Source organism: Pristiophorus japonicus, chromosome 10, assembly GCF_044704955.1.
Source record: "Pristiophorus japonicus isolate sPriJap1 chromosome 10, sPriJap1.hap1, whole genome shotgun sequence".
Taxonomy (NCBI): Eukaryota; Metazoa; Chordata; class Chondrichthyes; family Pristiophoridae; genus Pristiophorus; species Pristiophorus japonicus.
Window position 1 is genome coordinate 191,908,443 of NC_091986.1, and position 144,179 is coordinate 192,052,621.

Consider the following 144,179-nt stretch of genomic DNA (forward strand, 5'->3'; position numbering starts at 1 on the left):
AGAGGAGAACCTTTTGTCTCCTTAAAATAACAATGTTGCATCATACTCTAGCAATTCAGCAGCTTATAAGACTGGCCTTGTGATTCTATCCTACAGAGAAAAGCATAGTCTAGTGAAAATGACTACAGGTATTAATTGTTCAATTAATACAGCTTTTAACCTCTCCACCAGTCACTGGGGGACACTAAAGACAACTCAGGCTGATCTTTTTATCTACTTGTCAATAGAACTGAAACTGAGAACATAGTGCGTTAAGAAAACATGGCTACACAAAGACGGCAAGTTGTGACCCAGAAGGGTGAGTGTTAAGCTTAAGAAAGAGAAAGGAAATTTGAGGATTAGCCTTTATAGTTGTATGTTACTAATAATAATAACAACTTTTATTTATATAGCACCTTTAACGTAGTAAAATGTCCCAAGGCGCTTCACAGCAGTGTTACAAGTCAGAACAGATAAATTTGACACCAAGCCCAGAAGAAGAAATTAAGGCAGATAAACAAAAGCTTGTTTAAAGAAGTAGGTTTTAAGGAGCGTCTTAATGGAGGGAAGAGAGGTAGAGAGGCATAGAGGTTTAGGGAGGGAATTCCAGAGCTTAGGGCCCAGGTAGCTGATGGTTGAGCAGTTATAATGAGGGGTGTTCAAGAGGCCAGAATTTGAGGAGCACAGACATCTCGTGGGGTTGTGAGGCTGAGAAAGATTACAGAGAAAGGATGGGGCAAGGCCATGGAGTGATTTGTAATCAAGGATGAGAATTTTGAAATCATGGCGTTGTTTAACTGGGAGCCAATGTAGGTCAGAAAGCACAGGGGTTATGGGTGATCTTGACTTGGTGTGGGTTAGTACACAGGCTGCTGAGTTTTGGATGACTTCAAGTTTACATGGTGTGGAATGTGGAAGGCTGGCCAGGAGTGAGTTGGAGTAGTCAAGTCTGGAGGTAACAACGGTTTGAATGAGGGTTTCAGCAGCAGAAAAGCTGAGGCAGGGGCGGAGGCGGGCAATTTTACGGAGGTGTGAAAAGGTCATTTTAGTTATGCCGCGGATATGTGGTTGGAAACTAATTTCAGCGTCAAATATGCCTCTCCGATTGCGAACAGTCTTGTTCACCCTCAGATTGATGCTAGGGAGAGAGATGGAGTCAGTGGTTAGGGAACGCAGTTTGTGGCGGGGACCAAAGATAATGGCTTCGGTCTTCCCAATATTTAATTGGAGAAAATTTCTGCTCATCCAGTACTGAATGTCGGACAAGCAATCTGACAACTTAAATACCAAGCAGGGGCCAAGAGAAGTGGTGGAGCGGTAGAGCTGGGTGTCGTCAGCGTACATGTGGAAAGTGACTCTGTGTTTTCGGATGATATGCGTTTCTCCAATGTGAAGTATTTTGGAATATTTTCTACATTAAAGGCTTTATATAACTCAGAAGTCAATGCTTATAGATTGAATAGCTGAATAAATGAACAAATAACTTGTTTGCACTTCATTGAAATTCTGATGATCCACACAGAAACCTTCCTTACCTAGAGATCAGCCATATCCTGGATACAAAGGTCTGGAGAAAGAGTCAAAGACATGTTTTGCCAGGTCTCCGCTCCCTTTATGTTGCACCGGAATGTTTGGGTTTCCTTTGGGTTGGATCTTGGGGGGGTTGGGATGGGGGTAGCAGAGCTGCACCTGCAAACATGTAAATGAGGCAGTGGGAACATTCTTTCTTTCTTGTTAGCCCATTGGACACTGAAGTGGAGGAGTGTCCGAATAAGGCGATATTCTGCAGGGGTCCCAGCAGGAGGGGTTCGGGCAGCTCAGAAAGTGAAACAGCAGGTTGTCAGAGAGCAGCAACCATAAGGCCCCAATGCCAGTGGCTGGGAACACAGCTGGAGGCCTGCAACTTTGCTCCAATTTCCTCCCTTTTTACCATTGCTAGGGTTTGTACCCTCGACCACATAGGATAGGAAATGATAGTGACTTGACCGACTGGGATGGATGTGGCGGGGTAAGACCAGTAAAACCAGTCCTATAATTTCTTAGTTCAACTAAACATGAATGTTGTTACTATAAACATTCTAAAAAGTACTCTTACAACCTTTAAGCTATAAATTATTATTAAACTTTACATTATTAAACAGTGTCTTTTTAAAAAAACACTCTCTGGTCTTCAGGTTCTAAGATAGCAAAGAAGCTTTTGCTCTTGGATGTCGATGCTGGGGTGGATGATGCCCAAGCCATTATGATGGCTCTAGCAGCTCCTAATGTTCAGATCCTGGGTATAATGTGCACTCATGGAAACACAGCACTTGAAAACGTGTGCAAAAATGTGCTTCGAGTGCTACAACTTTGTCAACGGATGGAGGTAGGTGACAAAGAGCAGAGGTACAAGTATCTGTGACTGTGACTCTTTGTGTCTTTTGTTCAGTAACAATTCAGTTCATAGGAGAACAAAAGGTATTTATAGCCCATATGTAGTCAAAATGCTTATTAATGATGGTAGGCCAGCAAACATTGAGTGTATGTGTGTGTGTGTATATTTCAATGATTTTGTCCGTGTTGAGTATATAAGTATGATGATGTCCCTTTTACTTCTGTTGTAGACTCTCTATTAAACCTGCATATTGAGCTAATTGAAAATGGATCTTATAGATATATTTAGACACATACAATCCATGTGTGCATGTGCAGATAAATATAACAACAACAACGTGTGTTTATATAGCGCCTTTAACATAGTGAAGCGCCCCAAGTTACTTCACAGGAGTATTATGAGCTAAAAAATTTGGCACGAGCCATATAAGTAGAAACTAGTGCAGGTGACTAAAAGCTTGGTCAAAGAGGTATGTTTTAAGAAATGTCTTGAAAGAGGAAAGAGAGGTATAAAGGCGGAGAGGTTCAGGCAGTGAATTCCAGAGCTTGGGGCCCAGGCAACAGAAGGCATGGCCACCAATGGTTGAGCGATTATAATCTATGTGTGTGTGTGTGTGTAGGTCCATACATTTCATGTGTATATGTGTAGATATAATTTTTAGGCTTCACTTTAAGTCCATTAAAATGTGTTACATATTTATTACAAGAACAACAACATTGCAAGTTCACATTCACATTTAAGAAATTAGATTTTTCTCCCTGGATTTTCCTCTTCCCAGTTTTCTTCCCTCCTATCCAGATGACCGAGTAATACAGGAAAGCAGTTTTACCAGTAGAGACAACCTTCCAAATTCTCCCTCCCCTAATGAGATGAGAGTGTCAGAAATGAGTGCTGATAAGCTATTCGCCTCTGCGAAGCAGGAGTCAAATCCTGTCCCTCATATTGATGTGCACTTTCTAGTAGAGGGTTTCTGAATAAGAACATAATAACATAAGAAATAGGAGCAGGAGTAGGCCATACGGCCCTTCGAGCCTGCTCTGCCATTTAATATGATCATGGCTGATCCGATCATGGACTCAAGTCCACTTTCCTGCCCACTCCCCATTACCCCATAATCCCTTATCGGTTAAGAAACTGTCTATCTCTGTCTTAAATTTATTCAATGTTCTGGCATCCACAGCTCCCTGAGGCAGCGAATTCCACAGATTTACAACCCTCTGAGAGAAGAAATTCCTCCTCATCTCAGTTTTAAATGGGCGGCCCCTTATTCAAGATTATGCCCCCTAGTTCTAGTCTCCCCCATCAGTGGAAACATCCTCTCTGCATCCACCTTGTCAAGCCCCCTCATAATCTTATATGTTTCCAATGAGTAGAGGCCCAACCTCCTCAACCTTTCCTCATAAGGCAACCCCCTCATCTCCAGCATCTTCTCTGAACTGCCTCCAAAGCAAGTATATCCTTTCGTAAATATGGAAACCAAAACTGCACGCAGTATTCCAGGTGTGGTCTCACCAATACGCTGTATAACTGTAGTAAGACTCCCTGCTTTTATACTCCATCCCCTTTGGAATAAAGGCCAAGATTCCATTGGCCTTCCTGATCAATTGCTGTACCTGCATACTATCCTTTTGTGTTTCATGCACAAGTGCCCCCTGGTCCCGCTGCACTGCAGCACTTTGCAATTTTTCTCCATTTAAATAATAACTTGCTCTTTGATTTTTTTCTGTCAAAGTGCATGACCTCACACTTTCCAACATTATACTCCATCTGCCAAATTTTTTCCCACTCACTTAGCCTGTTTATGTCCTTTTGTAGATTTTTTGTGTCCTCCTCACACATTACTTTTCCTCCCATCTTTGTATTGTCAGCAAACTTGACTACATTAGAAACATAGAAACATAGAAACATAGAAAATAGGTGCAGGAGTAGGTCATTTGGTCCTTCGAGCCTGCACCACCATTCAATAGATCATTCACCTCAGTACCCCTTTCCTGCTTTCTTTCCATACCCCTTGATCCCTTTAGCCATAAGGGCCATATCTAACTCCCTCTTGAATATATCCAATGAACTGGCATCAATAACTCTCTGCGGCAGGGAATTCCACAGGTTAACAACTCTCTGAGTGAAGAAGTTTCTCCTCATCTCAATCCTAAATGGTTTAACCCTTATCCTTAGACTATGTCCCCTGGTTCTGGACTTTCCTGCATCTAACCTGTCCAGTCCCGTCAGAATTTTATATGTTTCTATGAGATCACTTCTCATCCTTCTAAACTCCAGTGATACAGGCCCAGTCGATCCAGTCTCTCCTCATATGTCAGTCCTGCCATCCCGGGAATCAATCTGGTGAAGTTTTGCTGCACTTCCTCAATAGCAAGAACATCCTTCCTCAGATTAGGAGACCAAAACTGAACACAATATTCCAGGTGAGCTCTCACCAAGGCCCTGTACAACTGCAGTAAGACCTCCCAGCCCCTATACTCAAATCCTCTAGCTATGAAGGCCAACATACCATTTGCCTTCTTCACTGCCTGCTGTACCTGCATGCCAACTTTCAATGACTGGTGTACAACGACACCCAGGTCTCGTTGCAGCTCCCCTTTTCCTAATCTGCCGCTATTCAGATAATATTCTGCCTTCGTGTTTTTCTCACCAAAGTGGATAACCTCACATTTATCCACCTTGTACTGCATCTGCCATGCATTTGCTCACTCACCTAAGCTGTCCAAATCACCCTGCAGCCTCTTAGCGTCCTCCTCACAGCTCACACCGCCACCCAGCTTAGTGTCATCTGCAAACTTGGAGATATTACACACAAGTCCTTCATTTAAATCATTAATGTATATTGTAAATAGCTGGGGTCCCAGCACTGAGCCTTGCAGCACCCTACTAGTCACTGCCTGCCATTCTGAAAAGGACCCGTTTATCCCGACTCTCTACTTCCTGTCTGCCAACCAGTTCTCTATCCATGTCAGTACATTACCCCCAATATCAAGTGCTTTAATTTTGCACACCAATCTCTTGTGTGGGACCTTGTCCAAAAGCCTTTTGAAAGTCCAAATACACCACATCCACTGGTTCTCCCTTGTCCACTCTACCAGTTACATTCTCAAAAAATTCTAGAAGATTTGTCAAGCATGATTTCCCTTTCATAAATCCATGCTGACTTGGACCTATTCCGTCACTGCTTTCCAAATGCGCTGCTATTTCATCTTTAATACTTGATTCCAACATTTTCCCCACTACTGATGTCAGGCTAACCGGTCTATAATTATCCGTTTTCTCTCTCCCTCCTTTCTTAAAAAGTGGTGTTACATTAGCTACCCTCCAGTCCATAGGAACTGATCCAGAGTCGATAGACTGTTGGAAAATGATCACCAATGCATCCACTATTTTTAGGCTACTTCCTTAAGTACTGTGGGATGCAGACTATCAGGCCCCGGGGATTTATTGGCCTTGAATCCCATCAATTTACCTAACACAATTTCCCGCCTAATAAGGATTTCCTTCAGTTCCTCCTTCTCACTAGACCCTCGGTCCACTAGTAAAGTTTCCTGCTTTCTCTCTGCCTCCTTTTTTCAATAGTGGTCAGGATGTTTGAAATCTGGCTGATTTTCTCCCTTCCTATTCGAGTTGCGCAAATCCTATTGTAGCTTAGCATATGCAACAATACTGAATCTGGGAACCGCCTGATTTTTACAGCTCACTCACGCAATGTACATTTACCAACTAAGCTATTCAGGGGAGCTGTTGTTTCAAATTATTTTCCATCTTTCTTGCACTTTTATGGTTTTTAGTGAACAGCAGACATGATGTATGCTTAGTGTTTCTGAAAACTATGTTTCCATGTGTGTACAGATCCCAGTCTACCGGGGTGCAGGTACCTCTCTCCTGGGAGAACTTCTGCATGACCCTGCTTACCATGGAAAGGACGGGCTGGGTGATGTTCCAGACCCTAACGCTCCCGGGCTGGAACACATACAGGCTGAGCATGCGGTGAATGCCATGGTCAGGATAGTCACTGAACATGCCGGTGAGGTGAGATGTGCAGGCTTTGGGAAAGCCAATTACTTTCAATATTTACTTTGGGAGCACATTGCTGGTTTAAATGCAGTAAATTTCAGTGAGCTCGGGCTACAAATTCAGTATAGCCCAGTTTGAGGCGGTGACACCGCCTGGTCGCTGAATTTAGCGCTGGCCGATGTTTACCGCCTCCAACCAGGATATTCACTTTGAGCACACCAAGAGGAGGCCTAAGGGGAAGTGTTCCACATCCCTCTAAGGGCACTAACCCTGACTCCTGGGGTGCTATCGCGGGAGCGCTGCTGAAGATCTGGCTCTAGGAAACCAGCATCCCAGTGCCTAAAGGGGAGGTCAGCTGGACCACCCGAAAAGTTACAGAAAAGCCAAGGCAGCTAAACAACATTTTCCAGCATCTAGAATAGATGCATTAATGGAAAAAAAACATCATATTAACTGCCCACCTGCTCCCCCTCGGACATATCCCTCTGGTAGCTTCTCCGTGATGTCTGCTTTCCCTGTTGGAAATAACACCAGGTGCTACGGCAGGCGAAAGCAGTCAAGTTCGCGACTGCGGCACTACAGGAGCGTTGCACACTCGGTGACATCACCAAGTGGGTGGCGCTAGAGTGTGCAGCTCTACCTGTTAGCGCCGCCGCTAAACCTCTGCTGAAGGTCGCGGGAGATGCTGCCCGCGCGGCGCTCGGTCGGTAAGAGCTTAACAGCCCATTAGTGTCCCTCTCAGGCGCTAACAGGTGGTGCAAAGGTACTGAATTTCTAGCCCCTGGTCTTTTGCATTGGGGCAGAACTATGTAAGTGTCAGGCAGAGACGGGTGTATCTCAGGAGAGGCGCAAGCGATCGAGAAAATTTGCTCGTAGAGATGTTTCAGCGTAAAACCAGCATAAATGAGTTCCACGCAAATTTCGTCAGGAAAAATATGCTCCTATGCCATAGTTAATCCAAAAAGTTCCATGAAATTCTGGGTCAGCTAGTCTAATCAAGAACAAGTCATAATTTGCCTGATGAGGACAAGAATATTTGGCTGTCTCGATTACAATGTGAACTAATAATTCACCAGTTGTTGTAAATAAGGAAGAAGAGCTATTGTATGTGTAAAGTCCTTACTCTACAGCACAAAACCACACGAGGCACATTCTGGGGACAAGGTCACTCTGTGACTTGCTCTTTATTCACAGGACTCCAAAAGTGATGACCCTGCATGGGACCTCCCTTTATATACCTGGATGAACAGGTATGGGCAGTCTCCCACAAGTTCACCCCCTGTGGTCAAGGTGTGCATCTAGGTTGAGTGTGTACAGTAATACAGTGGTGTTACATTGTGGTTATATACATGACATCACCTTCCCCCAAAGTCTTATTAGGACCATAGGTTTAGTCTTTCAGGTGGTCTACACTCCCTCGTGGAGCGCCGCTGTTGGGGCTCTGGATTTGGACACTGAACGTGAGTGTCTGTCATCTGTGGTGATTCCGTCCTGTCCGGGCTGACCGCAGGGACTGTGCATTCTTCTGATTGCTCTCGTGGCTCGTTCACTGGCGGTGGTGTAAGCTCCATCTCATGGTCTTCTTCAGGTTCCTCCGTGTCATTGCTGAATCTTTTTTTTACTTGGTCCAGACGCTTACGGCATATCTGACCATTGTTGAGTTTTACCACGATGACCCTATTCTCCTCTTTGTCAATTACAGTACCCTCAAGCCATTTGGGCCCCATGGCGTGATTGAGGACGAATACAGGATCATTTATTTCTATACATCTCCCCCTCGAATTACGGTCACGGTACTCGTTTTTGGACTGGCGCTTACCCTCAACTATGTCGGTCAGGACTGGGTGAATGAGGGACAACCGAGTTTTGATTGTCCGTTTCATTAGTAGATCTGCGGGCGGGACCCCCGTGAGTGAGTACGGTCGGGATCTATAGGCCAGCAGGAGGCGCAATAGGCGGCATTGTAGGGAAGGTCCTTGAATCCTGAGCACACTTTGCTTGATAATTTGGACCGCACGTTCCACCTAGCCATTGGAGGCCAGCTTGAACGGCACTGTTCTGACGTGGTTGATGCCATTGCCCAACATAAACTCCCGGAATTCGTAGCTTGTGAAACATGGGCCATTATCACTGACCAGGATGTCCGGCAAGCCATGGGCTGCAAAGATCGCACGTAGGCTTTCCACAGTAGTGGATGTCGTGCATGAATTCAGAATGATGCACTCGAGCAATTTCGAGTACGCATCTACCACAATGAGGAACATCTTTCCCATGAACGGGCCCGCGTAGTCACAGGCTGAGTTGGGCCTCCCTGGGGGCATTACCCAGCTGGGCACACGTCGTGCACCTGCGAACACAGTGTTCCAGGTCTGATTCGATTCCAGGCCACCAAACGTGTGACTGGGCAATGGCCTTCATCAGCACGATGCCTGGGTGCTCGCTGTGGAGTTCCCTGATGAATGCCTCCCTGCCCTTCTGGGGCATAACTACCTGGCTGCCCCATAGTAGGCAGTCGGCTTGGATGGAGAGCTCATCCATCCGTCTGTAGAATGGTCTGACCTCCTCAGGGCACCTAATCCCCAGTCAGGACACATTTCTTAATCAGGGATAGGAGGGGATCTCTGTTTGTCCAGATTTTGATCTGGCAGGCTATGATGGGGGAGCCTGCGCTGTCAAAGGCCTCGACAGCCATGATCATCTCAATGCTTTGCTCCGCTGCCCCTCAGTGGTGGCCAGTGGAAGCTTGCTGAGCGCATCTGCACAATTTTCAGTACCGGGCTGGTGCCGGATGGAGTAGTCATAGGCAGCCAGCATGAGAGCCCATCGCTGAATGCGAATTGATGCGTTGGCATTGACAGCCTTACTATCTGACAACAGGGATGTTAATGGTTTGTGGTCTGTCACTAATTCAAACTTCCTACCAAAGCGGTACTGATGCATTTTTTTTACACCATAGACACATGCAAGTGCTTCCTTTTCGACCATCCCATATCCCCGTTCTGCTTGAGAGAGTGACTGGAGGCATAAGCCACACCTTGTAGTTGACCCTCAGCATTGCCCTGTTGCAACACGCACCCAATCCTATAGGACGATGCATCACATGTTAGAACCAATTTTTTACAGGGGTCGTACAGGAGCTAAGAACACACATTTAGACTTCTTGAGTCGCAGACCTACCCGGTCCAGTCAGTGTAGCACCTCCTCCAGGTTGTGGAGGTGTTCCTTGGTGTCTCGACCCGTGATGAGGATGTCGTCCTGGAATATGATCGTTCCAGGAATGGATTTGAGCAGGCTTTCCTTGTTTCATTGAAAAATCGCAGCCGCTGATCGAATGCCAAACGGGCACCTGTTATAAACGAACAGTCCCTTGTGCGTGGTGATGGTGGTCAGTAGTTTAGATTCGTCGGCCAGTTCCTGGGTCATATAGGTTGAAGTGAGGTCCAACTTGGTGAACAGCTTGCCGCCTGCCAGCGTGGCAAAAAGGTCCTCCGCTCTCGGGAGCGGATATTGATCATGTAGTGATACCCGATTGATGGTGGCCTTGTAGTCGCCACAGATCCTGACAGAGCCATCCGCTTTTAGGACTGTAACGATGGGGCTCGCCCAGTTGCTGAATTCAACGGGTGAGATGATACCCTCTCTCAATAGCCGGTCCAATTCGCTCTCAATTTTTTCACGCATTACATATGGCACCGCTCTGGCTTTGTGGTGCACTGGCCTGGCATCCGGGGTGACGTGTATCACTACTTTAGTGCCTTTGAAAGTCCCGACGCCGGGTTGGAATAGTGAATCGAATTGTTGTAGGACTTGTGAGCACGAACTTCGCTCCACAGATGACATTGCGTGAACATCCCCCCCATTTCCAGTTCATCTCGGCTAACCAGCTCCTCCACAACAGTGCAAGACCATTGCCCGGGACAATCCAGAGCAGCAGCCGATTCACTAACCCATTGTGTGTGACAGCCAACATTGCACTGCCTAGCACCGGAATGATTTCTTTAGTGTAAGTCCGTAATTGTGTCTCAGTACGTGCTAATTTGGGTCTACTGGCTTTGAGTGGCCATAGCTTCTCGAATTGCTGAACACCCAGTGTCCAGCTCCATGCATACTGGGATACTGTTTAATCAAACCCTCATCATCATTGGTGGCGTTTTGGTGTATGAACTGTGAATATTCGCCACATGGATCCGCTGAACCTCGGCGTCCATCAATTTGCCCCAAAAGTCATCCTGCCTCAAAGAACCTTCTTCTGATCCATCCGCCTCATATATTAGTCTGGTTGCAGGCTTCCTGCACATTCGAGCTAAATGGCCACTGAGATTGCAGTTCCTGCACACAAACTGTTGAAATCTGCAAGATCGAGCTGAGTGTTTTCCCCCACACCTCCAGCATGAGTTAAAGTTTCCATTGTTGGGAACAACGGGACTATGACCAGGCATTCCGCGCTGACTGTCCCTTTGACTGCTCTTGAGTACCCTATAGTGGGTGTCAATGGCCCCATCCTGCGCCGCATTGTCCACTGTGATGGCGTAAATGTCCGTTCAGCCTGCCATTGTCTCTGTTGAAATCCTACTCTGGGGTCTATTGCTGCCTGGGGAGTGTCGGACTGCCCTTGCCTGCCTGCGGGGCTCTGAGTCGCCTTGATGATATTGACTCCCTGATCCATCGCCGCATGAAAGGCAGAAATGCGCGCGTGTATTATTTTCGTCTCTTCCTCTCCTGCCATGAAAGTTTGAGCTAACAACGCCGCCGCTTCCAAGGTCAAATCCTTGGTCTCAATTAATTTGCAGAAAATTCCCGCATGACCGATACCCTCGATAAAGAAGTCCCTTAGCATCTCCCCCCTGCAGGCGTCTGTGAACTTAGAGGCTGGCCAAATGCTGGATGTCTGCTATGAAGTCCGGTATACTTTGTTCTTCACGACATCGGTGGTGTAGAATCTATGTCGGGCCTTGCCGGTTTGAGGTGCTCCCCGATCAATTTGCTAAGTTCTTCAAAGGTTTTGTCTGCCAGCTTTTTGGGTGCTAGTAAGTCCTTCATGAGCGTGTATGTCTTTGGTCCGCAGCTGGTCAAAAGATGAGCCCTTCGCTTGTCGGCCGCTGCATCCCCCAGCCATTCTTTCGTAACGAAGCTTTACTGAAACCTCTCTATAAAATCGTCCCAGTCTTCCCCAACACAGAACCGTTCTTCTGTGCTACCGGTGGCCATTCTCGTAGGTCATGAATTCCCGTTTCTCGTCACCAATGTAAAGTCCTTACTCTACAGCATGAAACCACATGAGGCACATTCTGGGGACAAGGGGTCACTCCGTGACCTGCTCTTTATTTACAGGACTCCAAAAAGTGATGACCCTGCGTGGGACCTCCCTTTATATACCTGGATGAACAGGTATGGGCAGTCTCCCACAAGTTCACCCCTTGTGGTCAAGGTGTGCATCTAGGTTGAGTGTGTACAGCAATACAGTGGTGTTACATTGTGGTTACATACATGACAGTATGGAGATTTAAATTGTCTCTAATAACAAAACATTTTATATTAACAGTTCTTAAGTGGGTTGAATAGAGTTGAATACTCATTGAACTTTTGTAAATGTAACATGTGATGCAATAACTTGGAAAAGTCCACAAACAATGTAACAGTTTTTAATCCGATTGTAAAACTAATTCTTCATCCCATTATAATATACAAAGGACTGAATACCTCACTGCTGTTATCCTAAATCCCTTTCCATCATCTTGTAGGTCTCCCTTGTTGCTGTTGGACCCCTGACCAATGTGGCCCTAGCTGCCAAAATGGACCCCACTTTTCCTTCAAAGCTGAAGCGTTTGTATATCATGGGAGGAAACATGGAAGGTATGCCATACAGCCAGCTTTACTGACGAAGGGTCATCGACCTGAAATGTTAAATCTTTCTCTCCGCAGATGCTGCTTGACCTGCTGAGATTTCCAGCATTTTCTGTGTTTATTATAGCCTGCTTTACTGTCCTGTCTGAGATTATTGGGCACATTCAGCTCGCTCATCTGATAAATGCCCTGCCTCAGTGTGGAACTGAGTCAGGCAGGCAGCTCCCACCATCTATCTCCAGTCTGGTTGATTTAGAAAAGTCTATCAAATCGAGTTCCGGCCTCTAAATTCTATCCAGTGACTACTGCAGTAAGTTAAAGGTGAGGAAAGGCTTGTGCTCCGTTCTGCTGTCCCCATGACTAAATATCCTGCCAGGAAATTGTCCTGACACGTGAAGAATGGGTGAGTCATCAAAGGGCTAAGTATGCATGTCAAGTCATGTGACATCATCAGCACCGACCCGCAAACGAGCAACTTTTAAAGCATCAGGGTGATTTATTTGGGGGTTTTTTGCTTGACAGCCATTGTAATGGCCACTCTGCATTCGGTCAATTTTGTGCTCTCGAACTTTACCCCGATTGCTTTATTTCCAGCCAGAGGGAACGTGAGAGTCTGCAGCGAGTTTAACTTTGTCACAGACCCGGAAGCAGCCTCCATTGTTTTGAGCCACTTCACATGTCCCACTTACATTGCCACCTGGGAATACACTCTCCGCCATCGATTGCCATGGGTAAGTTGTTCAAAAGATGCAAAAACGATCTCAAAACAAGAATTTGTTGCTGCACCTGCGCATTCTGTTCTATGTTATTGGGCTTGTCAACATAGGAATTAGCATTAGCACAAATGTTATCATGCTTAGTTTCCTATCAAATAGAATACAACAAAATCCGTTCTGGTTTCTTCAATCCTTTCACAAAAGCAAACCCAGTTATACAAATCACAGCGGCCATAGATTTTGAATTCTGTCGAGCCCTCCCTGCTGGTTATCTCTGAAGATCTAAAATAATTACTTATTTTTGTGTGCTGCCAAATGGAGGGAAAGATGCATGAAGAAAGATTGACGATCCTCTTGAAAAGAGAGGACTGAGAGGGGGACTGGAGTGACAAATGAAGAACAACAGAAGAAAATAGGAAATGCAACAGCATCTTTTTTTTATCAAAAGGGTGCCATTATATGGAACAGGTTACCAATACAGATGGTGGAACAAGAATCCTTAATGGGCTTCAAGAAGGAAGCAGACAGTCTTCTCCTGCCTGAGGTTTCTATATCACAATGTTTTTTTAATTGCAGGAGTTTTTTAAGAAGTGGATAAATCTAGATACTGAAAAGGCTCAATTCATGAAGAAGATAACTGCCCTGACTGCCGACTATAGCCAAGGTGATCAAGGCAGTAAAGAGTTGCATTTTGGGCAAGGGTTTTTGCCCTGTGATTCATATGCAATGGCTGCTGCAATTGATGAGTCTATTGTCACAGAGGAGGCACAGTATGGGGTAAGTGTGGAATTGCATGGATCATTGACCAGAGGGATGATGGTTCTGGATACCCTCGACCTACTGAAACTTAAACATAAAGCTTTTGTCTTCTTGAAATGTGATATGGAAAAAATTAAGGAGCTGCTGATGAATGCTGTGAAATAGGATTCTGCAGGCTGCAAATGAAAGGAAAGAGCGAAGAGGCAGTACCAGGGCCCTACATTTCATATAGTGTGAATGGGCATTTATACTTTAATGGAATTTAAACTTAATTTCAACAATATGCTGATACACTCCTAATTTTTATCTAGCATTAATAAGCTGAGCTTTTAAATGGGCACCTATTATAACCTGATAAATATAATATGGAATCATTAAAATGCTTGTGAATACTTTGAATGCCAAAATGAACAACAGGTAAAGAGTTAAATAAGAGACCTGCATGAATATTGCGAAGATTTGTTTGATTATCTTTAGGAACTGGGGAGTATTAAGCAGAACTTTCCCTTGGGAGATTAAACGGATGGTGTAAGAAAAATGGACTGGAATTTATATTTTTGTCTCTTTTCATGACTCTGCCCCTGCATCAGCTCATCTGCTGCTGAAACCCTGATCCATGCCTTTGTTACCTCCAGCCTTGACTATTCCAATGCTCTCCTGGCCGGCCTCCCATCTTCCACCCTCCAAAACTCTACTGCCTGTATCCTAACTCACACCAAACCAAGTTTACCCTAACCCTGTGCTGGCTGATCTACATTGGTTTCGATCCGGCAACGCCTCAATTTTCAAATTCTTATCTTTGTTTTCAAATCCTTCCCTGGCCTCGCCCCTCTCTATCTCTAACACCCTTCAGCCCGACAATCCTCCGAGGTCGCGGTGCTCCTCCAATTCTGGCCTCTTGCACATCACCGATTTTAATTGCTCCACCATTGGCGGCCGTGCCTTCAGCTGCTGAGGCCCAAAGCTCTGGAATTCCCTCCCTAAACCCTTCTGCCTCTCTCTCCTCCTCTAAGATGTTCCTTACTTTTGGTCATCCATGCTAATATCTCCTTTTTGTGGCTCGGTGTCAAATTTCGTTTGATAACGCTCCTGTGAAGCGCTTTGGAATTTACTACATTAAAGACACTATATCAATGCAAATTGTTGTTGTTTATTAAGATGCCTAATTTGGCTGTGATTACATTTTGTTTGCATCAGAAGTTTGCATTTCAAGTTATCTGAACACTACGCGAAGAACAATATAGTTATGGGAAGCTGTCTGCATTTAATCTGATATAGTAAAATGCTACACTTTGTACAAATGGGCTTTGTTTGTGTTGAATATGGTGTATTGGCATTGATTTTCAATAGAAACTGGCACATGTTATGAATCAATAGAAAATAAAAGTAGCATGTAATTAAATTGTTTTAAATGTATTTATTTCCATGAAACCTTGAATCGGTGGGGAACGGAGATGGCGGGGGTTGACGGTGTGAGATTGCGAAGGGGTGGGGGTCAGAGTTTGTGGGGGCGGGAGTTAGAGATTTCTTCGGCGGCGGGGGGTGGTTCTGGAGATCGTAGGTGAGTGATCGTCGGGGATCTCGAGGGGGATAGGGGTTGGAGATTGTGCGAGGTGAGGGTCGGAGATTGCATGGGCGAGGGTCAGAGATTGCGAAGGTATAGAGTTCGGAGTTTATTGGGGTGGGAGTTGGAGATTTCTTTGGGGGGGTTGTCGGAGATCGCAGGAGGGTGAGGGTCGTAGATCATGTGGGTGGGGAAGTCGGAGATCGCGGGGTGGTACAGGGGTAAGCTTGTTGGGCCTGGAGGAAACATTCCTGCTCCTTCCGGCCCACAAGCAGTGCCGTAAATTCATTTACCTTATGGATCCAGCCCTCTCGCCTCCTTTGTCGGCCGGGATTCCCGACTCCTGGGAAACCCGGCCGACATTAGCTAACAGTAAAAAGGACGCATTTGCTGACAACAAAACTGCCTCGGGCAAATTTCAAAAATCGCACGACACATGCACAGCTTTGAAGACGGTGAAGAGGCGCATGCATCCTGCGATTTTTGCCTCTGGCAGCTTCTTCCAAGCCGCGCGTGTGTCCTTCGAAAATTTCATAAAGCCGTTGAAGGCGGACATGTGCAGAATGGATGACTAGGCAAAGAATCCATTACCACAAGGGGACAGGTACAGCGGGATCAAGCACAGCATTCAAAACACCTATGCAAACACCAAAGCCCTATGCATTTGTAACAAGGTTTCCTTACTCTTATACGCCAACCCCCTTGCAATAAAGGACAAATGCCATTTGCCTTCCTTATTGCCTACTGTACCTTTATACTGGCTTTCTGTGTTTCTTAAACAAGGACATCCATATCTTTCTGAACACCAACATTTGAAAGTTTCTCACTATTAAAAAAATTATCTGTTTTTCTATTCTTCCTACCAAAGTGAATAACCACGCATTTCTCTACATTATACTCCATCTGCCACTTACTGCCCACTCACTTTGTCTATCTATATCCCTTTGCAGAAGCTTTGTGTTCTATTCACAGTTTACTGTTCCACCTAGCTTTGCATCGTCAGCAAACTTGGATACATTACACTCGGTCCCTTCACCTAGGTCATTAATATAGATTGTAAGTAGCTGAGGCCCCAGCATTCATCGTTGCGGCACCCCACTAGTTATAGCCTGTCAGCCTGAAAAAGACCTGTTTTCTGTCCATTAAAAAATCCTCTATCCATGCTAATACATTACCTCCAATCCCATGAGCCCTTATCTTGTGTAATAAGATGTGGCACCTTATCAAATGCCTTAATGAAATCCAAATATATTACATCCGCTGGCTCCCCTTTATCTACCCTGCTAGTTACATCCTCAAAAAACTCGAATAAATTTGTCAAACACGATTGCTCTTTCATAAAACTATGTTGACTCTGCTTAATCATGTTATGATTTTCTAAGTGCCCTGATATCATTTCCATAACAATGGATTCCAGCATTTTCCTGAAGACTGATGTCAGGCTAACTGGCCTGTAGTTCCCTGTTTTCTCTTTCCCTCCTTTCTTTAAAAGCAGTGTTACATTTGCTACCTTCCAATCAGCTGAGACAGTTCTAGAATCTAGGGAATTTTGAAAGATCAGAACTAATGCATCCACTATCTCTGCAGCCATCTCTTTTAGAACCCTAGGATGTAGGCCATCAGGTCCGTGGGATTCGTCGGATATTAGTCCCATTAGTTTCTCAAGTATTTTTACTCTACTTATATTAATTGCATTAAGTTCCTCTCCTTCATTAAACCCTTGGTTCCCCACCATTTTAGGTATGCTTTTTACATCTTCTACCCTGAAGACAGATACAAAATAATTAAAGCTTCTGCCATTTCCTTATTCCCCATAATAATTTCTCCTGCCTCAGACTCTAAGGGACCAATGTTTACTTTTGCTGCTCTCTTCCTTTTTACATATTTGTAGAAGCTCTTACAATTTGTTTTTATATTTCTTGCTAGTTTTCTCTCATATTTTATTTTTTTCCTTTTTATCAATTTTTTGGTCATCCTTTGCTGGTTTATGAAACTGGCCCAGTCCTCAGGCTTGCTACTATTCACAACATTATAAGCTTCGTCTTTCAATCAATGCTATCCTTAACTTCTTTAGTTAGCCACGGATGGATCACTTTTCCTGTGGCGTTTTTGTTTCTCAATGGAATGTATTTTCATTGAGAATTATTAAATATTTTTTTAAATGCTAGCCACTGCTTATCTACTGCCATACCTTTTAATCTATTTTTCCTATCCACCTTAGCCAACTCGCCCTTCATACCTCTGTAATTTTTGCTTTATTTATGTTTAAGACTCTAGTTTCGGACTTAGGCAAGTCACTCTCAAACGTAATGTGCAATTCTATTGTATTATGATCACTCTGCCCCAGAGGATTCTTTATTACTAGATTACTAATTAACCCTGTCTCATTACATAGAATGTGGTAGTGATAGGGGATTCTATAATTAAGGGGATAGATAGCGTCCTCTGTAGCCAAGAACGAAAATCGCGAAGGGTCTGTTGCCTACTCGGTGCCAGGGCAAGGGATATCACATGATGGCTGTAGAGGAGCTTGGAAAGGGAGGGGGTAAATCCAGTTGTCGTGCTCCATGTTAGAACAAACAACAGAGGTCGGAACAGGGAGGCGGTCCTGCTGAAAGGGTATCAGGAGTTAGGCGCTGAATTAAAAACAGGACCTCGAGGGTAATAATCTCTGGATTATTGCCCGAGCCATGTGCAAATTGGCATAGAAGCAGACAGATTAGGAGAATTAACACGTGGCTAAAGGGCTGGTGTGGGAAAAGGGGTTCCTTTTCATGTGACACTGGCACCAGTTCTGGGACAGGAAGGAGCTGTACCAATGGGATGGGCTCCAACTGAACTGGGTCCTAGCGGAAAGTGGGAAAAGCTTTAAACTAGTAAGATGGGGGAGGGGTCTATAAGAAATGTAACCAGTAATATAAACAAAACAGGAAAAGAAAGCATAGGAAAGAATAAACTAAGGGAGGGCATTGATGGCAAGGGAATAGAGTTATAGAACAGGAATCTAAAAAGATGGTTAAACATAAAGTGAGAGGAAAGCCTATTGAAAATGAGTTAAACTGTCTGTACAGCAGTGCACACAGTGTCCATAATAAAACAGGGGAGTTGGAGGCAATAATGCGTCGCGATGAACCAGACATAATAGGGATTACTGAGACATGGCTACAGAAAAATCAGAATTGGGAATTAAACATATTTAGAAAAGATAGAGAGGGAAACGGGGGAGGTGGAGAAGCTGTACTTATTAGGGATAACATAATCACAGTAGAAAAAAGTGACGCAGCTAAAAGCAAAACAGAAATAAAATCAATATGGATAGAGATAAAAGATAATAAAGGATCAATCACACTAATAGGTGTCATCTACAGACCACCTATTAATGGAAGGGTGCGGAAGGAAGAAATATGCAGACAAATTCGGGAAATGGGTAAAAAACATAGAATAATAATCATGGGTATTTCAATGACCCCGATATTAATTGGACAGAAGAGGTAGGTAAAGGTGTCAGATATTCCTTACGACCTCACAACACACACAGACTCCAAGATGGCTATTAACTCAGGAACTTGTCAGGTGACACTTCTCCCTCCTTAATGAAGAAGGAATTATAACAACATAGACATAGGAACTAACCGGAACTAATCACAGCGTTATGGATGTCATGTTCTACGTCACATGTCACATCCTTTAAAAGCCTGCTGTGCTTCAACCTTGGGGGAGTTCGGATGTACTCTGCAGGTCTTTAGAGTTGATGTGAACATCTGTACAAACATCTTGACCATACTGTGACTGATTGGAATTAAATAGGTGTCTTCATCGGGATATTCATTCTTTGTGACCAATCGGTGGAAAACAGAGAGCTATTACAATGGGGCCTGTCCTTTCTCACCCATTCTTGATGACCAATTACATGCAGCAGACTTGAGATCGCTGAAGGCACGCTCCACTGCACTATGTGCCCAATGTTAGACGTGCCAGACTGACGAGGAGGACCAGACGTTACACCCCCCGCAATACAGGGAGAAGCAGTCTTACCTCGACTTGCCCGACATCACCTGCTTTCGGAGACTGGGCTTCCACGAAGAGGTTATCACTGAGGTATGCCAGCTCATAAGGGGAGATCTGCAGCCTGCCAGCACCATCAGTACTGCACTGTACGTCGAGGTCAAAGTTACTGCAGCACTGTCGTTCTACGCGTCGGGTTCTTTGCAGGCCTCAGCTGGCGACATTTGCTGTCTGTCTCAGCATGCCACATGTTGCTGCATTAGACAGGTCACTGAAGCTCTGTGCGCACATATGATGGACTTGATCACCTTCCCCGTGACCAAGGAGGCACAGACTGAGAGGGCTCTAGGATTATCCAGAATTGCCAATTTCCCTAAGGTGCAGGGAGCAATAGACTGTACGCACATCGTGATGCGGGCACCATTTCAGGATGCAGAGGTTTTCAGGAACTGCAAGGGATTCCACTCCCTGAGTGTCCAACTCGTTGTCGACCACCAGCAAATAATTATGGCAGTGAATGCTCAATTTCCAGGCAGCATCCATGATGCTCACATCCTGTATGAGATCACTATATCTGACTTGTTTAACAATCAGCCACAAGGTCAATGCTGGATGCTTGGTGACAAAGGATATGGCCTTGCACCTGGCTGATGACCCCACAGCGTCACACCCACGCTGAAGCAGAGAGGCGATACAACGAGAGCCACAGAGCCACTCGCAATATCGTGGAGAAAAGCATTGGAGTGCTTAAGCAGAGCTTTAAATGCCTGGACCACTCAGTAGGCAAGCTCCAATACCACCCTGAGCAGGTAGCTCAATTCGTAGCGGTGTGCTCCATGCTGCACAACTTGTCTATCAGGAGGGGACAAGAATTGCCTGATGAGTCTGGCAGGCCACCTCACCACAGAGAGGAAGAGGAAGACGAGGAGGCGGATGCTGACGTTGGCCCAGACAATCAGGCTGATGCTGAAGCCATGCCCCTGTCCCCTGTAGACTGCATGAAAGGGCCCGTGGTGGCATGATAGCTGCAAGAGCCTTACATGAGGAGCTCATCAATGAACACTTTGCCTGAAAGAACGTTGGTGGTAGTTACAAGGCTGACACGTGGCTGGGTGTGCAGGTCATCATCATCATCATCATAGGCGGTCCCTCAAACGAGGATGACTTGCTTCCACAAGAGTTCACAGATGTTTCAATGAAGTACCCGACGTTCCAGTCCTGATCACCAATTGAGGGGATAGAAGATGTCCGTGCGTAGATTTTTTTTAAACGTGTGGTGACCGTTGCACATCAGCCACCACATGGGCTCGACAGAGCTGGGCCTTTATCCAGTAGCAAGGGTTGAACCAGGACGAATGGAGACCTGCTCTGCTGCACGGACCTAGTGCGCACACATATCACAGTGTGGGCTGGCCTGTGCTGCCTCTGGGCCCTCGACTCTTCTGGGCCCTGTACCCTCATTTGCCGCACTTTTTCCCACGGTGTTCCATGGCCCGGCGCTCCAGTTCCATTTATAGCCCCGACCTGCGGTGGTGTTCTCACACACCCCTATTAACTCTACAATGATGCATTGGCTAACTGTGCACATCAACATACATGTGCATGATTAGCTTTGGCAAAGTGATTTAAATTTCGTAGAAGTACTGCCATAAATAGCAGTGGTATGGAGCTACGGTGCACAATAAAATTCGAAATACAAGTGCTGGAACAGGAAGATGGTTTAGGTCCCAGATTTTATGATTCAGTTTGTGAAATTCAAATATGGTGTGGCCAGATTTTGAGTCCAACACAAAACAATCGTTCCTATATTTACAGGGGTTCAAGAAGCAATTATCAGTTATTCAGCATTGTTGGAAGGATTAACGTTGAAGTGCCAGTTGTCCTAAATTATGCAGGTCATACATCAATGGTGGGCATCACCTTGGTGACAGTTAAAGTTTAAGTTGATTGAATTTAAGTGTGATTATACCCTTTGATGTTAAGGAATCACCAGTGTGTAACGGTGCAGCTATCTGAGCCAATGCGCAACAAGGTTTTGTTAAAAAACATTTAAACTGAACATTTGTCTGAAATCATCAATATTTCTGTAAAAAAACAACCCTGCCCCCCCCCCCCGCTTTGCCTCCCCACCTCTACCCCTTCCCCTCCTGACTCCAAGCCACCTGGCCGAGGAGTTCCTCAGGCGATGCTTCATTGGGGGACGGGGGGATGACGGCCGAACTGCTGCTTAGACGGATACGGGAGAGGACAGTCCCGAGGTGGGAACGTGCTCCGAGCCAGAAGCAAGATGTTGCTGCTGGCTCTCGTGTGTGATTGGCAATGGGGGTGCGGCACCTTGGGGTGCAGTGCCGCCTCCGGGACCACTGGGAGCCCTCTGCCACCAGTGTTCCTGGCTACCAGCTCCAGAGCCTCCTCCATCCCTTCTGTGTTATATCTTATTTGTTGGACAAAAACTCGGAGCCAACTATGTTCTTGGTGCTTAGTAGGCTTTGTGCTGATGGTGAATCTCCCTCGTGTCTCCCAGAACAGCCAAACAAGCACACACCACAGCCACATACGCCTTCAGTGCCTCTCAGCTCCCTCTCTCTCTGTCTCCTATTCTGCGCATGTCATGATGACCCTTGACCTCCTGAATTGCGGGAATTGAGCATTGCCGTGCCATTGCTAAGGACTACGACACTTTATGGCAGAAGGTCAGCGAGATTTAATGCTACCACCCATTTCATATCGCTCGCGGTAACGCCCAATTTCAAAAATGGAGATTGGTGCTTTGAGAATGGGCGAGAAGCCGACAATCTGAAAACTCATTGTTAGCGCCCATGCCGGATATAATGTCCATTTTTGAGCGATATGCACAAAAGTGGAAAATCTAGCCCATGGACTTATTTTACCATATTTACAAATCAAACTTAACCATGGGTATACTGTTTCAAAGTGGATACCTTCGCTCTCGAACAGAACTTTCCAAATATGGGGCCCAGGTTTCAGGCCGCGCCAACCTGGACGCCCATTTTTCGCACCAGAAAGTGCGCCTAAAAAAAACGTGCAGATATTCCGGCTCCCTGCAGGTCTTCTGCAGCTGGCGCGGCGCAGCACGAGCTGTATGGGGCGGAGCTAGGTCCCTGCGCTGAAAACAGTGCCGGGACCTCTGCACATGCGCGCTACAGTGGGCGCGCATGCGCAGTAGCTCCAGGCGCCCAGAACTGTGTGGGAGGGGCCCGAAGCACGCAGCCCCTAGCCCTGACTGAATGGCCTCATTGGGGCTGCCTGCATAAGGCTGCCTCCCATGCCCAGCTCCTGCTTCCTCCCGACCCGACTCGACTCCCGCTTCCCCCCCCCTGCCCCCGGACCGGACCCGACACTGACACCGACCCGACTCCCGCTTCCCCCCCCCCCGACCCCCCGGACCGGACCGGACCCGACCCCCCGGACTGGACCCGACCCGCGCTCCCCCCCCCCCACCCGACCTGACCTCCCTCTCCCTCCCTCCCTCCCACCCCCGACCCGAACCGAACCCCCTCCGCCCCCCCCCCCCCCGACCCGACCCGCGTTCCCAACCCCGGACCCCGGACCCGACCCGACCCAATGCCACCTACCTGTAAATCTGATGCTGGGGATGGGCCCTGCCTGAAGTCTTGGGCCCAGCCGGGCCCGGCCCGTTCAGCCTCCCTCCCCCTTCTCCTTACCCCCACTTCTCCTTACCCCCCCATCTCCTTTCCCACCCCCCTTCTCCCCCACTTCTCTTTCCCCTTCTCCTCCTCCCCCCCTTCTCTTTCCCCTTCTCCTCTCCCCCTTTCCCCTTTTTCCCCCATCTCTTTTCCCTTCTCCTCCCCCCCTTTCCCCTTCCCCCCTTTCCCCTTCCCCCCCTTTCCCCTCCTCCTCCCCTTCCCCTTCTCCTCCCCCCTTCTCTCCCCCCTCTCCCCCTTCTCCCCATCCCTCCCCCTTCCCTCCCTCCCCTCCCCCTGCCCCCCCTCTCTCTCCCTCTATACCCCTTCTCTCGCTGTCAGAAACACAGACACTGACAGACAGAGAGTGAGAGACACACACAGACAGACAGACAGAGAGATAGAGACACTGACAGAGACACACTGGGGAGGGGGCGGGGGGCATCCCTGTAAGTAGAAAATGTTTTATTTATTGATTTAAAAATAAAAATTATTTCTTATTAATTTTTTTTGATTGATTTATTGGTTGATTTATTGATGTTTTTATCATTTATTATAGATGATGGCTGTATATTTGTAAAACTGAAGTGTTTAATGTTTGTAAACTTCCCTTTAAACCCCCCCTCCCCCATTCCCTACGTCTGATTTGTAACCTACGCCTGATTTTCTAAAGTGTAGATCAGGTTTTTTCGAGCGTACAAAAATCTTCACTTACTCCATTCTAAGTTAGTTTGGAGTAAGTTTTCACTGCCGAAACTTTGAAAACAGGCGTAAGTGGCCGGACACGCCCCCTTTTGAAAAAAAAATTCTGTTCCAAAGTGAAACTGTTCTAACTGACTAGAACTGGAGCAAACTAAATGCCGAGAATTAAAATTTCTAAGATACTCCGTTCTACACCAGTTGCTCCAAAAAATCAGGAGCAACTGAGGCCGAAACTTGGACTCATTTTAGGCTGATCCTGAGGGGAATTTGTCTCCAAAGGATGCCCTTGATCTACATTTGAACTTTCTACGACTTCAGACTGTTTGTCTGTCTGACTCGGACTCAGATGTAAATTCTGACTTATTTTTGGACTTGTTTCTTGTACATTTGATGTAGGATAAGCTACTGGTACTGTACTTGTAATAAGACTAGCTGATGCATCACAAATAATTGAATCATTCCAACTTTCAACTCCTTCCACATCTGTCGGTAAAATACGATCAATGTGAACAAACCTAACCTGTCCATGATCAAACATCTTGACCAAATATGTGCGAGGACCACATATCTTCACCACTCTTTCTGGTAACCACTTTAACCATTTATCGTGATGATTCTTCACTCTCACCTTCTGATTTAATTTCACTTCTCTCTCTTACTCTACCTCTATCATGATTCTCTTTCTGTCTTAATTGTTTCTCTTCTACGGACTGTGCCAAGTTTGGCTTTAACAACAAGTTCGTGGCTGTCGCTTGAGAAACAACTCTGCTGGTGTTCTACCAGTAGTTATGTGAGGAGTATTATGAAACGAAATTAGAAAATTAGCCAATTTGTGGTCCAACGACAACTGTCATTTCTTTGGATTTGGATGCAACATTTCTTTGATGACGGCACGTTTGAAGCAGGCTGGTACGGTGGAACCTTGGTATGTTTCACACCATTTTTGCTCGTGAACTGTGCAAATTCTTCTGAACAAAATTGAGGTCCATTATCAGAAACAATTTCTTCTGGGAAGCCAAATAAAGAAAACAATCTTCACAAAATGTCTAGTCTTTTACTTGTTATTTTCCGCATTGGAAACATCTCTACCAACTTTGAATGGCTATCAATCACAATGAACAATTGCTGTCCTTCTAGCTCAGCAAAATTGACATGTAAACTTTGACACACCCTGGGAGGCCATTTCCATGGCTGTAGTGGTACTGATGGTGGTTTCTTGCTTACTGATTGACATGTTGTACACTGACTAACAATGTACTCTATATATAGAAACATAGAAACATAGAAAATAGGTGCAGGAGCAGGCCATTCAGCCCTTCTAGCCTGCACCGCCATTCAATGAGTTCATGGCTGAACATGAAACTTCAGTACCCCCTTCCTGCTTTCACGCCATACCCCTTGATCCCCCGAGTAGTAAGGACTTCATCTAACTCCCTTTTGAATATATTTAGTGAATTGGCCTCAACTACTTTCTGTGGTAGAGAATTCCACAGGTTCACCACTCTCTGGGTGAAGAAGTTTCTCCTTATCTCGGTCCTAAATGGCTTACCCCTTATCCTTAGACTGTGACCCCTGGTTCTGGACTTCCCCAACATATCTTTATCTAGACCTTGCCACCATAAGTAACTGCAAAACTCTTGGTCAAGCACATTCCCAGGTGCTGGTCAAGAAGATCTCTTAATAATTTGGAGCTGAATTTATTTGGTATAACCACTCTTGCACGCCACATGGTACAATCTTTATGCACTGATAATTCATTCCTATGAATGAAAAACGGATGAATATCTTTCTCTGATACCTGGTTTGGCCAGCCATTTGCTATGTAATCATACCCCTTTGATATAACTGGGTCACATTTGGTAGCTCTACCAATCTCTTCAGCTGTGACTAGCAGTTCATCAATGTATGAAAAATAGAACACTTCTTCCCTATTGGGTGTAACTTGTGATGGGGATGGCAATCTAGACATAGCATCAGTATTACAGTGATCAGCTGATCATCTGTACACAATGTCATATGCTGTCAAAATCAAAGCCCCTCTGTATTCGGGCTGCAGCTTAAGTTGGGTCTGGGGACTTTGGATGGAGGATTGCTGTCGGGCTTATGATCTGTAACAATGATAAACTTCAGACCATACAAGTATTTGTGAAACTTCGTGGCCCCACAAATTAATGCCAAAGTTTCCCTTTCAATTTGCGCATAATTACATTCATTGGCACTAAGAGTGTGTGAAGCAAAAGCAATTGGTCTCTCCTCCCCACTAGATAGTACATGAGAGATTACTGCCCCAACTCGATATGGAGAGGCACCACATGGTAGCTTGATCTCCTTAGATTCATTAGATCCCCTTAGAGCAGGCATTCACGACGAGATCCAACACCACCTCCAGTGTGCCAATGCAGCCTTCGGCCGCCAGAGGAAAAGAGTGTTTGAAGACCAGGCCCTCAAAGCTTATGGTCGACAGGGCCGTAGTAATACCCGCCCTCCTGTATAGCTCAGAGACGTGGACCGTGTACGGTAGACACCTCAAGTCGCTGGAGAAATGCCACCAACGATGTCTCCGCAAGATCCTACAAATCCCCTGGGAGGACAGTTGCACCAACATTATTAGCATCCTCGACCAGACCAACATCTCCAGCATTGAAGCACTGACCACACTTGTTCAGCTCCGCTGGGCAGGCCACATAATTCACATGCCAGACACAAGACTCCCAAAGCAAGCGCTCTACTCAGAACTCGTCCACGGCAAACGAGCCAAAGGTGGGCAGCAGAAACATTACAAGGACACCCTCAAAGCCTCCCTGATAAAGTGCGACATCTCCACTGACACCTGGGAGTCCCTGGCCAAAGACTGCCCTAATTGGAGGAAGTGCACCTCGAGTTTCATCGCCGAGAGGATGCAGAAATCAAGCGCAGGCAGCGGAAGAGTGTGCGGCAAACCAGACTCCCCTTTTCTTCAACCACTGTCTGCCAACCTGTGACAGCGACTGTGGTTCTCGTATTGGACTGTACAATCACCTAAGAACTCATGCTAAGAGTGGAAGCAAGTCTTTATCGATTCCGAGGGACTGCCTATGATGATGAGATACACCATTGTGGTATTCTCTACCAACTGGCTTTTACACTCTTTGAATGCTGTGTCGCATTCTTCTGACCACTTCCAATGGACCTGTTTTTTCAACAGTTCATTCAGTGGATGTAACACTGTAGCCAAATTTGGTAGGAATTTCCTATAATAGTTCAAAAGACCCAAAACTGATCGAAGTTCAGTGACATTATTGGGAGTGGGTGCATTTCTAATTGCATCCAGCTTTCCCTTGGTTGGATGTAGAAACATAGAAACATAGAAACATAGAAACATAGAAAATAGGTGCAGGAGCAGGCCATTCAGCCCTTCTAGCCTGCACCGCCATTCAATGAGTTCATGGCTAAACATGAAACTTTAGTACCCCCTTCCTGCTTTCTCGCCATACCCCTTGATTCCCCGAGTAGTAAGGACTTCATCTAACTCCCTTTTGAATATATTTAGTGAATTGGCCTCAACTACTTTCTGTGGTAGAGAATTCCACAGGTTCACCACTCTCTGGGTGAAGAAGTTTCTCCTCATCTCGGTCCTAAATGGCTTACCCCTTATCCTTAGACTGTGACCCCTGGTTCTGGACTTCCCCAACATTGGGAACATTTTTCCTGCATCCAACCTGTCCAAACCCGTCAGAATTTTAAACGTTTCTATGAGGTCCCCTCTCACTCTTCTGAACTCCAGTGAATACAAGCCCAGTTGATCCAGTCTTTCTTGATAGGTCAGTCCCACCATCCCGGGTATCAGTTTGGTGAATCTTCGCTGCACTCCCTCAATAGCAAGAATGTCCTTCCTCAAGTTAGGAGACCAAAACTGTACACAATACTCCAGGTGTGGCCTCACCAAGGCCCTGTACAACTGTAGCAACACCTCTCTGCCCCTGTACTCAAATCCCCTCGCTATGAAGGTCAACATGCCATTTGCTTTCTTAACCGCCTGCTGTACCTGCATGCCAACCTTCAATGACTGATGTACCATGACACCCAGGTCTCGTTGCACCTTCCCTTTTCCTAATCTGTCACCATTCAGATAATAGTCTGTCTCTCTGTTTTTACCACCAAAGTGGATAACCTCACATTTATCCACATTATACTTCATCTGCCATGCATTTGCCCACTCACCTAACCTATCCAAGTCACTCTGCAGCCTCATAGCATCCTCCTCGCAGCTCACACTGCCACCCAACTTAGTGTCATCCGCAAATTTGGAGATACTACATTTAATCCCCTCGTCTAAATCATTAATGTACAATGTAAACAGCTGGGGCCCCAGCACAGAACCTTGCGGTACCCCACTAGTCACTGCCATTCTGAAAAGTATCCATTTACTCCTACTCTTTGCTTCCTGTCTGACAACCAGTTCTCAATCCACGTCAGCACACTACCCCCAATCCCATGTACTTTAACTTTGCACATTAATCTCTTGTGTGGGACCTTGTCGAAAGCCTTCTGAAAGTCCAAATATACCACATCAACTGGTTCTCCTTTGTCCACTTTACTGGAAACATCCTCAAAAAATTCCATCTTTGTCTACTCTGTGCCCTAAGTACTCCACTGAGTTTTGAAATAACTCACACTTGTGAGCAGTCACTCATACTCTGTGCTTCTCTAGCCGTTTGAGCACTTCATTCAAGACGTTATGGATTTGCCATCTAAATAACATTTAATGCCTTTCAAAATCTGGTTCATCACCCCTTGGAATATGGTAGGGGCGGAAGACACTCCAAATGGTAGCCTATTAAATCGATACGATGAGTATTTATAGTGAAGCATGACTGGGACTCCTCAGCTAGCTCCAGTTATAAGTAGGCATTTGTAAGATCTAACTTTGAGAAGATCTGACCACCTACACAAAAACAAAATACTGAGGACGCTGGAATCTGGAACAAAAACAGAAAATGCTGGAAATCTCAGCAGGTCAGGCAGCATCTGTGGAGAGGAAGCAGAGTTAACGTTTTGGGTCGATGACCCTTCGTCACAACTGGAGAGTGTTCTAAAAGAATAAATTCTTAACAAGCACTGAATAAGGCGGGGGGGGGGGGCGGGAACAAAGAACAAAAGGGAATGTCTGTGATTGGTTGGAAGACAGGAAAGCTTAGAGAGACAAAAGGGATGATGGCCCAAATTCAATTGGTAATGCCAGGAATTAGAAAAACATTAGTCAAAATAGGGTGAGAATGGTGGGATAATGACCAACTGCCATTAGAGACAAGGAGAAAGAAAGAAAGAAAGAGGCTGTGAGGGGTGTGGTGGGGGTTGGGGGGGGGGTGGTGGGGTGAGGTGGGGGGGGGGAAGGGAGCCAAAGATTGGCAACGGATACGCTCTGAAATTTTTGAACTCGATGTTGAGTCCAGAAGCTGTAAAGTTCCTAAAAGAAAGAGGAGGTACTGTACCTCGAGCTTGCGTTGAGCTTCGTTGGAACAGTGTAGGAGACCGAGGACAGAGGGGTCAGAGTGGGAATGGAATGGAGTGGAGAATTAAAGTGACAGGCTACTGGAAGCTCAGGGTCACACTTGTGGACTGAACAGAGGTTCTCCGCAAAGCGGTCACCCAATCTACGCTTGATCTCCCCAATGTAGAGGAGACCACATTGTGAGCAGTGAATACAGTGTACTAAATTGAAAGAAGGACAAGTAAATCGCTGTTTCACCTGGAAGGAGTATTTGGGGCCCTGGATAGTGGGAAGGGAGGAGGTAAAAGGGCAGGTGTTGCATCTCCTGCGCTTGCAAGGAAAGGTGCCGTGGGAAGGGGAGGGGGCGCTGGGGGTGACTGCGGAATGGACCAGGGTGTCGCGGAGGGAGCGGTCCCTTCAGAATGCTGAGAAGGGAGGGGAGGGTCAGATGTGATTGGTGGTGGGAGCGCGCTGGAGTTGGCGGAAATCGCAGGGGATGATCCGTTGAAGGTGGAGGCTGGTGGGGTGACAGGTGAGGACAAGGGGAACCCTGTCATGGTTCTGAGAGGAAGGGGAAGGGGTGAGAGCAGGGAAATAGAACAGATATGGTCGAGGGCCATATTAACCAGGGCGGAGGGGAATCCTCTGTTGAGGAAAAAGGAAGACATGTCAGAGGCACTAGTGTGAAAGGTGGCATCGTCAGAGCAGATGTGACAGAGGTGGAGAATGGAATGGTCCTTACAGGATGCGGGGTGGGAGGAAGTGTTGACCAGGTAGCTGTGGGAGTCAGCGGCCTTATAGTGGATACTAGTCAAAAGCCTATCCCCAGAGATGGAGACGGAGAAGTTGAGGAAGAGAAGGGAAGAGTTGGAGATGGACTATGTGAAAGTGAGGGAAGGATGGAAATTGGATGCAAAGTAAATGAAATTTTCACGTTCACCTGTCAGAGTTGTGAACAGATCTTCTACATTTGGCAATGTATTGGGTAGATTACCCTCTGGAACCTGATTTACGGTTACTTTATAATCAGCACACAACCTTACCTTACCATCTGACTTAGGTACAACAACAATAGGTGTAGCCCAATTACATAGATATATCTTAGAGATAATGTTCTCAGTCTTTTGAGTTCTTGCTCAACTCTCTCCTTGAGTTGCATATGGTATAGGACGTGGCTTGCAGTAAACTGGTCAGCCTCCTTCTGTACCCTGACACTCGCCTTGAAGCCTTGGATCGGACTGTCTGTTTCGCAGAACACATTCGGATACGTCTTGATGACATCATCCTTCAATGCAAATCTTGTTTTAACATGAAAAATCTCACTCCAATCCAGCTTCAGTGATCCCAACCAATTTCTTCCTAGCAAGACAGGATTGTCACCTGCCACCACTAAGAGACGCGAGCTTTGAAATTGATCCATGTATTTTACCGGTACGGTGATCGACCTATGTTGGAGTAAAAGGAAGACTTCTCTCCCTCGAGGCGGACTACCTGATATAGTTAATCGACACCTCACCCTTCGCATAATGACCACGGAATTAAACAAATGAAACCTTAGGTTCAACTGGCTTTATTTTGAGCAAATGCAAGGGAAAGTTCAATCGTGGAACCTTCAAAATACAAGAAGTTTCAAGTATAATTGATACAGGTTTTGGAGAGGAGCTACCCTCCTACAAAATCATCGATAGGTCTACTGCTATCAGCAGAGTTACATTGATTTGTCGTCTCTTATCAGACTGGCTCTGAGTGGTACATGCAATTGTCTCTCTCCCATCATATGTTAATTATGTTTGTTCTGTGATTTGCACTTTGCCACAGTTTATATTATGCCTGAAGTAACTGTTCCAAAATACCGGCTTTCTTATCTCTTCCTCAGAGACTTCTAATCAAAATTGTAACTGCTGACTTCTGCTGTTTTGTTATGTGTTACTAAGGTTAAGGATGAATTACCCATACAGTTTTAATTCGTTATAAGTGTGCTATACCTACATAAACAAGTGTTACATACAATAGGCAATTATAATCCATACCATCACCGATTCCTCAGACCCTCCCAATACTGATTAGTTCACTACTTTCAGCATTGTGTTTTGATCACCTATCTGTCTGCTCTTTGCCTGCTACAACTGTATATCCATTACAACCTACCACAGGAATTTTCTCTCCTGAGTAGCCTCGCAGCTCTACCTTGTATTTCTCCAATGGGAAATCATGCAATTTGTCGAGATATAGCGATTCTGGTACTACGCTCACGGATGCACCAGTGACAATTTTCATGGGTATCCTGGTTCCTGCAATGTCTGCTTGGATGATGATACTTTTTGAATCACTATGTGCTCCTGATGACGTGTAGTTCCAAAACCTCCTTGTCCTGTTGCTTTTCTTCCATGCTATGTGGTCTCTGGGGATTTTTACATAGCCTTGAAGGTTGGTTTAGTCTTCAGTCGGCATGCCTTCGCAAGATGCCCAGTTTTGCTGTAGAAGAAAGGCACAGGGTTAGATTTTACACTTTTGTGCAGATCGCCCAAAAATGGGTGTTATTTCCGGTGTGGACGGTAAAAATGGGTTTTCAGATTGTCGGCTTGTCGCCCATTCTCAAAGCACCGAGTCTCCATTTTTGAAATTGGGCGTTAAAGCGAGCGATACGAAAAGGGCGGTAGCGTTAAATCTCTCTGACCTTATGCCGTAAAGTGTTGCCATCCTTAGCAACGGCATGGCAATGCTTGATTCCCGCGATTCAGGAGGTCAACGGTCATCATGACATGTGCAGAAGAGGAGACAGAGAGAGGGAGCTGAGAGGGACTGAAAGCATGTGTGGCTGTGGTGTGTGCTTGTTTGGCTGTTGTGGGAGACACGAGAGAGATTCACCAGCAGCAAAATGTCTACTAAGGACCAAGTTGGCACTGAGTTTTTGTCCAACAAATAATATATAACATGGAAGGGATGAAGGAGGCCCTGGAGCTGTTAACCAGGAACACTGGTGGCAGAGGGCTCCCAGTTCTCCCAGAGTGCGACACTGTACCCCAAGGTGCCGCCCCCCCCATTGCCAACCACATCTTGCTTCTGGCTCGGAGCATGTTCCCACTTCGGGACCGTCCTCTCCCGTATTCGTCCAAGCAGTGATTCGGCCGTTATCCCCCCCACCCCCAATGAAGCATCGCTCGAGGAGCTCCACAGCCAGGCGGCGTGGAGTCAGGAGGGGAAAGGGGAAGGGGTAGAGGTGGAGAGGAGAAGTGGGGGGGTGGGGTGATTGGAGTGTTAGGTTTTGCAGAAATACTGATGATTTCAGACAAATGTTCAGTTTAAATGTTTTTTATTTAACAAAACTTTGTTGAGCATTGGTTCAGATAGCTGCACCGTTACACGCTGGTTATTCCTTAACATCAAAGGGTATAATTACACTTAACTTCAATCAACTTAACCTTTAACTATCACCAAGGTGATGCCCACCATTGATTTATGACCTGCACACCCAACAGTGTGTCAGCTTTGTAAATGCGACCAATGTTCTTTCAGGCAAAGCGCTCATTGATGAGCTTCTGACGTAAGAGTCTTGCAGCTATCATGCCACCACGGGCCCTTTCATGTGGTATACAGGGGGGCGGGGACATGGCTTCAGCATCAGCCTAATTGTCTGGGCCTATGTTGCGTCCACCTCCTCATCCTCCTCTTCCTCCCTCTGGTGAGGTGGACTCTCAGTCTCTTCAGGCAATTCTTGTCCCTTCCTGATAGACAAGTTGTGTAGCATGGAGCACACCACCACAAATTGAGCTACCTGCTCAGGGTGGTATTGGAGCTCACCTCCTGAGTGGTCCAGGCATCTAAAACGCTGCTTAAGCGTTTTCTCCACGATATTGCGAGTGGCTCTGTGGCTCTCACTGCATCGCCTCTCGGCTTCGGTGTGGGTGTCATGCAGGGGGGTCATCAGCCAGGTGGTGAAGCCATATCCTTTGTCACCAAGCACCCAGCATTGACCTTGTGGCTGATTGTTAAACAACTCATGCAGGATATGAGCATCATGTATGCTGCCCGGAAATTTAGCATTCACTGCCATAATAATTTGCTGGTGGTCGACAAACGGTTGCACATTCAGGGAATGGAATCCCTTGCGGTTCCTGAAAACCTCTGCATCCTGAAAAGGTGCCCGCGTGGCGATGTGCGTAGTGTCTGTTGCTCCCCGCACCTTGGGGAAGTTAGCAATTCGGTAGAATCCTCTCAGTCTGAGCCTCCCTGGTCATAGGGAAGCTGATAAAGTCCACCCAGCATGTCTACAGGACTTCAGTGACCTCTCTAATGCAGCAATGTGTGGCATACTGAGAATGTCCACAAATGTCGCCAGCTGAGGCCTGAAAAGAACCTGAGGCATAGAACGACAGTGCGCGGTGACTTTAACCTCGACGGACAGTGCAGCACTGATGGTGCTGGCAGGCTGCAGATCTCCCCTTATGAGCTAGCATACCTCAGAGATATCCTCCTTGTGGAAATGCAGTCTCCGAAGGCAGGTGATGTCGGGCAAGTCGAGGTAAGACTGCTTCTCCCTGTACTTGCGGGGGCTGTAACATCTGGTCCTCCTCACCAGTCTGGCACGTCTGACATTGGGCACATAATGGTGTGGAGCATACCTTCGGCGATCTTGAGTCAGCAGCATGTAATTGGTCATCAAGAGAGGATGAGAGCAATAGCTACCTGTTTTCCACCGATTGGTCACAAAGAATGAATGTCCCAACTGTTGTGTATGGAGAAAGAATCAGACTGAACACTGTGAGCTCAAATTAAAGTGTGACAGTCTTTTATTGCAGGTCTCCAGAGTGACTTTCCAACCTGTGAAGCCTCCTTAAATACCTGTGCTCCCAAGGGATTATGGGATCCCTTGGGACTCCAGGGGATGAGCCCTCTTGTGGCTGTACAGAGTAAATACAAGTTTACATATATAACACCGACGAAGGCACCTATTAAATTCCAATCGGTCACAGTACGATAAAGATGTTTGTTCAGATGCTCACATCCCCTCCAAAGACCTCCAGAGTACATCCGAACTCCCCCGAGGTTGAAGCAGAGCAGCCTTTTAAATGATGTGACATGTGATTTAGAACATGGCGTCCATAACGCTGTGAGTAGTTCCGGTTATTTCCACTTTTTCCGGGCGGTTTTTTGGGAGAGCGATATTGTCGGCGAGCTGTGTGCGAGGTGGTGAAAGTGATGCTCGGTGATCTCCTGGGCGTTAGTTTCAGCAAATGTGATCTTTACGACAAAATAAAGTGGGCGCTCGGTATTATTGAATCTCGGCATTAATTACATGCGGAAACTAACGCTGGGTGATATTATGGGGGTTGATTTCACCCATTCTGGCAATTCTGCCCCAAAAAAGTGGGCGGGCGGTATTACTTTTTTCCCATGAGGAAAGGAATGCTCAGTGATAAATGTCCGAAAAATGCGCGACATTTTCCATTTTGTGGCTAAATGGGCGATATCTGGCCATTATACGTCATTTCAGCTTTAAAATGGACAGTAAGTGGGCGTTAATCATGCAAAAAAAGAGGGAAATCTAGCCCTCTGCCTTCATATATGGACAACTTTGAGCAATGTGCTGTCCCAGACACCAATAGCACGTCTTCAATGCTCTGATACCTTGGCCAGTTGCTGAGGCTTTTGAGGCACATCTGCCTTTTTCTTTTAACCTGCAGGAGATTCATCTCGGTTGTCGGATGACTGAACATGGCCGAAATTCTCGGGAATATTGGTCGACCATATTCATTAACATAGCTGTCTGACAAGCTAAATCAGAAGTGAAGTTAGGGATTGTTAATAACTTTCTTCTGATTGCTTGATTTTTCATCCCACGAACAAAGCGGTCACGCAATGCTCGGTTCTGAAAGTTTCCGAAATGACAGTGAATGGATAGCTTTTTTAAAGCTATAATGTACTCACTGATACTCTCATCATGGAATTGATCTTGTGTTCCAAAGCGATAACTTTCAGCAATTTCCAGGGGCTCATGACTAGTGCTGTTCTAACTTGCTTAGAATCTCCATTAGTGATGTGTCCTTTGGCTTGCTGGGAACAAGCACATTTTTCAGGATTTCATACACCTCGTGGCCTGCTTCAGTCAAGAAAATAGCCCATTTTCTGTCTAACGCCTCCCATTTTCATCATCGGGGACTTCGGTAATACTATTCATGGCGAAAAACATTTCTAGCCACTCCACATATGCTCCAAAAGTCTCACGGTCACGATAGAATTCACCCAAACGTCCTATTATTCCCAAAGGCACAGCCAGCTGGACTCTGGCAGTTCAGCCAAGTGTGTTTGTAATTTACCTTGGGTTTTTAGCTGTTCTGCAAACAAAGGACCTCTTTAATCTCTCTGTTGTTTGGTTAGAATCATCCACCAACAAAAATTTCAGCTAGGGAATCCAGAAATCCTATCCTTCATTGCCAATTTCATATATTCCTTACGACCGCACAACACACACAGACCCCAAGATGACTATTAACTCTGGAACTTGTCAGATGACCTGTCACTTGATGCTTTTGTTGATATTTACAGCAATGGCTGCATTACCACAGATGTCCACTAGGTGGAGCAGTAGTCCACGAGATGGAACTATATTACAAAAGGAAGTAAGGGAATGGAGTTCCTACAATGTGTACAGGACTTATTCTAACCCAATATGTAAAAAGTCCAACAAGGGAGGATTTTCTATTGGATCTAATAATGGGGATTGAACCAGAGCAGATAAGTGAAGTAAAAGTAGGAAAACATCTAGGCAATAGTGACCACAATATAATATGCTGTAAGATGATCATTGAGAAGGACATAAGTGTGACAAAAACCAGGGTAATAGATTGGAGAAAAACTGATTTTAAGGGGCTGAGGATAGAATTTGGGAAAATAAAATGGGCAACAATATTGGCAAACAATTATGTTGAGCAGCAATGGGAACCGCCACCTGTTATATATGTGGACTTGTATTTACTCTGTATAGCCACCAGAGGGCTCATCCCCTGGAGTCCCACAATCCCTTGGGAGCAGGTATTAAAGGAGGCTTCACAGGTTGGAGAGGCACTCTGGAGACCTGCAATAAAAGACTATGGTCACACTTTACTATGAACTCAGTGTTCAGTCTGACTCTTTCTCCATACACAACAACTGGCGATGAGATACAGATAGCGAACCCAAAGATGCAGAGAACAGTGGGCATCCTGGAGAAATTTTCGGAGGGAGATGATTGGGAAACTTTTGTGGAGCGACTCGACCAATACTTCGTGGCCAACAAGCTAGATGGGGAAAGGAGCACTGCCAAACGAAGAGCGATCCTCCACAGCGTCTGTGGTGCACCAACATATGGCCTCATGAAGAATCTGCTCACTCCAGCGAAAGCAACGGAGAGATCTTATAATGATTTGTGCACACTGGTCCGAGAGCATTTGAACCCGAAGGAAAGCATTCTGATGGGGAAGTACCGGTTCTACACCTACAAAAGGTCCGAAGGCCAGGAAGTGGCGAGTTATGTCGCCGAGCTGAGACGCCTTGCAGGACATTGCAAATTTGAAGGACGTTTGGAGCACGTGCTCAGAGACTTTTTCGTACTTGGCATTGGCCACGAAACGATACTTCACAAACTTTTGACTATAGAGACCCCAACCTTGAATAAGGCCATAGCGATAGCCCAGGCGTTCATTGCCACCAGTGACAATACGAAGCAAATCTCTCAGCACACAAGTGCTGCTTCAAGTACTGTGAATAAAGTGATGCTGTTTTCGAATCATAACATAAAGGGCAGGTCACACATACCTGCAGCTGCACGTCCGCAGATGACTCAGAGTCCACCATCAAGGGTGATAAATGCAAGGCCATTAACACCTTGTTGGCGCTGCGGGGGTGATCATCATTTCCATTCATGCCAATCCAAAAATACATTTGCAAGGGCTGTGGAACAATGGGGCACGTCCAACGAGTGTGCAGACGAGCTGCAAAGCCTGTTAAACCTGCAAACCACCTTGCAGAGGAGGACAGATCCACGGAGGATCACGACGAATCAGAGCCTCAGATCAAGGAGGCAGCGGTACATGGGGTGCACACATTCACCATGAATTGTCCCCGATAATGCTGAATGTTGAACTAAATGGAGTCCCGGTGTCAATGGAGCTGGACACAGGCGCGAGCCAATCCATCATGGGCAAAAAGACTTTCGAAGGGTTGTGGTGCAACAAGGCCTCAAGACCAGTCTTAACTCCAATTCGCACGAAACTAAGAACTTACACAAAAGAACTGATTCCTGTAATCGATGGTGCTACCGTAAAGGTCTCCGACGATGGAGCAGTGCACAAGCTACCACTCTGGGTGGGGCCGGGCGATAGTCCCACACTGCTGGCAGGAGCTGGCTGGGAAAGACACGCTGGAACTGGTACGACGTCCGAGCGCTATCGCCCACTGACGACACTTCGTGTGCACAGGTCTTAAACAAATTTCCTTCGCTGTTCAAACCAGGAAATTACAAGCAGCAAAAGTGCAGATCCACCTAATTCCGGGGGCGCGACCCATCCATCACAAGGCGAGAGCAGTACCGTCAATGATGAGAGAAAGGGTAGAGATCGAGCTAGACCGGCTGCACAGAGAGGGCATCATTTCACCGATCGAGTTCAGCGAGCGGGCCAGTCCTATTGTCCCAGTCCTCAAGGGAGATGGCATCGTCAGAATCTGTGACGATTACAAAGTAACTATCAATTGTTTCTCCCTGCAGGACCAATACCCACTACCAAAGGCTGACGACCTCTTTGCAACGCTGGCGGGAGGAAAGATGTTCACGAAGCTGGATCTGACTTCAGCCTACATGACGCAGGAACTGGAGGAGTCATCGAAGGCCCTCATCTGCATCAACACGCACAAAGGTCTTTTTGATTACAACAGATGCCCGTTTGGAATCTGATCAGCGGTGGCGATATTCCAGTGAGACATGGAAAGTTTACTGAAGTCGGTCCTACACACCGTGGTCTTCCAGGACGACATCTTGGTCACAGGTCGGAACACAGTCGAGCATCTGCAGAACCTGGAGGAGGATCTTAGTTGACCCAACCGTGTGAGGCTCAGATTAAAACGCTCAAAGTGCGTTTTCCTGGTGCCTGAAGTGGAGTTCTTGGGAAGGAGGATTGCGGCGGACGGCATCAGGCTTACCAACATGAAGACATGTGCAATTGAGAATGCACTGAGGCTACAGAACGTGATGGAGCTGCGGTCTTTTCTGGGACCCTTGAACTACGTTGGTAACTTTTTACCAGGTCTCAGCACACTGCTAGAACCATTACATGTCTTACTACGAAAAGAGGGTGAATGGGTTTGGGTCAAAAGCCAAGAAAATGCCTTTGTAAAAGCGAGAAAATTGTTTTGCTCAAACAAATTGCTTGTGTTGTATGATCCATGTAAGCGTTTGATACTAGCATGTGATGGTTCGTCATATGGCATCGGGTGTGTATTGCAACAAGCTAATGATTTTGGGAAACTGCAACCGGTTGCTTATGCATCCAGGAGTTTGTCTAACGCTGAGAGGGCTGACAGCATCATTGAAAAAGAAGCGTTAGCGTAAGTCTATGTGGTAAAGAAAATGCATCAACACCTGTTTGGGCTAAAATTTTAAATTGGAAACTGACCATAAGCCACTTATATCCCTGTTTTCCGAGAGTAAAGGTATAAATACCAACGCATCAAACAAGAAATTAGGGATGCATGCAATAAAGGTACAGCAGTTATCATGGGTGACTTTAATCTGCATATTGATTGGGTTAACCAAACTGGTAGCAATGCGGTGGAGGAGGATTTCCTGGAGTGTATTAGGGATGGTTTTCTGGACCAATATATCGAGGAACCAACCAGGGAGCTGGCCATCCTAGACTGGGTGATGTGTACTGAGAAAGGACTAATTAGCAATCTTGTTGTGAAGACCCCTTGGGGAAGAGTGACCATAACATGGTAGAATTCTTTATTAGGATGGAGAGTGACACAGTTAATTCAGAAACTAGGTTCCTGAACTTAAGAAAAGGTAACTTCGATGGTTTGAGGCATGAATTGGCGAGAATAGACTGGCAAATGATACTTAAAGGGTGGACAGTGGATAGGCAATGGCAAACATTTAAAGATCTCATGGATGAACTTCAGCAATTGTACATCCCTGTCTGGAGTAAAAAGAAAACGGTGAAGGAGGTTCAACCGTGGCTAACAAGGGAAATTAAGGATAATGTTAAATCCAAGGAAGAGACATATAAATTGATCAGAAAAAGCAGCAAACCTGAGGAATGGGAGAAATTTAGAATTCAGCAGAGGAGGATAAAGGGTTTAATTAAGAGGGGGAAAAATAGAGTATGAGAAGAAGCTTGCCGGGAACATAAAAATTGACTGCAAAAGCTTCTATAGATATGTGAAGAGAAAAAGATTAGTGAAGCCAAACGTAGGTCCCTTGCAGTCGGATTCAGGTGAATTTATAATGGGGAACAAAGAAATGGCAGATGAATTGAACAAATACTTTGGTTCTGTCTTCACGAAGGAAGACACAAATAACCTTCCGGAAGTACTAGGGGATCGAGGGTCTAGTGAGCAGGAGGAACTGAAGGAGATCCTTATTAGGCGGAAAATTGTGTTAGGGAAATTGAAGGAATTGAAGGCCGATAAATCCCTGGGGCCTGATAGTCTGCATTTCAGAGTACTTAAGGAAGTGGCCCGAGAAATAGTGGATGCATTGGTGATCATTTTCCAACAGTCTATCGACTCGGGATCAGTTCATATGGACTGGAGGGTAGCCAATGTAACACCACTTTTTACAAAGGGAGGGAGAGAGAAAAAGCGGGTAATTATAGACCGGTTAGCCTGACATCAGTGGTGGGGAAAATGTTGGAATCAAGTATTAAGGATGAAATAACAGTGCATTTGGAAAGCAGTGACAGGATCAGTCCAAGTCAGCATGGATTTATGAAGGGGAAATCATGCTTGACAAATCTTCTAGAATTGTTTGAGGATGTAACTGGTAGAGTGGACAAGGGAGAACCAGTGGATGTGTGCATTTGACTTTCAAAAGGCTTTTGACAGGGTCCCACACAAGAGATTGGTGTGCAAAATTAAAGCACATGATATTGGGGGTAATGTACTAATAGATAACTGGTTGGCAGACAGGAAGCAGAAAGTCAGGATAAACAGGTCCTTTTCAGAATGGCAGGCAGTGACTAGTAGAGTGCCGCAGGGCTCAGTGCTGGGACCCCAGCTCTTTACAATATACATCAATGATTTGGATGAAGGAATTGAATGCAATATCTCCAAGTTTGCAGATGACACTAAACTGGGTGGCGGTGTGAGCTGCGAGGAGGATGCTAAGAGACTGCAGGGTGATTTGGACAGGTTAGGTGAGTGGGCAAATGCATGGCAGATGCAGTATAATGTGGATAAATGTGAGGTTATTCACTTTGGAGGCAATAACACGAAGGCAGATTATTATCTGAATGGTGGCAGATTAGGAAAAGGGGAGGTGCAACGAGACCTGGGTGTCATGGTTCATCAGTCACTGAAAGTTGACATGCAGGTACAGCAGGCGGTGAAGAAGGCAAATGGTATGTTGACCTTCATAGCTAGGAGATTTGAGTATAGGAGCAGGGAGGTCTTATTGCAGTTGTACAGGGCCTTGGTGAGGTCTCAACTGGAATATTGTGTTCAATTTTGGTCTCCTAATCTGAGGAAGGACGTTCTTGCTATTGAGGGAGTGCAGCGAAGGTTCACCAGAGTGATTCCCAGGATGGCAGGACAGACATATGAGGAGAGACTGGATCAACTGGGCCTTTATACATTGGAGTTTAGAAGGATGAGAGGGGATCTCATAGAAACATACAAGATTCTGATGGGATGGGACAGATTAGATGCGGGTAGATTGTTCCCGATATTGTGGAAGTCCAGAACCAGGGGACGCAGTCTTAGGATAAGGGGTAGGCCATTTAGGACTGAGATGAGGAGAAACTTCTTCACTCAGAGAGTTGTTAACCTGTGGAATTCCCTGCCGCAGAGAGTTGTTGATGCCAGTTCATTGGATATTTTCAAGAGGGAATTAGATATGGCCCTTACGGCTAAGGGGATCAAGGGGTATGGAGTGAAAACAGGAAAGGGGTACTGAGGGAATGATCAGCCATGCTCTTATTGAATGGTGGTGCAGGCTCGAAGGGCCGAATGACCTACTCCTGCACCTATTTTCTATATTTCTATGTTTCTATGCATCGGCTCGCATCCAGAAATGGGCATCACGTTGTCCGCATACAACTACGCCATCCGCCACAGGCCAGGCACGGAAAACTGTGCCGATGCTCTCAGTAGGCTGCTGTTGCCCTCCACGGGGGTGGAAATGGTGCAGCACACAGATCTAGCCATGGTTATGGAAGCATTTAAGAGTGAGCAATCACCCGTCACTGCCTGGCAGATCAAAAGCTGGACAAGCCATGACCCCTTATTATCTCTCGTCAAAAGCTCTGTGCTTCACGGGAGCTGGTCCAGTGTCCCAGTGGAAATGCAGGAAGTGATAAAGCCGTTCCAGCGGCGCAAAGATGAAATGTCTGTACAGGCAGACTGCCTTCTGTGGGGCAATCGAGTAGTTGTCCCCAAGAAGGGCAAAGACACCTTCATCAATGGCCTCCACAGTACACACCCAGGCATCGTAATGATGAAAGGTGTTGTGTATCTGTAAAGCATGCACTCCCATGTTCTGCCACCAGGGAGCTCATCCCCTGAAATCCCAAAGGATCCCAGCAACCCTTGGGAGCACTGTCTATAAGCCAGCCCCTAAGGCCTGTTCCTCACTCTGGAGTGTCTTATTAAAGACTGATGTCACTGTTACTTTAACCTCCCTGTGTGCAGCCTCATCTGTGTTAGGAACACAATAACTGGAGACGAGAATACGAATCCAATGCAAAGATGCAGCAAACTGTGGGAATCCTGGAGAAGTTCTCGGAGGGTGAGGACTGGGAAGCCTATGTCAAACGGTAGACCAGTACTTTGTAGCCAACGAGCTGGACGGAGAAGGAAGCGCTGCAAAAAGGAGAGCGGTCCTCCTCACAGTCTGCAGGGCACCAACCTACAACCTCATGAAGAATCTTCTGGCTCCGGTGAAAGCCACAAATAAGTCGTATGAGGAGCTGTGTACACTGGTTCGGGAGCATCTTAACCCGAGGGAGAGCGTGCTGATGGCGAGGTATCGGTTCTACATGTGCCAGCGATCTGAAGGTCAGGAAGTGGCGAGCTACGTCGCCGAGTTAAGGCGACTTGCAGGACAATGTGAGTTTGATGGCTACCTGGAGCAAATGCTCAGAGACTTTTTTGTACTGGGCATTGGCCATGAGACCATCCTACGAAAACTTTTGACTGTAGAGACACCGACCCTCAGTAAGGCCATTGTGATAGTACAGGATTTTATGTCCACCATTGATAACACCAAACAAATCTCTCAGCACACAAGTGTTAGCAATGTTCATAAATTAACTGGAACAGTGTTTGTGAGGAGAAATGTACAGGGCAGAACCCACGAGTCTGCAACTGCCAGCAGGCCTCAGGTGACCCAGATGACTCAGAGTCCCCAACAAAGGATGAATGCAAAGTCAATTCATACCTTGTTGGCATTATGGAGACTTCCATTCAGCCTATTCATGCCGCTTCAAAGGGTATGTTTGCAAGAGTTGTGGAACAATGGGGCAACGAGATTGCAAATGAGCTGCAAGCTCTGCAAAACCTGCTAACCACCACGTGGCAGAGGAAGATCGGTCCATGGTGGATCAAAGCAATTTCGAGCCTCAGAGAGAGGAGGCAGATGCTGAAGTACACGGGGTGCACACATTTTCGATGAAATGTCCACCTATAATACTAAACGTAAAATTGAATGGCTTACCCGTAGCCATGGAACTGGACACTGGCGGTAGCCAATCCATCATGAGTAAAAAGATGTTTGAGAGACTGTGGTGCAACAAGGCACTCAGACCAGTCCTGAGCCTCATCCATACGAAACTGAGAATGTACACCAAAGAGCTTATCACTGTCCTGGGCAGCACTACGGTCAAAGTCACCTGTGAGGGCACGGTGCACGAACTGCCACTGGATTGTCCCGGGCGATGGCCCCACACTGCTTGGAAGGTGCTGGCTGGGCAAAATCCGCTGGAACTGGGATGACATCCGAGCACTATCACATGTCGATGAGGCCTCATGTATCCAGGTTCTTAACAAATTTCCTTCCCTTTTTGAGCCAGGCATTGGAAACTTTTCTGGGGCGAAGGTGTGGACCCACTTGGTCCCAGAGGCACGACCCATTCACCACAAGGCGCGAGCGGTACCTCACATGATGAGGGAGAGAGTGGAAATTGAGCTGGACAGGCTGCAACGCGAGGGCATCATCTCCCCAGTGTAATTCAGCGAGTGGGCCAGCCCGATTGTTCCAGTACTCAAAAGTGATGGCACAGTCAGGATTTGCGGTGATTATAAAGTAACTATTAATCGTTTCTCGCTACAGGACCAATACCCGTTACCTAAGGCAGACGACCTATTTGCGACGCTGGCAGGAGGCAAGATGTTCACCAAGCTCGACCTGACTTTGGTGTACATGACGCAGGAGCTGGAGGAATCTTCGAAGGGCCTCACCTGCATCAACACGCAAAAGGAACTGTTCATCAATAGATGCCCGTTTGGAATTCGGTCAGCTGCAGCGATCTTCCAGAGAAACATGGAGAGCCTACTCAAGTTGGTACCACACACGGTGGTCTTTCAGGACGACATATTGATCACGGGTCAGGAAACCGCCAAGCACCTACAAAACCTGGAGGAGATCCTCCAGCGACTGGATCGCGTAGGGCTGCGGCTGAAGAGGTCGAAATGCGTCTTTATGGCAACAGAAATTGAGTTTTTGGGGAGAAAAATCACGGCGGACGGCATTCGGCCCACAGACGCCAAGACAGAGGCTATCAGGAACGCGCCCAGGCCACAGAACGTCACAGAACGTCACGGGATTCCTCAACTATTTTGGTAACTTCCTACTGGGTTAAGCACCCTTTTAGAGCCCCTACATGTGTTATTGCGCAAAGGTGAGAACTGGGTATGGGGAAAAAAACAAGTAATTGCTTTTGAGAAAGCCAGAAACATTTTATGCTCCAACAAGCTGCTTGTATTGTATAACCCGTGTAAAAGACTTGTGCTAGCATGTGATGCGTTGTTGTACAGAGTCGGGTGTGTATTACAACAAGCAGGCTGGGAAAATGTGTGGGCGGATACAGACATTGTGGAGTCTGGCTCACAAGCGAGACAGAGGCACTGGGCAATGGGGAAAAAGTACATTCTGGCAGGCCAATCAGGGGTCGAGTCGGGCCTGAAGTGGGGAAATCTTCAACCAATAAGGACTCCCCGGCCCACTTTGAAAATGACTTCCCCCCCCAAATCAAACTACGAATGTGGGCCATTATCTACCTAATTAATATGAACAATAGCTCTGAATCAAAACTATGAATCACTGCAGTAATGGCCCACTGACTCCCAGGACTATAACAAAGGACCCACAGACTTTCAGGCACCTATGTGCCCCGTAACAATACCCTGGTCCTCACACCTGCGTGTACCTGTGACATCTTCTGATTAAATATTCAAAGCTATCTCCCCGCCCAAACAATGGACCACCCACTGGGTTTGAATGCGAAAAGACCAGAACTGAATTGAATACAAATATAGGACACAGAACCACCAGAAAACAGGTTGTGGACCAAAAAAGAGTTGTAGGCAGAGTTCACAGGGGAGGAAAGGTGTGGAGAGGAAAAGACTTGCAGGAGTTGTGGAGAAAAACAGTTTGGGGTCAGTTCTTGAAAAGGGCTGCTGGCTGCTGGAGGGAAAGGAGCTGAGAGAGTTTTGCAAACTTTGATTTTGGTTGGTAAGTGGCAGCAGGTGCTGCTGTTAGCCCTGAACACACTGGACAGGGTGAGAATAGCCGAAGCATCAGGCTGGGGCACGCAGAGCTGTGCAGACCTGGACACCTGGTTCAATAACCTGGATTCACAGCTGTAGTCTGACGATAACCGAGAGGCAGATAGAAGAAACCGATGCAACATCGAGGAGGAAAACCGAACAACAACATAAAACCCACCACAGAGGGACCCCGAGCTGAAATAAGTGCCCCCAGAACCCCGGAGTTGATAGGATTGTGAGTGTAGCCCAAATCCCCTCACAGACTCAATTTAGGATAGGAATTGGTAGGAGGGGTGGGAGTGGGAGGTGTGGTTGTGTGTGAGTGGAATGTTTTAACCTCTTCTTTTCCCCTTCCCTGTTGTGAGATTTTTCGGGTTGTTGAATGAGATTTTGCCATTACTGCTATTTTATGACCTCTTCCTATACCCTCTATCTTTGTGTTTGCTATTCTAAATAAACAACATTAGCCATTTTGTATTCTTACCCACTGTGTCTGGTGCCTCATTACTCACCCACCCTCATAAATCGCATGTACAGAACCCAAGGGGAGTGTGGATTCGAAGCCACACCCCAAGCTCCCCTTACACTGTTGCCTATGTTTCCAGGAGCTTGTAAAAGGCCAAGAGGGCCTACAGAATGATTGAGAAAGAGGCATTAGCATGTGTGTTCGGGGTAAAGAAAATGCATCAATACCTCAAATTTGAGCTGGAAACTGATCACAAGCCCCTCACAACCCTGTTCGCTGAAAACAAGGGGATAAATACCAATGCCTCAGCCCACACACAAAGGTGGGCACTTGCGCTATCAGCATATAACTATACCATCCGCCACAAGCCAGGCACCGGAACTGTGCGAATGCTCTCAGTCGGCTATCATTGCCCACCATGGGGGTGGAAATGGCGCAGCCTGCAAACTTGTTGATGGTGGCGCAGCCCGCAGACTTGCTGATGGTCTTGGAAGCATTTGAAAATGATAAATCACCTGTCACGGCCTGCCAGATTAGGACTTGGACCAGCCAAGATCCTCTGCTGTCCCTGGTAAAAAAAACTGTGTACTGCATGGGAGCTGGGCCAGCATCCCCGTTGAAATGCAAGAGCCAATCAAGCTGTTACAGTGGCGAAAGGACGAGCTGTCCATTCAGGCAGACTGCTTGTTGTGGGGTAACCGCGTAGTGGTACCAAAAAAGGGCAGGGAGACGTTCATCTCGGATCTCCACAGCACACACCCGGGCATAGTAATGATGAAAGCAATAGCCAGATACCAGGTGTGGTGGCCCGGTATCGACTCTGACTTAGAGTCCTGTGTACGGCAATGCAGCGTTTGTGCTCATTGAGCAACACGCCCAGAGAGGCATCACTAAGTTTGTGGTCCTGGCCCTCCAGACCATGGTCGATGATCCATGTTGACTATGCGGGCCTGTTTCTCAGTAACATGTTCCTGGTGGTGGTGGATGCTTTTTCAAAATGGATTGAATGTGAAGTAATGTCGGGAAGCACCGCCACCGCCACCATTGAAAGCCTGAGGGCCATGTTTGCCACCCACGGCCTGCCTGACATACTGGTCAGTGACAACGGGCCATGTTTCACCAGTGCCGAATTTAAAGAATTCATGAGCCGCAATGGGATCAAACATGTCACCTCGGCCCCATTTAAACCAGCCTCCAATGGGCAGGCAGAGCGGGCAGTACAAACCATCAAACAGAGCCTTAAACGAGTCACAGAAGGCCCACTCCAAACCCGCCTGTCCCGAGTACTGCTCAGCTACCGCACGAGACCCCACTCGCTCACAGGGGTGCCCCCGGCTGAGCTACTCATGAAAAGGACACTTAAAATCAGACTTTCGCTGGTTCACCCCAACCTGCATGATCAGGCAGAGAACAGACGGCAGCAACAAAATGTAAACGATGGTCGCGCCACTGTGTCACGGGAAATTGATCTGAATGACCCTGTGTATGTGCTAAACTATGGACGTGGTCCCAAGTGGATCGCGGGCATGGTGATAGCTAAAGAAGGCAATAGAGTGTTTGTAGTCAAACTAGACAATGGACAAATTTGCAGGAAGCACCTGGACCAAATGAGGCTGCGGTTCACAGACTTCCCTGAACAACCCACAGCAGACACCACCTTTTTCGAGCCCACAACACACACCCAAAGGATCAATGACACCACCCCGGACCAGGAAATCGAACCCAGCAGCCCTGCAGGGCCAACAACACACCAGCCCAGCGAGGGCACAGCCAACACAACAGAACAGACATTTGTACCGAGGCAGTCCACCAGGGAAAGAAAGGCTCCCGACTGCCTCACCTTGTAAATAGTTTTCACTTTGACTTTGTCGGGGGAGTGATGTTGTGTATCTGTAAAGCATGCACTCCCATGTTCCGCCACCAGGGATTTCATCCCTTGAAGTCCCAAGGGATCCCAGCAACCCTTGGGAGCACTGTATATAAGCCGGCCCCTAAGGCCTATTCCTCACTCTGGAGTGTCTTATTAAAGACTGAGGTCACTGTTACTTTAGCCTCATCTGTGTTCGGAACACAATAAAAGTGATAGCCAGATCCCATGTGTGGTGGCCCCGTATCGATGTGGACTTAGAGTCCTGCGTTCACAGATGTAATACATGCTCGCAGTTAAGCAATGTACCCAGGGAGGTGCCGCTAAGTTTATGGTTTTGGCCCTCCAAACCTTGATCTCGGGTACACGTCGACGATGCAGGCCCATTCTTGGGTAAAATGTTCCTGTGGTTGGAGACGCGTATTCCAAGTGGATTGCATGTGAGATAATGTCAGCTAGCACGTCCGCTGCCACTACTGAAAGCCTGCGGGCCATGTTTGCCACTCACAGCTTACCCGATGTCCTGGTGAGTGACAACGGGCCGTGTTTTACCAGTGTTGAGTTCAAAGAATTCGTAATCGGATCAAACATGTCACATCTGCCCCATTTAAACTAGCGTCCAATGGTCAGGCAGAGAGAGCAGTGCAAACCATCAAGCAAGGCTTGAAGAGGGTAACTGAAGGCTCAGTGCAGACTCGCCTATCCCGAGTCCTGCTTAGCTACCGCACGAGACCCCACTCACTCACTGGGATCCCACCTGCTGAACTGCTCATGAAAAGAGCACTTAAGACAAGGCTCTCGTTAGTTCACCCTGATCTACATGAACAGGTAGAGAGCAGGTGGCTTGAACAAAGTGAATTCCATGATAGCGCAAATGTGTCATGCGAGATTGAAATCAATGATCCTGTATTTGTATTAAATTATGGACTCGGTCCCAAGTGGCTTCCCAGCACTGACGTGACCAAAGAGGGGAGCAGGGTGTTTCGGGTCAAACTTTCAAATGGACTCATTCACTGGAAACACTTGGACCAAATCAAACTCAGATTCACGGACTATCCTAAGCAACCCACCTTGGACCCTACCTTTTTTGCTCCCCCAACATACACACCAGTGGCAACCGACACCACAGTTGACCACAACGCAGAACCCATCATCCACAGCAGCCCTGCAACAAATATAAACATAAGTTGAAGAAATTGTTGCTCATGTAACTTTTTCTATGACCGTCCTAAACCTATTAAGTTCTATATCTGTATATTTGGAATTTTTACAGCCTTGGCTCCTGGTGCTTTTTGTTATCCTGCTTCTGGTGTTTATGTCAACCCTCCTTCATTTTTCTACTCAATTCCCCTTATTACTTCTGTGTTTCTACCCTTTACTTCCCCTGTTTTGGCAATGACAGTTTGCTTTTGAAGGGAGTAAAATCGTTAATATTTCTAAAAGTGTTGTAGCTAAGGTTGTAATTCTCAGGAGTGTATGCGTGATGGGAAAGCAGGTATATCATGGAGAGGCAAGCTGTGGGAATGGCTGGTTCACATAGCATGGTGCGAGATAATAATACAAAGGAGGATTGAAACACTCAAGTTTGTTTGTCACTAATAACAAATATAATCAAGGACACATAAGTCTGGGACAAGTTCTTTATAATTACTTAACTGTAGAAAAATAATGATGTAGCACGTAACTAATCAGATAAGAGGGGCATGGAAGTGACATCATTAAATTGTATGTACCAATGAAATTGTTGTAACTAGGCCAGCACTTGTGACGTGTTAGGGGAAACAACCAATAAAAAAGTTCTGCGCGTATGTTTCGTGATTTTGTATGTATAAAAATAGCAGCTCCAAAGCAGCTCAGAGAGAATGGCTGGTTGGGTCACCGAGTTACTGAACTCGTGTAGAAGCTGTCGATCAAGTGGTTTATAAACGATTCTTTTCTCCGAAACACTGTAATACTCCACAACAATTGGCGTAGTCGACAGGATGCACCTGGGCTAAAGACAGACGGACATTTGCAGACCATCACGAGTGAGTATAAATCCGATGTAATCTGCCACGAAACGTGTTGGTCGCCTGGGGTGTCCGAACTTGTAAGAAGGATCTGTCACGGTGTAAAAGACTTGGGGGTAATTTTAATGTGTTGTATATCCGTCACTATATATAAGTCAAAGTGAGAAACTGGTGGTGGTTGCAAACTCTAGATTTGAGGACCAGATTAGGGAGGCAATCAGTACTGTTCATCCGGTCGGACGTCAGAGGAGTCCAAGGACTTGGAGACAGTTCACAGAATCCTCTGGATTACATTGGGTTGATTACATTGGGTTGAAAGATAATAAATTTAGTCTATGAATAAGATAAAGAAAAGAGAAGGGAGAGTGTAATGCCTTTTTAAAAAAAAGCCTGCCAGAGTTTCTCGAGGCTGCAGGCTGGTGGAAGCACCACACTCGTTTTCCTTTGTGTAGAATCTTATTTTAAATGACGTGTAAGCTCCTAGTTCAGTAAAAGAGATTTAAATAAAAAGATTGGCAGTACAGTATTTGAATTGGGATTTGGAGATATTTTGAGATATTTTAGGTTATTGTCCTTGATAAACATTTTGGTTGTATTGGAAAATCTTGGGTTTGGAAACCTTTTGAATGAAATAATACTAAATAGTTTAGCAAAAAATAATACTAAATAGTTTAGCAAAAAAAGCTAAAAAGTTTGGAAACAATCTAAAAATGCCATTTTCTCTGATGAGAGGCAGAAATGCTGTTTGGCGGAGACGAGATAAGATATGGAAGTAGCCTTAGAAATGATTTGTGAGAACTTGAATTGCGAGCACTTGTATATTAAGCTAGTTTATAAACTATCACTTGTTTTTGAATACAGGAAACCTGACAATCCTGGCCAGAATTACTACCCACAATACTAATACATAAGAACATAAGAAATAGGAACAGGAGTAGGCCAAACAGTCCCTCGAGCCTGCTCCGCCATTCAATAAGATTATGGCTAATCTGATCATGGACTCAGCTCCACTTCCCTGCCCATTCTCCACATAACCCCTTATCCCTTTATCGTTTAAGAAACCGTCTATTTCTGATTGAAATTTATTCAATGTCCCAGCTTCAACAGCTCTCTGAGCCAGCTAATTCCACCGATTTACAACCCTCTGAGAGAAGAAATTGCTCCTCATCTCAGTTTTAAATGGGCGACCCTTTATTCTAAGATCATGCCCTCTAGTTCTAGTCTCCCCCATCAGTGGAAACATCCTCTCTGCATCCACCTTGTCAAGTTCCCTCATAATCTTATACGTTCCAATGAGTAGAGGCCCAACCTACTGAATCTTTCCTCATAAGTCAACCCCCTCATCCCCGGAATCAACCTAGTGAACCTCCTTTCGTAAATATGGAAACCAAAACTGCACGCAGTATTCCAGGTGTGGCCTCACCAATACCCTGTATAGCTGCAGCAAGACTTCCCTGCTTTTATACTCCATCCCCTTTGCAATAAAGGCCAAGATTCCATTGGCCGTCCTGATCACTTGCTTTACCTGCATATTATCCTTTTGTGTTTCATGCACAAGTCCCCCAGGTCCCACTGTACTGCAACATTTTGCAATCTTTCTCCATTTGCTCCAATAATTTACTCTTTGATTTTTTTTCTGCCAAAGTGCATGACCTCACAGTTTCCAACATTATACTTCATCTGCCAAATTTTTGCCCACTCACTTAGCCTGTCCATGTCCTTTTGAAGATTTTTTGTGTCCTCCTCACACATTGCTTTTCCTCCCATCTTTGTATCGTCAGCAAACTTGGCTACGTTACACTCAGTGCCTTCTTCCAAGTTGTTAATATAGATTGTAAATAGTTGGGGTCCCAGCACTGATCCCTGCGGCACCCCACTAGTTACTGATTGCCAACCAGAGAATGAACTATTTATCCCGAATCTCTGTTTTCTGTTATGCGCCACATCAAACCGAACGACAGGACTAACCCGCTATGAGCTAATGACCCGATGGGCAATGAGGTTACCCGAGGGATAGTCACAGGAGGGGCAGAATTAGGACCATTACCAGATTGAGTAAGCAGCTGAAAGAGATGCGGCAGGAAGTAAGAGATAGACAGAGAGAAGAGGATGAAGATAAAGGAACAAACCCCTCGGCGGTAGTGCCGGAGGTTGGAGCAAAGGTAATGGTTCGAGAATTGTCAGAAAAATCTGGATTTGCTGCACGATGGAGTGGACCCTATGAGGTATTAATCAGTGGTGACTATGTGCATGTATAAATATGAAAGGTGGGGGCCGATGGAACATTGGTCCCAGCTGAAAGAATATAAAATTACAGCTGATGGCGGAACCTAAGATACTCCCCGTAATCTACTCCTTAGAAATGAGGAATGGAGGGATGCATTGATTGATGGACTTTTCGAGGGACTAGGATTAATATCTGCAATACTAGAGGTACTTGCCATAATGAAATGGATCTGGGAAAGGCCACATGTCCAGAGAAACGGTGCAAATGATCCAGTAGATATAGAAATGGTAAGAATCTAACTAAAAACCTAGAATATCCAGGATGAGTTTTATCAACAGAATGTTAAACGTGATCAGCACCGCCCTTATGATTCTACAAGGACAAGCTACAAGGCTGCCCTAGGGGGCCCAGAAGCATATATCTACACCGGAGAGTACAACAACTACGTAACGCTAGGGGCGGCATCCGAGTGTCAGGAGCGTTTATCTTGAAGCCACAAGATGAGTCGGTAACAAAATGTTACCTGAATATTGTAAAGCAGGGGAATTTACCTCGGGAAAGCATGTGGTAGTTAAACCTTGAACAGAAGTAATAGTACATTGTCCTGACCCAGACAGCGACATGGTCTTAGAGCCGTCCTTGTTAAAAGCGATAGAATGGCTCATATGTCAGGAAGAGCGAAAGTGTTCGGGTCTAGCAGTGATGATTTATTGGCAAAAACCTATAGTCACGACCCCAGGACCAACAACACTACAACCAATTACTTGCCCCCTCCTTACTGAAGGTCCACCCGGCAGGTTGGTGACGAGATCGGACAGAATGTTGTTATTTGGCAATGTGCAGCATGAAATGTTACCTGTGATCATAAATGTAACAGACCTATACCTGACAGAAAAGTGTAGCCCCAAGACTAAAGCATTGTACACACAGTTGCTGGACACAATCCTGAGAAAAGCTAGTGACACATCAGGAGCAAGGGAGTATCACAAGCAGCTGAGGCACAAAGGAGGAAGACAGAGGAGATCTATAGTAAATGTTGTCCATTCAACACTCTGTTAGTCTGCTTTGGTGATGTTGATTGGGTGTTGACTGTTGGGCAGGACACCAAGAGAACTCTTAGAAAAGTATCTCTTGTATCTTTTTGGACAGGCATGGACTCATTTAACCTCCCATCTGAAAGAAGGCACCTCTGATGATGCAGCATTCCCTCTGTGCTGCACTGAAATGTCAGCCTAGAATGGGTGTTAAACGTCTGATCTTCTGTCTTGCAGGTGAGAGTGCTCCTATTGAGCCAAGCTGACATTTTTTGAATAGTATGTCATTGTGGACAGTACTTTTAGATGCGAGAGTTGTATGCTGGTTCTTTGGTATGAAATGCTCTACTCAAACATTTAGTGGTAGGTAGCCATTTGCTCTGGTGAGTAAGTGGTGCTGTACTTGGTTCATGTTTTTTTGGGTTGGGTTTTCCTGCTGAAGTTGTAAAGAATCAAATAAAAACAATAGCACATTTTGTTGTAATTAAATCTCTGCTATTCTGTTACTTTTCTGTCTATGTCATACTTGAGGCAGCTTGCTTCATCCACCACATTAATATATGATATCATCAGATGGAGCAAGAACACTAGGCAGGTAGTGCAGGAGTCCTCCTGTCCCCCCCCCCCACACCCCCGTCCCCCGAGTCCATCTCGCTTTCCAACCGATATTCTCTTTTGAGGACGATGGTGCCTCTGGGGAGTGCAGTCAGAGCCAAGTCCAAGGCACCACGGGTGGCTCAGCTGCACAGGAGTGAGGGACAAAGAATAAAAGAGCTATAGTGGAAGGGGATTCAATAGTTAGGGGAATAGAGAGGTGCTTCTGTGACCGTAGACGTGACTCCGGGATGGTATGGTACCTCCCTGGTGCCAGGGTTAAGGATGTCAATGAGCGGACGCAGGGCTTTCTGAGGGGAGAGGGTGAACAGCTATAGTGGAAGGGGATTCAATAGTTAGGGGAATAGAGGTCGTGGTCCATATCAGGACCAATGACATAGGTAGAAAGAGGGATGAGGTCCTGCAGGCAGAATTTAGCTGGGAGAAAAATTAAAGGGTTGGACCTCAAAGGTAGTAATCTCCATGTTACTACCAGTGCCATGTGCTAATGAGTACACAAATAGGAGGATAGAGAGGATGAATGCGCGGCTGGAGAGTTGGTGCAGGAGGGAGGGCTTTAAATTCCTGAGGCATTGGGATCTCCTCTGGGGGAGATGGGACCTGTACAAACCGGACAGGTTGCACCTCAATATCCTCGTGGGGAGTTTTGCTAATGCTGTTGGGGAAAGTTTAAACTAGCTTGGCAGGGGGATGGGAACCTGAGAACAAATTCAATAGGGAAGGAAGTAAAGCTGAAATTGCAAAGCAAGAATGTAGAAAGTGAATTTTAAGATAGGAAACAAGGATTAGTTAGTAGTAATCAAGGAGGTCTTCCTGTGCTAATGGTACATACTTTAATGCAAGGAGTATAGCGAATAAGGCGGATGAGCTGAGAGCACAGGTAGACATTTGGGAGTATTATAGCCATTACAGAGACATGGTTGAAAGAGGGGCAGGTTTGGCAGATCAATATTTCTGGTTACAGGATTTTCAGACGGGATAGAGAGGGGAGTAAAAAGGTGGGAGGTCACTTAAAGAAACTATTACAGCTGTGAGGAGGGATGATATGTTCGCGGGATCATCAAAGTGGATAACCGCACATTTATCCGCATTATACTGCATCTGCCAAGTATTTGCACATACCATGTGCAAAATTAAAGCACATGTTTTTGGGGGTAATGTACTGACGTGGATAGAGAACTGGTTGGCAGACAGGAAGCAGGGAGTCGGGATAAACGGGTCCTTTTCAGAATGGCTAGCAGTGACTAGTGGGGTGCCGCAGGGCTCAGTGCTGGGACCGCAGCTATTTACAATATATATTAATGATTTAGATGAAGGAATTGAGTGTAATATCTCCAAGTTTGCAGATGACACTAAACTGGGTGGCGCTGTGAGCTGTGTGGAGGACGCTAAGAGGCTGCAGGGTGACTTGGACAGGTTAGGTGAGTGGGCAAGTGCATGGCAGATGCAGTATAATGTGGATAAATGTGAGGTTATCTACTTTGGGGGCAAAAACACAAAGGCAGAATATTATCTGAATGGCGGCAGATTAGGAAAAGGGGAGGTGCAACGAGACCTGGGTGTTATGGTACATCAGTCTTTGAAAGTTGGCATGCAGGTACAGCAGGTTTGAAGAAGGCAAATGGTATGTTGGCCTTCATAGCTAGGGGATTTGAGTATAGGAGCAGGGAGGTCTTACTGCAGTTGTGCATGCCCTTGGTGAGGCCTCACCTGGAATATTGTGTTCAGTTTTGATCTCCTAATCTGAGGAAGGACGTTCTTGCTATTGAGGGAGTGCAGCGAAGGTTCACCAGACTGATTCCCGGGATGGCTGGACTGACATATGAGGAGAGACTGGATCGACTGTGCCTGTATTCACTGGAGTTTAGAAGGATGAGAGGAGATCTCATAGAAACATATAAAATTCTGAAGGGACTGGACAGGTTAAATGCAGGAAGAATGTTTTTGATGTTGGGGAAGTCCAGAATCAGGGGACACAGTCGAAGGATAAGGGATAAACCATTTAGGACCGAGATGAGGAGAAATTTCTTCACTCAGAGAGTTGTTAACCTGTGGAATTCGCTGCCGCAGAGAGTTGTTGATGCCAATTCATTGGATATATTCAAGAGGAAGTTAGATATGGTCCTTACGGCTAAAGGGATCAAGGGGTATGGAGAGAAAGCAGGGAAGGGGTACTGAGGTGAAGGATCAGCCATGATCTTATTGAATGGTGGTGCAGGCTCGAAGGGCCGAAAGGCCTACTCATGCACCTATTTTCTATGTTTCTAAGTGAGGCCATATGGGTCAAAATAAAAAAGAGGCTATCACACTGCTGGGCGTGTATTATAGACCGCCAAATAGTGGGAGGGATACAGAAGAGCAAATATGCAGGCAAATTTCTGTGAAGTCCAAAAACCATAGGGCAGTAATAGTACGGGAATTCAACTATCCTAATATTAATTGGGACAAATATAATGCAAAGGGTATAGAGGGTGCAGAATTCCTAAAATGCATTCAAGAGAGCTTTTTTTAGTTAGTATGTAACAAGCCTAACATGGGAGGGGGCGGTTCTGGATGTAATTGTGGGGAATGAAGTTGGGCAGGTGGAAGGATTATCGGTGGGAGAGCACTTGGGTGCCAATGACTAACCTTTAGTCAGATGCAAGGTAGTTATGGAAAAGGAAAGGAATAAAAGTCCAAAATTCTGGAAAAGCTAACTTTACTTAGTTGAGAAGTGATTTGGTCACAGTGGACTGGAAACAGCTACTTGAAGGTAAATCAGTGTCGGAACAGTGGGAAGTATTCAAGGAGGAGATCGGGAGGGCTCAGGCCAAATATGTTGCTACAGTTGTACAGGGCTTTGGTGAGGCCACACCTGGAGTATTGTGTACAGTTTTGGTCTCCTAACTTGAGGAAGGACATACTTGCTGTTGAGGGAGTGCAGCGAAGATTCACCAGACTGATTCCCGGGATGGTGGGACTGACCTATCAAGAAAGACTGAATCAACTGGGCTTGTATTCACTGGAGTTCAGAAGAGTGAGAGGGGACCTCATAGAAACGTTTAAAATTCTGACGGGTTTGGACAGGTTGGATGCAGGAAGAATGTTCCCAATGTTGGGGAAGTCCAGAAGCAGGGGTCACAGTCTAAGGATAAGGGGTAAGCCATTTAGGACCGAGATAAGGAGAAACTTCTTCACCCAGAGAGTGGTGAACCTGTGGAATTCTCTACCACAGGAAGTAGTTGAGGCCAATTCACTAAATATATTCAAAAGGGAGTTAGATGAAGTCCTTAGTACTCGGGGGATCAAGGGGTATGGCGTGAAAGCAGGAAGTGGGTACTGAAGTTTCATGTTCAGCCATGAACTCGTTGAATGGCGGTGCAGGCTAGAAGGGCTGAATGGCCTGCTCCTGCACCTATTTTCTATGTTTCTATGTTTCTATGTGCCCTTAAAGAAAAAGGGTGGGAATAACAATTCTAGAGCCCCCTTGATGGCTAGGGTCTCATAGGGAGAGGATAAAGAAAAAAAGGGAAGCTTATGTCATATATCGATGGCTAAATACTTTAGAATCTCTGGAGGAATATAGGAAGTTCAGAGGTGAAATTAAAAAGGGTATTAGGAATGCTAAGAGAGAGCATGAAAAATTATTGGCAAGTCATCATCATAGGCAGTCCCTCAGGATCGAGGAAGACTTGCTTCCACTCTTAGCATGAGTTCTTAGGTGGCTGTACAGTCCAATACGAGAATCACAGTTCCTGTCACAGGTGGGACAGATAGTCATTGGGGGAAAGGGTAGGCAGGGAGCCTGTTTTGCCGCACGCTCCTTCCACTGCCTGCGCTTGATTTCTGCATTCTCTCGGCGACGATACTCGAGGAGCTCAGCGCCCTCCCAAATGCACTTCCTCCAGTTAGGGCGGTCTATGGCCAAGGACTCCCAGGTGTCAGTGGGGGATGTCGCACTTTATCAGGGAGGCTTTGAGGGTGTCTTTGTAACGTTTCCTGTGCCCACCTTTGGCTCGTTTGCCGTGGATGAGTTCCGAGTCGAGCGCTTGCTTTGGAAGTCTCGTGTCTGGCCTGCGAACTGCGTGGCCTGCCCAGTGGAGCTGATCAAGTGTGGTCAGTGCTTCAATGCTGGGGATGTTGGCCTGGACGAGGACGCTAATGTTTGTGCGTCTGTCCTCCCAGGGGATTTGTAGGATCTTGTGAAGACATCGTTGATGGTATTTCTCCAGCGACTTGAGATGTCTACTGTACATGGTCCGCATCTCTGAGCCATACAGGAAGGCGGGTATTACTACGGCCCTGTAGACCATGAGCTTGGTGACAGTTTTGAGGCACTGATCTTCAAACATACGTTTCCTCAGGCGGCCGAAGGCTGCACTGCCGCACTGGAGGCGGTGTTGGATCTCATCATCAATGCCTGCTCTTGTTGAAAGGAGGCTCCCGAGATAGGGGAAGTGGTCCACGTTGTCCAGGGCCACGCCGTGGATCTTGATGTTTGGGGGGCAGTGCTGAGCGGTGAGGACAGGCTGCTGGAGGACCTTTGTCTTACTAATGTTTAGCGTAAAGCCCATACTTTCATACGCCTCAGTAAATACGTTGACTATGTCCTGGAGTTCAGCCTCTGTGTGTGCACAGACGCAGACGTCTGTGAGGTGGAGCATGGCAGTAAGGAAGATTGAGAAGAGGATTAGGGTGATGACGCAGCCCTGTTTGACCCCGGTCCGGACATGAATTGGGTCTGTGATGGATCCATTGGTAAGGATCATGGCTTGCATGTCATCGTGGAGCAGGCGGAGTATGGTGATGTACTTTTGTGGGCATCTGAAACTCGCGGTTGACAGTGTAAAAGGCCTTTGTAAGGTTGAAGAAGGCTGTGTATAAGGGCTCGCGCTGTTCCCTGCCTTTTTTCTGTTGCGCTGCAAAAATCATGTCCGTTGTGCCCCGGAGGGGACGAAATCCGCACTGCGACTCTGGGAGGAGTTCCTCGGCCACGGGAAGAAGGCGATTGAGGAGAACTCGAGCGACAGTCATCAGTACTTACGCCCCAACATTCGATGCAACAGATGAGGCCAAAGAGGGTTTTTACTCCAACCTCGAAAAGTCCCAGACCTGCATCCCCGCGGGCGACAAACTGATCTTCCTCGGCAACTTCAACGCCAGGGTCGGCAGGGACACAGACCTCTGGGGAGGCGTGATTGGCAGAGAGGGGGTAAGGAATGCCAACTCCAGCGGTACCCTACTCCTGACAAAATGTCCAGAGCATCAACTTGTCATCACCAACACCTTGTTCCGTCAGAGAGACAAATACAAGGCATCGTGGCAACACCCTCGCTCCAAACACTGGCACCTGCTTGACTATGTCATCGTCCGAGCCAGGGATCGCAAGGATGTGCGCATCACCTGTGTCCTGACAGGACCACTGCCTAATCAGATCCATCATTGACATCAACATAGCCCCAAAGCAAAGGGGGCAGCAGAAGCAGTGTTGCAAAAAAGTCAATGTCGGGGCACTTAAGTGCCCAGCTAAGAGAATCCTTTACAGTCAGCGCCTCACAGGTAACCTGGCGTGCCTTGATGACCCCGAGACGCAGAATGTCCACAGTGCTTGGTCTGCCCTCCAGGCCTCCATAACCAGTGTCTGCAAGGAGACGCTCGGTCACTCAACCAGGGAACACCAGGACTGGTTTGATGAGAATGATCAAGAGATTCAAGAACTAATAGACTGCAAACGCAGGACATTTCTGAGCCTTAAACAGCAATCCAACACGGGAGCAGCAAAGCAGCATTACAGACGGCTAAAGGCTAAGGTTCAACTAAAAACCCGGGACCTAAAGAACAGGTGATGGATGGAGAAAGCACAGGAGATACAACAACTGGCCGACAGCCATGATGTGCGAGGATTCTTCACCGCAGTCAAGGCCACATACGGACCAAACTCCCAAGGCCTCACGCCACTCCTGGCCAAGAACAGGGAAACACTCATCAAGGACACTGAGGCAGTCAGGGCCCGCTGGAAGGAACACTTCGAAGATCTCCTCAACCAAGACTCTGCCTTTGACTCGAGTGTTCACGACTCCATTCCGCAGCATGCTATCTGTCACCACCTCAGTGAGGCCACCTGCATGAGGTAGAAAAGGCCATAAGACAGCTAAAAAAACAACAAGGCTATGGGAGCGGATGGAATCCCTGCTGAGGCACTGAAGTATGGCGGAGAGGCACTACTGGCGCGAATACACAACATCATCTCTCTCATCTGGAGGGAGGAGAGCATGCCAGGAGATCTTAGAGATGCAGTGATCGTGACCATCTTTAAAAAAGGGAACAAGTCTGACTACGGCAACTACTGAGGAATCCCCCTGCTATCTGTCATGTATCTCACACTACTGTACATAACTGTATCTTACCATGCTATACATGACTGTAACTAGAGATGACCTGTAACCACAAGCTTATCTTACCACCAGGGGTGCACTTGCAGGAGACACTGGATACCTGTCCCAGACAGGTAGATAAGGACAGGTCTCAGGCAAGTGTGGCATTCGAGAGTTGTGTAATAAAGGTGTAGGTCCTGAGTGACCTTGACTTCAGTATGTGCCTCGAGTGAATCGGTACTGCAGGGACAGGACTTTACAATATCAACCACTGGGAAAGTCGTCGCTATTGGCAAATAAAATCAAGGAAAACCCAAAGATGTTCTATAAATATATTGAGAGCAAGAGGATAACTAAAGAAAGGGTAGGGTCTATTAGAGACCATGAGGGTGATCTGTGTGTGGAGGTAGAAGACGTGGATATGCTTCTTGATGAATACTTTGCGTCTGTTTTCACAAAGGAAAGGGGCAATGTAGATACTGCTATCGAGGAGGAGTGTGAAATTGTGGACAAAATAGACATAGTGGGAGGAGGTATTGGGGTGTTTGCCAGCTTTGAAAGTGGAAAAGTCCCCAGTCCCGGATGAAATGCATTCCAGGCTATTGAGCGAAGCAAGAGAGGAATTAGCAGAGGCTTTGACCATTATTTTTCAGTCTTCTTTGGATTCAGGCATGGTGCCGGAGGACTGCTAATGTTGTACCCTTGTTTATGAAGGGAGAAAGGGATAGGCCGAGTAATTACAGGCCTGTCAGCCTAGTCTTAGTGGAGGGAAAATTATTGGAAAAAATTCTGAAGGACAGGATAAATCTACATTTAGAAAGGCAAGGATTAATTGGGTACAGTCAGCACGGATTTGCTCAGGGAAGATCGTGTTTGACTAACCTGATTGAATTTTTCAAGGAGGTAATCAGGAGAGTCGATGAGGGTCGTGCGTACAACGTAGTGTATATGGACTTTAGCAAAGCTTTTGATAAGGTCCCACATGGCAGAGGTAGGAAGCAAAGGGTTATGGTTGATGGATGGTTTTGTGACTGGAAGGATGTTTCCAGTGGGGTTCCACAGGGCTCAGTACTGGGTTCATTGCTTTTTGTGGTATACATCAATGATCTAGATTTGAATATAGGGGGTATGATAAAAAAAGTTTGCAGATGACACTAAAATTGGCTGTGCGGTTAATAATGAAGAGTAAAATTATGGACTGCAGGAGGATATCAATCTGCTGCTCAGGTGGGCAGAACAGTGGCAAATGGAATTTAATTCGGAGAAGTGTGAGGTAATGCACTTAGGGAGGGCTAATAAGGAAAGAGTATACACATTAAACGGTAGGCCACATAGAAATGTAGATGAAAAAAGGGACCTTGGAGTGCTTGTCCACAGATCCTTGAAAGTAGCAGGCCAGGTGGATAAGGTGGTTAAGAAGGCATACGGAATGCTTGCCTTTATTGGCCGAGTCATAGAATACAAGAGCAGGGAGGTTATGCTTAAATTGTATAATACACTGGTTAGGCCACAGTTGGAATACTGCGTGCAGTTCTGGTCGCCGTATTGTAGGAAGGATGTGATTGCACTGGAGAGGCTGCAAAGGAGATTTGCGAGGTTGCTGCCTGGAATGGAGAATCTTAGCTATGAGGACAGTTTGGATAGGCTGGGTTTGTTCTCCTTGGAACAGAGGAGGCTGAGGGGAGACCTCATTGAGGTGTATAACATTTTGAGAGGCCTGGATATAGTGGATAGCAAGGACCTATTTCCCTTGGTGGAGGGGTCAGTTATGAGGAGGCATAGGTTTATCATCATCATCATCATTGGCAGTCCCTCAGAATCGAGGAAGACTTACTTCCACTCTTAAAATGAGTCCTTAGGTGACTGAACAGTCCAATACGAGAGCCACAGTCCCTGTCACAGGTGGGACAGATAGTCGTTGAGGGAAAGGGTGGGTCGGACAGGTTTGCCGCATGCTCTTTCCGCTGCTTGCGCTTGATTTCTGCATGCTCTACGGTGGTTGGTGAAAGGTTTAGAGGGGATTTGAGGGGATGCTTCTTCACGCAGAGGGTTGTAGGGGTCTGGAACTCGCTGCCTGGAAGGGTGGTGGAGGCAGAAACCCTCACCTCATTTAAAAGGTGCTTGGATGTGTACTTGAAGTGCCATAACCTGCAGGTAAGTGGGATTAGACTGGATAACCTCCTGTTGGCTGGCGCATACACTACTGTGTTCCTAACACAGATGAGACTGCACACAGGGAGGTTAAAATAACAGTGACCTCAGTCTTTATTAAGACGCTCCAGAGTGAGGAACAGGCCTTAGGGGACGGCTTATATTCAGTGCTCCCAAGGGATGCTGGGTTCCCTTGGGACTTCAGGGGATGCGCTCCCTGGTGGCTGAACATGGGAGTGCATGCTTTACAGATACACAACATACACGATGGTAAATACATCATAGAATCTAATACCGCCAGAGTGATCTCCTAGACTAGTTTCGGTTATCTGGATGGGTCAGAGAGGAATTTTCCCAGATTTTTCCCCCCCCCAATTGGCCTGGGTTTTTATCTGTCTTTAACCTCTACCAGGAGATTGCATGGCTTCGGGTGGAGTGGAGTGATAAATGTTGCGATACATGGGGTATCGCAGTTGGATAGGGTGGACTGGCTGAGCCGGATGCTCTTTACCTGTCCGCCATTGTTCATTGTTCATAGGTTAATATGTAACCTTCAGGACTGCTGACCGAGGGCTCTTTGTCGGCCGGCGCGGACACAATGGGCCGAAATGGCCTCCTTCTACGCTGTAAATTTCTATGTTTCTATCACATTCTAAAAGAACATCATCTAGTTCGGCCTCAAGTGGAGTTGTGTTCAATTCTGGGTGTTGCATTTTAGGAAGGATGTGACGGCCTTGGAGAGGGTGCAGTAAAGATTTACGAGAATGATTCCAGGGATGATGGACTTCAGTTACGTGAATAGACTGGAGAAGCTGAGGTTGTTCTCTTTAGAGCAGAGAAGATTGAATGGAGATTTGATAGAGGTGTTCAAAATCATGAGGGGTCTGGACAGAGTAGAAAGAGAGAAACTGTTCCCATTGGCAGAAGGGTTGTGAACCAGAGGTGACAGATTTGAGGTGTTTGGCAAAAGAACCAAAGGTGACATGAGGGAAAACTTTTTTACGCAGCGAGTGGTTAGGATCTGGAATGCACTGCCTGAAAGGGTGGTGGAAGCAGAGTCAGTGGCTTTCAAAAGGGAGTTGGATCAGGACATGAAGTAAAAGAATTTGCAGGGCCACGGGGGAAGGCCGGGGGGGCGGCAGCGGGACTAGCTGAAGTGCTCTTGCAGGGAGCCAGCAGGGACTCGACGGGCAGAACGGCCTTCTTCCGTGCTGTAACTTTTTCTTTCTGACTCTTTTTCTCTCAATCAAATATTTCTCTTTCTGTATCTAATTTGACTCCAATTCAAAAGTAAAATACTGTGGATGCTGATAATCTGAATTAAAAACAGAAAATGCTGAAAATACTCAGCAGCTCAGGCAGCCTCTGTGGAGTGAGAAACCGAGTTAACGTTTCAGGTCGATGACCTTTTGTTCTGACTTATTCACCCAATTTCCTTCTGTTCCCTCCATTTCCTTATCCTCCATTACAACAACTTACTTCATTACAACAGTGACTACAACACTTCAAAGGTACTTCATTGGCTTTAAAGCACTTTGGGGCATGAAAGGCGCGATAGAAATGCAAGTCTTTTTTCCCTTAAATTTCATTGGTTAAGGAGATAGACCATTAGACCCGATGTGCAGGTGGTCCCAGATTGCCACACTGTTGTTCATTTGCATTTCCAGGGCACAAATAATGCAGCCTGAAGGGTGAGGAAAAAATTGAAATCATGGTGCTCACTGTAAGATGTCCCGCTCCAGCAAATTGTGGGCCGATATATTAAAGCTGTATAGGTCTTGATTCACCATGTGCCGCGCCATGAAATATTGACTAGTCAGCAACCTTGAGTAGGTGATGTTACACACATACATAGGTGTTTGGCAAAGATCAGAGTTACGAGTGAAAGGAATCGAGGTTTGTTTTGCAAAAATACAGTGCTTTTGTACAGACAGCTTTTGAAAGCAGCTGATTAATTAGCACTTGGTAGTGTGGTTGGTCCATTCTCCGTGGGTATAAGTAAGGAGAGATGCAGTAAAGAAAATTTGCACGTTAAATTTCTGCTGTTGAGTTAGTAAATATTCCTGAGGTTACATGCCTTGGTTTAATTTGCAGGCGTGTGTTATATATGTGGACTTGTATTTACTCTGTACAGCCACCAGATGGCTCATTCCCCGGAGTCCCAAGGGATCCCATAATCCCTTGGGAGCACAGGTATTTAAAAAGGCTTCACAGGTTGGAGAGGCACTCTGGAGACGTGCAATAAAATACTAAGGCCACACTTTACTTTGAGCTCACAGTGTTCAGTCTGTCTCTTTCTCCACATACTACAACTGGCGATGAGATACAGATAGCGAACCCAAAGATGCAGAGAACAGTGGGCATCCTGGAGAAATTTTCAGAGGGAGATGATTGGGAAACTTTTGTGGAGCGACTCGACCAATACTTCGTGGCCAATGAGCTAGATGGGGAAGAGAGCGCTGCCAAACGAAGGGCGATCCTCCTCACCGTCTGTGGGGCACCAACGTATGGCCTCATGAAGAATCTGCTCACTTCAGCGAAACCCACGGAGAAATCGTACGATGATTGGTGCACACTGGTCTGAGAGCATTTGAACCCGAAGGAAAGCGTTTTGATGGTGAGGTACCGGTTCTAAACCTACAAAAGGTCTGAAGGCCGGGAAGCAGCGAGTTATGTCGCCGAGCTAAGATTCCTTGCAAGACATTGCAAATCTGAAGAACATTTGGAGCACATGCTCAGAGACTTTTCGAACTTGGCATTGGCCATGAAACCATACATCGCAAACTTTTGACTGTAGAGACCCCAACGTTGAATAAGGCCATAGAGATAGCCCAGGCGTTCATTGCCACCAGTGACAATACAAAGCAAATCTCTCAGCACACAAGTGCTGCTACAAGTACTGTGAACAAAGTGATATTGTTTTCGTATCGTGACGTACAGGGCAGGTCACACATACCTGCAGCAGAACGTCCGCAGATGACTCAGAGTCCACCATCAAGGGTGACGAATGCAAGGCCATTAACATCTTGTTGGTGCTGCGGAGGTGATCATCATTTCCATTCATGCCGATTCAAAGGATACATTTGCAAGGGCTACGGAACAATGGGACACCTCCAACGAGTGTGCAGGCGAGCTGCTAAGCCTGTTAAACCTGCAAACCACCATGTTGCAGAAGAGGATCACGACGAAACAGAGCCTCGGATAGAGGAGGCAGAGCTACATGGGGTACACACATTCACCATGAATTGTCCCCCGATAATGCTGAATGTTGAACTAAATGGACTCCCGGTGTCAAAGGAGCTGGACACGGGCGCAAACCAGTCCATCATGGGCAAAAAGACTTTCGAAAGGTTGTGGTGCAACAAGGCCTCAAGGTCAGTCTTAACTCCAATTCGCACGAAACTAAGAACTTACACAAAAGAACTGATTCCTGTAATCGGCAGTGCTACTGTAAAGGTCTACGATGGAGCGGTGCACAAGCTACCCTCTGGATAATGCCGGGCGATGGTCCTACGCTGCTCGGCAGGAGCTGGCTGGGAAAGATATGCTGGAACTGGGACGACGTCCGAGCGCTATCGCCCACAGACGACACTTCGTGTGCCCAGGTCTTAAACAAATTTCCTTCACTGTTCGAACCAGGCATCGGGAAATTCCAAGGAGCAAAAATGCAGATTCACCTAATTCTGGGGGCGTGACCCATCCATCACAAGGCGAGAGCAGTACCGTACATGATGAGAGAAAGGGTAGAGATCGAGCTAGACCGGATGCAACGAGAGGGCATCATTTCACCGATCGAGTTCAGCGAGTGGGCCAGTCCTATTGTCCCAGTCCTCAAGGGAGACGGCACCATCAGGATCTGTGGCGATTACAAAGTGACTATCAATCATTTCTCCCTGCCGGACCAATACCCACTACCAAAAGCCGACAAACTCTTTGCAACGCTGGCAGGAGGAAAGACGTTCACGAAGCTGGATCTGACTTCATGACGCAGGAACTGGAGGAATCATCTGCATCAACACGCACAAAGGTCTTTTTACTTATAACAGATGCCCGTTTGGAATCCGATCAGCGGCGGCGATATTCCAGAGAAACATGGAAAGTTTACTGAAGTCGATCCTGCACACCGTGGGCTTCCAGGACGACATCTTGGTCACAGGTCGGAACATAGTCGAGCACCTGCAGAACCTGGAGGAGGTTCTTAGTCGACTCAACCGCGTGGGGCTCAGGTTAAAACGCTCAAAGTGCATTTTCCTGGCGCCTGAAGTAGAGACCCTGGGAAGGAGGATTGCGGTGGACGGCATCAGGCCCACTAACGCGAAGATGGAGGCAATTGAGAACGCACCGAGGCCACAGAACGTGATGGAGCTGCGATCGTTTCTGGGATTCTTGAACTACTTTGGTAACTTCTTACCGGGTCTCAGCACACTGTTAGAACCACTACATGTCTTAGTACAAAAAGGGGACGAATGGGTTTGGGGCAAAAGCCAAGAAAATGCCTTTGTAAAAGCGAGAAAATTGTAATGCTCAAACAAATTGCATGTGTTGTATGATCCATGTACGCGTTTGGTACTAGCATGTGATGCGTCGTCATATGGCATCGGGTGTGTATTGCAACAAGCTAATGATTTCGGGAAACTGCAACCGGTTGCTTATGCATCCAAGAATCTGTCTAAGGCTGAGAGACCCTACAGCATTATTGAAAAAGAAGCATTAGCGTGTGTCTATGGGCTAAAGAAAATGCATCAATACCTGTTTGGGCTAATATTCGAATTGGAAACTGACCATAAGACACTTATATCCCTGTTTTCCGAGAGTAAAGGGATAAATAGCAACACATCGGCCCGCATTCAGAGATGGGCACTCACGTTGTCCGCATACAACTATGCCATCTGCCACAGGCCAGGCACAGAAAACTGCGCCAATGCTCTCAGTAGGCTGCCATTGCCCACCACGGGGGTGGAAATGGTGCAGCCCGCAGATCCTAGCCATGGTTATCGAAGCATTTGAGAGTGAGCAATCACCCGTCACTGCCCGGCAGATCAAAATCTGGACAAGCCAGGACCCCTTATTATCTCTAGTCAAAAGCTCTGTGCTTCACGGGAGCTGGTCCAGTGTCCCAGTGGAAATGCAGGAAGAGACAAAGCCGTTCCAGCGGCACAAAGGTGAAATGTCTATTTGGCAGACTGCTTTCTGTGGGGCAATCAAGTAGTGGTCCCCAAGAAGGGCAGAGACACCTTCATCAATGACCTCCACAGTAAACATAGAAACATAGAAACATAGAAAATAGGTGCAGGAGTAGGCCATTCGGCCCTTCGAGCCTGCACCACCATTCAATGAGTTCATGGCTGAACATGCAACTTCAGTACCCCATTCCTGCTTTCTCGCCATACCCCTTGATCCCCCTAGTAGTAAGGACTACATCTAACTCCTTTTTGAATATATTTAGTGAATTGGCCTCAACAACTTTCTGTGGTAGAGAATTCTACAGGTTCACCACTCTCTGGGTGAAGAAGTTTCTCCTCATCTCGGTCCTAAATAGCTTACCCCTTATCCTTAGACTGTGACCCCTGGTTCTGGACTTCCCCAACATTGGAAACATTCTTCCTGCATCTAACCTGTCTAAACCCATCAGAATTTTAAATGTTTCTATGAGATCCCCTCTCATTCTTCTAAACTCCAGTGAATACAAGCCCAGTCGATCCAGTCTTTCTTGATATGTCAGTACTGCCATCCCGGGAATCAGTCTGGTGAACCTTCGCTGCACTCCCTCAATAGCAAGAGTGTCCTTCCTCAAGTTAGGAGACCAAAACTGTACACAATATTCCAGGTGTGGCCTCACCAAGGCCGTGTACAACTGTAGTAACACCTACTTGTCCCTGTGCTCAAATCCCCTCGCTATGAAGGCCAACATGCCATTTGCTTTCTTAACCACCTGCTGTACATGCATGCCAACCTTCAATGACTGATGTACCATGACACCCAGGTCTCGTTGCACCTCCCCTTTTCCTAATCTGTCACCATTCAGATAATAGTCTGTCTCTCTGTTTTTACCACCAAAGTGGATAACCTCACATTTATCCACATTATACTTCATCTGCCATGCATTTGCCCACTCACCTAACTTATCCAAGTCACTGCAGCCTCATAGCATCCTCCTCGCAGCTCACACTGCCACCCAACTTAGTGTCATCTGCAAATTTGGAGATACTATATTTAATCCCCTCGTCTAAATCATTAATGTACAGTGTAAACAGCTGGGGCCCCAGCACAGAACCTTGCGGTATCCCACTAGTCACTGCCTGCCATTCTGAAAAGTACCCATTTACTCCTACTCTTTGCTTCCTGTCTGCCAACCAGTTCTCAATCCACGTCAGCACACTACCCCCAATCCCATGTGCTTTAACTGTGCACATTGATCTCTTGTGTTGGACCTTGTCGAAAGCCTTCTGAAAGTCCAAATACACCACATCAACTGGTTCTCCCTTGTCCACTCTACTGGAAACATCCTCAAAAAATTCCAGAAGGTTTGTCAAGCTTGATTTCCCTTTCACAAATCCATGCTGACTTGGACCTATCATGTCACCTCTTTCCAAATGTGCTACTATGACATCCTTAATAATTGATTCCATCATTTTACCCACTACCGATGTGAGGCTATAATTCCCTCTTTTCTCTCTCCCTCCTTTTTTAAAAAGTAGGGTTACATTGGCTACCCTCCACTCCATAGGAACTGATCCAGAGTCTATGGAATGTTGGAAAATGACTGTCAATGCATCCGCTATTTCCAAGGCCACCTCCTTAAGTACTCTGGGATGCAGACCATCAGGCCCTGGGGATTTATCAGCCTTCAATCCCATCAATTTCCCCAACACAATTTCCCGACTAATAAAGATTTCCCTCAGTTGATCCTTCTTACGAGACCCTCTGACCCCTTTTATATCCGGAAGTTTGTTTTATGTCCTCCTTAGTGAATACCGAACCAAAGTACTTGTTCAATTGGTCTGCCATTTCTTTGTTCCCAGTTATGACTTCCCCTGTTTCTGACTGCAGGGGACCTACGTTTGTCTTTACTAATCTTTTTCTCTTTACATATCTAGAGAAGCTTTTGCAATCCATTTTTAATGTTCCCTGCAAGCTTCCTCTCTTACTCTATTTTCCCTGTCCTAATCAAACCCTTTGTCTTCCTCTGCTGAGTTCTAAATTTCTCCCAGTCCCCAGGTTCGCTGCTATTTCTGGCCAATTTGTATGCCACTTCCTTGGCTTTAATACTATCCCTGATTTCACTTGATAGCCACGGTTGAGCCACCTTCCCTTTTTTATTTTTACGCCAGACAGGAATGTACAATTGTTGTAGTTCATCCACGTGGTCTCTAAATGTCTGCCATTGCCCATCCACAGTCAACCCCTTAAGTATCATTCGCCAATCTATCCTAGCCAATTCACACCTCATACCTTCAAAGTTACCCTTCTTTAAGTTCTGGACCATGGTCTCTGAATTAACTGTTTCATTCTCCATCCTAATGCAGAATTCCACCATATTATGGTCACTCTTCCCCAAGGGGCCTCGCACAACGAGATTGCTAATTAATCCTCTCTCATTACACAACACCCCGTCTAAGATGGCCTGCCCCCCTAGTTGGTTCCTCGACATATTGGTCTAGAAAACCATCCCTTATGCACTCCAGGAAATCCTCCTCCACCATATTGCTTCCAGTTTAGTTAGCCCAATCTATATGCATATTAAAGTCACCCATGATAACTTCTGCACCTTTATTGCATGTAGATGTTCCTTTAATTGATAGATTTACTTGTGCTCAAGGAAAAGTCTCACAGAATCAAAGGCTCTGCGAAGACTTCTACAGAGGTTCAAAAACACATCATTCTTATACAGACAACAGAAACTATAGTTCCATTACGTGTGTCAGTTCTGCCCTTGCGGTCAGCAAATACCGATAAGGAATTATTCAATCACTTTAATTAACACTACATCCTTGCTTCTTAGTCTCTACATATCCATACGGCCTTTATCTAATGCTTCTAATATTCTGCACCGCGACAGTTATTGCTCGGGAGTATAATTCTAACATATCCTGACATTCTTTCTGTTAGGGAGGGTACATTCAAGATTTCCTCGCTCACACAGATGGCCCCCATTCTTCTAAATTAATTGGCTATCAATCAAGGTTAACATGTTTATACAGGAGCAGGCTGTCTGCTGCGGGGACTTCTGGAAGGACTGAGACTCCATTTTGTTTTACTGCAAAAGCGTACATTTAACAGAAAGTGTAACTTTAAAAGTACATTTCCACATTCCCTCCTTTTGTCCTTTATAAGGACAACTTAATTCATTCTAATACTGCACAGTCTTTCTATTTCCATTTCCACACAGTAGTTGTTGCTACCATAATCGTAGCAGTGGTTTCGGTTGGTAATATTGTTTCTCCCAACCTGGCGCAGCAGCACTTAACTAATACAAACAAAAGGTATAAGGCAAAGATTATCAGCAAGAACATCATCAAACCCTGTACCAAGGATTTTCCCAGGGATCCCAGCCATCCGGATACCCAATTCCACAAGGTGGGCAAGAGTTGTTTGTACTCTATCACCCTCTTCCTAATATATTCAGCTAGATTGCTGATCTCTTCTGAATTATCCGGGATGTACGTACAGCATTCTTCACCAATTAACGCGCATGTCCCTCCCTCCTTGACTAGGAGATAATCTAGGGCCATACGATTTTGGAGAGCCACCATTCGAATGGCTACCATTTCATCATTTACCTTTTCTAAGGTCTGGGAAGTTGTTTTGGCTACTGATTCTACTAGATTAGCCAGTTCCCGTAATTGCCATTCGTTCTATGATATTCCATAGGATGGTATCATTTCCTCGGCTATTTCATTTAACCATGTCAAATCCCGTTTAGGTCTCTGGCTTCCATAGGCATCCTTTAGAGTCTTTGTTGTCCTAATAAAGGGTATCACATATCCTAAATAACAGGACTCCATCCAGTTGGCTGGTAACCATGGGTAGGCTTTATGGCCACAAATAAAGTAAGTGCAATTATAGGACGTCAGTCTCTGGTCCTTCCATGCCATCCATACTCGAGTGGTCTCCCCGTCCCACCTTTTACCTGAGGTTTTATTAAGGACCATAGTCCAGTTTAAGGTTGCTATCTTTCTCCCGTCAGCATGATTTGTTGTGGCTTGCCATTTAATCATTTGGGGACACTTGCTGCATCCCACTTCTGGTCCTTTAGTTTCATCACTTACTAAGCATATTATACCTTCAGGATTTCCTTTCCCAGGGGTAATACTTAGGAAGGGTGGTTGACGGCTATTACTATAATTTGGCTGGTACCATCTCTGGAAGGTTGTAAGATTATATCCCGCTGACGTCCATTCTGTTAGATCCTTTGTTTCTGACACCTTAGTTAAGTTTGTCCTATTTCGCACTATTAACCATTCTGCCATTTCTGATTCATTAAAGGGAACGGATCTTAGGGGAATACCCCCTTCGGAGTGGACAGGTCCATGGGAACATATCCAACAGTCAGACAAGTTCTTTCTTGTGCATACTTATGACTCAGTGCCAAAAATACACTTTCCTGTAGTTCCCTTTGTTCGTGTTTCCGTACCCCTGGTTCTGTCAATGGCACAAGGCACAATCCTGTTGAGCATAGGTATAGATCAAAGGTATAGATCAAAGATTATCAGCAAGAATATGATCAGTCCCCATAGTCCATACAGTTCCTTATTCATTCCTCCTTGTCGGTGCCCTTTTGCAATGGGATGCATGCATCCATGTTGGTCTTTCTTTTATCTTTATTGCAGTATTAGTTGTCAGCATGACCTGGTATGGTCCTTCAAACCTTGGTTGTAGGCTGCTTTTTCTTTTAAAAGTTTTGATGTAAACGAAATGTCCGGGCTCCAGATTATGACACTTTCCTTCTGCTGGTTCGACCTGGGCTTCTTTTACCTGTAAATGAAAGCTGGAAATACATTTGGTTAGTGCAATACAATAATTCAACATATTTTCTTCCATTTTATGGATGTCCATTTGTTCTGCCGTAAACGGTGTAGTAAAAGGTGGTCGTTGGGGATGTCCCATAACTATCTCATGCGGTGACAAGCCTGTTGTTCTGTTAGTTGTAGATCGAATTATCATCAAGGCTAAGGGCAGCAGTTCTACCCATTTTAGTCCAGTGTCATTCCACAGTTTCGCCAGCTTATTTTTAAGCATTCCATTATATCTTTCAACAACTCCGGCTGATTGTGGATGGTAACTGCAATGAAAACGTTGGTCGATCTGTAAGGCATTTCACATTTCTTTTATAAAGTGTGATTCATTATCACTAGAAAACTTTGCGGGAATTCCGAAGCGTGGTATGATTTCTTTTAACAAAAATTTAGCGACAGTAGTGGCATTGGCCTTTTTACATGGAAAGGCTTCAATCCATCTAGAGAACACATCACCAAAACTAATACACACTTAAATCCCATACACATAGGTAATTCAACAAAATCCATTTATAAATGTACAAAAGGCCCCATTGGATTTGGGTGGGAGGCAGACTCTACTTTTTCCGTTTTACCTGGATTCATTGTCTGAAAGGTAACACAATTTTCACAGATTTGTTTTGCAACTGCCGAAATACCTGGTGCATACCAAGTTGCCAAAATATAATCTGCCACTCCCCTTTTGTAGTATTTGTATTTGTTTTGCAATTGTTGGATCACAAAATGGTAATATTGTTTTTTTTTAAATCGGACTTCTCATTTATGCTTACAGTGATTTACAAATCACAGAATGCAAAGTACTTGTTTTATAATTGTGTGCCCAACTTCTGGTTTAGAAGCCGAACATCAAAAACTCCAATCTTTTGCTCTGTAACTTCAATTTATGATACTGTGTCTCATAAATTACAACCTTTTAAGCTATAGCTCCTGACTCAGTAGTTGTGTAATTTTATTAAAAAGGCTTCCAAACCCAAGATTTTTCTCATACATCCAAAATGTTTATCAAGGAGAATCACTTGAAATATCTCAAATTCCAATTTAAATATTTTACTGCCAATTTTAAAATTTAAAATCTCTTTCCTGAGCTTGAAGCTTTCGTGTCAAGGTTTTACACAAAGGGCAATAGGAGTGTACTCCCCCAGCCTGCAGCCTCGAGAGACCACGCATGTTTTTTTAAAAATGCATCACAACTTCCCTTCTCTGTTCTTTATCTCATTCCTAGACTAAATTTATGTCTTTCAACCCAATGTAATCAATGATTGCGTGTTTTCTTTCGACAAGTAAGTGAGCGTGTCAAAATTTATTTTTTTATTTGTTTTTTTTTAAACCAATAGGACCACATTTTTTTTAATCTTCTGCTCAACAAACATATCCTTTGTTCATTTCCTAGCTCCGTAACTTATCATCCGAATAAATCCACACCTGCGTTTCTAACTTAAAATGTAATACAAGAAGGTTCACATTCTTAAACTTCCCACATACAGGACAACACTATGAAGGGTTAAAAAACTTTCCTTTGTTTGAAAAGGTGGGTGGAGCTAAAACAAACAGACAACTCCATTCCTTCCCAAACAGGCTTTCATTCATTCCACAGTCAAAATCACACAAGTACTCTCATTCAAAAACAGACATTCACAAAAATCTCTCTTCATTCAACAAAGCTTATTATTTGGCCAGCTATATTTTTGGATCCATATACATGATTGATTAACTTTCTCTGTTATTTTTTTCGTGGGCTCGAAGAATCGGAACCCAGGCCCCTTTTTATTACTTTATTTTTCCCCTGGGGCTTTGTTTATAAGACACTCCTCTACATGTTGTTCTCTCTAAATTAAATGAACCATCGGGTGGAAATGGCCTGTTTTCACCCTTAGTCCACTTTACCCATTTTTTTTTAGGTGGTCAATTGAAGACTGACCACAATTCTGGAGCATGAAATAGGCTGGTGTACCTTTTGGTGGTGGTTTACTTGCTCCAGCACCCATTCTGGATGATTAAGATTTTCTACAGTTTCTGATCACACAATCCTTTCGGTCAACGAGTTCTCTACGCCCATTTCTCCTGGCCATTACGTGGCCTGAAAAGGCTCTTAATTCGGGCTCAATCTGGGTGTGTGAGATATATTGACATTTACCAACCGTAGTTGATCAATCAGTTACTGTTTCCTTTCTCAATCAATTTTTGTTTTTCCGAATCACAATTTTCCCTAGTGACTCTTCCCGTTTCGTTAATTACAATATCGCACAAAAGTACTGAACACAACAGTATAACAAGGACAATTAAGACAAACAACATCCATGCAGATATACAAATCATGACCTTAAACTCTATCTAAACATATAGTCAATTCTCAATCTGTGTTTTACGCCACTACAGACTGAGTCCTTAACTTATCTAAAATCTAAAATATCTCTTCCCTCGGCGCAGTACACTCATACTGCCACGCTTCGGATCAATATTATCTACGATATCTCTTCCCTCGGCGCTGTACACTCGTACTGCCACGCTTTGGATCAATATCTGGTCCTCTCTTTCAAGACTCTGATCCTCCCTTTCAAGGATTCTTTTTTGATCGGTAGCGCTCTTTTACCTTATACTAATGAAGATCTCCCCGGGCTGTTTCCAGATCAGATATTTTCAGCATTAGATCCCTTCTGCCTTCAAGCCGAGGAGGAAATGATTAAAAATAACTTTAGCTCTTAAATGTTGAGTCTCGTAGATCGTAGTACCTCCACTGTGGACAACAGATTACATATGCGGTTCAACAGTAAAGAGACCCTTTGCGAGCAAAAGGCTCACCTTATTCTGGCCAGTTAAGCCCTTCACTGAAGAGGCACTATGTCCGTTTACTCACAGAGTAGAGGGTAAGCGATCTCGGTGGAACCTCCAAGAAAAAGTTGAAATCTCAACTCTCAACTTAACTAAAATAAATGAAACTCTGACATAAGCAGCTCTGGTAGATGTTCCTTTAATTGATAGATTTACTTGTATACAAGGAAAAGTCTCACAGAATCAAAGACTCTGCGAAGACTTCTACAGAGGTTCAAAAACACATCATTCTTATACAGTCAACAGACAAAGAAACTATGGTTCCATCACGTGTATCAGTTCTGCCCTTGCGGTCAGCAAATACCGATAAGGAATTCTTCAATCACTTTAATTAACACTACATCCTTGCTTCTTAGTCTCTACATATCTATACGGCCTTTATCTAATGCTTCTAATGTTCTGCACCACGACAGTTATTGCGAGGGAGTATAATTCTAACATATCCTGACATTCTTTCTGTTAGGGAGGGTACATTCAAGGTTCCCGCGCTCACACAGATGGCCCCCATTCTTCTAAATTAATTGGCTATCAATCAAGGTGAACATGTTTATACAGGAGCAGGCTGTCTGCTGCGGAGACTTCTGGGAGGACTGAGACTCCGTTTTGTTTTACTACAAAAGGATATATTTAACAGAAAATGTAACTTTAAAAGTAAATTTCCACAGTTCTTGGGTAAAATGTTCCTTGCGGTTGTAGACATGTACTCCAAGTAAATTGAATGTGAGATAATGTCGGCTAGCACGTCCGCTGCCACTACTGAAAGCCTGCGGGCCATTTTTGCCACACACGGCTTACCCGATGTCCTGATGAGTGACAACGGGCCATGTTTTACCAGTGCTGAGTTCAAAGAATTAATGACCCATAACGGGATCAAACATGTTACATCTGCCCCATTTAAACCAGCGTCCAATGATCAGTGCAAACCATCAAGCAAGGCTTGAAGAGGGTAACTGAAGGCTCACTGCAGACTTGCCTATCCCGAGTCCTGCTTAGCTACCGCACGAGACCCCACTCACTCACTGGGATCCCACCCGCTGAACTGCTCATGAAAAGAGCACTCAAGACAAACATAGAAACATAGAAACATAGAAAATAGGTGCAGGAGTAGGCCATTCGGCCCTTCGAGTAAGATCATGGCTGATCATTCACCTCAGTACCCCTTTCCTGTTTTCTCTCCATACCCCTCGTTAGTTCACCCTGATCTACAAGAAAAGGTAAAGAGCAGGCGGCTTCAGCAAAGTGCATACCATGATAGCGCAAATGTGTCCAAAGAGGGGAGCAGGGTGTTTCGGGTCAAACTTTCAAATGGACTCATTCACCGGAAACACTTGGACCAAATCAAACTTAGATTCACGGACTACCCTGAGCAACCCACCTTGGACCCTACCTTTTTTGATCCCCCAACATACACACCAGTGGCAACCGACACCACGGTTGACCACAAAGCAGAACCCATCATCCACAGCAGCCCTGCAGGGCCCAACATACTAGGCAGCCCAGCAAGGCCAGCTGCACAGCAGCCCAGCGAGGGCCCAACAAATGATTGAACAACATCAGCTTTCACACCGAGACGATCAAGGGCCCCAGATTGACTCACATTGTAAATAGTTACACTATTGACTTTGGGGGGGAATGTTGTTATATACGTGGATTTGTATTTACTTTGTACAGCCACCAGAGGGCTCATTTGCCGGAGTCCCAAGGGATCTCATAATCCCTTGGGAGCACAGGCATTGAAGAAGCCTTCACAGGTTGGAGAGGCACTCTGGAGACCTGCAATAAAAGACTACGGTCACACTTTACTTTGAGCTCACAGTGTTCAGTCTGACTCTTTCTCCACACACGCATGTATTTAAACTTCACCATGGAATATAATATTGGAAAGCACATCTTGACTGTTCTATCAAATAAAGTGCAAACTTACCTGAGGACAGACTGCTGTCTATCCGTGAATAATTCAGGGAGCAAATTAGTTCAGGGTGTCTTACACAACTGTTTATATAACAGCAGTCTACAAGAACACAAGAAATATTAGAAGGAGTAGGCCATTTGACCCCTCGAGCCTACTCTGCCATTTAATAAGATCCTGGCTGATCTGATCATGGACTCAGTTCCACTTCCCTGCCCACTGCCCATTACCATTTATTCCCTTATCGCTCAAAAATCTACACCTTAAATATATTCAAAGACAGCTTCCACAGCTCTCTTGGGCGATGAATTCCACAGATTTACAACCCTCTGAGTGAAGAAATTCCTCCTCATCTCAGTTTTAAATGTGTGACCCCTTATTCTGAGACTATGCCCCCTAGTTTTAGCTTCCCCCATGAGTGGAAGTATACTCTCTGCATCCATCTTGTCCAGCCCTCTCATTATCTTATGTTTCGATAAGATCACCTCTCATTCTTCTGAACTCCAATGAGTATAGACCCTATTCAACGTATCTTCATAAGTCAACCCCCTCATCTCTGGAATCAACCTAGTGAACCTTCTCGGAACAGCCTCCAATGCAAGTATATCCTTTCTTAAATACGGAGACCAAAACTTCACGCAGTATTTCAGGTGTGGTTTTACCAACGCCCTGTACAGTTGTAGCAGGACTTCCCTACTTTTATACTCTTTCCCCTTGCAATAAAGATCAACATTCCATTTACCTTTCTAATTACTTGCTGTACTTGCATGCTAACTTTTTGTGTTTCACGTACAAGGACCTCCAGATACCTCTGTAACACTGCCTTTTGTAATCTCTCCCCATTTAAATATTAATTAATTTTTTTATTTTTCCTACCAAAGTGGATAACCTCACATTTTCCTACATTATACTCCATCTGACAATTTTTTGCCCACTCACTTAGCCTATCTATATCCCTATGTAGATTATTTCAGTCCTCCTCACAACTTGCTTTCCCACCTATCTTTGAATCATCCGCAAATTTGGTTACATTACACTCAGTCCCTTCATCCAAGTCATTAATATAAATTGTAAATAGTTGAGGCCCCAGCACTGATCCCTGTGGCACTCCTCTAGTTACCGTTTGCAAACCTGAAAATGACCCATTTATCTTAAGGATAACACTTCCAATATTTTATACAGTTAAAACCTTAGCACTGGATTGTGGGTATTTGCTTAATAATTTCTTAGCCAATCCTCTATTCACGCTAATATATTACCCCAATCCCATGGGCTCTTAGCTTGTGCAGTAATATTTTATGTGGCACCTTATCGAATGCTTTCAGGAAATCCAAATATATGACAGCTGTCGAGGAAATATTCAGCTTAAATTAACTCAGGCGGAGGCTTTCAGAGTCGTGCTTCGAGAGAATTTTATTTTAAAAAGCGAGATATCTCGGAGAGCCTGCTTGGACCGTACCAAGGCAGAAAACTCTTCTGTACAAGCAAATTGTCCCTATCTTTATACAGAAATAGAATACAGCAATAGAAAAGGAATCTTATTCATTAGTTCCGTGAGTACAAAGGTCGTCTCGGGAGGCACACACTCTATCTGTCCTTGCATAGTTTCTCCCTGTTCACAGTCTGATAAGCAGAATATCAGGAGACTCCCTTTTAATACCGGATAGTCATTTAATTATATTTCTAAGTTTCAAGGCTAAAAAGTGTGGGTGTTGTTCTAGTCCTATTATTTCTTCAAATATAGCAAAAACAGAATTTAACCCTTCCCTTTACCATAAGCCATAGATTCATAGATTCTTTCTTCCACAATTCCCTCCTTGTTGATCTTTTTTTTTTAATTTTCAGATCAACACAATTTCCTATATTCTCTTCTTGCTCAAAAGGGGGTTCATACCCTTCAGGATAGGGTCGCATTTTGAGATATTCGTCTTCATCAACCTTTTCCTCTAAGCGACTTAACCTTCCTTTCATGCACATACTTTTCCTTTCTATTTCGGAGATCAGGCCTATTACTTGACTAATTACATTTTTTAATTTTATCCACATTCCGCAAAGGATTATTAATAATACAAGCATAACCACACCTACGATTACTATGGGGTGTATAGCAAGCTTCAGTACTGCTGTAGCTTTTGGGGACCATCCGGTAAACACATCCCACCAGTGGTGTACTGTCAAAGAGGTGACTTCGTCTGCGATTCTCACTAGTTGCCCCTTCTTGTAACTCATTTCGACTCTAAACTGGTGGATGTCTCTGCCTTGCTTTGACAGAGCTTCCTCAATTTTCTTGTCATTCCGTATCAAATTGTGCAGTCTGGTCAGATTAATTACGGGGGGTAAGGGTTCAATTTTGTGCATAGACAGATATTTTTCTACATTTTGCCATTGCCCAAAGGTATAAGTTCTTTTTACTTCAGGGTCATACAGGGTGTAGACTCTTCTCACGCATTTATTAATGGGGGGTTTATACAAAATTCCATCCAGATAGACAGGTTTATTTCCTGTCACACAGACCTCATTCTGTCCTATTTCCGTTTTATCAGTGTCATTTGTTGGCTTTACTTCCCATTTACATACTCCAATGGAGTGCTGCAGTGAGCATGGTTCGTGTATGGTGGTCTGATAGGGACATACCATTCCGAATGGCCACCTAGCACATCCCCTCTGGTGATGTGTCATATTCTTCTCATCGACCCAATCTCCTTTAAATTCTGGGTACCAGAAGTTCTGTCCAAACAGCTGGGGCATCACTTGGAACTGACACCAAATTTCTTTTCGTGTCTTACTTACTATCTCCACAGTAACGTTACATTACAACTGGTATATCTTTTTTGAGGGTTAATGGTTAAATTAAGAAGCTTATCCCTTTTGTTAATTTCCAGCAACCTTTCCCATGTGTTAGCATGGAAGGATAATATTTTCCTTTCTAACTCGGCTCTTAATAGCTGTCTGATCATGTCTTTAAACAGGCAATGGGTGTACTTGTTTACTCCCTTGTTCCTTCATTAGGTTCTCTATTTCCTTCTCTATCCTTTCATTCTGTTCCCAGGTCATTTCGTTTATGACGTAACCTGATATTTGTAATTGCTGTAATCCTTCATCCCAGGCATTTCTGATTTTTATATCTTCCCCTACCAGTCCTCCGACGGCCTGGATTTTATTTTGTAGGGTCTCGATATCCATGGAGTTCAATGCTCCTATTCCTGCTCCCACTCCACCTAACACAGTCTCTAATACACCCCGTTTCTTTCTTTGGGGTCTTTCTTTTTCAAAAGATACCTTAACACTGGTTGTGTGGCAACCATCTTCTTTCTTTGGGGGATATTTAATTCGTATTGTTAGATTTAATACACCTGGGGATCTTACCATTGGGATGCAAGTGGTCAGTATGCTTTTTAGATGTCCCGGGTCCCGGTCTTCTGGGTGGCCGGATTCTTTTACTGACCATTTTACCACGAATGGGTCTCCTCCATTCACCGGGGTGTTATTCATGCACAACATCCGCTGCCCTTCTACCATACTTGTATATGAATAACGGAGGAAGTCTTTTCTCTCGTCCGGCCCTCCTATGTACCCCCATCTCTTGTTTTTCCCTGTGCTCTGGGTACACTTCATCCACACATCGGCCTGGTATTCTATGAACAACTGATACCCTTTCCCCAATATAAACTGGAATTCCCCTCTTTCTTCCTTCATTCCACATGCCTCACATCGTGCCGTAAAATTCCCTACTTTACAACTTTGGCCTACTGGGCATATAAAATTGCCTTGCTGCCTTGCACTATTACTTTTTTACCATACCATATTTCCCTTCCATACTCTTCCTTCTTTTAGGACTTCTTCCTCCTGCCGGGAGTTCCCTGTCGCTAAAATGACTTTTAAGTCCAAAATACACAATGAGTGAACACAAAATAAGAGCAGGTACAGTTCTTTAGCGAGAAGATGGCTGTTTTCTTAGTCGGGCGACCGTAGCTCGTCATGGTTCAATGCCTTTTCTTTCGGCTGTAATTCGTCGGGGAAATAATATTTACAGCGGGTTGCATGCACCCAGTTTGGGTGTTTTTCCAACTTCAAAGCGGTTCGTGTTGTGAGAATTATCTGATACGGTCCTTTCCACCTAGGAGAAAAGGATTCTTTGTTTAATGTTTTTACTAACACTTGATCTCCAGGCCTGAAAGGGTGCATATTTCCTTCCGACGGGGGCACCTGTGTCTGCTTTATTTGTTCGTGCAGACTCCTCGCTATTTCACACATGGCTTGAGCATACTTTAGTGATTTTTCATCATTCCAAATTAATGCTATTTTTTCAGCCACCAGTGGTGGTTTTACGCCGGTAGGCATTGGTCTTCCCAACAAGGCTTCATGTGGTGTCAGACCAGTGTTTTGGTTTTTTTGGTTTCTAATTGTATACAGTACCAATGGTAAGGCATCTGGCCACTTTAGTCCTGTCTCCTGACATACCTTGGTGAGGGTAGATTTTATTATCCCATTTACTCTCTCTACCATTCCCGAGGACTGTGGTTGATATGGTATATGTAACTTCCACTGGAAACCTAATGCTTCTGCAAGATTTTGCACTATTTTTCCTGTGAAGTGTGTTCCCCTGTCACTGTTGATTCCCATAGGTATCCCATATCTTGGTACTATTTCTTTAAATAGAATTTTTACTACTGTTTGGGCATCGTCTCTCCTAGTGGCGTACGCTTCTACCCACCTTGCGAACATATCTACTATGACTAATAGGTACTTAAGACCTGATACTGGAGGCATGTAGACAAAATCAATTTGCAAATTTTCAAAGGGCATACTTGGCTGGGGTAGTGGATCATATTCAGCAGGTGTTTTACCTCTGTTATTTTGTTGACAAATTTGGCATGTTCTAGCAACTTTTTCAATTACTACTGTTATTCCTGGTGCATACCACTGTGCATTAATAGCATGTATCATCCCTCCTTTGCCCATGTAAGCCTGACCGTGTGCTAGGCGAGACAGGGGCAAAAATAGAGACCTAGGGCAAACAGTTCGCCCATCAGGGTGACACCAAATGTTGTTTTTGAGAAAACAACCTTGGTGTTCCCAAGTCCTTCTTTCTTGTATAGTAACTTGTTGTTGGGCTGTTTTAAGTTGTTGGATGTCAAGCATCTGTGGAGGGGAGACTGAGACTGCTTGAAGGCAGTCTGCCTGTGCCGAAGCGGCCTGTTTGGCTGCCTCGTCAGCCCTCCTATTTCCTACTGATACTTCATCCTCACCAGTTGTGTGAGCTGCACATTTGATAACGGATACCTTACTTGGCAACTGAATGGCGTCTAATAGATTAAGCACCAGTTGAGAGTGCTTAATATGCTTTCCACCAGAGGTGATAAAGCCTCTGTTTTTCCACAGTTGTCCAAAATCATGGACCACACCGAATGCATATCTAGAATCAGTATAGATATTAACAGCTACTGGTTCCCCTTTTTCCACCCGACTCGTTTCGGTAAATCTCTGAATCCTCTAAAGGTGCTCGCAGGGCTATGTGCGTACAGTCAATGGCAATCTGTATCTTGGGGAAGCCAGCAATTCGTACAAAACCTCTCATTCTGTGCCTCCTTGGTCATTGGTAACTTTATGAAATCCATCCTACGTGCATATAGTGCAGTAGTCACCTGGTGAATGCAGCGATGTGTAGCGTTTTGCGAGATGGAGCATATGTTCCCTGCTGATGTTGAAGTAGCCGGAGGCTTAGAAGGCAAGTGTCGCAGTCACCTCGATGGGCAGTGCAGTCCTGTCACCGCTGGTAGGCTGTAGGTTTGCCTTTGTGAGCTGGCATATCTTTGTGACCACCTCTTTTCAGAAGCGCTACCTTTTAATTCACTGTGCCTCAGAGAGCTGCAGGTATGAGCGCTGTTCCCTGCAAACTCGTTGGGCTAAGGTCTCCTCCCCATATGTCTGCGAGCTCTTTGATTACGCTCATAATGCTGTTGAATAAGTCTTCTTCCAACTCTATGCTGCATAGAAAAAGCAGCCAGCAATAATGGCAGAGATAGCATAGTCCCCATCCTTTTAAATGTCCTAAATGTCCTTAAACGTCCTTAACAACGAAATATAAACTCACACAAAGGTCAATCTGTAAAACGCAGCCTTCCCTCCTTTTATGCACTGAACTCTTGCTCTGTTTTTCAAGATGGCACCATTATCACCGGGTGCGACATGAGTCCGACCTGGTAAGACTTGATTTTTTTTGGGCGGTAAAAGTCGCGACATCAGTGGATTTAGCAAAAACGGCGATAGCGGAGCGTTGCACGATGATTGACGTCATAAAAATGGCAAAAAAAGAGGACGATAATTTAATGAAGCTACATTTTTTTACTGCAAAGAACATACTTCTACCGCTCAAAAATGGCGGCAAAATCTGGCAAATTTCTATTCTTCCTTCCAAATTGAATAACCTCACATTTCTCCACACTATACTCCATCAGCCACCTGATTGTCAACTCACTTAACCTGTCTATATCCTTTTGCAGATTCTTTGTGTCCTCCTCGAAGCTTCCCTTCTAACCTAGCTTAGTATTGTCAGCCAACTTTTCAACTAGTCTGGTCACATTTACTCTTTTTCTATTCAACTCAATGACTCATACTTTGCCGCATAGCTGGAGGTGTAAGTCGACCAAAAATGTAATTGGAAGAGTTGGATTTTTTGGGCGTAGTCCTATTTTTGCATCAAAACAGCTATACTATCTGCAGACAAACCTATACCATTACATGAGCCACACAGAGCAACAGAGCAAGAAGCTAGAGTTCATCAGCTACAAGCTATTGATTGCTGAGGGGAATAGTGAAAAACGCTGAATACAGAGAGTACCTTGTTGGATAAAAAGAAAAACAGGTCAGATAGGAACAACAATCGTGGTGAGTGGAGTTTCTTTTCTACTGTAATTCTTTACAACAGTTCCCGTAAAATGTGATTCATTATCACTAGAAAGCTTTGTGGTAATTCCGAAGCGCGATATGATTTCTTTTAACAAAAATTTAGCGACAGTAGTGCCATCGGCCTTTTTACATGGAAAGGCTTCAATCCATCTAGAGAACACATCTACAATAACTAATACACACTTAAATCCCATACACATAGGTAATTCAATAAAATCCATTTATAAATGTACAAAAGGCCCCATTGGATTTGGGTGGGAGGCAGACTCTACTTTTTCCGTTTTACCTGGATTCATTGTCTGAAAGGTAACACAATTTTCACAGATTTGTTTTGCAACTGCCGAAATACCTGGTGCATACCAAGTTGCCAAAATATAATCTGCCACTCCCCTTTTGTAGTATTTGTATTTGTTTTGCAATTGTTGGATCACAAAATGTCAAATATGGTAATACAGTTTTTTTAAAATCGGACTTCTCATTTATGCTTACAGTGATTTACAGATCACAGAATGCAAAGTACTTGTTTTATAATTGTGTGCCCAACTTCTGGTTTAGAAGCCAAACATCAAAAACTCCAATCTTTTGCTCTGTAACTTCAATTTATGATACTGTGTCTCATAAATTACAACCTTTTAAGCTATAGCTCCTGACTCAGTAGTTGTGTAATTTTATTAAAAAGGCTTCCAAACCCAAGATTTTTCTCATACATCCAAAATGTTTATCAAGGAGAATCACTTGAAATATCTCAAATTCCAATTTAAATATTTTACTGCCAATTTAAAAATTTATCTTAAGGATAACACTTCCAATATTTTATACAGTTAAAACCTTAGCACTGGATTGTGGGTATTTGCTTAATAATTTCTTTTGTAAGTATATTATATTCTTAGCCAATCCTCTATTCACGCTGATATATTACCCCAATCCCGTGGGCTCTTATCTTGTGCAGTAATATTTTATGTGGCACCTTATCGAATGCTTTCAGGAAATCCAAATATATGACAGCTACTGGGTCCCCTTTTTGCACCCTCCTCGAATACAGAGGGTACCTTGTTAGATAGAAAGAAAAACAGGTCGGATAAGAACAACAATTGTGGTGAGTGGAGTTTCTTTTCTACTGTAATGACTACTGGAACTGTTTAATTTGCTTGAAGAGTCCCTTGGAGAGTGAATGTGTTGAGAAATGGAGAGAATTGCACTGTGTTCATAAACATGCATGTTACTTCAATAACTTTAACAACCTTAAAAAAAACATTTGCCCCAAGCATGATAAAGGATATCTGAGGAGAGAAAGTAACTGCTCGCTCCCACATATGCTGATTGACTTGCTGTGTGTTTCTGCCATTTTCTGTTTTCGCCTCAGATTTCCGACATCTGGGGTATTTTACTTTTCACTTGATAAAAGAACATTTTCTCTTTGGGCTCCAGGGTCCTGTCACTAACTCAGCTGCAAGGATGTACCTCTGCAGCGTTGAACTCCTGTGAACACTCAAATTCAAAAGGAGTTAGACAAATCCCGCGGCAAGTAACGTTGGAAAATTCTGGATATACTCAGCAGGCCAGTCAAGCACGCTGAGTATATCCAGAAAGAGAAAAGACAGGTTCAGGGTAAAGAGCGTCAGAACTGAAAGATAAAACAGAACTGCAAGGCTTATTTTGGCTTCTTGCACGGATCTATTCCAAGCACTTTACTGCCATTGTCCCATTCTCTTAATGTATTTTAATTGCCTCCCTGAGATGATCTTTTATATTATCTATCAGTTTTTTGTTTTTGTAATTAACAATCTGAAAGCCATTCAACTCACCAGCATGCTCATTATGATTGCGAAATCTGTTGTTTTTTTTTCCCGACCGTGTGTTCAAAGTTAATTAAAAGCTTTCTCAGACTTTAACTTTTCAACTTTACAACTGGTGATTGGCCCATTGCTTGTCATATTTCCTGTTTATACTTCAGTTCTCAGCAGGTGTCATTTTAATTTTAATCGGTGTCATATGGGTCTCAGTTTCCTTAAGAATTGAAAAAGTTTAAAGTACTTTTTTCTTTAAAATGACTGTAATGTGTTGCTCTCTGTCGGTCGTCAATTAATTGTTACTGCAACCAATTGGTGTCGGCTCGAATCATTCAGAGCGATACCACATGGTTGCTCACCTGAAGTTGCACACACTGATCCTGTCTCCTAAGTCTAAAAAATCAGCTCAATTCATGATCAGCAATACATTGTTGGACTAAATTCAGTGTCTGACGGACTTGCATTGTTGTAGATTACTTGGAGGGCACTTGTGTTGGATGGGGGAAGAAAGCGATTAAGCCACCCACCCTACCCAGCGACTGTGGAGCAGCCACGCAGCTAAAATCACCTCCAAAAACCTACTGCTAAGTTTCCTGCCCCCGCTATAACCGGGACCTTTTTTTAAGCGGCCGAGGTGCCCGCTTGACCAAGGCGGAAGCCTCATTAATATATGCAAATCGGGGTCCGCGATGTCATTAGGACTACAATGGCATTTCAACCGGCGATTGAGTGAAGCGCCTGATGCAGCGGCCCCACACAGTAAAATCTCTCGGGGAAGAAGCAAAGTCCTTCAAGGTATGTTTTAACTTTATCTTTGTGGGAGGAGCAGGGCCACCCCTACTTCCCATCCGCAAGACAATATATGTTACTATTCGGGAGAACTTTATGATCGGTGGTTATTATATATTCAGTTCAACTCACAAACACACACAAGGTATAAGATGGTTGCTAACATCTTTATTGTTGTAAACACCAGATATATATATATATATATATTACACATCTCCCTCCTTAATGAAGAAGTAATCATAACAAATAATCATCATACATAACTTGTATGGTTATACTTAACAAAAGAAACGGACTTAGTTTGCCATATTTACAAATCAAGCTTAACCATTTGTTTTCTGTTTTGAAGAGGATACCTTCACTCTCGAACAAAACCTTCCAAACATGCTGTCAAACTTAGACTCATTCGAGGCTGATCCTGAGGAAAGTTTTCCTCCAAGGGATGCCCCTGATTTCCATTTGAACTCTAATTTCAGACTGTTTGTCTGCTTGACTTGGAATCAGATTTAAATTCTGACTTCCTCTTGGATTTGTTTCCAGTACATTTGATGTAGGATATTCCACTGGTACTTTACCTGTATCAAAACTATCTGATGAATCAAAAATAATTGAATCATTCCAATCTTCAACTACTTTCACATCTTGAGATAAAATATGGTCAATGTGAACAAACCTAACCTGTTCATGATCAAACATCTTGACCAATATGTTCGAGGACCACATATTTTCACCACTCTTCCTGGTAACCACTTTAACCATTTATAGTGATGATTCTTCACTTTCACCTTCTGATTTAATTTCACAATTATCTCTTTTTCTCTACTTCTATCATGATTCTCTTTCTGTATAATCATTTCTCTTCTATGGAATGAGCCAACTTTTGTTTTAACAACGAGAATCTGGTTCGTGGCTGTCATTTGAGCAAAAACTCTGCTGGTGTTCTACCAATAGTTGTATGAGGAGTATTATGAAATGTAATTAGAAAATTAGCCTATTTGTGGTCCAATGACAACTGTCATTTCTTTGGATTTTAATATAACATCTGTTTGATGAAGGCACATTTTACAATTTGTACTGTGTGCTCTGCTGCACCATTTGAAGCAGGATGGTACGGTGAAACCTTGGTATGTTTCACACCATTTTTGCTTGTGAACTGTGCAAATTCTTCTGAACAAAATTGTGGTCCATTATCAGACACAATTTCTTCTGGGAGGCCAAATTAAGAAAATAATCTTCGTAAAATGTCTAATGTTTTACTTGTTATTTTCCACATTGGAAACGCCTTGTCCCACTTCAAATGGCTATCAATCACAATGAACAATTGTTGTCCTTCTAGCTCTGCAAAATTGATATGTAGCCTTTGCCACACCCTGGGAGGCCATTTCCATGGCTATAATAGTACTGATGGTGGTTTCTTGCTTACCGATCGACATGTCGTACACTGACTGATGATGTACTCTATATCTTTATCTAGACCTGACCACCATAAGTAACTGTGTGCGAATCTCTTGGTCAAGCTCATTTCCAGGTGCTGGTCATGGAGGTCTCCTAATAATTTGGACCTGACTTTATTTGGTATAACCACTCTTGCACCCCACATGATACAATCTTTATCGACTGATAATTCATTTCTACGAATGAAGAATGGATGAAAATCTGTCTGTTATCTGGTTTGGCAAGCCATTTGCAATATAATCATATACCTTTGACATAATTGGGTCATGTTTGGTTGTTCTACCAATCTCTTCAGCTGTGACTGGCAGTTCATCAATGTATGAAAAATAAAACACTTCTTCCCTATCGGGTGTAACTTGTGATGGGGAAGGCAATCTAGACATAGCATCAGCATTACTGTGATCAGCTGATCATCTGTTTTCAATATCATATGTATATGCTGAAAAAATCAAAGCCCATCTCTCCATTCGGGCTGCAGCTAATGTTGGAACTGGGGACTTTGGCTGGAGAACTGCTGTCAGGGGCTTATAGTTCATAATGATGGTAAACCTATGACCATACAAGTATTTGTGGAACGTCTTTACCCCAAAAATTATTGCCAAAGCTTCCCTTTCGATTTGTGCATAATTACGCTCACTGGCACTGAGAGTGCGTGAAGCAAAGGGAAATGGTCTCTCCTCTCTACTATGTAGTACATGAGAGATCACTGCCCCAACTCCATATGGAGAGGCATCACATACTAGCTTGATCTCCTTAGATACGGCATAGTGAACTGACATGGTGCTCTCTACCAATTTGCTTTTACACTCCTTGAATGCTGTATCGCTTTCTTCTGACCATTTCCAATGGACCTGTTTTTTTCAATAGTTCATTCAGTGGATGTAATACTGTAGCCAAATTTGGTAGGAACTTCCCATAGTAGTCAAAAGACCCAAAAATGATCGAAGTTCAATGAGTGGGCGTATTTCTGATTGCATCCAGCTTTCCCTTGGTTGGATGTAAACCATCTTTGTCTACTCTGTACCCTAAGTACTCCACTGAGTTTTGAAATCACTCACACTTGCAAACAGACACTCGTACTCGGTGCTTCTCTAGCCGTTTGAGGACTTCATTCAATATGTTATTATGAATCTGCCCATTTGGTGCTGAAATTAGTATGTCATCTAAATAAACATACTACGACTTCAATACATTGCAAAATCTGGTTCATCACCCCTTGGAATATGGCAGGGGTGGAAGACACTCCAAACGGTAGCCTATTAAATTGATATAGGCCTAGATGAGTATTTATAGTCAAGCATGACTAGGACTCCTCATCTAGTTCAAGTTGTAAGTAGACATTTGTAAGATCCAACTTTGAGAAGATCTGACCACCTGTCAGTGTTGTGAATAAATCTTCTACATTTGGCAATGCATTGGGGACATTACCCTCTTGAACCTGGTTTTCGGTTACTTTATAACCACTACACAATCTTACCTTACCATCGGACTTAGGTACAACAACAATAGGTGTAGCCCAATTACATCGATCTATCTTAGAAATAATGTTCTCAGTCTCTAGTCTTTTGAGTTCTTGCTCAACTTTCTCCTTGAGTGCATATTGTGCGGGACGTGGCTTGCAGTAAACCAATCTAGCGTACTTCTGTACCCTGACATTCGTATTGAAGCCTTGGATCGGACTGCCTGTTTCGCAGAACACCTTCGGATAATTCTTGATGACATCATCCTTTGATGCAAATCTCATTTCAACACGAAAAATCTCACTCCAATCCAGCTTCAGTGATCCCAATCAATTTCTTCCTAGTAAGGCAGGCTTGTCTCCTGCCATTACTAATAGAGGCAAGCTCTGAAATTGATCCTTGTATTTCACTGGTATGGTGATACGATCGACCACAGGAATGTTCTCTCCCGAGTAGCCTCACAGCTCTATCTTGGATTTCTGCAATGGGAAATCACGCAATTTGTCGAGGTATAGCGACTCCGGTACTACACACTCAGATGCATCAGTGTTGATTTCCATGGGTATCTTGGTTCCTGCAACATCTATGTGGATGATGATATTTTTTGAACCGCGTGCTCCTGATGATGTGTAGCTCTAAAACCTTCTCGTCCTGTTGTTTTTCTTCCATGCTATGTAGTCTCTGGGGATTTCTGCTTATAGCTTTGAAAGCTGGTTTACCCTTCAGTCGGCATGCCTTTGCAAGATGCCCAGTTTTCCTGCAGAAGAAACACTCTGCCTTCACAGATGGACAACTTTCAGCAATGTGTTGTCCCAGGCACCGATAGCAGGACTTCAATGCCCTGTTACCATTCCCAGTTTCTGAGACCTTGGGCCTTTGTGTAATGAGAGAGGATTAATTAGCAATCTCGTTGTGTGAGGCCCCTTGGGGAAGAGTGACCATAATATGGTGGAATTCTACATTAGGATGGAGAATGAAACATTTAATTCAGAGACCATGGTCCAGAACTTAAAAAAGGGTAACTTTGAAGGTATGAGGTGTGAATTGGCCAGGATAGATTGGCGAATGATACTTAAGGGGTTGACAGTGGATGGGCAATGGCAGACATTTAGAGACCGCATGGATGAACTACAACAATTGTACATCCCTGTCTGGCGTGAAAATAAAAAAGGGAAGGTGGCTCAACCGTGGCTATCAAGGGAAATCAGGGATAGTATTAAAGCCAAGGAAGTGGCATACAAATTGGCCAGAAATAGCAGCGAACCCGGGGACTGGGAGAAATTTAGAACTCAGCAGAGGAGGACAAAGAGTTTGATTAGGGCAGGGAAAATAGAGTAAGAGAGGAAGCTTGCAGGGAACAAAAGGTTAGTAAAGACAAACGTAGGTCTCCTGCAGTCAGAATCAGGGGAAGTCATAACTGGGAACAAAGAAATGGCAGACCAATTGAACAAGTACTTTGGTTCGGTATTCACTAAAGAGGACACAAACAACCTTCCGGATATAAAAGGGGTCAGAGGGTCTAATAAGAAGGAGGAACTGAGGGAAATCCTTATTAGTCTGGAAATTGTGTTGGGGAAACTGATGGGATTGAAGGCTGATAAATCCCCAGAACCTGATGGTCTGCATCCCAGAGTACTTAAGGAGGTGGCCTTGGAAATAGCGGATGCATTGACAGTCATTTTCCAACATTCCATAGACTCTGGATCAGTTCCTATGGAGTGGAGGGTAGCCAATGTAACCCCACTTTTTAAAAAAGGAGGGAGAGAGAAAACAGGGAATTATAGACCGGTCAGCCTGACCTCAGTAGTGGGTAAAATGATGGAATCAATTATTAAGGATGTCATAGCAGCGCATTTGGAAAGAGGTGACATGATAGGTCCAAGTCAGCATGGATTTGTGAAAGGGAAATCGTGCTTGCCAAATCTTCTGGAATTTTTTGAGGATGTTTCCAGTAGAGTGGACAAGGGAGAACCAGTTGATGTGGTGTATTTGGACTTTCAGAAGGCTTTCGACAAAGTCCCACACAAGAGATTAATGTGCAAAGTTAAAGCACATGGGATTGGGGGTAATGTGCTGACATGGATTGAAAACTGGTTGGCAGACAGGAAGCAAAGAGTAGGAGTAAATGGGTACTTTTCAGAATGGCAGGCAGTAACTAGTGGGGAACCGCAAGGTTCTGTGCTGGGGCCCCAGCTGTTTACACTGTACATTAATGATTTAGACGAGGGGATTAAATGTAGTGTCTCCAAATTTGCAGATGACACTAAGTTGGTGGCAGTGTGAGCTGCGAGGAGGATGCTATTAGGCTGCAGAGTGACTTGGATAGGTTAGGTGAGTGGGCAAATGCATGGCAGATGAAGTATAATGTGGATAAATGTGAGGTTATCCACTTTGGTGGTAAAAACAGAGAGACAGACTATTACCTGAATGGTGACAGATTAGGAAAAGGGGAGGTGCAACGAGACCTGGCTGTCATGGTATATCAGTCATTGAAGGTTGGCATGCAGGTACAGCAGGCGGTTAAGAAAGCAAATGGCATGTTGGCCTTCATAGCGAGGGGATTTGAGTACAGGGGCAGGGAGGTGTTGCTACAGTTGTACAGGGCCTTGGTGAGGCCACACCTGGAGTATCGTGTACAGTTTTGGTCTCCTAACTTGAGGAAGGACATTCTTGCTATTGAGGGAGTGCAGCGAAGGTTCACCAGACTGACTCCCGGGATGGCGGGACTGACATATCAAGAAAGACTGGATCAACTGGGCTTGTATTCACTGGAGTTCAGAAGAATGAGAGGGGATCTCATAGAAACGTTTAAAATTCTGATGGGTTTAGACAGGTTAGATGCAGGAAGAATGTTCCCAATGTTGGGGAAGTCCAGAACCAGGGGTCACAGTCTAAGGATAAGGGGCAAGCCATTTAGGACTGAGATGAGGAGAAACTTGTTCACCCAGAGAGTGGTGAACCTGTGGAATTCTCTACCACAGGAAGTTGTTGAGGCCAATTCACTAAATATATTCAAAAAGGAGTTAGATGAAGTCCTTACTACTAGGGGGATCAAGGGGTATGGCGAGAAAGCAGGAATGGGGTACTGAAGTTGCATGTTCAGCCATGAACTCATTGAATGGCGGTGCAGGCTCAAAGGGCCGAATGGCCTACTCCTGCATCTATTTTCTATGTTTCTATATTTCTATGTGTTTACATTTAACCTGCAGGCGATTCACCTCGGTTGTCTGATGACTGGAAATAGTACGAAATTCTCGGGAATATTGGTTAGCCATGTCCATTGACATACCTGTCTGACACGCTAAATCAAAAGTCAAGTTCGGAGTTGGTCAATAACTTTCTTCTGGTCGCATCATGTTTTGTCCCACAAACAAAGCGGGCACATAATGCTCAATTCTGAAAGTTTCCTAAATTACAGTGAATAGATAACTTTTTTAATGCTACAATGTACTTACTGATATCTTCTTCGGTTAACTGATGTCGTATTCCGAAACGATAACTTTCAGCGATTTCCAGGGGCTCAGGACTGTAGTGCTGTTCTAACTTAGTTAGAATCTGCTTAAGAGTTGTGTCCTTTGGCTTGACAGTCACAAGCCTGTTGTCTTCCCAACACCACCCGGTTATGGTTCTCATCATTGGGGACTTCGATGATATTATTTGCGGTGAAAAACATTTCCAGCCGCTCCACATACTCTCCGAAACTTTCATGGTCGCGTTGAAACTCCCCCAAATGCCCTATTATTCCCATAGGCATGGCCATCTGGACTCTGGCAGTTCAGACAAGTGTGTTTGTAATTTATCTTGGATTTGCAGCTGTTAATCAAAACAGAGAAGCTCTCAAAGTTTCTCTGTCGATTGACTGAATCATCCAGCAACAAAAATTGCAGCTTTGTTTTCCGATTATCCCATTCTCATCGCCATTTGTTATATATTCAGTACAACTTTCAAACACACACTAGCTGTAAGATGGCTGCTAACATCAGGAACCTTAGTCAGGTGACCTGTTCCCTCTTTATTGTTGTAAACAGTACTGGCTGCAGGGCCACAGTAGTCCACCAGATGGAGCTATATATATTACAGCTATGATTTATGGTTTTCATGGAAAATGGATGGAATTATGGAATTTGATTAACCTACAGCTAAACAACTCAGGCAGTAAAAATGGAATTCGACTTAACTCGGTTACTTCAAGTCAATGACCCTACGTGTAAGTGGACTGAATTGAGAAATAAAATCCTCGGATGTCCAACAGAAATTTGGTAATTCCATGAAATAAGAATGGAATTTGTCGCTATAAAACCAATGGTGCTGTTGTGATGCATAAATAAACAATTACTATTGTACTTAAAACTCTGTGAAGGTTACTTCTTTGCAAGAATCTATAATCCAAGGAAGACATGGACTGTGAAGTGTTATACATCCTGTGCAGAATCACTAAATCAGTCCTTTTCTTTCAAATACTGAATTCTTAAACAGAGAAACATAGGAAACTGGTGCAGGAGTAGGCCATTCGGTCCTTCGAGCCTGCACCGCCATTCAATAAAGCTCATGGCTGATCATTCACCTCAGTACTCCTTTCCCACTTTTTCTCCATACCCCTTGGTCCCTTTAGCCGTAAGGGCCATATCTAACTCCCTCTTCAATATATCCAACAAACTGGCATCAACAACTCTCTGCGGTAGGGAATTCCACAGGTTAACAACTCTCTGAGTGAAGAAGTTTCTCCTCATCTCAGTCCTAAATGGCTTACCCCTTATCCTTAGATTATGTCCCCTGGTTCTGGACTTCCCCAACATCGGGAACATTCTTCCTGCATCTAACCTGTCCAGTCCTGTCAGAATTTTATATGTTTCTATGAGATCCCCTGTCATCCTTCTAAACTCCAGTGAATACAGGCCCAGTTGATCCAGTCTCTCCTCATATGTCAGTCCTGCCATCCCGGGAATCAGTCTGGTGAACCTTCGCTGCAATCGCTCAATAGCAAGAATGTCCTTCCTCAGATTAGGAGACCAAAGCTGAACACAATATTCCAGGTGAGGCCTCACTAAGGCCCTGTACAACTGCAGTAAGACCTCCCTGCTCCTATACTCAAATCCCCTAGCTATGAAGGCCAACATACCATTTGCCTTCTTTACCGCCTGCTGTACCTGCATACCAACTTTCAATGACTGATGTACCATGACACCCAGGTCACGTTGCACCTCCCCTTTTCCTAATCTTCTGCGATTCAGATAATATTCTGCCTTTTGTGTTTTTGCCACCAAAATGAATAACCTCACATTTATCCACATTATACTGCATGTGCCACACGTTTGCCCACTCACCTAACCTGTCCAAGTCACCCTGCAGCCATTTAGCGTCCTCTTCATAGCTCACACCACCACTCAGCTTAGTGTCATCTGCAAACTTGGAGATATTACGCTCAATTCCCTCATCCAAATCATTAATGTATATTGTAAATAGCTGGGGTCCCAGCACTGATCCCTACGGCACCCCACTAGTCACTGTCTGCCATTCTGAAAAGGACCCGTTTATCCCAACTCTCTGCTTCCTGTCTGCCAACCAGTTCTCTATCCACGTCAGTACACTACCCCCAATACCATGTGCTTTAATTTTGCACACCAATCTCTTGTGTGGGATCTTGTCAAAAGCCTTTTGAAAGTCCAAATACACCACATCCACTGGTTCTCCCTTGTCCACTCTACCAGTTACATTCTCAAAAAATTCTAGAAGATTTGTCAAGCAGAAATCCATGTTGACTTGGACCAATCTTGTCACTGCTTTCCAAATGTGCTGCTATTTCATCTTTAATAATTGATTCCAACATTTTCCCCACTATCGAGGTCAGGCTAACCGGTCTATAATTATCCGTTTTCTCTCTCCCTCCTTTCTTAAAAAGTGGTGTTACATTAGCTACCCTCCAGTCCATAGGAACTGATCCTGAGTCGATAGACGGTTGGAACTGATCACCAATGCATCCACTATTTCTGGCGCTACTTTCTTAAGTACTAGGGGATGCTGACTATCAGGCCCCGGGGATTTATCAGCTTTCAATCCCATCAATTTCCCTAACACAATTTCCCGCCTAATAATGATTTCCTTCAGTTCCTCCTTCTCACTAGACCCTTGGTCCCCTAGTATTTCCGGAAGGTTATTTGTTTCTTCCTTCGTGAAGACAGAACCAAAGTATTTGTTTAACTGGTCCGCTATTTCTTTGTTCCCCATTATAAATTCACCTGAATCTGACTGCAAGGGACCTACGTTTGTTTTCACTAATCTTTTTCTCTTCTATAGAAGCTTTTGCAGTCAGTTTTTTATGTTCCCAGCAAGCTTCCTCTCATTCTATTTTCCCCCTCCTAATCAAACTCTTTGTCCTCCTCTGCTATATTATAAAATTCTCCCAGTCCTCAGGTTTGCTGCTTTTTCTAGCCAATTTATATGCCTCTTCCTTGGCTTTAACACTACCCTTAATTTCCATTGTTAGCCACGGTTGAGCCACCTTCCCCGTTTTAGTTTTACTCCAGACAGGGATGTACAATTGTTGAAGCTCATCCATGTGATCTTTAAATGTTTGCCATTGCCTATCCACCGTCATCCCTTTAAGTATCATTTGCCAGTCTATTCTAGCCAATTCACGTCTCATACCATCGAAGTCACCTTTCCTTAAATTCTGAATTAACTGTGTCACTCTCCATCTTAATAAAGAATTCTACCCTATTATGATCACTCTTTCCCCAAGGGGCGCTTCGCACAACAAGATTGCGAATTAGCCCTTTCTCATTACATCCCAGTCTAGGATGGCCAGCCCTCCAGTTGGTTCCTTGACATATTGGTCTAGAAAACCATCCCTAATACACTCCAGGAAATCCTCCTCCACCACATTGCTACCAGTTTGGTTAGCCCAATCAATATGTAGATTAAAGTCGCCCATGATAACTGCTGTACCTTTATTGCACGCATCCCTAATTTCTTGTTTGATGCTGTCCCCAAACTCACTACTACTGTTTGGTGGTCTGTACACAACTCCCACTAGCGTTTTCTGCCCTTTGGTATTCCGTAGCTCCACCCATACCAATTCCACATCAGCCAAGCTAATGTGGCATTAATTTCCTCTTTACCCAGCAATGCCACCCCACCTTCTTTTCCTTTCTGTCTATCCTTCATAAATGTTGAATACCCCTGGATGTTGCGTTCCCAGCCTTGGTCACCCTGGAGACATGTCTCCGTGATGCCAATTACATCATACCATTAGCTGCTATCTGCGCAGTTAATTCGGCCACCTTATTCCGAATACTCGTCGCATTGAGGCACAGAACCTCCAGGCTTGTCTTTTTAACACACTTTGCCCCTTTAGAATTTTGCTGTAATGTGGCCCTTTTTGCTTTTTGCCTTAGGTTTCTCTGCCCTCCACTTTTACTTTTCTTCTTTCTATCTTTTGCTTCTGCCCCCATTCTACTTCCCTCTGTCTCCCTGCATAGGTTCCCATCCCCCTGCCATAAAGAAATTATTCTATATCCTTGACTGTCCAGTCAGCCTTGCTAAGTCTCTCTCGTTGTGTTCATGTAAGTCCCAGGATCTGGGAATTCAGAAGATACTTCTTTACCCAGAGAGTGGTGAGAATGTGGAACCCGCTACCACAGGGAGTGGTTGAAGCAAATAGTATAGATGCATTTAAGGGGAGGCTAGATAAGCACATGAGGGAGAAGGGAATAGAGGGTTATGCCGATAGAGTTAGATGAGGAAAGACTGGAGGAGGCGCGAGTGGAACATAAACACCGGCATGGACTAGTTGGGCTGGATGGCTTGTTTCTGTGTCGTATATCCTATGTAATCCATTTTCCTCACATTATCGAGCCTGGTAATTAGCAAAGTTCATGATGTAATGATTAGAGCTGTGCCACACTGTGCAATGTATATTGTAAAAATAAGAATATTTGATGTCAATCCTTAAAATTTGCTCAGTCCTTTTTTAAACCATCAAGTTTGTTGTGTGCTTATTTTTCAGCCATCTCTTGTGATTCCATTGTCCAACTCAGAGTGTAGGCTGGCAAATTAATTCCAGGTCTCTGCTACTCGGTAGTTGGTGTAGGCAGATTTAACTGCCCCTGTTTACTGGCATAAATGATGATGACATGGATACTCATTTAGTAAAGTATTACAGTTTATTAGACACACAACGTATGCATTAAACAAATGTGGATTGGTTAAAACACAGGTTTTACTTCCCGTACAACCAAGGATGACGGAGCGCGCTGACTCGAGATTGCTGGGCTTTCTTGGCTGGTCTCTCTTTTCTTTGACTTCTCCGAAGTAGATCAGGGGTGTTATGTATGTAATAACTCGATTGACTGAATCCTGTAAACTCACTCCGGTGCAAACCTGGCTCAACTTTATTCGGGCCCAAAGTGCCCACAGGCTTCCTTTATATACCTGGCCCGCACACATGTGCGTACAGCCCAATGTCCTCCGACAGTGGCGCCCCCTGGTGGCTAGTAACCCGAAGCATACATACATGACAACATCCCCCTTCAAGATCTTAGTATCAGTCTTTTTACAAGTTAAGATCGTCCGGGACTTTCCACTCATGAATATTTCATCTCAGCTCAACTCCAGTTCTGGGCGAGCGTTCTGAGTCAGTTATAGATTGAAAGTCAAGATTCAGTGATGACAGCAGAGTCCTCTGATGAATGAATATAGGTTGGTTGGTCACTGATCGTATCTTCCGCAACTTGGTCCAGTTCATCCGTGTGCCGCTGCTTTATCTGATCAACATGTTTCCTGCATGTTGCCCATTTTTGAGCCTGACACTAAATACTCTGTTACTCTCCTTGACCGATTCACTTGGGACCTTGACCATAATTTAGCACATACACAGGATTGTTAACAGAGATGTCGTGTGACACCGCAGCACAATCGTGTTACCACTGCTGATTTTGACGTCTGTTTTCAACACGATCATTCAAGTTAGGATGGACGAGAGAGAGCTTGGTCTTGAGACCTCTCTTCATCAATAGTTCAGCAGGGGAGACCCCGGTAAGCGTGTGGGGTCTTGTCCTGTAACTAAGCAAAATGCTTGACAAGGGGTCTCAAAGTTAATATTTTTTATACCTTTTACAATGCATGATCAACACGTTCCCAATCCCAATATCATTAATGTTTGGCTGGAGCTTGGCGTGTTCAGTTGACGATTGGTTTGTCATGCACCCAACCTCTGGACCTGGTCTTATTTCCTCTGGCTGCTTCGTGGTCTCCTGTTGGTAGTTCATGCCAGCACCTGCCTCCATCTTAATTGTTCATGTGGTTTTCAGAGGAGAACCTTTTGTCTCCTTAAAATAACAATGTTGCATCATACTCTAGCAATTCAGCAGCTTATAAGACTGGCCTTGTGATTCTATCCTACAGAGAAAAGCATAGTCTAGTGAAAATGACTACAGGTATTAATTGTTCAATTAATACAGCTTTTAACCTCTCCACCAGTCACTGGGGGACACTAAAGACAACTCAGGCTGATCTTTTTATCTACTTGTCAATAGAACTGAAACTGAGAACATAGTGCGTTAAGAAAACATGGCTACACAAAGACGGCAAGTTGTGACCCAGAAGGGTGAGTGTTAAGCTTAAGAAAGAGAAAGGAAATTTGAGGATTAGCCTTTATAGTTGTATGTTACTAATAATAATAACAACTTTTATTTATATAGCACCTTTAACGTAGTAAAATGTCCCAAGGCGCTTCACAGCAGTGTTACAAGTCAGAACAGATAAATTTGACACCAAGCCCAGAAGAAGAAATTAAGGCAGATAAACAAAAGCTTGTTTAAAGAAGTAGGTTTTAAGGAGCGTCTTAATAGAGGGAAGAGAGGTAGAGAGGCATAGAGGTTTAGGGAGGGAATTCCAGAGCTTAGGGCCCAGGTAGCTGAAGTCACATCCACCGATAGTTGAGCAGTTATAATGAGGGGTGTTCAAGAGGCCAGAATTTGAGGAGCACAGACATCTCGTGGGGTTGTGAGGCTGAGAAAGATTACAGAGAAAGGATGGGACAAGGCCATGGAGTGATTTGTAATCAAGGATGAGAATTTTGAAATCATGGCGTTGTTTAACTGGGAGCCAATGTAGGTCAGAAAGCACAGGGGTTATGGGTGATCTTGACTTGGTGTGGGTTAGTACACAGGCTGCTGAGTTTTGGATGACTTCAAGTTTACATGGTGTGGAATGTGGAAGGCTGGCCAGGAGTGAGTTGGAGTAGTCAAGTCTGGAGGTAACAACGGTTTGAATGAGGGTTTCAGCAGCAGAAAAGCTGAGGCAGGGGCGGAGGCGGGCAATTTTACAGAGGTGTGAAAAGGTCATTTTAGTTATGCCATGGATATGTGATTGGAAACTAATTTCAGCGTCAAATATGCCTCTCCGATTGCGAACAGTCTTGTTCACCCTCAGATTGATGCTAGGGAGAGAGATGGAGTCAGTGGTTAGGGAACGCAGTTTGTGGCGGGGACCAAAGATAATGGCTTCGGTCTTCCCAATATTTAATTGGAGAAAATTTCTGCTCATCCAGTACTGAATGTCGGACAAGCAATCTGACAACTTAAATACCAAGCAGGGGCCGAGAGAAGTGGTGGAGCGGTAGAGCTGGGTGTCGTCAGCGTACATGTGGAAAGTGACTCTGTGTTTTCGGATGATATGCGTTTCTCCAATGTGAAGTATTTTGGAATATTTTCTACATTAAAGGCTTTATATAACTCAGAAGTCAATGCTTATAGATTGAATAGCTGAATAAATGAACAAATAACTTGTTTGCACTTCATTGAAATTCTGATGATCCACACAGAAACCTTCCTTACCTAGAGATCAGCCATATCCTGGATACAAAGGTCTGGAGAAAGAGTCAAAGACATGTTTTGCCAGGTCTCCGCTCCCTTTATGTTGCACCGGAATGTTTGGGTTTCCTTTGGGTTGGATCTTGGGGGGGTTGGGATGGGGGTAGCAGAGCTGCACCTGCAAACATGTAAATGAGGCAGTGGGAACATTCTTTCTTTCTTGTTAGCCCATTGGACACTGAAGTGGAGGAGTGTCCGAATAAGGCGATATTCTGCAGGGGTCCCAGCAGGAGGGGTTCGGGCAGCTCAGAAAGTGAAACAGCAGGTTGTCAGAGAGCAGCAACCATAAGGCCCCAATGCCAGTGGCTGGGAACACAGCTGGAGGCCTGCAACTTTGCTCCAATTTCCTCCCTTTTTACCATTGCTAGGGTTTGTACTCTCGACCACATAGGATAGGAAATGATAGTGACTTGACCGACTGGGATGGATGTGGCGGGGTAAGACCAGTAAAACCAGTCCTATAATTTCTTAGTTCAACTAAACATGAATGTTGTTACTATCAACATTCTAAAAAGTACTCTTACAACCTTTAAGCTATAAATTATTATTAAACTTTACATTATTAAACAGTGTCTTTTTAAAAAAACACTCTCTGGTCTTCAGGTTCTAAGATAGCAAAGAAGCTTTTGCTCTTGGATGTCGATGCTGGGGTGGATGATGCCCAAGCCATTATGATGGCTCTAGCAGCTCCTAATGTTCAGATCCTGGGTATAATGTGCACTCATGGAAACACAGCACTTGAAAACGTGTGCAAAAATGTGCTTCGAGTGCTACAACTTTGTCAACGGATGGAGGTAGGTAACAAAGAGCAGAGGTACAAGTATCTGTGACTGTGACTCTTTGTGTCTTTTGTTCAGTAACAATTCAGTTCATAGGAGAACAAAAGGTATTTATAGCCCATATGTAGTCAAAATGCTTATTAATGATGGTAGGCCAGCAAACATTGAGTGTATGTGTGTGTGTATATTTCAATGATTTTGTCCGTGTTGAGTATATAAGTATGATGATGTCCCTTTTACTTCTGTTGTAGACTCTCTATTAAACCTGCATATTGAGCTAATTGAAAATGGATCTTATAGATATATTTAGACACATACAATCCATGTGTGCATGTGCAGATAAATATAACAACAACAACGTGTGTTTATATAGCGCCTTTAACATAGTGAAGCGCCCCAAGTTACTTCACAGGAGTATTATGAGCTAAAAAATTTGGCACGAGCCATATAAGTAGAAACTAGTGCAGGTGTCTAAAAGCTTGGTCAAAGAGGTATGTTTTAAGAAATGTCTTGAAAGAGGAAAGAGAGGTATAAAGGCGGAGAGGTTCAGGCAGTGAATTCCAGAGCTTGGGGCCCAGGCAACAGAAGGCATGGCCACCAATGGTTGAGCGATTATAATCTATGTGTGTGTGTGTGTGTAGGTCCATACATTTCATGTGTATATGTGTAGATATAATTTTTAGGCTTCACTTTAAGTCCATTAAAATGTGTTACATATTTATTACAAGAACAACAACATTGCAAGTTCACATTCACATTTAAGAAATTAGATTTTTCTCCCTGGATTTTCCTCTTCCCAGTTTTCTTCCCTCCTATCCAGACGACCGAGTAATACAGGAAAGCAGTTTTACCAGTAGAGACAACCTTCCAAATTGTCCCTCCCCTAATGAGATGAGAGTGTCAGAAATGAGTGCTGATAAGCTATTCGCCTCTGCGAAGCAGGAGTCAAATCCTGTCCCTCATATTGATGTGCACTTTCTAGTAGAGGGTTTCTGAATAAGAACATAATAACATAAGAAATAGGAGCAGGAGTAGGCCATACGGCCCTTCGAGCCTGCTCTGCCATTTAATATGATCATGGCTGATCCGATCATGGACTCAAGTCCACTTTCCTGCCCACTCCCCATTACCCCATAATCCCTTATCGGTTAAGAAACTGTCTATCTCTGTCTTAAATTTATTCAATGTTCTGGCATCCACAGCTCCCTGAGGCAGCGAATTCCACAGATTTACAACCCTCTGAGAGAAGAAATTCCTCCTCATCTCAGTTTTAAATGGGCGGCCCCTTATTCAAGATTATGCCCCCTAGTTCTAGTCTCCCCCATCAGTGGAAACATCCTCTCTGCATCCACCTTGTCAAGCCCCCTCATAATCTTATATGTTTCCAATGAGTAGAGGCCCAACCTCCTCAACCTTTCCTCATAAGGCAACCCCCTCATCTCCAGCATCTTCTCTGAACTGCCTCCAAAGCAAGTATATCCTTTCGTAAATATGGAAACCAAAACTGCACGCAGTATTCCAGGTGTGGTCTCACCAATACGCTGTATAACTGTAGTAAGACTCCCTGCTTTTATACTCCATCCCCTTTGGAATAAAGGCCAAGATTCCATTGGCCTTCCTGATCAATTGCTGTACCTGCATACTATCCTTTTGTGTTTCATGCACAAGTGCCCCCTGGTCCCGCTGCACTGCAGCACTTTGCAATTTTTCTCCATTTAAATAATAACTTGCTCTTTGATTTTTTTCTGTCAAAGTGCATGACCTCACACTTTCCAACATTATACTCCATCTGCCAAATTTTTTCCCACTCACTTAGCCTGTTTATGTCCTTTTGTAGATTTTTTGTGTCCTCCTCACACATTACTTTTCCTCCCATCTTTGTATTGTCAGCAAACTTGACTACATTAGAAACATAGAAACATAGAAACATAGAAAATAGGTGCAGGAGTAGGTCATTTGGTCCTTCGAGCCTGCACCACCATTCAATAGATCATTCACCTCAGTACCCCTTTCCTGCTTTCTTTCCATACCCCTTGATCCCTTTAGCCATAAGGGCCATATCTAACTCCCTCTTGAATATATCCAATGAACTGGCATCAATAACTCTCTGCGGCAGGGAATTCCACAGGTTAACAACTCTCTGAGTGAAGAAGTTTCTCCTCATCTCAATCCTAAATGGTTTAACCCTTATCCTTAGACTATGTCCCCTGGTTCTGGACTTTCCTGCATCTAACCTGTCCAGTCCCGTCAGAATTTTATATGTTTCTATGAGATCACTTCTCATCCTTCTAAACTCCAGTGATACAGGCCCAGTCGATCCAGTCTCTCCTCATATGTCAGTCCTGCCATCCCGGGAATCAATCTGGTGAAGTTTTGCTGCACTTCCTCAATAGCAAGAACATCCTTCCTCAGATTAGGAGACCAAAACTGAACACAATATTCCAGGTGAGCTCTCACCAAGGCCCTGTACAACTGCAGTAAGACCTCCCAGCCCCTATACTCAAATCCTCTAGCTATGAAGGCCAACATACCATTTGCCTTCTTCACTGCCTGCTGTACCTGCATGCCAACTTTCAATGACTGGTGTACAACGACACCCAGGTCTCGTTGCAGCTCCCCTTTTCCTAATCTGCCGCTATTCAGATAATATTCTGCCTTCGTGTTTTTCTCACCAAAGTGGATAACCTCACATTTATCCACCTTGTACTGCATCTGCCATGCATTTGCTCACTCACCTAAGCTGTCCAAATCACCCTGCAGCCTCTTAGCGTCCTCCTCACAGCTCACACCGCCACCCAGCTTAGTGTCATCTGCAAACTTGGAGATATTACACACAAGTCCTTCATTTAAATCATTAATGTATATTGTAAATAGCTGGGGTCCCAGCACTGAGCCTTGCAGCACCCTACTAGTCACTGCCTGCCATTCTGAAAAGGACCCGTTTATCCCGACTCTCTACTTCCTGTCTGCCAACCAGTTCTCTATCCATGTCAGTACATTACCCCCAATATCAAGTGCTTTAATTTTGCACACCAATCTCTTGTGTGGGACCTTGTCCAAAAGCCTTTTGAAAGTCCAAATACACCACATCCACTGGTTCTCCCTTGTCCACTCTACCAGTTACATTCTCAAAAAATTCTAGAAGATTTGTCAAGCATGATTTCCCTTTCATAAATCCATGCTGACTTGGACCTATTCCGTCACTGCTTTCCAAATGCGCTGCTATTTCATCTTTAATACTTGATTCCAACATTTTCCCCACTACTGATGTCAGGCTAACCGGTCTATAATTATCCGTTTTCTCTCTCCCTCCTTTCTTAAAAAGTGGTGTTACATTAGCTACCCTCCAGTCCATAGGAACTGATCCAGAGTCGATAGACTGTTGGAAAATGATCACCAATGCATCCACTATTTTTAGGCTACTTCCTTAAGTACTGTGGGATGCAGACTATCAGGCCCCGGGGATTTATTGGTCTTGAATCCCATCAATTTACCTAACACAATTTCCCGCCTAATAAGGATTTCCTTCAGTTCCTCCTTCTCACTAGACCCTCGGTCCACTAGTAAAGTTTCCTGCTTTCTCTCTGCCTCCTTTTTTCAATAGTGGTCAGGATGTTTGAAATCTGGCTGATTTTCTCCCTTCCTATTCGAGTTGCGCAAATCCTATTGTAGCTTAGCATATGCAACAATACTGAATCTGGGAACCGCCTGATTTTTACAGCTCACTCACGCAATGTACATTTACCAACTAAGCTATTCAGGGGAGCTGTTGTTTCAAATTATTTTCCATCTTTCTTGCACTTTTATGGTTTTTAGTGAACAGCAGACATGATGTATGCTTAGTGTTTCTGAAAACTATGTTTCCATGTGTGTACAGATCCCAGTCTACCGGGGTGCAGGTACCTCTCTCCTGGGAGAACTTCTGCATGACCCTGCTTACCATGGAAAGGACGGGCTGGGTGATGTTCCAGACCCTAACGCTCCCGGGCTGGAACACATACAGGCTGAGCATGCGGTGAATGCCATGGTCAGGATAGTCACTGAACATGCCGGTGAGGTGAGATGTGCAGGCTTTGGGAAAGCCAATTACTTTCAATATTTACTTTGGGAGCACATTGCTGGTTTAAATGCAGTAAATTTCAGTGAGCTCGGGCTACAAATTCAGTATAGCCCAGTTTGAGGCGGTGACACCGCCTGGTCGCTGAATTTAGCGCTGGCCGATGTTTACCGCCTCCAACCAGGATATTCACTTTGAGCACACCAAGAGGAGGCCTAAGGGGAAGTGTTCCACACCCCTCTAAGGGCACTAACCCTGACTCCTGGGGTGCTATCGCGGGAGCGCTGCTGAAGATCTGGCTCTAGGAAACCAGCATCCCAGTGCCTAAAGGGGAGGTCAGCTGGACCACCCGAAAAGTTACAGAAAAGCCAAGGCAGCTAAACAACATTTTCCAGCATCTAGAATAGATGCATTAATGGAAAAAAAACATCATATTAACTGCCCACCTGCTCCCCCTCGGACATATCCCTCTGGCAGCTTCTCCGTGATGTCTGCTTTCCCTGTTGGAAATAACACCAGGTGCTACGGCAGGCGAAAGCAGTCAAGTTCGCGACTGCGGCACTACAGGAGCGTTGCACACTCGGTGACATCACCAAGTGGGTGGCGCTAGAGTGTGCAGCGCTACCTGTTAGCGCCGCCGCTAAACCTCTGCTGAAGGTCGCGGGAGATGCTGCCCGCGCGGCGCTCGGTCGGTAAGAGCTTAGCAGCCCATTAGTGTCCCTCTCAGGCGCTAACAGGTGGTGCAAAGGTACTGAATTTCTAGCCCCTGGTCTTTTGCATTGGGGCAGAACTATGTAAGTGTCAGGCAGAGACGGGTGTATCTCAGGAGAGGCGCAAGCGATCGAGAAAATTTGCTCGTAGAGATGTTTCAGCGTAAAACCAGCATAAATGAGTTCCACGCAAATTTCGTCAGGAAAAATATGCTCCTATGCCATAGTTAATCCAAAAAGTTCCATGAAATTCTGGGTCAGCTAGTCTAATCAAGAACAAGTCATAATTTGCCTGATGAGGACAAGAATATTTGGCTGTCTCGATTACAATGTGAACTAATAATTCACCAGTTGTTGTAAATAAGGAAGAAGAGCTATTGTATGTGTAAAGTCCTTACTCTACAGCACAAAACCACACGAGGCACATTCTGGGGACAAGGTCACTCTGTGACTTGCTCTTTATTCACAGGACTCCAAAAGTGATGACCCTGCATGGGACCTCCCTTTATATACCTGGATGAACAGGTATGGGCAGTCTCCCACAAGTTCACCCCCTGTGGTCAAGGTGTGCATCTAGGTTGAGTGTGTACAGTAATACAGTGGTGTTACATTGTGGTTATATACATGACATCACCTTCCCCCAAAGTCTTATTCGTCTTTCAGGTGGTCTACACTCCCTCGTGGAGCGCCGCTGTTGGGGCTCTGGATTTGGACACTGAACGTGAGTGTCTGTCATCTGTGGTGATTCCGTCCTGTCCGGGCTGACCGCAGGGACTGTGCATTCTTCTGATTGCTCTCGTGGCTCGTTCACTGGCGGTGGTGTAAGCTCCATCTCATGGTCTTCTTCAGGTTCCTCCGTGTCATTGCTGAATCTTTTTTTTACTTGGTCCAGACGCTTACGCCATATCTGACCATTGTTGAGTTTTACCACGATGACCCTATTCTCCTCTTTGTCAATTACAGTACCCTCAAGCCATTTGGGCCCCATGGCGTGATTGAGGACGAATACAGGATCATTTATTTCTATACATCTCCCCCTCGAATTACGGTCACGGTACTCGTTTTTGGACTGGCGCTTACCCTCAACTATGTCGGTCAGGACTGGGTGAATGAGGGACAACCGAGTTTTGATTGTCCGTTTTATTAGTAGATCTGCGGGCGGGACCCCCGTGAGTGAGTACGGTCGGGATCTATAGGCCAGCAGGAGGCGCAATAGGCGGCATTGTAGGGAAGGTCCTTGAATCCTGAGCACACTTTGCTTGATAATTTGGACCGCACGTTCCACCTAGCCATTGGAGGCCAGCTTGAACGGCACTGTTCTGACGTGGTTGATGCCATTGCCCAACATAAACTCCCGGAATTCGTAGCTTGTGAAACATGGGCCATTATCACTGACCAGGATGTCCGGCAAGCCATGGGCTGCAAAGATCGCACGTAGGCTTTCCACAGTAGTGGATGTCGTGCATGAATTTAGAATGATGCACTCGAGCAATTTCGAGTACGCATCTACCACAATGAGGAACATCTTTCCCATGAACGGGCCCGCGTAGTCACAGGCTGAGTTGGGCCTCCCTGGGGGCATTACCCAGCTGGGCACACATCGTGCACCTGCGAACACAGTGTTCCAGGTCTGATTCGATTCCAGGCCACCAAACGTGTGACTGGGCAATGGCCTTCATCAGCACAATGCCTGGGTGCTCGCTGTGGAGTTCCCTGATGAATGCCTCCCTGCCCTTCTGGGGCATAACTACCTGGCTGCCCCATAGTAGGCAGTCGGTTTGGATGGAGAGCTCATCCATCCGTCTGTAGAATGGTCTGACCTCCTCAGGGCACCTAATCCCCAGTCAGGACACATTTCTTAATCAGGGATAGGAGGGGATCTCTGTTTGTCCAGATTTTGATCTGGCAGGCTATGATGGGGGAGCCTGCGCTGTCAAAGGCCTCGACAGCCATGATCATCTCAATGCTTTGCTCCGCTGCCCCTCAGTGGTGGCCAGTGGAAGCTTGCTGAGCGCATCTGCACAATTTTCAGTACCGGGCTGGTGCCGGATGGAGTAGTCATAGGCAGCCAGCATGAGAGCCCATCGCTGAATGCGAATTGATGCGTTGGCATTGACAGCCTTACTATCTGACAACAGGGATGTTAATGGTTTGTGGTCTGTCACTAATTCAAACTTCCTACCAAAGCGGTACTGATGCATTTTTTTACACCATAGACACATGCAAGTGCTTCCTTTTCGACCATCCCATATCCCCGTTCTGCTTGAGAGAGTGACTGGAGGCATAAGCCACACCTTGTAGTTGACCCTCAGCATTGCCCTGTTGCAACACGCACCCAATCCTATAGGACGATGCATCACATGTTAGAACCAATTTTTTACAGGGGTCGTACAGGAGCTAAGAACACACATTTAGACTTCTTGAGTCGCAGACCTACCCGGTCCAGTCAGTGTAGCACCTCCTCCAGGTTGTGGAGGTGTTCCTTGGTGTCTCGACCCGTGATGAGGATGTCGTCCTGGAATATGATCGTTCCAGGAATGGATTTGAGCAGGCTTTCCTTGTTTCATTGAAAAATCGCAGCCGCTGATCGAATGCCAAACGGGCACCTGTTATAAACGAACAGTCCCTTGTGCGCGGTGATGGTGGTCAGTAGTTTAGATTCGTCGGCCAGTTCCTGGGTCATATAGGTTGAAGTGAGGTCCAACTTGGTGAACAGCTTGCCGTCTGCCAGCGTGGCAAAAAGGTCCTCCGCTCTCGGGAGCGGATATTGATCATGTAGTGATACCCGATTGATGGTGGCCTTGTAGTCGCCACAGATCCTGACAGAGCCATCCGCTTTTAGGACTGGAACGATGGGGCACGCCCAGTTGCTGAATTCAACGGGTGAGATGATACCCTCTCTCAACAGCCGGTCCAATTCGCTCTCAATTTTTTCACGCATTACATACGGCACCGCTCTGGCTTTGTGGTGCACTGGCCTGGCATCCGGGGTGATGTGTATCACTACTTTAGTGCCTTTGAAAGTCCCGACGCCGGGTTGGAATAGTGAATCGAATTGTTGTAGGACTTGTGAGCACGAACTTCGCTCCACAGATGACATTGCGTGAACATCCCCCCCATTTCCAGTTCATCTCGGCTAACCAGCTCCTCCACAACAGTGCAAGACCATTGCCCGGGACAATCCAGAGCAGCAGCCGATTCACTAACCCATTGTGTGTGACAGCCAACATTGCACTGCCTAGCACCGGAATGATTTCTTTAGTGTAAGTCCGTAATTGTGTCTCAGTACGTGCTAATTTGGGTCTACTGGCTTTGAGTGGCCATAGCTTCTCGAATTGCTGAACACCCATGAGTGACTGGCTGGCCCCAGTGTCCAGCTCCATGCATACTGGGATACTGTTTAATCAAACCCTCATCATCATTGGTGGCGTTTTGGTGTATGAACTGTGAATATTCGCCACATGGATCCGCTGAACCTCGGCGTCCATCAATTTGCCCCAAAAGTCATCCTGCCTCAAAGAACCTTCTTCTGATCCATCCGCCTCATATATTAGTCTGGTTGCAGGCTTCCTGCACATTCGAGCTAAATGGCCACTGAGATTGCAGTTCCTGCACACAAACTGTTGAAATCTGCAAGATCGAGCTGAGTGTTTTCCCCCACACCTCCAGCATGAGTTAAAGTTTCCATTGTTGGGAACAACGGGACTATGACCAGGCATTCCGCGCTGACTGTCCCTTTGACTGCTCTTGAGTACCCTATAGTGGGTGTCAATGGCCCCATCCTGCGCCGCATTGTCCACTGTGATGGTGTAAATGTCCGTTCAGCCTGCCATTGTCTCTGTTGAAATCCTACTCTGGGGTCTATTGCTGCCTGGGGAGTGTCGGACTGCCCTTGCCTGCCTGCGGGGCTCTGAGTCGCCTTGATGATATTGACTCCCTGATCCATCGCCGCATGAAAGGCAGAAATGCGCGCGTGTATTATTTTCGTCTCTTCCTCTCCTGCCATGAAAGTTTGAGCTAACAACGCTGCCGCTTCCAAGGTCAAATCCTTGGTCTCAATTAATTTGCAGAAAATTCCCGCATGACCGATACCCTCGATAAAGAAGTCCCTTAGCATCTTCCCCCCTGCAGGCGTCTGTGAACTTAGAGGCTGGCCAAATGCTGGATGTCTGCTATGAAGTCCGGTATGCTTTGTTCTTCACGACATCGGTGGGTGTAGAATCTATGTCGGGCCATATGTATGCTACTTGCCGGTTTGAGGTGCTCCCCGATCAATTTGCTAAGTTCTTCAAAGGTTTTGTCCGCCAGCTTTTTGGGTGCTAGTAAGTCCTTCATGAGCGTGTATGTCTTTGGTCCGCAGCTGGTCAAAAGATGAGCCCTTCGCTTGTCGGCCGCTGCATCCCCCAGCCATTCTTTCGTAACGAAGCTTTACTGAAACCTCTCTATAAAATCGTCCCAGTCTTCCCCAACACAGAACCGTTCTTCTGTGCTACCGGTGGCCATTCTCGTAGGTCATGAATTCCCGTTTCTCGTCACCAATGTAAAGTCCTTACTCTACAGCATGAAACCACATGAGGCACATTCTGGGGACAAGGGGTCACTCCGTGGCCTGCTCTTTATTTACAGGACTCCAAAAAGTGATGACCCTGCGTGGGACCTCCCTTTATATACCTGGATGAACAGGTATGGGCAGTCTCCCACAAGTTCACCCCTTGTGGTCAAGGTGTGCATCTAGGTTGAGTGTGTACAGCAATACAGTGGTGTTACATTGTGGTTACATACATGACAGTATGGAGATTTAAATTGTCTCTAATAACAAAATATTTTATATTAACAGTTCTTAAGTGGGTTGAATAGAGTTGAATACTCATTGAACTTTTGTAAATGTAACATGTGATGCAATAACTTGGAAAAGTCCACAAACAATGTAACAGTTTTTAATCCGATTGTAAAACTAATTCTTCATCCCATTACAATATACAAAGGACTGAATACCTCACTGCTGTTATCCTAAATCCCTTTCCATCATCTTGTAGGTCTCCCTTGTTGCTGTTGGACCCCTGACCAATGTGGCCCTAGCTGCCAAAATGGACCCCACTTTTCCTTCAAAGCTGAAGCGTTTGTATATCATGGGAGGAAACATGGAAGGTATGCCATACAGCCAGCTTTACTGACGAAGGGTCATCGACCTGAAATGTTAAATCTTTCTCTCCGCAGATGCTGCTTGACCTGCTGAGATTTCCAGCATTTTCTGTGTTTATTATAGCCTGCTTTACTGTCCTGTCTGAGATTATTGGGCACATTCAGCTCGCTCATCTGATAAATGCCCTGCCTCAGTGTGGAACTGAGTCAGGCAGGCAGCTCCCACCATCTATCTCCAGTCTGGTTGATTTAGAAAAGTCTATCAAATCGAGTTCCGGCCTCTAAATTCTATCCAGTGACTACTGCAGTAAGTTAAAGGTGAGGAAAGGCTTGTGCTCCGTTCTGCTGTCACCCATGACTAAATATCCTGCCAGGAAATTGTCCTGACACGTGAAGAATGGGTGAGTCATCAAAGGGCTAAGTATGCATGTCAAGTCATGTGACATCATCAGCACCGACCCGCAAACGAGCAACTTTTAAAGCATCAGGGTGATTTATTTGGGGGTTTTTTGCTTGACAGCCATTGTAATGGCCACTCTGCATTCGGTCAATTTTGTGCTCTCGAACTTTACCCCGATTGCTTTATTTCCAGCCAGAGGGAACGTGAGAGTCTGCAGCGAGTTTAACTTTGTCACAGACCCGGAAGCAGCCTCCATTGTTTTGAGCCACTTCACATGTCCCACTTACATTGCCACCTGGGAATACACTCTCCGCCATCGATTGCCATGGGTAAGTTGTTCAAAAGATGCAAAAACGATCTCAAAACAAGAATTTGTTGCTGCACCTGCGCATTCTGTTCTATGTTATTGGGCTTGTCAACATAGGAATTAGCATTAGCACAAATGTCATCATGCTTAGTTTCCTATCAAATAGAATACAACAAAATCCGTTCTGGTTTCTTCAATCCTTTCACAAAAGCAAACCCAGTTATACAAATCACAGCGGCCATAGATTTTGAATTCTGTCGAGCCCTCCCTGCTGGTTATCTCTGAAGATCTAAAATAATTACTTATTTTTGTGTGCTGCCAAATGGAGGGAAAGATGCATGAAGAAAGATTGACGATCCTCTTGAAAAGAGAGGACTGAGAGGGGGACTGGAGTGACAAATGAAGAACAACAGAAGAAAATAGGAAATGCAACAGCATCTTTTTTTTACCAAAAGGGTGCCATTATATGGAACAGGTTACCAATACAGATGGTGGAACAAGAATCCTTAATGGGCTTCAAGAAGGAAGCAGACAGTCTTCTCCTGCCTGAGGTTTCTATATCACAATGTTTTTTTAATTGCAGGAGTTTTTTAAGAAGTGGATAAATCTAGATACTGAAAAGGCTCAATTCATGAAGAAGATAACTGCCCTGACTGCCGACTATAGCCAAGGTGATCAAGGCAGTAAAGAGTTGCATTTTGGGCAAGGGTTTTTGCCCTGTGATTCATATGCAATGGCTGCTGCAATTGATGAGTCTATTGTCACAGAGGAGGCACAGTATGGGGTAAGTGTGGAATTGCATGGATCATTGACCAGAGGGATGATGGTTCTGGATACCCTCGACCTACTGAAACTTAAACATAAAGCTTTTGTCTTCTTGAAATGTGATATGGAAAAAATTAAGGAGCTGCTGATGAATGCTGTGAAATAGGATTCTGCAGGCTGCAAATGAAAGGAAAGAGCAAAGAGGCAGTACCAGGGCCCTACATTTCATATAGTGTGAATGGGCATTTATACTTTAATGGAATTTAAACTTAATTTCAACAATATGCTGATACACTCCTAATTTTTATCTAGCATTAGTAAGCTGAGCTTTTAAATGGGCACCTATTATAACCTGATAAATATAATATGGAATCATTAAAATGTTTGTGAACACTTTGAATGCCAAAGTGGACAACAGGTAAAGAGTTAAAGAAGAGACCTGCATGAATATTGTGAAGATTTGTTTGATTATCTTTAGGAACTGGGGAGTATTAAGCAGAACTTTCCCTTGGGAGATTAAACGGATGGTGTAAGAAAAATGGACTGGAATTTATATTTTTGTCTCTTTTCATGACTCCGCCCCTGCATCAGCTCATCTGCTACTGAAACCCTGATCTATGCCTTTGTTACCTCCAGCCTTGACTATTCCAATGCTCTCCTGGCCGGCCTCCCATCTTCCACCCTGCATAAACTTCAACTCCTCCAAAACTCTACTGCCTGTATCCTAACTCACACCAAACCCAGTTCACCCTAACCCTGTGCTGGCTGATCTACATTGGTTTCGATCCGGCAACGCCTCAATTTTCAAACTCTTATCTTTGTTTTCAAATCCTTCCCTGGCCTCGCCCCTCTCTATCTCTAACACCCTTCAGCCCGACAATCCTCCGAGGTTGCAATGCTCCTCCAATTCTGGCCTCTTGCACATCACCGATTTTAATTGCTCCACCATTGGCGGCCATGCCTTTAGCTGCTGAGGCCCAAAGCTCAGGAATTCCTTCCCTAAACCCTTCTGCCTCTCTCTCCTCCTCTAAGACATTCTTTACTTTTGGTCATCTACGCTAATATCTCCTTTTTGTGGCTCGGTGTCAAATTTTGTTTGATAACGCTCCTGTGAAGTGCCTAGGGACGTTTTACTACGTTAAAGACACTATATAAATGCAAGTTGTTGTTGTTTATTGTTTGCATCAGAAATTTGCATTTCAAGTTACCTGAACGCTACGCGAAGAACAATATCGTTACGGGAAGCTGTCTGCATTTAATCTGATATAGTAAAATGCTACACTTTGTACAAATGGGCTTTGTTTGTGTTGAATATGGTGTATTGGCATTGAATTTCAATAGAAACTGGCACATGTTATGAATCAATAGAAAATAAAAGTAGCATATAATTAAATTGTTTTAAATGTATTTATTTCCATGAAACCTTGAATCGGTGGGGAACGGAGATGGCAGGGGTTGAGGGTGGGAGATTGCGAAGGGATGGGGGTCAGAGTTTGCGGGGGCGGAAACATAGAAACATAGAAACATAGAAAATAGGTGCAGGAGTAGGCCATCCGGCCCTTTGAGCCTGCACCACCATTCAATATGATCATGGCTGATCATTCCTTCAGTACCCCGTTCCTGCTTTGTCTCCATACCCCTTGATCCCTTTAGCCGCAAGGGCCATATCTAACTCATTCTTGAATATGTCCAATGAACTGGCATCAACAACTCTCTGCGGCAGGGAATTCCACAGGTTAACAACTCTCTGAGTGAAGAAGTTCCTCCTCATCTCAGTCCTAAATGGCTTACCCCTTATCCTAAGTCTATGACCCCTGGTTCTGAACTTCCCCAACATCGGGAACATTCTTCCTGCATCTAACATGTCCAGTCCCGTCAGAATTTTATATGTTTCTATGAGATCCCTTCTCATCCTTCAAAACTCCAGTGAATACAGGCCCAGTCGATCCAGTCTCTCCTCATATGTCAGTCCTGCCATCCCAGGAATCAATCTGTTGAACCTTCGCTAAACTCCATCAATAGCAAGAACATCCTTCCTCAGATTATAGACCAAAACTGAACACAATATTCCAGGTGAGGCCTCACCAAGGCCCTGTACAACTGCAGTAAGACCATCCTGCTCCTATACTCAAAACCCCTAGCTATGAAGGCCAACATACCATTTGCCTTCTTCAGCGCCTGCTGTACCTGCATGCCAACCTTCAATGACTGATGAATCATGACACCCAGGTCTCACTGTACCTCTCCTTTTCCTAATCTGCCACCATTCAGATAATATTCTGCCTTCGTGTTTTTGCCCCCAAAGTGGATAACCTCACATTTATCCACATTATACTGCATCTGCCATGTATTTGCCCACTCACCTAACCTGTCCAAGTCACCCTGCAGCCTCTTAGCGTCCTCCTCACAGCTCACAAAGCCACCCAGTTTAGTGTCATCTGCAAACTTAGAGATATTACACTCAATTCCATCATGCAAATCATTAATGTATATTATAAATAGCTGGGGTCCCAGCACTGAGCCCTGCGGCACTCCACTATTCACTGACTGCCATTCTGGAAAGGACCCATTAACCCGACTCTCTGCTTCCTGCCTGCCAACCAGTTCTCTATCCATGTCAGTACAGTACCCCCAATACTATGTGCTTTGATTTTGCACACCAATCTCTTGTGTGGGACCTTGTCAAAAGCCTTTGGAGATTTCTTGGGGGGTTGGTGTCGGAGATCGCAGGAGGGTGAGGGTTGGAGTTCACGGGGGGAGTCAGTGATTGTTGGAGGGTGAGGGTTGGAGATCATGGCGGGGAGGGAGTCGGAGATCGCGGGGTGGTACAGGGGTAAGCTTGTTGGGCCTGGAGGAAACATTCCTGCTCCTTCCGGCCCACAAGCAGTGCTGTAAATGCATTTACCTTACGGATCCAGCCCTTCTCGCCTCCTTTGACCTGCCGGGATTCCCGACTCCTGGGAAATCTGGCCGACATTAGCTAACAATAAAAAGGAAACATTTGCTGACAACAAAACTGCCTCGGGCAAATTTCAAAAATCGCACAACACATGCGCAGCTTGGAAGACGGTGAAGAGGCGCATGCGTCCTGCGATTTTTGCCTCAGGCAGCTTCTTCCAAGCCGTGCGTGCGTCCTTCGAAAATTTCGTAAAGCCGCTGAAGGCGGACATGCGCAGAACGGGTGACTAGGCAACAGAATCCATTACCACAAGGGGACAGGTACAGCAGGGTCAAGCACAGCATTCAAAACACCTATGCAAACACCAAAGCCCTATGCATTTGCAACAAGATTTCCTTACTCTTATACTCCAACCCCCTTGTAATAAAGGACAACATGCCATTTGCCTTCATTATTGCCTACTGTACCTTTATATTAGCTGTCATGTATGTAACACCACTGTATTACTGTACACACTCAAGCTGGATGCACACCTTAACCACAAGGGGTGAACTTGTGGGAGACTGCGCATATCTGATCATCCAGGTATATAAAGGGAGGTCCCATGCAGGGTCATCACTTTTGGAGTCCTGTGAATAAAGAGCAGGTCACGGAGTGACCTTGTCCCCAGAATGTGCCTCGTGTGGTTTCATACTGTAAAGTAAGGACTTTACACTAGCTCTCCAGTGCAATGTTGGCTGTCACACACAATGGGTTAGTGAATCGGCTGCCGCTCTGGATTGTCCCGGGCAATGGTCCCGCACTGTTGGGGAGGAGTTGGTTAGCCGAGATGAACAGGAAATGGGGGGATGTTCACGCAATGTCGTCTGTGGAGCGCAGTTCGTGCTCTCAAGTCCTACAACAAGTCGATACACTATTCCAACCCGGCGTCGGGACTTTGAAAGGCACTAAAGTAGTGATACACATCACCCCGGACGCCAGACTAGTGCACCACAAAGCCAGAGCAGTGCCGTATGTAATGCAGGAAAAAATTGAGAGCGAATTGGACCGGCTGTTGAGAGCGGGCATCATCTCGCCTGTTGAATTCAGCGACTCGGCGAACTCTATTGTTCCCGTCCTAAAAGCGGATGGCTCTGACTGGATCTGTGGTGACTACAAGGCCACCATCAATCGGGCGTCCCTACAAGATTAATACCCGCTCCCGAGAGCAGAGGACCTCTTCGCCACGCTGGCAGGCGGCAAGCTGTTCACCAAGTTGGACCTCACTTCAGCCTATATGACCCAGGAACTGGCCGACGAATCTAAACTACTGACCACCATCACCACACTCGAGAGCTGTTCGTTTATAACAGGTGCCCGTTCGGCCGCTGATCGAATGCCATGATTTTTCAATGAAACATGGAAAGCCTGCTCAAATCCATTCCTGGAACGATCGTATTCCAGGACGACATCCTCATCACGGGTCGAGACACCGAGGAACACCTCCACAACCTGGAGGAGGTGCTACACCGACTGGACCGGGTAGGCCTGCGACTCAAGAAGTTTAAATATGTGTTCTTAGATCCTGAGGTTCAGTTTCTGGGCAGGAGGGTTGCTGCAGATGGGATTCAGCCCACCGAATCCAAAACAGAGGTGATTCGACGAGCACCCAGGCCCTGCAACACATCGGAGTTGTGTTCATTCCTAGGACTGTTGAACTATTTCGGGAACTTTCTGCCAAACTTGAGCACATTTTTGGAGCAGGTACACTTGCTCCTGCATAAGGGTTGTGATTGGTTTTGGGGGGACTGTCAAGAACGGGCTTTTGATCGGGCGCGAAACCTACTTTGTTCAAACAAGTTGTTGACTCTGTACGACCCCTGTAAAAAATTGGTTCTGACATATGATGCATCGTCCTAAGGTGCGTGCTGCAGCAGGGCAATGCTGAGGGTCAACTACAAGGTGTGGCTTATGCCTCCAGGTCACTCTCTCAAACAGAACGGGGATATGGGATGGTCGAGAAGGAAGCGCTCGCATGTGTCTATGGTGTAAAAAAAAATGCATCAGTACCTCTTTGGTCGGAAGTTTGAATTAGTGACGGACCACAAACCATTAACATCAGCTCGCATACAGCAATGGGCTCTCACGCTGGTTGCTTATGACTATTCCATCCGGCACTGGCCCGGCACAGAAAATTGTGCAGACGCGCCCAGCAGGCTTCCACTTGCCATCACTGAGGGGGCAGCAGAGCAAAGTGCTGAGATGGTCATGGCTGTCGATGCCTTTGACAGCGCAGGCTCCCCCATCACAGCCCACCAGATCAAAATCTGGACAAACAGAGATCCCCTCCTATCCCTGATTAAGAAATATGTCCTGACTGGGGATTGGGCGCCCGCACACGGAGCATGCTCTGAGGAGGTCAGACCGTTCCACAGGCGGATGAGTGAGCTCTCCATCCAAGCCGACTGCCTACTATGGGGCAGCCGGATAGTTATGCCCCAGAAGAGCAGGGAGGCATTCATCAGGAAACTCCACAGCGAGCACCCAGGCATTGTGCTGATGAAGGCCATTGCCCAGTCACACGTTTGGTGGCCTGGAATCGATTCAGACCTGGAACACTGTGTTCGCAGGTGCACGATGTGTGCCCAGCTGGGTAATTCCCCCAGGGAGGCCCCGCTCAGCCCGTGGCCCTGGCCCACCAGGCCATGGTCACGTATTCACGTAGACTATGCAGGCCCGTTCATGGGTAAGATGTTCCTTATTGTGGTAGATGCGTACTCGAAATGGTTCGAGTGCATCATTCTGAATTCATGCATGACATCCAGCACTTTGGAAAGCCTACGTGCAATCTTTGCAACCCATGGCTTGCCGGACATCCTGGTCAGTGATAATGGCCCATGTTTCACAAGCTACGAATTTCGGGAGTTTATGTCGGGCAATGACATCAACCACGTCAGAACAGCGCCGTTCAAGCTGGCCTCCAATGGCCAGGCGGAACGTGCGGTCCAAATTATTAAGCAAGGTATGCTCAGGATTCAAGGACCCTCCCTACAATACTGCCTATCGTGCCTCCTGTTGGCCTATAGATCCCAGCGCATTTACTCACGGGGGTCCTGCCCACAGAGCTACTAATGAAACGGACACTCAAAACTCGGTTGTCCTTCATTCACCCAGTCCTGACCGACATAGTTGAGGGCAAGCGCCAGTCCCAAAATGAATACCATGACCGTAATTTGAGGGGGGGGGGGGGATGTATAGAAATAAATGATCCTGTATTCGTCCTCAATCACGCCATGGAGCCCAAATGGCTTGAGGGTACTGTAATTGACAAAGAGGGGAATAGGGTCATCGTGGTAAAACTCAACAATGGTCAGATATGCCGGAAGCATCTGGACCAAGTAAAAAAAAGATTTAGCAATGACATGGAGGAACTTGAAGAAGACCATGAGATGGAGCTCACAACACTGCCAGTGAACGAGCAACAAGAACAATCAGAAGAATGCACAGTCCCTGCAGTCAGCCCGGACAGGTTGGAATCACCACAGGTGACAGACACTCACGTCAGTGTCCAACAACCAGAGCCCCAACTGCGGCGCTCCACGAGGGAGCATAGACCACCTGAAAGACTAAACCTATGATCCTAATAAGGGTGGGGGGAGGTGATGTCATGTATGTAACCACAATGTAACACCACTGTATTACTGTATACACTCAACCTAGATGCACACCTTGACCACGGGGTGAACTTGTGGGAGACTGCGCATACCTGATCATCCAGGTATATAAAGGGAGGTCCCACGCAGGGTCATCACTTTTGGAGTCCTGTGAATAAAGAGCAGGTCACAGAGTGACCTTGTCCCCAGAATGTGCCTCGTGTGGTTTCATACTGTAGAGTAAGGACTTTACACTAGCTTTCTGTATTTCTTGCACAAGGACATCCAAATTTTTCTGAACACTAACATTTAAAAGTTTCTCACTGTTTAAAAAATAATCTGTTTTTCTATCCTTCCTACCAAAGTGAATAACCTCGCATTTCCCTACATTATACTCCTTTTGCCACTTACTGCCCACTCACTTAGTGTATCTATAATCCTTTGCAGAAGCTTTGTGTTCGACTCACAGTTTGCTGTTCCACCTAGCTTTGTATTGTCAGCAAACTTGAATACATTACACTCAGCCCCTTCATCTAGGTCATTTAATGTAGATTGTAAATAGCTGAGGCCATAGCACTGATCCTTGCGGCACCCCACTAGTTATAGCCTGAAAACCTGAAAAAGGCCCGTTTATCTCTACTCTCTGTTTTCTGTCCATTAAAAAAATCCTCTATCCATGCTAATACATTACCTCCAATCCCATGATCCCTTATCTTGTGTAATAAGATGTGGCACCTTATCGAATGCCTTTATGAAATCCAAATATACTACATCCGTTGGTTCCCCTTTATCTACCCTGCTAGTTACATCCTCAAAAAACTCGAATAAATTGTCAAACACGATTTCTCTTTCATAAAAACATGTTGACTCTGCTTAATCATGTTTTGATTTTCTAAGTACCCTGATACCATTTCCATAACAATGGATTCCAGCATTTTCCTGATGACTGATGTCAGGCTAACTGGCCTGTAGTTCCCTGTTTTCTCTTTCCCACCTTTCTTGAATAGCAGTATTACATTTGCTACCTTCCAATCTGCTGGGACAGTTCAAGAATCTGGGAAATTTTAAAAGATCAAAATCTTTTGAAAGATCAAAATTTGAAAGATCAAAATGAGGATGTAACTAGCAGAGTGGACAAGGAAGAACCAGTGGATGTGGTGTATTGGGACTTTCAAAAGGCTTTTGACATGTGGGAAGAATGTTCCCGATGTTGGGGAAGTCCAGAACCAGGGGACACAGTCTTAGGATAAGGGGCAGGCCATTTAGGACTGAGATGAGGAGAAACTTCTTCACTCAGAGAGTTGTTAACCTGTGGAATTCCCTGCTGCAGAGAGTTGTTGATGCCAGTTCATTGGATATATTCAAGAGGGAGTTAGATGTGGCCCTTACAGCTAAAGGGATCAAGGGGTATGGAGAGAAAACGGGAAAGGGGTACTGAGGTGAATGATCAGCCATGATCTTATTGAAAGGTGGTGCAGGCTCGAAGGGACGAATGGCCTACTCCTGCAACTATTTTCTATGTTTCTATGTTTCTATGTTTCTATGAAAAGGTCCCGCACAAGAGATTGTTGTGCAAAGTCAAAACACATGGTATTGGGGGTAATATACTGACGTGAATAGGGAACCGGTTGACAAACAGGAAGCAGAGCGTCGGGTTAAACGGGTCATAGAAACATAGAAAATAGGTTCAGGAGTAGGCCATTCAGCCCTTCGAGCCTGCACCGCCATTCAATGAGTTCATGGCTGAACATGCAACTTCAGTACCCCATTCCTGCTTTCTCGCCATACCCCTTGATCCCCCTAGAGTAAGGACTACATTTAACTCCTTTTTGAATATATTTAGTGAATTGACCTCAACAACTTTCTGTGGTAGAGAATTCCACAGGTTTACCACTCTCTGGGTGAAGAAGTTTCTCCTCATCTTGGTTCTAAATGGCTTACCCTTTATCCTTAGACTTTGACCCCTGGTTCTGGACTTCCCCAACATTGGGAACATTCTTCCTGCATCTAACCTGTCTAAACCTGTTAAAATTTTAAACGTTTCTATGAGATCCCCTCTCATTCTTCTGAATTCCAGTGAATACAAGCCCAGTTGATCCAGTCTTTCTTGATATGTCAGTCCCGCCATCCCGGGAATCAGTCTGGTGAACCTTCGCTGCACTCTCTCAATAGCAAGAATGTCCTTCCTCAAGTTAGGAGACCAAAACTGTACACAATACTCCAGGTGTGGCCTCACCAAGGCCCTGTACAACTGTAGTAACACCTCCCTGCCCCTGTACTCAAATCCCCTCGCTATGAAGGCCAACATGCCATTTGCTTTCTTAACCGCCTGCTGTACCTGCATGCCAACCTTCAATGACTGATGTACCATGACACCCAGGTCTCATTGCACCTCCCCTTTTCCTAATCTGTCACCACCAAAGTGGATAACCTCACATTCATCTGCCATGCATTTGCTCACTCACCTAACCTATCCAAGTCACTCTGCAGCCTCATAGCATCCTCCTCGCAGCTCACACTGCCACCCAACTTAGTGTCATCCGCAAATTTGGAGATACTACATTTAATCCCCTCGTCTAAATCACTAATGTACAATGTAAACAGCTGGGACCCCAGCACAGACCCCACTAGTCACTGCCTGCCATTCTGAAAAGTACCCATTTACTCCTACTCTTTGCTTCCTATCTGCCAACCAGTTCCCAATCCCATGTGCTTTAACATTGCACATTAATCTCTTGTGTGGGACCTTGTCGAAAGCCTTCTGAAAGTCCAAATACACCACATCAACTGGTTCTCCCTTGTCCACTCTACTGGAAACATCCTCAAAAAATTCCAGAAGATCTGTTAAGCATGATTTCCCTTTCACAAATCCATGCTGACTTGGACCTATCATGTCACCTCTTTCCAAATTCCATCATTTTACCCACTACCGATGTCAGGCTGACTGGTCTATAATTCCCTGTTTTCTCTCTCCCTCCTTTTTTAAAAAGTGGGGTTACATTGGCTACCCTCCACTCCATAAGAACTGATCCAGAGTCTATAGAATGTTGGAAAATGACTGTCAATGCATCCGCTATTTCCAAGGCCACCTCCTTAAGTACTCTGGGATGCAGTCCATCAGGCCCTGGGGATTTATTGGCCTTCAATCCCATTAATTTCCCCAACACAATTTCCCAACTAATAAAGATTTCCCTCAGTTCCTCCTTCTTACTAGACTCTCTGACCCCTTTTATATCCGGAAGGTTGCTTGTGTCCTCCTTAGTGAATACCGAACCAAAATACTTGACTTCCCCTGATTCTGACTGCAGGGGACCTACGCTTGTCGTTACTAACCTTTTTTTCTTTACTTATCTATAGAAGCTTTTGCAGTCCGTCTTAATGTTTCCTGCAAGCTTCCTCTCGTACTCTATTTTCCCTGCCCTAATCAAACCCTTTGTCCTCCTCTGCTGAGTTCTAAATTTCTCCCAGTCCCCGGGTTTGCTGCTATTTCTGGCCAATTTTTATGCCATTTCCTTGGCTTTAATACTATCCCTGATTTCCCTTGATAGCCACGGTTGAGCCACCTTCCCTTTTTTATTTTTACGCCAGACATGGATGTACAATTGTTGTAGTTCATCCATGCGGTCTCTAAAATGTCTGCCATTACCCATCCACTGTCAACCCCTTAAGTATCATTCGCCAATCTATCCTAGCCAACTCACGCCTCATACCTTCAAAGTTAGCCTTCTTTAAGTTCTGGACCATGGTCTCTGAATTAACTGTTTCATTCTCCATCCTAATGTAAAATTCCACCATATTATGGTCACTCTTTCCCAAGGGGCCTTGCACAACGAGATTTCTAATTAATCCTCTCTCATTACACAACACCCAGTCAAAGATGGCCTCCACCCTAGTTGGTTCCTTGACATATTGGTCTTGAAAACCATCCCTTATGCACTCCAGGAAATCCTCCTCCACTGTATTGCTTCCAGTTTGGTTAGCCCAATCTATATGCATATTAAAGTCACCCATGATAACTGCTGTACCTTTATTGCATGCACCCCTAATTTCCTGTTTGATGCCCTCCCCAACATCACTACTACTGTTTGGAGGTCTGTACACAACTCCCACTAATGTTTTTTTGCCCTTTGGTATTCTGCAGCTCTACCCATATAGATTCCACATTATCCAAGCTAATGTCCTTCCTAAATATTGCATTAATCTCCTCTTTAACCAGCAATGCTATCCCACCTCCTTTTCCTTTCTGTCTATCCTTCCTGAATGTTGAATACCCTTGGATGTTGAGTTCTCAGCCCTGATCATCCTGGAGCCACGTCTCTGTAATCCCAATCACATCATATCTGTTAACGTCTATTTGCACAGTTAATTCATCCACCTTATTACGGATACTCCTTGCATTAAGACACAAAGCCTTCAGGCTTGTTTTTTTAACACCCTTTGTCCTTTTCAGAATGGCAGGCAGTGACTAGTGGAGTGCCGCAGGGCTCAGTGCTGGGACCCCAGCTCTTTACAATATACATTAACGATTTGGATGAAGGAATAGAGTGTAATATCTCCAAGTTTGCAGATGACACTAAACTGGGTGGTGGTGTGAGCTGTGTGGAGGATGCTAAGAGACTGCAGGGTGACTTGGACTGGTTAGGTGAGTGGGCAAATGCATGGCAGATGCAGCATAACGTGGATAAATGTGAGGTTATCCATTTTGGGGGCAAAAACACGAAGACAGAATATTATCTGAATGGCGGCTAACTAGGAAAAGGGACCTGGGTGTCATGGTTCATCAGTCACTGAAAGTGGACTCGCAGTTACAGCAGGCGGTGAAGAAGGCAAATGGTATGTTGGCCTTCATAGCTAGGGGATTTGAATATAGAAGCAGGGAGGAAAACATAAGAACAGAAGAATTAGGAACAGGAGTAGGCCATCTAGCCCCTCGAGCCTGCTCCGCCATTCAATAAGATCATGTTTGATCTGGCGGTGGACTCAGCTCCACTTACCCGCTCGCTCCCCGTAACCCTTAATTCCCTTATTGGTTAAAAATCTATCTATCTTTGACTTGAATACATTCAATGAGCTAGCCTCAACTACTTCCTTGGACAGAGAATTCCACAGATTCACAACCCTCTGGGAGAAGAAATTCCTTCTCAACTCGGTTTTAAATTGGCTGCCCCATATTTTGAGGCTGTGCCCCCTCGTTCTAGTCTCCCCGACCAGTGGAAACAACCTCTCTGCCTCTATCTTGTCTATCCCTTTCATTATTTTAAATGTTTCTATAAGATCCCCCCTCATCCTTCTGAACTCCAACGAGTAAGGACCCAGTCTACTCAATCTATCATCATAAGGTAACCCCCTCATCTGCGGTCTTACTGCAGTTGTACAGGGCCTTAGTGAGGCCTCACCTGGAATATTGTGTTCAGTTTTGGTCTCCTAGTCTGAGGAAGGACGTTCTTGCTATTGAGGGAGTGCAGCGAAGGTTCACCAGACTGATTCCAGGGATGGCTGGGCTGTCATATGAGGAGGGACTGGATCAACTGGGCCTTTATTCACTGGACTTTAGAAGGATGAGAGGGAATTTCATAGAAACATATAAGATTTTGACGGGACTGGACAGGTTAGATGCGGGAAGAATGTTTCCGATGTTGGGGAAGTCCAGAACCAGGGAACATAGTCTAAGGATAAGGGGTAGGCCATTTAGGACTGAGATGAGGAGAAACTTCTTCACTCAGAGAGTTGTTAACCTGTGGAATTCCCTGCCACAGAGAGTTGTTGATGCCAGTTCACTGGATATATTCAAGAGGGAGTTAGATATGGCTCTTATGGTTAAGGAGATCAAGGGGTATGGAGAGATAGCAGGAATGGGGTACTGAAAGAATGATCAGCCATGATCTTTTTGAATGGCGGTGCAGGCTCGAAGGGCCGAATGGCCTCTCCTGCACCTATTTTCTATGTTTCTATGTTTCTAATGCATCCACTATCTCTGCAGCCACCTCTTTTAGAACCATAGGATGTAGGCCATCAGGTCCGTGGGATTTGTCGGATATTAGTCCCATTAGTTTCTCAAGTACTTTTTCTCTACTTAAATTAATTGAATTAAGTTCCTCTCCTTCATTAAACCCTTGGTTCCCCACCATTTTAGGTATGCTTTTTACATCTTCTACTCTAAAGACCAATACAAAATATTTGTTTAAAGTTTCTGCCATTTCCTTATTCCTCATAATAATTTCTCCTGCCTCAGTCTCTAAGGGACCAATGTTTACTTTTGCTGCTCTCTTCCTTTTTACATATTTGTAGAAACTCTTACAATTTGTTTTTATAATCCTTGCTAGTTTTCTCTCATTCTATTTTTTCCCTTTTTAACAATTTTTTGGTCATCCGTTGCTGGTTTCTGAAACTGGCCCAGTCCTCAGGCTTATACTATTCTTCACAACATTATAAGCTTCTTCTTTCAATCAATGCTATCCTTATCTTCTTTAGTTAGCCACGGATGGATCACTTTTCCTGTGGAGTTTTTGTCTCTGAATGGAATGTATTTTCGTTGAGAATTATTAAATATTTCTTTAAATGCTAGCCACTGCTTATCTACTGCCATATCTTTTAATCTATTTTTGCAATCTACCTTAGCCAACTCGCCCTTCATACCTCTGTAATTTTGCTTTATTTATGTTTAAGACTCTAGTTTCGGACTTAGGCAAGTCACTCTCAAACGTAATGTGAAATTCTATCGTATTATGATCACTCTGCCCCAGAGGATTCTTTACTACTAGATTACTAATTAACCCTGTCTCATTACTTAGAATGTGGTAGTGATAGGGGATTCTATAATTAAGGGGATAGGTAGCGTCCTCTGCAGCCAAGAACGAAAATCCTGAAGATTGTGTTGCCTACCCGGTACCAGGATAAGGGATATCACATGATGACTGGAGAGGAGCTTGGAAAGGGAGGGAGTAAATCCAGTTGTCGTGGTCCATGTTGGAACAAACGACACAGTAGGAACAGGGAGGCAGTCCTGCTGAAAGAGTATCAGGAGTTAGGCACTAAATTAAAAACGGGACCTCGAGGGTAATAATCTCTGGATTATTGCCCGAGCCATGTGCAAATTGGCATAGAAGCAGACAGATTAGGAGAATTAATACATGGCTAAAGGGCTGGTGTGGGAAAAGGGATTCCTTTTCATGGGACACTGGCACCAGGAAGGAGCTGTACCAATGGGACGAGCTCCACCTGAACTGGGTCCTAGCGGAAAGGGTAAATAGGGAGGTGGCAAAAGCTTTAAACTAGTAAGATGGGGGGAGGGATCTATAAGAAATGTAACCAGTAATATAAACAAAACTGGAAAAGAAAGCATAGGAAAGAATAAAGTAAAGGAGGACATTGATGACAAGGGAATAGAGTTATAGAACAAGAATCTACAAAGCTGGTTAAACATAAAGTGAGAGGAAAGCCTATTGAAAATGAGTTAAACTGTCTGTACAACAATGCACACAGTATCCAAAATAAAATAGGGGAGTTGGAGGCAATCATGCATCGCGAGGAACCGGACATAATAGGGATTACTGAGAGGTGGCTACAGAAATATTAGGATTGGGAATTAAACATATTTAGAAAAGATAGAGAGGGAAAAAGGGGATGTGGAGTAGCTGTACTTATTAGGGATAACATAATGGCAGTAGAAAAAAGTGATGCAGCTAACAGCAAGACAAAAATAGAATCCACATGGATAGAGATAAAAGATAATAAAGGATCAATCACACTAATAGATGTCGTCTACAGACCACCGAATAGTGGAAGGGAGGTGAAGGAAGAAATATGCAGACAAATTATGGAAATTGGTAAAAAACATAGAACAACAACAATGTGTATTTCAACTACCCCGATATTAATTGGACAGAAGAGATAGATAAAGGTGTCATATATTCCTTATGACCTCACAACCTACGCAGACTCCAAGATGGCTATTAATTCAGGAATTTGTCAAGTGACCTGTCACCTGATGCCTTTATTGATATTTACAGCAATGGCTGCATTAACACAGTAGTCCACTAGGTAGTCCACTCAATGGAACTATATTACACTTCTCCTTCCTTAATGAAGAAGAAATTATAACAACATAATCATCATACATAACTTGCATGGTTATACATAATAAAAGATATGGACTTATTTTGCCATATTTACAAATCAAACTTAACCACAGGTTTTCTGTTTTGAAGCAGATATCTTCGCTCTCGAACAGAACTTTCCAAACATAGTGTTGAACTTAGTCTTTCTCGGCTGATCCTGAGGAGAATTTGTCTCCAAAGGATGCCCTTGATCTACATTTGAACACTCTACAACTTCAGACTATTTGTCTGTCTGACTTGGACTCAGATGTAAATTCTGACTTTCTCTTGGCCTCATTTCTAGTACATTTGATGTAGGATAAACTACTGGTACTTTACTTGTAAAATGACTATCTGATGAGTCACAAATAATCGAATCATTCCAACTTTCAACTCCTTCCACATCTGTCAGTAAAATATCAATGTGAACAAACCTAACCTGTCCATTATCAAACATCTTGACCAAATATGTGCGAGGACCACATACCTTCACCACTCTTCTTGGTAACCACTTTAACCATTTATGGTGATGGTTCTTCACTCTCACCTTCTGGTTTAATTTCACACTTCTCTCTCTTATTCTACCCCTATCATGATTCTCTTTCTGTCTTTATTGTTTTTCTTCAACAGACTGTGCCAAGTTTGGCTTTAACAATGAGAACCTAGTTTGTGTGTCCTTTGAGAAACAACTCTGCTGGTGTTCTACCAGTAGTTGTATGAGGAGTATTATGAAATATAATTAGAAAATTAGACAATTTGTGGTCCAACAGCAACTGTCGTTTCTTTGGATTTGGATCTAACATTTCTTTGATGACGGCATGTTTTACAATTTGTACTGTGCGCTCTGCTGCACAATTTGAAGCAGGCTGGTGTGGTGGAACCTTGGTATGTTTTACACCATTTTTGCTCGTGAACTGTGTAAATTCTTCTGAACAAAATTGTGGTCCATTATCAGAAACAATTTCTTCTGGGAGGCCAAATAAAGAAAATAATCTTCGCAAAATATCTAATGTTTTATCTGTTGTTATTTTCCGCATTGGAAACACCTCTACCAACTTCGAATGGCTATCAATCACAATGAACAATTGTTGTCCTTCTAGCTCAGCAAAATCAATATGTAACCTTTGCCATACCCTGGGAGGCCATTTCTATGGTACTGATGGCAGTTTCTCGCTTACCAATTGACATCTTGTACACTGACTAACGATGTACTCTATATCTTTATCTAGACCTGGGCACCATAAGTAACTGTGTGCAAAACTCTTGGTCAAGCACATTCCCAGTTGCTGGTCATGAAGATCTCCGAATAATTTGGACCTGAATTTATTTGGTATAACTACCCTTGCACACCACATGATACAATCTTTATCCACTGATAATTCATCCCTACGAATGAAGAATGGATGAATATCTTTCTCTGATACCTGGTTTGGCCACCCATTTGCTATGTCGTCTCTGGGGATTTTTACTTATAGCCTTGAAGGTTGGTTTAGTCTTCAGTCGGCATGCCTTCGCAAGATGCACAATTTTGCTGCAGAAGAAACTCTCTGCCTTCATATATGGACAACATTGAGCAATGTGTTGTCCCAGACACCGATAGCACGACTTCAATGCTCTGTTAGCTTGGCCAGTTGCTGAGGCTTTGGGGCCCAAACTTTCCTATTTCTTTTAACCAGCAGGCAATTCACCTTGATTGTCTGATGACTGGAAATGGCTCGAAATTCTCGGGAATATTGGTCGGCCATATTTATTGACATAGCTGTCTGACAAGCTAAATCAAAAGTCAAGTTAAGGTGTCAATAACTTTCTTCTGATTGCTTCATTTTTCATCCCACAAACAAAGCTGTCACGCAATGCTCGGTCCTGAAAGTTTCCGAAATGACAGTGAATGGATAGCTTTTTTAAAACTACAATGTACTCACTGATACTCTCATCGTGGAATTGATCTCGTGTTCCAAAATGATAACTTTCAGCAATTTCCAGGGGCTCAGGACTGTCATCTTCATAGGCAGTTCCTGGAACCGAGGATGACTTGCTTCCACGTCAAAAAGTTCACAGGTGTTTCAATAAAGGACCTAAAATTCCAGGTCCCGAACTAAATCTTGAAGGGTGGAAGATGCCTGTGTGTGGATTTTTTTAACGTGGTGGCCGTTGAACTTCAGCCAGCACACGGGCTTGACAGAGCTAGGTCTTGGTCCCGTGGCAAGGGTTACCCAAGACGACTGGAGACCAGCTCTGCTGCACAGACCTAGCATGCACACATATCACAGTGTAGGCTGGCCCGTGCTGCCCCTGGGCCCTCGGCTCTTCTGAGCCCCGAACTCGCTCCTCTCCTGGGCCCCGATCGCATCCCTCTACAATCTCTCGCAGTTCCTTCGCCCCGACCTCGACGCTCCTGCTGTACCTGCCCGTGCTCCAATCAACGACCTGGATCTTGGTGACGTCCCTCTTCACTGCCGTTGCTCTCCTGCTCCAGCACATGCTGGTCCCGGAGCGGTATGCCGCCACACTGCTCCTTCCACTCCCCGGCATTTGGTGGTTATCTAGTCTGTCCATCTGATCGGTAGGGCTCCTTCATCCTTATGATGATAGATTGAGTAGACTGGGTCTTTACTCGTTGGAGTTCAGAAGGATGAGGGGTGATCTTATAGAAACATTTAAAATAATGAAAGGGATGGACAAGATAGAGGCGGAGAGGTTGTTTCCACTGGTCGGGGAGACTAGAACTAGGGGGCACAGCCTCAAAATACGGGGCAGCCAATTTAAAACCGAGTTGAGAAGGAAGTTCTTCTCCCAGAGGGTTGTGAATCTGTGGAATTCTCTGCCCAAGGAAGCAGTTGAGGCTGGCTCATTGAATGTATTCAAGTCACAGATAGATAGATTTTTAACCAATAAGGGAATTAAGGGTTACGGGGAGCGGGCGGGTAAGTGGAGCTGAGTCCACCGCCAGATCAAACATGATCTTATTGAATGGCGGAGCAGGCTCGAGGGGCTAGATGGCCTACTCCTGTTCCTAATTCTTATGTTCTTATATTATTCATCGTGTCCTTTGTGGACATGTGATGCCCTCAGCAGTGCTTTCCATAGCTTTCTGGTCTGTGTTAAATTAATAAACTGTTAAATTAATCCTGGTATCTGAGACTCGGTGATGTCACTTCCGGTTCCAGGTGGACCCCATTTCCGAGTTGGGGTCACCGATGATGACATTTCCGGAACTATGTCACTTCTGGGTTGTGTGTGTGTCTGTGTGTGTGTGTGTGTGTGTGTGTGTGTGCTCCATGGCTTTCTGGGAAATAGTTAACCAACAATCACACTGAGAGTGCAGCTGGAGTCCTAGTGCAGGAGTAACTGTCAACGTCTTCGACTGCAGATGCCTGATTGCCCGCAGACTTACTTGTCGCTTCTTCCCGTATGACGTAGCTCCTGGTTCTGTACCGCCAATGCAGTATTCGAGTCCCAGTTTGAGTTGCGGTCCGTATTGGGGAAGAAAAGCAAGGCTCAGCTCTTTGTGATGTTCCATCCTTCCATCCTGTGGTGGAGTACTCGTTTCTGGTGAGGGCGATGAGGCGAGCAAAGTAGCAAGAGAGAGAGCCACCCAAAACGGCTCTCTGATATACCCCACCAATCAGGACTGTAGTGCTGTTCAAATTTGCTTAGAATCTCCGTAAGTGATGTGACCTTTGGCTTGATGGGAAGAAGCAAATTTTTCATGATTTCATTCACCTCGGGGCCTACTTCAGTCAAGAAAATAGTCTATTTTCTTTCTAACACCACCTGGTTACGATTTTCATCGGGGACTTCGATGATACTATTCGTGGTGAAAAGCATTTCTAGCCGCTCCACATATGCTCCGAAAGTCTCACGGTTGTGATGGAGTTCACCCTAGCGCCCTATTATTCCCATAGGCATGGCTATCTGGGCTCTGGTAGTTCAGCCAAGTGTGCTTGTGATTTACCTTGGATTTTTAGCTATCCTGCAAACAAAGGACCTCTCTAATCTCTCTGTTTGGCTGGAATCATCCACCAACAAAAATTTCAGCTCGGGAATCCAGAAATCTTATCCTTCATCGACCTGTCACCTGACGCCTTTTTAGATATTTACAGCAATGGCTGCATTACCACAGAAGTCCACTCAATGGAGCAGTAGTCCACTAGATGGAACTATATTACAAAAGGTGATAAGGGAATGGAGTTCCTACAATGTGTACAGGACATATTCTAACCCAATATGTAAAAAGTCCAACAAGGGAGGATTTTCTATTGGATCTAATAATGAGGAATGAACCAGAGCAGATAAGTGAAGTAAAAGTAGGGAAACATCTAGGCAATAGTGACCAAAATATAATACGCTGTAAGATGATAATTGAGAAGGACATAAGTATGACAAAAACCAGATTAATAGATTGGAGAAAAGCTGATTTTAAGAGGCTGAGGATAGAACTTGGGAAAATAAAATGGGCAACAATATTGGCAAATAATGATGTAGAGCAGCAATGGGAACCGCCACAAGCAGCGAAAGAGTGGCCGCTGGCATTTTAGCACCATATAATGGTGCTTATCATAGGCAGCCACCTTTATCCGGCAAATGGCGCTAACCACTGAAGTCAATTACAGAGGCGCCACTCATAATGCTTTAAGCAGCCAGTTGTTTCAAGCAATTCAATAAGCATTTTGCACAACTTTATCGTACTTGGATTTAACCCCCTTCTTGGATCACTCTCTGTCTGTATGTGTCTATTTTTTTATGGGTCTCAATGGCTTTGATTACGTTACGTTTGGTGGTTGTCGGTGTTGTCGAGTTTACCCACCAGCCAGTGGATGTAGGATGGGTTGTTTCCCCCCAATGTTGGAGTTAAACAGAGTGATCAGTTCCGGAGGGATGTAGCCAAACACAGGGCACTGTTCAGAGAGAATTTCACTTTCTGTTCACTGCTGACAGTCCTCTGTTTCGGTGACTGCCTTCTCAATCCCGACCTCGGATATTTCCGGTTCCCGATTTCTCTCGGTGTCTCTAAAAGACGATGCACTGTCTGAAGCATATAGCAGGCTAATTGCGTCAACACCAACACACCTGCTACAAGCGGTGGGGACTGTATTTAAATACAAGTTCTTTCTTAATGCGGTGATCAGCTTAGCCAACTACTTCATCTTTTCTACCAGCTTGCAACTGGAGGGCGATGGTGCTGCCCAATGTCACCTCATTACTGCATTTCCAAAACTTGCGGGGACCCTTGATGGTGACCACTCCTTGTCTGCCAGAAGCCACTTGCATCTCATTACCTATGCCCTGGGACCTACCACATGATACTTCCCCAAGCTCACTAACTGCAGCCTGTCATCATCAGAGGCAGTCCCTCAGAATCGCTTCCACTTCTGAAGTGAGTCCTTTGGTGGCTGAACAGACCAATACGAGAGCCACAGACACTGTCACAGGTGGGACAGATAGTCGTTGAGGGAAGGAGTGGGTGGGACTGGTTTGCCGCAAGCTCTTTCCGCTGCCTGCGCTTGATTTCTGCATGCTCTCGGCGATGAGACTCGAAGTGCTCAGCGCCCTTTCAGATGCACTTCCTCCACTTAGGGCGGTCTTGGGCCAGGGACTCCCAGGTGTCGGTGGGGATGTCGCACTTTATCAGGCAGGCTTTGAAGGTGTCCTTATAACGTTTCCACTGCATACCTTTGGCTTGTTTGCCGTGAAGGAGCTCCGAGTAGAGCACTTGCTTTGGAAGTCTCGTGTCTGGCATGCAAACTATGTGGCCTGCCCAGCAGAGCTGATCGAGTATGGTCAATGCTTCAATGCTGGGGATGTTGGCCTGGACAAGCACGCTGCTGTTGGTGCGCCTGTCCTCCAAGGGGATTTGTAAGATCTTGCGGAGACATCGTTGGTGATATTTCTCCAGCGACTTGAGGTGTCTGCTGTACATGGTCCATATCTCTGAGCCATACAGGAGGGCGGGTATTACTACAGCCCTGTAGACCATGAGCTTGGTGGCAGTTTTGAGGGCCTGGTCTTCAAACATTCTTTTCCTCAGGCGGCCGAAGGCTGCACTGGCGCACTGGAGGCGGCGTTGGATCTCGTCGTCGATGCCTGCTCTTGTTGATAGGAGGCTCCCGAGATAGGGGAAGTGGTCCACCGTGTCCAGGGCCACGCCGTGGATCTTGATAACTGGGGGGCAGTGCTGAGCGGTGAGGACAGGCAGGGGGAGGACCTTTGTCGTACGCATGTTTAGTGTAAGGCCCATGCTTTCGTACGCATCAGTAAATACATCGACTATGTCCTGGAGTTCAACCTCTGTATGTACGCAGACGCAGACGTCGTCCACGTACTGTATGGTACACTCATAATAAAGGATGAAACTGAGTACTGAGTACAATGAGCTAGTGTGACTTTAGCTCCTTTAATAAGACTCCAGAGCACAGGTACTTTGTGGGTGGCCTACTTATATACTGGGGCCCCTTGGGACTCCAACAGGTGGGCCCTCTGGTGGTTAGGTGTTATACAGGTTAGACGGGGTTAAATACATAGCATCACTCCCCCGTGAAGTCAACAGTACACTTATTTACAAGGTGAGACGATCTGGGGCTTTGCGCTCCCTTGTCGATCGTCTCGGTACAAATGCGGGTGTGGGTGGGTTGGTTAGTTCTTCACTGGGCTGTTGGGCAGCCGGCCTTGACAGGCTGCTGGGGATGATGAGTTCGGCTTCGTGGTCAACCATGATCTCAGTTGCCACTTGCGTGTATGTTAGAGGGTCAAAATTGGTGGTGAACCGCAATTTGATTTGGTCCAAATGTTTTCTGTACATTTGTCCATTGGCCATTTTGACCCGAAACACCCTACTCCCCTCTTTGGCTGCGACCGTGCCAGTGAGCCATTTGGGACCATGTCCATAATTGAGCACAAACACAGGATCATTGATCTCATATCGCGTGACAAATTTGCGCGGTCATGGTACACACTTTTTTGATGCCGCTTGCCCTTCACGTGACCATGGAGATCAGGGTGGACAAGAGAGAGCCTTGTTTTGAGCGCCCTTTTCATGTGCAGCTCGGCTGGGGGAATCCCCGGTGAGTGAGTGAGGTCTGGTGCGGTAGCTGAGCAGCACTCGGGACAGCCGGGTCTGCAGGGAGCCTTCCGACACTCGTTTCAAGCTTTGCTTGATGGTCTGAACTGCCCGTTCTGCCTGGCCGTTGGATACTGGCTTGAACGGGGCAGATGTGACATGTTTGATCTCGTTGCGGGTCATGAATTCCTTGAATTCAGCACTGGTGAAGCACGGCCCATTGTCGCTGACTAGGACATCAGGCAAGCTGTGCGTGGCAAACATGGCTCGTAGGCTTTCAATAGTGGCCCTGGATGTGCTTACATTCAATTCATTTTGAGTAAGAGTCCACGACAACCAAAAATATTTTGCCTAGAAATGGGCCCGCTTAATCCACATGGATTCTCGACCACAGTTTGGAGGGCCACGACCACAAACTTAGCGGTGCCTCTCTGGGTGCATTGCTCAGCTGAGAGCAAGTGTTGCACTGGCGCACGCATGACTCTAAATCTGAGTCAATGCCAGACCACCACACGTGAGATCTGGCTATGGCTTTCATCATTACAATGCCTGGGTGGATGCTGTGCAATTCACATATGAACGTATCTCTGCCTTTCTTGGGCAAGACCACGCGAGTGCCCCACAACAGACAGTCCGCCTGCAGGGACAACTTGTCTTTGGGTCTGTGGAACGGCTTAATCGCCTCCTGCATCTCTGCTGGGACACCGGACCAGCTCCCATGGAGGACACAGTTTTTTTACCAAGGTCAGTAAAAGATCCTGGCTGGTCCAGGTCCTATCTGGCGGGCCATAACGGGGAACTTTTCGTTCTCGAATGTCTCCATGACCATGAGCAAGTCCGCTGGTTGTGCCATTTCCATCACGGTGGTGGACAATGGCAGCCGACTGAGGGCATCTGCGCAGTTCTCTGTGCCCAGTCTGTGGCGGATTACATAGTTGTATGCCGATAGCGAGAGAGCCCATCTGGCGGGCAGAGGCATTTGTCTCAGAGAACAGCGATATGAGCGGCTTGTGGTCAGTTTCAAGCTCAAACTTGAGGTCAAATAAGTACTGGTGCATTTTTTTCACCCCGTAAACACATGCCAGAGCCTCTTTTTCAATCATGCTGTAGGCCCTTTCGGCCTTGGACAAACTCCTGGACGCATAGGCGACCGGTTGCAAAATCCCTGATTCGTTAGCCTGTTGTAACACATACCCGATCCCATATGACGACGCATCACAAGCTCGCACTAATCTTTTACAAGGGTTATACAGGACAAGCAGTTTGTTTGAACACAACAGATTTCTGGCTTTCTTAAGGCAGCCTTCATACCCAGTTGCGAATTCCCCCATACCCAGTCGTCTCCCTTGCACAGTAGCGTATGTAGGGGTTCTAGCAGGTTGCTAGCAGGTAGGAAATTACCAAAATAATTAAGGATTCCCAGGAACAACCAAAGCTCTGTCATGTTCTGTGGTCTCAGAACGTTCTTGATGGCCTCGTCTTGGCATCGGTGGGTCTGATGCCGTCTGGCGCGATTCTTCTTCCCAAGAACTCGACCTCCTGCGCCAGGAAAACACATTTCGAGCGTTTCAACCTGAGTCCCACGCGATCCAACTGACTAAGAACCTCTTCCAGATTCTTCAAGTGCTCAATGGTGTCCCGACCTGTAACCAGTATGTCATCCTGGAAAACCACGGTGCGAGGAACCGACTTTAACAGGCTCTCCATGTTCTGCTGGAAGATAGCCGTGGCCGACCGAATCCCGAACCGGCACCGGTTATAGATGAACAGACCTTTGTGCGTGTTGATGCAGGTGAGGCCTTTTGAAGACTCCTCCAGCTCCTGCGTCATTTGGCCGAGGTCAGATCCAGCTTGGTGAATGTCTTCCCTCCAGCCAGAGTCGCAAGTAGGTTGTCTGCCTTGGGTAGCGGGTACTGGTCCTGCAATGAAAAACGGTTAATCGTTACTTTATAATCCCCACAAATTCTAACCGTGCCGTCCTCTTTAAGTGCAGGGTCAATCGGACTAGCCCACTCGTTGAATTCCACCAGCGCGATGATGCCTTCTTGCTGCAGCCTGTCCAGCTCAATTTCCACTTTTTCATGCATCATATACGGTAGCGCCCGTGCATTGTGGTGGATGGGTCGTGTACTGGGAACCAAATGGATCTGCACTTTCGTCCTCGAGAAGCTTCCAATGCCTGGCTCGAACAACGATGGGAACTTGCTCAGAACCTGGGCACATGAGGCGTCGTCGACGGACGAAAGTGCACGGATGTCATCCCAGTTCCAGCGACTTTTTCCCAGCCAGCTTCTGCCAAACAATGTGGGGCCATCCCCTGGTAAAATCCACAGCGGGAGTTCGTGTACTGTTCCGTCATAGGAGACTTTGACTTCTGCACTGCCAATTACAGGGATTAGTTCCTTGGTATAAGTCCTTAGTTTGGTGTGAATGGGGCTGAGCTTGGGCCTGTGTGCGTTTTTGCCCCACAGCTTGTTGAAGGCCTTTTTACTCATTATGGACTGACTTGCACCCGTGTTCAGTTCCATAGATACTAGAATACCGTTCAATTCAACTTTCAACATTATTGGTGGACATTTCATAGTGAATGTGTGTGTACCTCGTACATGTCTGCCTCCTCGGTACGAGTCTTCGATTCAGCCTGATCCACAGTGGATCGATCCTCCTCTGCAATGTGGTGGTTTGCAGGGTTTGCACTCGCCTGCACATTCGTTGGAGGTGTCCCATTGTTCTGCAACCGTTGCACGCATAGTTCTTGAAGCGGCATTGATGGGGCCGATGATCACCTCCACAGCGCCAACAGGGTGTTAACTGTCTCGCGTTAACGATTGATGGCGGACTCTGGGTCATCTGAGGTCAGGCAGCAGCAGCCGGCGTGTACGTTCTGCCATATACCGACGTTACACCGACGTTACTTTATGCACAGTACTGGCCAAAACTTCTTTACTCTGCGAAATCTGTTTGGTGTTGTCGCTGGTGGACATAAATGCCTGGACTATCGTTATGGCTGTACTTAGGTTCGAATTTTCAACAGTCAACAGTTTGCAAAGGATTGTCTCATGTCCAATGCCCAGTGCAAAAAAGTCTCTAAGCATTTGTTCTAGGAACCCCTCAAACTCACATTGTTCAGCGAGGCGCCTTAGTTCGGCGACATAGCTCGCCACTTCCTGGCCCTCCGATCGTTGACACGTGCAGAACTGATATCTCGCCATCAAAACGCTTTCCTTAGGATTTAGGTGTTCCCAGACCAGCGTACACAATTCTTCATTGGATTTCTCTGTTGGTTTTGCCGGTGCTAGGAGGTTCTTCATGAGGCCGTAGGTTGTTGCCCCACAGACAGTCAGGAGGATCGCCCTTCGTTTGGTAGCGTTCTCGTCCCCTTCCAGCTCATTCGCCATGAAGTATTGGTCGAGTCTCTCCACGAAGGCCTCCTAAATGTTGCCTTGTGAGAACTTCTCCAGGGTACCGACTGTTTTTTGCATTTTCGCGCGGTTGTTCATGACCTCATTGCCAATTGGTACACTCATACTAAAGGATGAAACTGTGTACAATGAGCAAGTGTGACCTTAGCTCCTTTAATAAGACTCCAGAGTGCAGGTACCTCGTGGGTGGCCTGCTTATATACCGTGCTCCCAAGGGATGCTGGGATCCCTTGGGACTCCAACAGGTGGGCCCTCTGATGGTCAGGTGTTATACAGGTTACAAGGGGTTAAATACATAACACTGTATCTCGACAACAGAGGTTGGGCGGTCTCGGATCTGGCCTGGAGACGTTGCAGGTTGAACAGGTTCCCACTGGTTCTGTAGTTTAATTCCACTCCAGCGGGGAGCTGGAGCATGGCGGTGAGAAAGATTGAGAAGGTGGTTGGGGCGATGACGCAGCCCTGTTTGACCCTGGTCCCGATGTGGATTGGGTCTGTGATGGATCCGTTGGTAAGGGTCATGGCCTGCATGTCGACGTGGAGCAGACGGAGGATGGTGACGAACTTTTAGGGGCATCCGAAACGGTGGACGGTCCATAGACCCGCATGGTTGACAGTGTCAAAGGCCTTTGTAATGTCGAAGAAGGCCATGTATAAAGGCTGGCGCTGTTCCCTGATTTTTTCCTGTAGCTGTCGCGCTGCAAAAATCATGTCCGTTGTGCCCCGTGGGGGACGAAATCCGCACTGTGACTCCGGGAGGAGCTCCTCGGCCACGGGAAGAAGACTGTCGAGGAGGACTCTAGCGACAACTTTCCCAGTGGCTGATAGCAGGGAGATTCCTCTGTAGTTGCCGGTGTTGGATTGTCCCCTTTTTTAAAGATGGTCACGATTACTGCATCTCTGAAGTCCCCCGGCATGCTCTCCTCCCTCCAGATGAGAGAAATGAGGTCGTGTATTCGCGCCAGCAGTGCCTCTCCGCCATACTTCAATGCCTCAGCAGGAATTCCATCCGCACCCATAGCCTTGTTGTTTTTAAGCTGCCTTATGGCTTTTTCTATCTCGTGCAGTGTTGGGGTTTCCCTGAGGTGGTGGCGGGTAGCATGCTGCAGGATGGAGTCAAGAACACTCGAGTCAAAGGCAGAGTCTCGATTGAGGAGATCTTCGAAGTGCTCCTTCCAGCGGGCCTTGACTGCCTCGGTGTCCTTGTTGAGTGTTACCCTGTTCTTGGCCAGCAGTGGGGTGGGGCCTTGGATGTTTGGCTCATAGGTGGCCTTGACTGCGATGAAGTATCCTCGCACATCATGGTTGTCGGCCAGCTGCTGTATCTCCTGTGCTTTCTCCATCCACTATGTTATGTATGCAATAAAGGATCAAACTGAGTACTGTTTAACTAAGCAAGGTACAAACTTGCTTCTGCTTTATTTCAGCCCAAAGTGCCTGACGCACAAAATGGCTGGCCTTTTATACCAGAGCAGCACCATGTGCGTGCTAATCAGTGGCCTCCAACAATGACACCATCTGCTGGCTACAAACAGCATATACATACATGACAATACCCTCCTCTGAGATCTTATCACAGTCTTTCACAGGTTGAGACGGTCCGGTGCTTTACGCTCCCGGGTTGACCGTGTCAGTTCGATTCCAGCCTTGGGTGAATGTGCGGGGTCTGTTGTGGCTGGTGACTGGATGGCTGACTTGTTGGGGGTGGCAGTGGCCATGTCAGGAATTGCAAATCCATTTTTATTGAACAAGTCTGTGATGAAAATTCCGAGTTCACTGATGTCCCTTGAGTCCACTGAAGGCTGCTGGTAGGTTGGTTGGTCGTCAACGGTTTCTTTGTCCGACTGTCTGGCTCATCTGTGTGCCTCAGCTTTGTATGATCTATGTGTTTCCTGCAAGTTTGCCCATTCTTGAGCTTACTAACAAATACTCTGTTGTCCTCCTTGGCCATGACCGTACCAGCGATTCATTTGGGACACTGACCATGAATCAACACATATACAGGATCATTAACAGAAATCTCGCATGGCACAGTTGCATGATCATGGTACCCTTGTTGACTCTGTTTTCTGTATTCAACATGATTACTTAAATCCGGGTGTACAAGAGATAACTTGGTCTTAAGACCTCTTTTTATCATGAGTTCAGCAAGCGAGATCCCTGTGAGTGTGTGGGGTTGTGTCCTGTAACTCAGCAGTATGCAAGACAAGCGGGTCTGCAGTGACCCTTGTGTTACTCTCCTCATGCTTTGCTTGATAATTTGTATTGCACTTTCTGCTTGCCCGTTGGACTCAGGCTTGAATGGTGCTGACCTTATATGTTTTATGCCGTTAAGTTTTACAAACTCCTGACTGGTGACGCACGACCCATTGTCACTCACAACTATGTCAGGCAGACCATGTCTCATAAGAACATCAGAACATAAGAATTAGGAACAGGAGTAGGCCATATAGCCCCTCGAGCCTGCTCTGCCATTCAACAAGATCATGGCTGATCTGGCCGTGGACTCAGCTCCACTTACCCGCCCGCTCCCCGTAACCTTTAATTCCCTTATTGGTTAAAAATCTATCTATCTGTGATTTGAATACATTCAATGGGCTAGCCTCAACTGCTTCCCTGGGCAGAGAATTCCAGAGATTCACAACCCTCTGGGAGAAGAAATTCCTTCTCAACTCGGTTTTAAATTGGCTCCCCCGTATTTTGAGGCTGTGCCCCCTAGTTCTAGTCTCCCCGACCAGTGGAAAGAACCTCTCTGCCTCTATCTTGTCTATCCCTTTCATTATTTTAAATGTTTCTATAAGATCACCCCTCATCCTTCTGAACTCCAACGAGTAAAGACCCAGTCTACTCAATCTATCATCATAAGGTAACCCCCTCATCTCTGGAATCAGCCTAGTGAATCGTCTCTGTACCCCCTCCAAAGCTAGTATATCCTTCCTTAAGTAAGGTGACCAAAACTGCACGCAGTACTCCAGGTGTGGCCTCACCAATACCCTGTACAGTTGCAGCAGGACCTCCCTGCTTTTGTACTCCATCCCTCTCACAATGAAGGCCAACATTCCATTCGCCTTCCTGATTATCTGCTGCACCTGCAAACTAATTTTTTGGAATACATGCACAAGGACCCCCAGGTCCCTCTGCACCACAGCATGTTATAATTTCTCCTCATTCAAATAATATTCCCTTTTACTGTTTTTTTTTCCAAGGTGGATGACCTCACATTTTCCGACATTGTATTCCATCTGCCAAACCTTAGCCCATTCGCTTAACCTATCTAAATTTCTTTGCAGCCTCTCTGTGTCCTCTACATAACCCGCTTTCCCACTAATCTTTGTGTCATCTGCAAATTTTGTTACACTACACTCTGTCCCCTCTTCCAGGTCATCTATGTATATTGTAAACAGTTGTGGTCCCGGCACACCACTAACCACCGATTTCCAACTCGAAAAGGACCTATTTATTCCGACTCTCTGCTTTCTGTTAGCCAGCCAATTCTCTATCCATGCTAATACATTTCCTCTGACTCCGCATACCTTTATCTTCTGCAGTAACCTTTTGTGTGGCACCTTATTGAATGCCTTTTGGAAATCTAAATACACCACATCCATCGGTACACCTCTATCCACCATGCTCGTTATATCCTCAAAGAATTCCAGTAAATTAGTTAAACATGATTTCCCCTTCATGAATCCATGTTGCGTCTGCTTGATTGCACTATTCCTATCTAGATGTTCCGCTATTTCTTCCTTAATGATAGCTTCAAGCATTTTCCCCACTACAGATGTTAAACTAACCGGCCTATAGTTACCTGCCTTTTGTCTGCCCTCTTTTTTAAACAGAGGCGTTACATTAGCTGCTTTCCAATCCACTGGTACCTCCCCAGAGTCCAGAGAATTTTGGTAGATTATAACGAATGCATCTGCTATAACTTCCGCCATCTCTTTTAATACCCTGGGATGCATTTCATCAGGACCAGGGGACTTGTCTACCTTGAGTCCCATTAGCCTGTCCAGCACTACCCCCCCTAGTGATAGTGATTATCTCAAGGTCCTCCCTTCTCACATTCCTGTGACCAGCAATTTTTGGCATGGTTTTTGTGTCTTCCACTGTGAAGACCGAAGCAAAATAATTGTTTAAGGTCTCAGCCATTTCCACATTTCCCATTATTAAATCCCCCTTCTCATCTTCTAAGGGACCAACATTTACTTTAGTCACTCTTTTCCATTTTATATATCGGTAAAAGCTTTTACTATCTGTTTTTATGTTTTGCGCAAGTTTACTTTCGTAATCTATCTTTCCTTTCTTTATTGCTTTCTTAGTCATTCTTTGCTGTCGTTTAAAATTTTCCCAATCTTCTAGTTTCCCACTAACCTTGGCCACCTTATACGCATTGGTTTTTAATTTGATACTCTCCTTTATTTCCTTGGTTATCCACGGCTGGTTATCCCTTCTCTTACCGCCCTTCTTTTTCACTGGAATATATTTTTGTTGAGCACTATGAAAGAGCTCTTTAAAAGTCCTCCACTGTTCCTCCATTGTGCCACCGTTCGTCTGTGTTCCCAGTCTACTTTAGCCAACTTTGCCCTCATCCCACTGTAGTACCCTTTGTTTAAGCATAGTACACTCGTTTGAGACACTACTTCCTCACCCTCAATCTGTATTACAAATTCAACCATACTGTGATCACTCATTCCGAGAGGATCTTTTACTAGCAGATCGTTTATTATTCCTGTCTCATTACACAGGACCAGATCTAAGATAGCTTGTTCCCTTGTAGGTTCTGTAACATACTGTTCTAAGAAACAATCCCGTGTGTATTCTATGAATTTCTCCTCAAAACTACCCCGTGCGATTTGATTTGACCAATCGATATGTAGGTTAAAATCCCCCATGATTACTGCCATTCCTTTTTCACATGCCTCCATTATTCTCTTGATTATTGTCCGCTCCACCGTGAAGTTATTACTTGGGGGCCTATAAACTACGCCCACCAGTGACTTTTTCCCCTTACTATCTCTAATCTCCACCCACAATGATTCAACATTTTGTTCATTAGAGCCAATATCGTCTCTCACAACTGCCCTGATATCATCCTTTATTAACAGAGCTACCCCACATTCTTTCCCTTCTTGTCTATCTTTCCGAATTGTCAGATACCCCCGTATGTTTAATTCCCAATCTTGGCCACCCTGCAACCACGTTTCTGTAATGGCCACCAAATCATACCCATTTGCAATGATTTGTGCCGTCAACTCATTTACTTTATTTCGAATGCTGCATGCGTTTTGGTAGAGTGTTTTAATAATTGGTTTTATACCATGATTTTTAGTTTTGACCCCTCCTGCAGCCCCTTTATATTCATACATATTGTCCCTTCCCATCACCTTGTGGTTTACACTTACCCCAGTGCTACTCTGCTCTGTTGCCTCCTGCCTTTTGCATTCTTTCTTGGGGTCCTGTTCATCTGAGCTCTCACCCACTCTAACTAGCTCAGAGCCCTCTCCTGGGTTCCGAATACTCCTCGCATTGAGGCACCGAGCTTTCAGGCTTGCCTTTTTATTACACTTTGACCCTTTAGAATGTTGCTGTACAGTGGCCCTTTTTGTTTTTTGCCTTGGGTTTCTCTGCCCTCCACTTTTACTCATCTCCTTTCTGTCTTTTGCTTCTGTCTCCATTTTGTTTCCCTCTGTCTCCCTGCATAGGTTCCCATCCCCCTGCCATATTAGTTTAACTCCACCCCCACAGCACTAGCAAACACTCCCCCTGGGACATTGGTTCCGGTCCTGCCTAGGTGCAGACCGTCCGGTTTGTACTGGTCCCACCACCCCCAGAACCAGTTCCAATGCCCCAGGAATTTGAATCCCTCCCTCTTGCACCACTGCTTAAGCCATGTATTCATCTGAGCTATCCTGCGATTCCTACTCTGACTAGCACGTGGCACTGGTAGCAATCCTGAGATTACTACTTTTGAGGTCCTACTTTTTAATTTAGCTCCTAGCACCTTAAATTCGTCTCATAGGACCTCATCCCTTTTTTTACCTATATCGTTGGTACCAATGTGCACCATGACAACTGGCTGTTCACCCTCCCTTTTCACAATGTCCTGCACCCGCTCCAAGACATCCTTGACCCTTGCACCAGGGAGGCAACATACCATCCTGGAGTCTCGGTTGCGGCCGCAGAAACGCTTATCTATTCGCCTTACAATTGAATCCCCTATCACTATTGCTCTCCCACTCTTTTTCCTGCCCTCCTGTGCAGCAGAGCCAGCCACGGTGCCATGAACTTGGCTGCTGCTGCCGTCCCGATGAGTCATCCCCCTCAATAGTACTCAAAGCTATGTATCTGTTTTGCAGGGGGATGACCACAGGGGACCCCTGCACTACCTTCCTTGCACTGCTCTTCCTGATGGTCTTCCATTCCCTATCTGGCTGTGGACCTTTCACCTGCGGTAAGACCAACTCGCTACACGTGCTACTCACGTCATTCTCAGCATCGTGGATGCTCCAGAGTGAATCCACCCTCAGCTCCAACTCCGCAACGCGGTCCGTCAGGAGCTGGAGGCGGATACACTTCCCGCACACGTAGTCGTCAGGGACACCGGAAGTGTCCCTGAGTTCCCACATGGTACAGGAGGTACACTTCCTGCCGGCACTGTCACTTCTGGGGGAAAATCAATAATGATACTTTTGTGGGAAGGAATTGGATGTAATGTGTCTCAGATCGACTTGTGATACCACCCATGCCAAAACCAGGCGAGGAAAAGTTGGGCAATCTAGTTTAATGCCTTTGAATTGTCCTCCATGTTCTCATGTTTGTGAGGGTTAGATTGCCTTTCAAACCTCGAATCAGGTGTTTAAATGTCTTATTTCAACTTTCAAGGATGCACACTGGTTATTGAGCTATTTGTGCCCCTTGAAGGCTCATGCAATTGTTTCTTTTTCCAAAACTTTTTTTTTAAGTTCTGCAACCAAAGCTGGATGGTAACCTCACTCCCTTCCCACATGTCAAAGTATGGCTGGGACCCAGGTAGAGAGAAACTTGATGTATCTCCTTTGGCACGGACGGGTTGCGTGTAAAGAACAATTTTCGAGGTTTGCTGTGTGTCCAT

General features: G+C 45.3%; 2 protein-coding genes across 2 annotated transcripts; both read left to right on the forward strand.

The window, feature by feature from the left end:
• Positions 1 to 243: 243 nt before the first annotated feature.
• Positions 244 to 13,857, forward strand: LOC139274885 (nucleoside hydrolase-like). The gene is made up of 6 exons (XM_070891609.1): positions 244 to 298; positions 2,154 to 2,344; positions 6,209 to 6,388; positions 12,115 to 12,226; positions 12,812 to 12,948; positions 13,510 to 13,857. Exons 1-6 carry the CDS (start codon positions 262 to 264, stop codon positions 13,855 to 13,857), a joined length of 1,005 nt encoding a protein of 334 aa, XP_070747710.1. The 5' UTR covers positions 244 to 261.
• Positions 13,858 to 49,342: 35,485 nt separating this feature from the next.
• Positions 49,343 to 112,327, forward strand: LOC139274886 (nucleoside hydrolase-like). The gene is made up of 7 exons (XM_070891610.1): positions 49,343 to 49,412; positions 98,465 to 98,535; positions 100,406 to 100,596; positions 104,459 to 104,638; positions 110,385 to 110,496; positions 111,083 to 111,219; positions 111,781 to 112,327. Exons 2-7 carry the CDS (start codon positions 98,499 to 98,501, stop codon positions 112,126 to 112,128), a joined length of 1,005 nt encoding a protein of 334 aa, XP_070747711.1. The 5' UTR covers positions 49,343 to 49,412; positions 98,465 to 98,498; the 3' UTR covers positions 112,129 to 112,327.
• Positions 112,328 to 144,179: the final 31,852 nt, after the last annotated feature.

What these genes read in the sequence shown, in the direction of transcription:
- LOC139274885 (XM_070891609.1), top strand. Translation starts at nt 262, where the DNA reads ATGGCTACACAAAGACGGCAAGTTGTGACCCAGAAGG. An exon ending in GCAAGTTGTGACCCAGAAGG is followed by an intron (nt 299 to 2,153) that starts GTGAGTGTTAAG and finishes TCTGGTCTTCAG; the next exon opens with GTTCTAAGATAGCAAAGAAG. An exon ending in TCACTGAACATGCCGGTGAG is followed by an intron (nt 6,389 to 12,114) that starts GTGAGATGTGCA and finishes ATCATCTTGTAG; the next exon opens with GTCTCCCTTGTTGCTGTTGG.
- LOC139274886 (XM_070891610.1), top strand. Translation starts at nt 98,499, where the DNA reads ATGGCTACACAAAGACGGCAAGTTGTGACCCAGAAGG. An exon ending in GCAAGTTGTGACCCAGAAGG is followed by an intron (nt 98,536 to 100,405) that starts GTGAGTGTTAAG and finishes TCTGGTCTTCAG; the next exon opens with GTTCTAAGATAGCAAAGAAG. An exon ending in CATGGGAGGAAACATGGAAG is followed by an intron (nt 110,497 to 111,082) that starts GTATGCCATACA and finishes CTTTATTTCCAG; the next exon opens with CCAGAGGGAACGTGAGAGTC.